The sequence below is a fragment of the Coregonus lavaretus genome (assembly GCF_964263955.1).
Source record: "Coregonus lavaretus genome assembly, chromosome: 18".
NCBI classification, from domain to species: domain Eukaryota; kingdom Metazoa; phylum Chordata; class Actinopteri; order Salmoniformes; family Salmonidae; genus Coregonus; species Coregonus lavaretus.
The window spans coordinates 7,879,632-8,023,810 of record NC_140005.1 but is presented as its reverse complement, the minus strand read 5'-3'; the positions used below and the strand labels follow the sequence as shown (position 1 = coordinate 8,023,810).

Genomic DNA, 144,179 nt, shown 5'->3' with positions numbered 1-144,179 from the left:
AGGTGATTGGTAGGGCATTGTTGTATCGGCCTACTTCCTTTCTTGAGCTAATTGTATAACGTACTCCTGAAACAGAAAATGTTTCAATTTTAATGTCATATTGATCTCCAAACGTCCAGAGAACATCCCTACAATGTCCAGAGAACATCCCTACAATGTCCAGAGAACATCCCTACAACGTCCATGACTCAGCTATACAGCATGTGATCATAAAGTTATTAATGGCTGTCACCTCAGTAAATATGTAATTAGTAATCGCCCTGATTCGACCATGACTTAATGTTGAGTCACCAACAGATACGGAGTTGTGTGATACTTGCTGAAGAGGAAGCAGACAGAGGAAGAGTGGTGAAATTGGAATTGGAAGCGTTAGTTGAGGTCCATTATTCTCTATTTTGACTGTCTGAAAACAAAAGACTAATTGACTATTGCCTGAGATACTGTTTCAAACAGTTGAGAATCAAATTGTTGTAATTTTGTTTAAAATCTCCTGCACACTCTTGGTCGCAACCTTGAACAAACAATGTGTACATGGAGGGAACCCCCTTTGGAGCACTTCTTAGTCTTAGTACAAAACACATCCTCATCCTCTTTGACTATACCAACTAACCCTATTCCACTATATTAGATAATTCCAGCTGTGCATTCGAAACACAGAGAAAGGTAAAATCTCCGTGTCCAGCGTCAGTTGGGTTTCATAGAAAAGCCATGCGTGGGGGTCGTAAACCGCATCTCACCTAGCTTCCTGATTGACCAGCTTAAAAGGGGATCTTATCCAATAGGAAGTGGCCCTGGAAGTGGAATCAAGCTGTCTGACCTGTGGGTGAACCTAGCAGTGGGTGCTGCCAGACAAAAAGTACCCGGAAGCACTGGTCTGTAGCCAGCTTTTTAAATATTGTTGTGATGGTTTTAGTTAGTGTTGTGGTTGGTAAGGCAGGTCCAGGATCAGATCAGTAACCTATAGGTAGCTTGGTTATTAGGATATGGCATGGGCTGTCACAGGGGTAGTGAGGATAGTTGTGGGCGTTGGACTCTGTTAACCTGAAGGGTCCTAAATAAATCTCAGATACTGCTGAGACAGCAATACTGACTTGATTCCATTATAACCATGGGCAACACAGGAAATGGCTGATTAAAAAGACAGTTCACCCAAATTACAAAATGACTTAGTCTTTGGACAAGGAGAGACACAATCCACGCTTTGGTATTGTTTAACTGGCTGCTGTCAACAAATGGTTGACCACAGAGAATGGTTGACCACAGAGAATGGTTGACCACAGAGAATGGTTGACCACAGAGAATGGTTGACCACAGAGAATGGTTGACCACAGAGAATGGTTGACCAAGGAGGTTCCCCACTGATCCTCAGACTAACTTTTCTAGTATGTTATTGAGGTTTTGTTCGAGCAAGGGTGTCTTACCAAGAATTAAAGGTCTTGAGACGGAGTAGGATCTGGCGTCATAGAATCATCGTTCTTCCTTTCTTACCAACTGTAAATATCTATGTAATTAGGGCTAACATGATGTCGCGATAATATTAATTTCTGATCCTTTTACAATCAAAGTCTCCATAGTGACTGACTTTATGAAGACTTCAGATCTGTGTGTTAAATCCAACATGATCTCCCGAGCTAGAGAACAGGCTGCATGGAGGCTCAGGTCTGAAAAATGGGGGCAATACTTGACTGGCCTGTGATTCAGGATATGTGCTGTGTACTTTTCCCTCAGGGTTAGTGCCTATCTATAATACTGTTAGACCATGCACATTTTATGAAATGTCTAACAGATGCCACCCTTTACCTTTCTCAACAATAACATCTGAAAAGTTGTACTGAAAAATTGCACAATTAAAGCAAACATTACGTATGTCTTCAGGCTTCCATTAAAGAGATACACAACTTCCTTTCGGATTATGGATGAACTATGCCCCTTTAAGCCTCCCCAAGAGGCTAGAAGCTCTTGATTAAGTCACCACTCTTATTAAAAAGGGATCCAAAAGGATTCTCCTATGGGGATAGCTGAAGAACCCTTTTAGGTTCTAGATAGCACCTTTTTTTCTAAGAGTGTAGGTGTTGAACTAAGGTTGCTATTGTAATTTAACAAGAAGATCTACTTTTTTTATTACCATTTTTAATTAGCTTTTTATTTTTTATTTTTTTAATCCTCACAAGCTGTTAAACATTTAATAACATTTGTATGGCCTTAGGTAGTGATTGACTTTTTCAACCAATGGATGGCTTATTATAACTGGCCAATTGATTGGTTGATGAATTTATATACTGTACTTGATTGGCTGTTACTATTTTGGGGGTGGTTGTTATGCTGATAGCTGTGGAGCAGAGACACAGTGTCTGCATGCACATTGACTTCCAACATGTTGAGCACTCTGGACAGTAGTTTGGAATTATGGAAAACAGATGTGGGGCCTCCCGGGTTCTGCCCTGCACAGTTCTAACAGGCCTTGCATCAGGAGAGGAGGCAGCTATCTACGCGCCCCCAGCGTGGAAAATATTCTTGCTGTTATGAAATTGTGTTTTGCATGTTTTGTGGTGGTGAAGCCATTTGAATGTAATCAGCTAGGAATGGGGATGACTTATTTTTGTTTCTCTGAGTGTGTGTGTGTGTGTGTGTGTGTGTGTGTGTGTGTGTGTGTGTGTCTGTGTGTGTGCGTGTGTCTAATCAAATCAAATGTTATTGGTCACATACAGTGGGGGTAAAAAGTATTTAGTCAGCCACCAATTGTGCAAGTTCTCCCACTTAAAAAGATGAGAGAGGCCTGTAATTTTCATCATAGGTACACGTCAACTATGACAGACAAAATGAGAAAATAAAATCCAGAAAATCACATTGTAGGATTTTTAATGAATTTATTTGCGAATTATGGTGGAAAATAAGTATTTGGTCAATAACAAAAGTTTCTCAGTACTTTGTTATATACCCTTTGTTGGCAATGACACAGGTCAAACGTTTTCTGTAAGTCTTCACAAGGTTTTCACACACTGTTGCTGGTATTTTGGCCCATTCCTCCATGCAGATCTCCTCTAGAGCAGTGATGTTTTGGGGCTGTCGCTGGGCAACACGGACTTTCAACTCCCTCCAAAGATTTTCTATGGGGTTGAGATCTGGAGACTGGCTAGGCCACTCCAGGACCTTGAAATGCTTCTTACGAAGCCACTCATTCGTTGCCCGGGCGGTGTGTTTGGGATCAATGTCATGCTGAAAGACCCAGCCACGTTTCATCTTCAATGCCCTTGCTGATGGAAGGAGGTTTTCACTCAAAATCTCACGATACATGGCCCCATTCATTCTTTCCTTTACACGGATCAGTCGTCCTGGTCCCTTTGCAGAAAAACAGCCCCAAAGCATGATGTTTCCACCCCCATGCTTCACAGTAGGTATGGTGTTCTTTGGATGCAACTCAGCATTCTTTGTCCTCCAAACACGACGAGTTGAGTTTTTACCAAAAAGTTCTATTTTGGTTTCATCTGACCATATGACATTCTCCCAATCCTCTTCTGGATCATCCAAATGCACTCTAGCAAACTTCAGACGGGCCTGGACATGTACTGGCTTAAGCAGGGGGACACGTCTGGCACTGCAGGATTTGAGTCCCTGGCGGCGTAGTGTGTTACTGATGGTAGGCTTTGTTACTTTGGTCTCAGCTCTCTGCAGGTCATTCACTAGGTCCCCCGTGTGGTTCTGGGATTTTTGCTCACCGTTCTTGTGATCATTTTGACCCCACGGGGTGAGATCTTGCGTGGAGCCCCAGATCGAGGGAGATTATCAGTGGTTTTGTATGTCTTCCATTTCCTAATAATTGCTCCCACAGTTGATTTCTTCAAACCAAGCTGCTTATCTATTGCAGATTCAGTCTTCCCAGGCTGGTGCAGGTCTACAATTTTGTTTCTGGTGTCCTTTGACAGCTCTTTGGTCTTGGCCATAGTGGAGTTTGGAGTGTGACTGTTTGAGGTTGTGGACAGGTGTCTTTTATACTGATAACAAGTTCAAACAGGTGCCATTAATACAGGTAACGAGTGGAGGACAGAGGAGCCTACAGGTCTGTGATAGCCAGAAATCTTGCTTGTTTGTAGGTGACCAAAGACTTATTTTCCACCATAATTTGCAAATAAATTCATAAAAAATCCTACAATGTGATTTTCTGGAAAAAAAAATCTCAATTTGTCTGTCATAGTTGACGTGTACCTATGATGAAAATTACAGGCCTCTCTCATCTTTTAAAGTGGGAGAACTTGCACAATTGGTGGCTGACTAAATACATTTTTTCCCCACTGTACACATATTTAGATGTTATTTCGGGTGTAGCGCAATGCTTGTGTTCCTAGCTCCACAACAATACACACAATACAATACACAGTGCATTCGAAAAGTATTCAGACCCCTTGACTTTTTCCACATTTTGTTATGTCACAGCCTTATTCTAAAATGGATAAAAAGAATGATCCTCATCAATCTACAAACAATACCTCGTAATGACAAAGCAAAAACAGGTTTTTATACATTTTTGCAAATTTATAAAAAATACAAAACTACATTAAATTACATTTACATAAGTATTCAGTGCCTTTACTCAGTACTTTGTTGAAGCACCTTTGGCAGCGATTACAGCCTTGAGTCTTCTTGGGTATGACGCTACAAGCTTGGCACACCTGTATTTGGGGAGTTTCTCCCATTCTTCTTCTCTGCAGATTCTCTCAAGCTCTGTCAGGTTGGATGGGGAGCGTCGCTGCACAGCTATTTTCAGGTCTCTCCAGAAATGTTAGATCGGGTTCAAGTCCGGGCTCTGGCTGGGCCACTCAAGGACATTCAGAGACTTGTCCTGAAGCCTCTCCTGCATTGTCTTGGCTGTGTGCTTAGGGTCGTTGTCCTGTTGGAAGGTGAACCCTCTCCACAGTCTAAGGTCCTGAGTGCTCTGGAGCAGGTTTTCATCAAGGATCTCTCTGTACTTTGCTCCGTTCAGATTTCCATCGATCCTGACTTGTCTCCCAGTCCCTGCCGCTGAAAAACATCCCCACAGCATGATGCTGCCACCACCATGCTTCACCGTAGGGATGGTGCCAGGTTTGCTCCAGGCGTGACGCTTGGCTTTCAGGCCAAAGACTTCAATCTTGGTTTCATTAGACCAGAGAATCTTGTTTCTCATAGTCTGAGAGTCCTTTAGGTGCCTTTTGGCAAACTCCAAGCGGGCTGTCATGTGCCTTTTACTGAGGAGTGGCTTCCATGTGGCCACTCTACCATAAAAGCCTGATTGGTGGAGTGCTGCAGAGATGGTTGTCCTTCTGGAAGGTTCTCCCATCTCCACAGAGGAACTCTGGAGCTCTGTCAGAGTGACCATCAGGTTATTGGTCACCTCCCTGACCAAGGCCCTTCTCCCCCAAATGCTCAGTTTGGCCGGGCAGCCAGCTCTAGGAAGAGTCTTAGTGATTCCAAACTTCCATTGAAGAATAATGGAGGCCACTGTGTTCTTGGGGACCTTCAATGCTGCAGAAATGTTTTGCTACCCTTCCCCAGATCTGTGCCTCGACACAATCCTGTCTCAGAGCTCTACCGATAATACCTTTGACTTCATGGCTTGGTTTTTGCTCTGACATGCAGTGTCAACTGTGGGACCTTATATAGACAGGTGTGTGCCTTTCTAAATCATGTCCAATCAATTGAATTTACCACAGATAGACTCCAATGAAGTTGTAGAAACATCTCAAGGATGATCAATGGAAACAGGATGCACCTAAGCTCAATTTCGAGTCTCACATCAAAGGGTCTGAATACTTATGTAAATAAGGTATTTCTGTTATTTATTTATTTAAAATTAAAAACCTGTTTTCGCTTTGTCATTATGGAGTATTGTGTGTAGATTAATGAGGAAAACAAGCAATTTAATCCATTTTAGAAAAAGGGAAGGAGTCTGAATAATTGCATGTGGTATATCTGAAGAATAGTATATGTACAGCAATAGTTAAATAGAATAGGCCTTGACTAGAATACAGTATATACATATGAAATGGGTAAAACAGTATGTAAACAATATTAAAGTGACCAGTGTTCCATGACTATGTACACTGAACAAAAATATAAATGCAACATGCCACAATTACAAGTCATATAAGGAAATCAGTCAATTTAAATAAATAAATTAGGTCCTAATCTATGGATTTCACATGACTGGGAATACACATATGGATCTGTTGGTCACAGATACTTTTTTTTTAAATGTAGGGGCCTGGATCAGAAAATGAATCAGTATCTGGTGTGACCACCATTTGCCTCATGCAGCGCGACGCATCTCCTTTGCATAGAGTTGATCAGGCTTTTGATTGTGGCCTGTGGAATGTTGTCCCACTCCTCTTCAATGGCTGTGTGAGGTTGCTGGATATTGGCGGGATCTGGAACACGCTGTCGTACACGTCGATCCAGAGCATCCCAAACATGCTCAATGGGTGACATGTCTGGTGAGTATGGCGCAGTGGTCTAAGGCACTGCATCGCAGTGCTAGCTGTGCCACTAGAGATCCTGGTTCGAATCCAGGCTCTGCCGTAGCCGGCCGCGACCGGGAGACCCATGGGGCGGCGCACAATTGGCCCAGCGTCGTCCAGGGTAGGGGAGGGAATGGCCGGCAGGGATGTAGCTCAGTTGGTAGAGCATGGCGTTTGCAACGCCAGGGTTGTGGGTTCGATTCCCACGGGGGGCCAGTATGAAAAGTAAAAATAAGAAAATAATGTATGCACTGACTAAAATGTAAATGTGAATGTATGCAGACCATGGAAGAACTGGGACATTTTCAGATTCCAGGAATTGTGTACAGATCCTTGCCACATGGGGCCATGCATTATCATGCTGAAACATGAGGTGATGGCGGCGGATGAATGGCACGACAATGGGCCTCAGGATCTCTGTGCATTCAAATTGCCATAGCTAAAATGCAATTGTGTTCGTTGTCTATAGCTTATGTCTGCCCATACCATAACCCCACCGCCAACATGGGGCACTCTGTTCACAACGTTGACATCAGCAAACCGCTCGCCCACACGACGCTATATACTGCCATCTGTCCGATACAGTTCAAACCGGGATTCATTCGTGAAGAGCACACATCTCCAGCATGCCAGTGGCCATCGAAGGTGAGCATTTGCCCACTGAAGTCGGTTACGACGCTGAACTGCAGTCAAGTCAAGACCCTGGTGAGGACGACAAGCACGCAGATTAGCTTCCCTGAGACGGTTTCTGATAGTTTGTGCAGAAATTCGGTTGTGCAAACCCACAGTTTCATCAGTTGTCTGGGTGGCTGGTCTCAGACGACCCCGCAGGTGAAGAAGCCGGATGTGGAGGTCCTGGGCTGGCGTGGTTACACGTGGTCTGCGGTTGTTATGCCGGTTGGACGTACTGCCAAATTCTCTAAAACAACGTTGGAGGCGGTTTATGGTCGAGAATTGAACATTAAATTCTCTGGCAACAGCTCTGGTGGACATTCCTGCAGTCAGCATGCCAATTGCACGCTCCCTCAAAACTTGAGACATCTGTGGCATTGTGTTGTGTGACAAAACTGCACATTTTAGAGTTTAGTTATTGTCCCCTGCACAAGGTACACCTGTGTAATGATCATGCTGTTTAATCAGCTTCTTAATATGCCACACCTGTCAGGTGGATGGATTATCTTGGCAAAGGAGAAATGCTCACTAACAGGGATGGAAACAAATTTGTGCACAACATTTGAGAAAAATAAGCTTTTTGTGCGTATGGAACATCTTTTACTTCAGCTCATGAAACATGGGACCAACGCTTTACATGTTGTGTTTATCTTTTTGTTCAGTATACATAGGGCAGCTGCCTCTAAGGTGCAGTAGAGTAACCGGGTGTGACAGTGACTAAGTTCGGGGTGAACAGGCCGTGGCTCGGGTGGCTGAGGTCCTTGCTGAGCTTCTTGGCCTTCCTGTGACACAGGTACTGTAGATGTCCTGGAGGGCAGGCAGTGTGCCCCCGGTGATGCGTTGAGCAGACCGCACCACCCTCTGGAGAGCCCTGCGGTTGCGGATGGTGCAGTTGCCGTACCAGACGGTGATACAGCCCGACAGGATGTTCTCAATGGTGCATCTATCAAAGTTTGTGAGGGTCTTAGGGGCCAAGCCAAATGTCTTCAACCTCTATTGCGCCTTCTTCACCACACTGTCTGTGTGGGTGGACCATTTCAGATTGTTAGTGATGTGCACACTGAGGAACTTGAAGCTTTTCACCTTCTCCACTGCAGCCCTGTTGATGTGGATGGGGGCATGCTCCGTCTGTTGTCTCCTGAAGTCCACGATCAGCTCCTTCGTTTTGTTGACGTTGAGGTTATTTTCTTGGCACCACTCCACCAGGTTCCTCACCACCTCCCTGTAGGCTGTCTCGTCGTCATAATCAGGAGACAACCTACAGGGAGGGGGTGAGGGCCTTGGCGGAGTGGTGCCAGGAAAATAACCTCTCCCGCAACGTGTGTGCAAGCTTCCGTGCGTGTGTGATAGAGTGTGTGGGGGTGTAGGACTAGCTGCATGTAATGGTACAGAGGCTGCTCTTCCGTGTTCCAGGGTTTTCAGCTTTTTATAGCCGATGCAAATGTTGTTATCTTTTGAAGCACCTGTTCAGATTGCGTTCCATTGTATTGAACTCTCAGTAGCCGCCACACAGTAACCCAGAAGCCACTCTGGCATCCATTTCATACACAACTGTTACACAAAACACACTTACTGTTTGATTAAAGGGATAGTTCACTTTTAAGAAGTTTTAGATTAATTTTGGGTGTTGTCATTTCATCCAAGCCATTTTTTTATATTTTTTTATTAAGCTGGCAAGCATTTTTGAAGCATGTTGAAAATATATATATAAAAAACTTCCCAAAATAAAGTAAGCTGTCCCTTTGAGCACTAGGAGTAAGTCAGTGATCTACTACCAGAAATATTCTAAGAAGATGCTAAACTTATTAGCATTAGCCGTAACGCCAGTGAGAATGTTAACCGCGTGGTGCATTCTGGGTCAAGGAGAGCACTCCTTTAAGGAGTCATTTGGGCACTAGTTCAACCAGCCAACATTAGCATGAGATGTTTACTGTTAACTTGTTCTCTGTAATATTGTATATTGTACAGTTTCAACCAAAAAGACCAGGGAGGTTTTCCAATGCCTCACAAAGAAGGGCACCTATTGGTAGATGGGTAAATAAAATCAAAAAAAGCAGACATTAAATATCCCTTTAAGCATGGTGGTTATTAATTACACTTTGGATGGTTTATCAATACACCAAGTCAATACAAAGATACAGGCATCCTTCCTAACTGTTGGGAAAGGGCTCATAAGGAAGCATTTCACGGTAAAGTCTACACCTGTTGTATTCGGTGCATGTGACAAATACAATTTAGGGTGCGTTCGTAAGAATAACTAATGAATTTACGAACACTCAACACCCGTTGAATATGGCCAGTGTCAAATGGTCAGAGTGAGGTGTCCTCTCATTTGTGTCTGGAAGTAGTGAGCAAGCTAGCCAACGTTAGCCTGCTAGCTTGGGCGCTTTACTGCCATTGTGAGGTCAGAACGCTCGGATCAACCCTACTCCTCGGCCAGAGCGTCCAGTGAGCGTTTGAATTTATGAATGGACAATCTGACAACGCTCTGAATTTACGAACGCCCAGAGTGCACTCTGGCACTCCAGATTGAATGTACAAACACACCCTTCATTTGATTGATTTGATTATGAATCGTGACATTATGTACTTTAGAAGAAAATTAGAAGTTACTCGACTCATACCCTGACTTTCTAGAAGGGAGTGCGTGGCGAATGGCTTAGCAACCTCATGACGCATTATGACAACATAAACGTGATTGGTCAAGATTCCCCATTATCTAAGCGTTATGCATTTCTCCATTCATTCTCCCCGCTGTTTAGCATCTCCCTCCTTCTTATAAATATCTCTGATACTACTTTTCTACTATACAGACCAGGTCAAAGGTCAAACCAGCAATGAGGCAAGGGGCTAGACAAGATAAACTACAAAACAGTCAGGGCTGGATTCAATTTACAGTTGAAGTCGGAAGTTTACATACACCTTAGCCAAATACATTTGAACTCAGTTTTTCAACATTCCTGACATTTAATCCTAGTAAAAATTCCCTGTTTTAGGTCAGTTAGGATCATCACTCTATTTTAAGTATGTGAAATGTCAGAATAAATGGAGAGAGAATGATTTATTTCAGCTTTTATTTCTTTCATCACCTCAAACTACGCAACAGTTTCTAATTTGGAGAGAGCACCTCAAACTACGCAACAGTTTCTAATTTGGAGAGAGCACCTCAAACTACATAACAGTTTCTAATTTGGAGAGAGCACCTCAAACTACACAACAGTTTCTAATTTGGAGAGAGCACCTCAAACTACGCAACAGTTTCTAATTTGGAGCGAGCACCTCAAACTACACAACAGTTTATAATTTGGAGAGAGCACCTCAAACTACGCAACAGTTTCTAATTTGGAGAGAGCACCTCAAACTACGCAACAGTTTCTAATTTGGAGAGAGCACCTCAAACTACGCAACAGTTTCTAATTTGGAGAGAGCACCTCAAACTACACAACAGTTTCTAAACCAGCATTTAAGGAAATGTGCCCTTCATAAAGGGAAGGTTCCGTGCCAAAATAAATAGCGCTGACTGTCATCTGCATTGTTCTGTAAACTGTATTGTCAACAGTGTTGAACAAGGAGAGACAGACCGTATCACCACTTTATTGTACAATATCTTGGTCCTAGTAATAGTTAATGCTCAGGCATAGCCTAAAAGGCTGCCCAAAGTAGGCCAACTTCATTCCTGTGGCTTTTGGCACGTGTTCATTCATTTCGCCCCCTTGTGTTTTGTCTTCCTCTGTCCGCTCTCCCTCTCTTCCTTTCTCTCTCTCTCTCTCTCTCTCTCTCTCTCTCTCTCTCTCTCTCTCTCTCTCTCTCTCTCTCTCTCTCTCTCTCTCTCTCTCTCTCTCTCTCTCTCTCTCTCTCTTCCTTTCTCTCTCCCTCTCTCTCTCTCTCTCTCTCTCTCTCTCTCTCTCTCTCTCTCTCTCTCTCTCTCTCTCTCTCTCTCTCTCTCTCTCTCTCTCTCTCTCTCTCTCTCTCTCTCTCTCTCTCTCCTCTCTCTCTCTCTCTCTTCCTTTCTCTCTCTCTCTCTTCTTTCTCTCTCTCTCTCTCTCGTCCTCGCCCATTTTGTTGGAGAGGATATGGCAGGCATGACTCAGGTGGCTCTTGGACTCATAAGTGACTCATGACTCATACTCTGACTCAAGTCAATTTTCATATCATTCCTATGACTGAATAGCCTCCATGCTTAGATTTAAAATGCCTGTGCAGCAGGTACAACGTTAATATGACAGACTCTCTCGCAGGGTGACGCCAAGCACCAAGTTCATTAGCAATCATCTAACAATAACCTATGTAATAAAATGAACATATAGCCACTTTGTAGAACATGTTTTTACCTTTTTAATGGGCGCAAACTGTAGTTAGAAGGAATCAACATCATGCTCAATGTGAAGGTTTACTGCAGGTCGTGAATGTATCAAAAGACATGCTACGTGTTTTCTCTCTCTGCACAGGATATTGTTGAAGATGACTTCAACTGTCTCACATGAGACCAACTTCACTACAGTCTTCTCCAATACCACGACCACCACCAAGTCCAAAGAACAAATACTCACCCAGAGTAAGTAGGCGTTTGTGTCACAGGAGGTTGGTGGCACCTTAATTGGGGAGGACGGGCTCGTGGTAATGACTGGAGGGAAATTTGTGGAATGGTATCAAATACATCAAACACATGGTTTGAATCCATTCCATTCGCTCCGTTCCAGCCATTATTATGAGCCGTCCTCCCCTCAGAAGCCTCCATTGGTGTGTGTGTGTGTGTGCGTGTGCGTGTGTGTGACCTGGCTGGTGTGTGTGAGAACCATTTAAATTTTTTTTTACATCATTTTATTTGGAGTTCAAATTAAAAAAAGATTCAGTAGTTAATAAACTATTCCGAATATTTTCTAAATTTCACCAAGTGGTTATCATCAAACAAAACATCTCCCCTATGGAAGTTCAAATCAATAGGATAGTATGGCCCTAGTTAAGATAAGCATGTGCTGATTAGATGTCACACCATCTAATCAAGATGTACTGTAAGGGATTGGAAACAATTTAAACTTAACCCTTTCACTAAAGGATACACCTACAATCCCTCCTAACTATGCCATCTATCAACAATGAAAGGCTCAACACAGCATGCAAGATGGCTGACCAAGGAATGTTGATGACAGGGTACTAAATTACCATTCACTATCACAAATAAATAACGTGTTTCCTCTCTGCTCATTTTCCAGGTTCAGGGGCTATGATTGCTGTCATCGTCATTGGCATCATTATTCTCGTAACTATACTGCTTGTCATCCTGAAGACATACAACAGGTCAGGCTGCATTCCATATAAATAGGCCTCCATGACATTCTCAGAGTGTTTTCACACTTGGTCCCTTTCAGCCAATTTCTCTGAACTCAGTGCGGTTTGCTTCATTTTTTGTTCAGCGTGAACATTCCAAAGGAACTCAGACCCCTCAAAAAAGCCCCCGAAGTGAACCAAACTGAAACCGTCTCTGGAGGTGGTCTGAGTTCGGTTCTCTTGAATTCCGCGATCCAGTTCCCTTTTTTAGGGCAACGTGAACACAAAGCTCCCCAGGTTCGCTTGTCATTATTCCCGCACCACACACTAGACTACTGCCATAACCCCTCACACTAGACTACTGCAACACCTTTTCCCCTGCCATAACCCCTCACACTAGACTACTGCAACACCATTTCCCCTGCCATAATCCCTCACACTAGACTACTGCAACACCGTTTCCCCTGCCATAATCCCTCACACTAGACTACTGCAACACCGTTTCCCCTGCCATAACCCCTCACACTAGACTACTGCCATAACCCCTCACACTAGACTACTGCAACACTGTTTCCCCTGCCATAACCCCTCACACTAGACTACTGCAACACTGTTTCCCCTGCCATAACCCCTCACACTAGACTACTGCAACACCTTTTCCCCTGCCATAACCCCTCACACTAGACTACTGCAACACCTTTTCCCCTGCCATAACCCCTCACACTAGACTACTGCCATAACCCCTCACACTAGACTACTGCCATAATCCCTCACACTAGACTACTGACATAACCGCTCACATGTGTGCCACAAAAGAGAGAAGATTATGATGAGCAGGTTAGTGGAAGAACTTGTGCTGTTTTTGAATATTGATTAGCGATTGTCAAGGATGCACAGAAATGCCAAAATGTGTGTGGAGTTTTGTACTGACACGATGTTCAGATTATTTGTTTGCAATATGTGTTCTAGTATAGGCCAGTAAAGCTTCATACGCTGTTTATTTGATGGTTGGGTTTGAATAGTGTGAGAAGACAACAACATATTTGTTGAGAATCACAACATAGGGTACATCAAGGTCCCTGCTATCTGAAATCCTTGGGACGTCACAACTCTGACGTTACCCCATTGAAGTTGACATTTAAAATGGTTAAGGTAAGGGTTAAGGTTAGGAAATGGTTATGGTTAAGGTAAGGGGTTAAGATTAGGGTTAGGATTTAGGGTAGGGATGTCTCAAAGATCCAGCATAGCACTAACCACAAAATCAGCTATCTTTTTAACGGGCCAGTAGCCTACATTTGGTGTACAATTTTCAATTACAACAATAATGCATTAATCTGCATTATTCTTCTGCTATTTATTCTGTTACCAATAAAATTTACATGTTAATATTATCTTCAAATTATAATTATCACTATAGGTCTCATCTTTTAACTATGTAAATTCAATCTATTAGCTTCCACTATGTTAGTATATCTACGCTGAACAAAAATATAAATGCAATATGCAACAATTTCAAAGATTTTACAAAGAGTTATAGTTCATATGTGACCGACCGACTCGATTCGTTCTGATGTAGCAACATTTGAAATTGTGTTTTTTACATTCTATAAAAGTAGAGACCCAGAGCTAGAAAATGGTATATCAAACACTACAGTCGAGGAACAATGGGAAAGTAATTCTGCTTTTAAAGTTGATAAACTTGTAACCTCACTTTTGAGAAAATGGCCTTTGAATGTTTTGGTACAACCATTCAGCATCGTTCACACCCTCTAAAGCTTTAGCCCCACCCATCTTTTTAAGTTGTCGCAGTGACATCATGAACATTCTATTGAAATGGATACTAATAGTGGAGTCTTTTGTTAAGACATGTAGCTAGCTAGCTAAACAATTAACCATAATCTCAATTCATGACTTTACTACCCTGCATGAATCTGCAGTTAGCTAACCAACCAGGTTTAATGTTAGCCAGCTAACGTTAGCTAGCTAGCTAACAGTACACTTTAACTTGAAATGAAAACGACTTTCTGACAAAATTAGAAATGTGTAATATCTGAAAATGTAGCTAGCTAGACTATCTTACCCGTATACATGGATGGACGCTTCTCCCTCTCTGTCACGGATGCCATGGTTTCCCTTAGTTTGAAGATGTAATCCGGAGACAGGTGTTTTCTCCATCTCCTTAGCTATCATACTCTAATTCCACTGATTTCAAAAATCAGTCCTGCAGAAAGTGGAGAGCAAAACTTATGCAGTTCTACTACGCAATATATATATATTTTTAAAGCCGCGTTAGACAGGATTACCTACACATACTGACCAGCTCAAATAGTGGGCTAAATGGCAGACCAATCCGAACTCATCTTTCGGCATGTCCAGCCTACTCATTATCTCAGCCAATCATAGCTAGCGGGAAGGTTGCTGTCTTTTTCTGTGGCTAAACAACCTAGGCTTGTAATTTAACAATTGTATTCGTATTTACAGATGGCATACAAGTTTGATATTAAGGCACATGAAAGTTCACATGTTCCAGAAGGCATTTTTGCCAAAAAATGCATTTGGATTTTTAAAAAAAGTGTGAAGTAGTGACGCGTGACATACGCCTAGTTTCCTGAAACGAGTCACATATAAGAAAATCAGTCAATTGAAATAAATTAATTAGGTCCTAATCTATGGATTTCACATGACTGGGAATACAGATATGGATCTGTTGGTCACAGATACCTCAACAACAAAAAGTAGGGGCGTGGATCAGAAAACCAGTCAGTATCCGGTGTTACCACCATTTGCCTCATGCAGCGCAACACATCTCCTTCTCATAAAGTAGATCAGGCTGTAGATTGTGGCCTGTGGAATGTTGTCCCACTCCTCTTTAATGGCTGTGCGAAGTTGCTGGATATTGGCAGGAACTGGAACACGCTGTCATACACGTCGATCCAGAGCACCCTAAACATGCTCAATGGGTGACATGTCTGGTGAGTATGCAGGACTTGGAAGAACTGGGACATTTTCAGATTCTAGGAATTGTGTACAGATCCTTATGGCTTGGAGCTGTGCAATATCATGCTGAAACATGAGGTGATGGTGGCGGATGAATGGCACGACAATGGGCTTCAGGATCTTGTCACGGTATCTCTGTGCATTCAAATTCCCATCGATACTATTTAATTGTGTTCGTTGTCCGTAGCTTATGCCTGCCCATACCATAACCCCACCGCCACCATGGGGCACTCTGTTCACAACGTTGACATTAGCAAACCGCTCACCAACATGACGCCATGCTGTCATATGCCCAGTACTACAGTTGAAACTGGGATTCATCCGTGAAGAGCACACTTTTCCAGCGTGCCAGTGGCCATCGAAGGTGAGAATTTGCTCACTGAAGTCATTTACGACGCTGAACTGCAGTCAGGTCAAGACCCCTGTGAGGACGACAAGCACGCAGATTAGATTTTATGAGACAGTTTCTGACAGTTTGTGCGGGTGGCTCGTCTCAGGCTATCCCGCAGGTGAAGAAGCTGCATGCTGAGATCCTGGACTGGCGTTTTTACACGTGGTCTGCGGTTGTGAGGCCGGTTGGACGTACTGCCAAATTCTCTAAAACGACGTTGGAGGCAGCTTACGGTAGAGAAATTGACATTCAATTCTCTGTCAACAGCTGGTGGACATTCCATTCAGCATGCCAATCAGCAGCTCTCCCTCAAAACTTGAGACATCAGTGGCATTGTGTTGTATGAAAAATGGAATACACTGAATAGAAAGCAAAACTCCAGCACACTGGTGATGTTGATGCTTCTGAACATTAAATGGGTCGCATAAAATATCTGTGCTATAACAAATAACATTTTAGCACATTTACTATTGAATTGTATATATTGTCCTAATCCAGATGGAATTCACTGTATATGTTATCCTAATCCAGATGGTATTAACTGAATATGTTGTCCTAATCCAGATGATATTAACTGTATATGTTGTCCTAATCCAGATGGTATTAACTGTATATGTTGTCCTAATCCAGATGTTGCTGACTTTTCCTGATTATTCATTAGAAATGAACTAACATTTAAAAATGCAATTTATAACTATGGTATGTTTTGTTATAGTGTGGGCCCTTTAGAATAGAATAGAATAATTTAGGAAACGTATTTTTTAAAGCATTCAGATAAAAAATGTAACATATTCAAATGTCTTTCTCCTTCACAAGGCGGACACATGCATCCAGAGTGCTGGGTAGAGGCTCCAAAGGTCCACCTCGTCAGAAGATGTCTTCCTCTACAATGCAGACCAGCATACCCTTGGGAAATTTAGGAGCCAGCTCTGTGTCTGGTAGCTTTGCTCTGTCGAGTAGTATGTCAGAAAATGGATTCCGGCTACCCCGAGTGGAACTAAACAGCCTGGACCACAACAACTTGGAGCAGCAGAGTACGATCAGCGATTCCACAGTGGTCACCATACATGATACTCCATCACTAGGAAATACATAGCAGACCTCTAACTTATTGGACAGGGGACAAAGTCAGCATATCATGCTTGAAAACAAATGATGAACAAAGTGGTGCCATAGGGAAGCAATGGACACTCCTGTGGACATAAAACAATTATTTCTCGACTATAGTGTTCAGAACATGGAAAGAATGATCCTGCTGTCTGTGCATTTATAGCTGTGCTTCCAACAACCATGAGGATAAGCGTTGGAGGAGAGATGTGTACAAGATTCAAGACATGGCTAGTTATTCTATGTGTGTAAAGTTCTATGGGAGGGAGTTGTTGACAGGGTTTTGAATTGATTCACATTACTCTGATGTGAGTGTTTTTTTGTAATAATAATGTTGTTATGGTTTTCACCACACAGGCGAAAATCATCAGAATGTTTCTGTGAAAAGTCAATAATGGTTTGAACCCAGTGGAGCTCTACATAGCAGACAATTATGAAATAGTAAGTCCCAATTAGTTTGACACCAAAGTATTTAGCACTTTACACACACCCTGTCCTGTGATTATTTGTTGTTCTTTAATTGAAATTAATACTGAAAAGAAATGTTGATATTTCTAAAAGTGTGTGCATGTTTCTGCTAGAAGATGATTACATTTCATCATTTAGCGGACAGTTTTACAGAACAACTAGGTTAGTTGGTGACATTATTCACTTTATATTCATTTTTTATATCACTGCCTAAGTTTGCTTGAAAATGAACTAATTCACTTGGATGCAGTCAATCTATATCCGACAATAGTGAAATGGATGGAGGCTCTGTCAAGCCTGGGAACAACATCAGTTTTGATGACAAGATAATACTTTCATAATAAGATGCACACATAAAACAATAGAATCGTAGACGCTATTTATTGACTTTAAATGCACAACAGATGTCAACAGGGGTTTGAGAATATTTTTTTGAATGACTGGCAACTGAAAGATTTGGCGCCCTCATCTGATGGAAAGTAGATATTGAGGCAAATTTGAGGCTGCATTACAGATCTCAATGAGCTGCAGTTGCGATGCATTTGGACGTTGTTTACGATTTTACATTAAATTGATTAAGACCATCACACTTGAACAAAATAAATATTTTAGTTGTATGCTCTATGAAGCCACAGTTAGCTTCTGAAATGAAACCATCAGATATAATTACTAACTTTGATGGAGCCAACGTTGCAGAACTGTTTACCGTAGTTGACTTGAATGCTACTCAGTACTTTTGTGTTTACGATGGTGTCCGTGGGTAAGTATCTAGATAGCTAGCATATCGGGTAGACTACCGTATATCCTGATTGCTCTCTTATTTTATAAATCACACAATGAAACTGAGCAGTCTGGATTTATTATTTAACCTACCTAGAAAATGAAAGTCAAAAGTTAGTAACTTGTAGCTAGCTTTCAAGACATTTAATATATTTACATGATTGTTCAATTCGCACGTTTTGAACAGTTCAACAGACCTAAAATAAGCCAGGCTTGTGTTTTGATGTGGAATATGGGGACACGTGTAACACCTGTTTTTACATTTTACACCACCGGCATTGTTGTCTGTCCAATATGAGTACCCATTTCAACTGAAATGTATAATTAAGTTTGAATCAAATGTAGGCTAATTAAGGAAGATGGTAGACAGATCTTTACTTATTTGCTTATATTTTTTAATTTTATTTAAAAAACTGCATTGTTGGTTAAGGGCTTGTAAGTAAGCATTTCACTGTAATGTCTACACCTGCTGTATTCGGCGCATGTGGCAAATAAAATTTGATTTGATTTGACAGATGATTGACAGACATTTGCTTTCTAGTGGAGGTACTTTGCCTCCTGCTGGTAGCTGTGCTATGGGGCTGCACCAACCCACATCTGAAGAGAGGCACAGAGGGGATTGAACATGTTAAAAAGGAGAACAAGTTTCTTCAGTTCCTGGCTGAGGTCAAGTTCCTGTTTTTAAACATCAAGGTAAATTCAAACCTGTATTTGGAGAGAGACTACAACTTTTTAATTTATTATTCTACAGTGCATTCGGAAAGTATTCAGACCCCTTGACTTTTTCCATATTTTGTTACGTTACAGCCTTTTTCTAAAATGGATTACATTGTTTTTCCCCCATCAATCTACACACAATACCCCATAATGACAAAGCAAAAACACGTTTTTAGAAATGTTTGTAAATTTATTTATTTTAAATCAAAAAGTTTTCAGTCCCTTTACTCAGCACTTTCTTGAAGCACCTTTGGCAGCGATAGCCTTGAGTCTTCTTTGGTATGACGCTACAAGCTTGGCACACCTGTATTTGGGGAGTTTCTCCCATTCTTCTCTGCAGATCCTCTCAAGCTCTGTCAGGTTGGATGGGAGCTTCGCTGCACAGCTATTTTCAGGTCTCTCCAGAGATGTTCGATCGGGTTCAAGTCCAGGCTCTGGCTGGGCCTCTCAAAGATATTCAGAGACTTTATTCCGAAGCCACTTCTGCATTGTCTTGGCTGTGTGCTTAGGTTTGTTGTCCTGTTGGAAGGTGAACCTTTGCCCCAGTCTGAGGTCTTGAGCACTCTGGAGCAGGTTTTCATCAAGGATCTCTATGTAGTTTGCTCCGTTCATCTTTCCCTTGATCCTGACTAGTCTCCCAGTCCCTGCCGCTGAAAAACATCCCCACAACATGATGCTGCCACCACCATGCTTCACCGTAGGGATGGTGCCAGGTTTCCTCCAGGCGTGACGCTTGGCATTCAGGCCAAAGAGTTCAATCTTGGTTTCAGCAGACCAGAGAATCTTGTTTCTCATGGTCTGAGAGTCCTTTAGGTGCCTTTTGGCAAACTCCAAGCGGGCAGTCATGTGCCTTTTACTGAGGATTGGCTTCCGTCTGGCCACTCTACCATAAAGGCCTGATTGGTGGAGTGCTGCAGAGATGGTTGTCCTTCTGGAAGGTTCTCCCATCTCCACAGAGGAACTCTGGAACTCTGTCAGAGTGACCATTGGGTTCTTGGTCACCTCCCTGACCAAGGCCCTTCTCCCCCGATTGCTCAGTTTGGCCGGGCGGCCAGCTCTAGGAAGTCTTGGTGGTTCCAAACTTCTTCAATTTAAGAATGATGGAGGCCACTGTGTTCTTGGCGACCTTCAATGTTGCATAAATTGTTTGGTACCCTTCCCCAGATCTGTGCCTCGACACAATCCTGTCTCGGAGCTCTACGGACAATTCCTTCGACCTCATGGCTTGGTTTTTGCTCTGACATGCAGTGTCAACTGTGGGACCTTATATAGACAGGTGTGTGCCTTTCCAAATAATGTCCAATCAATTTAATTTACCACAGGTGGACTCCAATCAAGTTATAGAAACACCCACCTGAGCAACCCATACACCAAAGAGAAGTTCCCATCTCTTTTATGGACCTGCTGTGAGTATGCAGCCTAAACAGAGAAATAAATGCGGTCAGAGACCTACTTGAGCAGCACCGCCCCCTCAAGATTCTGAGCCTGCCTGGCAGGGTTGGTCCTACAAAGCCAGAGCCCCCTGATGGGAGAGCATACTATACAAGGAAATTCTCAAAGCTGCTAATGAGAACCTTGACGACCTTTTACCTAGCCGGTGGGGATTCCGGTGGGGTACGCCCACCCAGGTAGTGGCAGTGCTGGCAACACTGGCTGCAGTAACCCATGGGGAGGGGGTCACACTCGGACAATCAGAGAGGGGGTTTATCATTGTGGCCCAGGTGGCACAAAATAATCAAAGGTCTGACCGCACGGAGATGCTTGGGAAAATGGTTACAACAGGGGATTAGAGTGTTTGTGTCTCAGGTGAAGAGGGTGGATCTGATCTCCATCACCTAGGACTTGACATAGATTAAGTAGATTAATCAAATCTCACATTCTTATCAATTTCTGCTCAATCTGCATGAATTTATAACTGACTTTCTCAATCAGCTTTAACTGTATGTGCACTCGTAAATCAGGTTATTTCTCGAGTTGGGCTCTGGGATATAACAGCCGTTGAGTATCTGATTTTATGGTGGATTGTGGAGGAGGGGGGTTGAGTGTGTTGGAGTATGTGAGTATGTGCGTGTGTGCTTGTCTGGCATCTGTTGTGGGGGGGTGGGGATGTTGGGGGGGAGGGGGGGTATGGGATGGACCACGGGAATTATTTGCTAGGATAATAATTGCTTGTCAATGAATTAAATGTAATACAATGGTAATCCGGGTTATATGTTAAAATCCTACGCGTGAACTGCCGACATTATTACGCATATTAATTGATAATGATGGAAAATAGGATATGCATAATTTTTTTTAAATAGTTATATATATATATATATATATATATATATATAGAGGTGACAGCATTGGAAATGCTTTTGGCGGTTAATCTGCTTCTGTTTTGTGGGTGGCACTGTGTGCTGTTTTCGATGGATGGGTCCTGGCCTCTCGGGGCCTTAGGGATCCGGAGGGACGTGGGTGGGATGCTGATCACTGGGATGACGGCTCAACTTGGGATGGGGAGGGGCTTTAGCAGGAGAATTAGTGGAGAACAATTGAAGGGTTACTCCGTAGCAATGCAAATATCACGGTACAGCTATATGGACACTCAATCATTACGGTATTTTTTATTGGTAAATTTACAAACATATATAATGATAAATAGACTTGAAACTTGTATCTCATTATGGTGTATGGTGAAATAAGTATAGCCAGTTATAATTGTAATGGCTTAGCTGATAATAACAAAAGAAGAACAATATTTACATGGCTCAAAGAGAAGGAATATAATATCTATTGTATACAGGAAACTCATTCAACAATTTGAGATGAAGTTGCGTGGAAAAAAGAATGGGGGGGGGGGGAAATATACTTCTCCCATGGGCAAAGAAATTCAAAAGGGGTGATGATATTAATTAATAGTAATTTCGATCCGAATGTGCAAATTGTCCAAATAGATACGCAAGGTAGATGGATTATTTTAAATATGTTATTGGACCATAAACAGATATGGCTCATTAACCTTTACGGACCAAATAATGATGATCCTCAATTCTTTGACAATGTATATAATAAATTCTCAACCCTGCAAGCAATTCAAGACAATATTATTATGGTGGGTGATTATAATACTGTTTTAAATAGCTCAATGGACCGTAAAGGAAATCACACCACAAACAATCACCCACATGCTCTTAAGGAAATCGTGAACGTCATGGATACATTAGAACTAGTAGATATATGGAGGCTTAAATATCCTGATCTAGTGAGATATACATGGCGGAGACTCAATCAAGCTAGTCGTCTTGACTTCTTTCTTATGTCATTCTCGTTGGCACCAAAAGTAAAAAAAAGTGTTGATAGGGGACAGAATGCGGTCGGACCATCATAAATGGCATATACATTACTCTTACTGAATTTCCACGTGGGCGAGGATATTGGAAATTTAATCAAAGCCTATTGGATGATAATTTATTTATAATTAGAACAAAGGAATTTATAACTGACTTTTTCCAACATAACATAGGTACAGCGAATCCTCTTATTGAATGGGACACCTTTAAATGTGCCTTTAGAGGCCATGCAATTCAGTACTCATCTCGAAAACAAAACCAATTTAGGTCAAAAGAGTTTATACTAACAAAGGAAATAGAAAGTCTAACAGAACAGATAGATGGCAATAAAAACTGTAACATAGAGGCTCAGAATAAATTAGAGGAAAAACAAAAAGAAATGGAGAAACTTATTCAAGAAAGATCAAGTGTAATATATTATAAAAATAAAGAAAACTGGATGGAATATGGGGAAAAATGCACAAAATTATTTTTTAATCTTCAACATAGGAATGCTACCAAAAATAACTTAATGAAACTGGTTACAATTGACGGAGTCACCCATAATTCACCAAATTATATTTTGAAGGAAGAAACAAAGTACTTTAAGCATATGTTTTATTTTCAGTCGCCTCCATCTCCTCTAACTGAAGCTAATTGTAGAGAATTTTTTTCTATTGATAATGTCAAATTAACAGCCACACAGAAAGACTCATGTGAAGGCGAAATTACAGAGGAGGAACTTCTGGATGCAATTAAAGACTTTAAGTCTGGGAAAACTCCAGGGTTGGATGGCATACCAGTCGAGGTATACCAAACCTTTTTTGATATACTAAGAGGACCGTTATTAGCATGTTTTAACCACTCCTATGTAAATGGTAGATTATCTGACACTCAAGAAGAAGATCTCATTATTACTGAAACAGGATACAAGTGGAAAATATAAAGATCCAGTCCATTTACAAAATTGGAGGCCCCTTACACTTCAGTGTTGTGATGCAAAAATTCTAGCAAAATGTATAGCGCATAGAATTAAAAAGGTATTGTCGGATATTATTCATTCTAATCAGACAGGTTTTTTACATGGAAGATACATTGGAGATAATATAAGGCAAGTATTGGAAACAATAGAACACTATGGAAAATATGGGAAACCAGGCCTGCTATTCATAGCAGACTTCGAAAAGGCATTGTTCGACTGGGGGTTTATATATAAATGCCTGGAGCATTTCAATTTTGGAGAATCTCTTATAAAATGGGTCAAAATCATGTATAGTAACCCTAGGTGTAAAATAGTAAATAATGGCTATTTCTCAGAAAGTTTTAAACTGTCAAGAGGAGTGAAACAAGGTTGTCCACTATCGGCATATCTATTTATTGTGGCCATCGAGATGTTAGCTATTAAAATCAGATCCAATAATAATATCAGAGGATTAGAAATCCAGGGCTTAAAAACAAAGGTGTCATTGTACGCTGATGATTCATGTTTTCTTTTAAATCCACAACTAGAATCCCTCCACAGCCTCATAGAGGATCTAGATACATTTTCTAACCTCTCTGGATTACAACCAAATTATGACAAATGTACTATATTACGTATTGGATCACTAAAAAATACAGTTTTTACATTACCATGTAGTTTACCAATAAAATGGTCTGATGGTGATGTGGATATACTCGGAATACATATCCCAAAGGAAATAAATGATCTCACTTCAATAAATTTTAATAGAAAGTTAGAAAAAATAGATAAGATCTTACTACCATGGAAAGGAAAATACCTGTCAATTTGTGGAAAAATCACCCTGATTAACTCTTTAGTATTATCCCAGTTTACCTATTTGCTTATGGTCTTGCCTACACCTAGAGAACAGTTTTTTAAATTATATGAGAAAAAAATATAAAATTTTATTTGGACCAGACAAAATTAAAAGGGCATATTTATATAATGAATATGAATTCGGAGGACAGAAATTATTAAATATTAAAGCATTAGACCTATCACTAAAAGCTTCAGTCATACAAAAGTTATACTTAAATCCGAACTGGTTCTCAAGCAAATTAGTAAGATTGTCTCACCCAATGTTCAAGAAAGGCCTTTTTCCCTTTATTCAGATTACAACAACTCATTTGCAGTTATTTGAAAAGGAAATAATCTCCCAAATATCACTATTTCTAAAACAAGCCATAGAAAGTTGGTTGCAATTTCAATTTAATCCTCCAGAAACGACAGAACAAATAATGCAGCAAATATTGTGGTTAAATTCAAATATACTAATTGACAAAAAACCTTAATTTTTTGACAGAATGTTTAAAAAAGGTATAATCTTCGTAAATGATATCATCGGTAGGACTGGTGGAGTTATGTCGCACATGCAGCTAACAAAAATAGATGGAAATGTCTGCTCTACCCAAAATTACAACCAAATAATTGCAGCCTTACCGCAAAAGTGGAAGAGGAAAGTGGAAGGGGGAGAAAGTAAGGAACTTGTCTGTCGGCCTTGCATTAAAGAACATAATTGGTTAAGGAAAACTGTGATAAATAAAAAAGTATATCAGTTTCACTTAAGGACCAAAGGATTGACAGCCATCCCATATAGATTGCAAAATAGTTGGGAAGAGATTTTTGGCGTACCGATCCCATGGCATAGTGTTTATGAACTGACACGCAAAACGACACCGGATTCAAAAATTAGAATCTTTCAATTTAAATTATTATATAAAATTCTTGCTACCAATATAATGTTATTTATATGGGGGATACAATCTTCCCAGCTCTGCAGATTTTGCTGTGAAGAGACAGAATCATTAGATCATTTGTTTTGGTTCTGTCCATTTGTAGCTTGTTTTTGGACACAGGTCCAGGAATGGCTAAAGGATTGCAATATTTACCTGGAGCTAACCTTGCAGATAGCATTACTGGGTGATCTGAAAAGTCATAGTCAATCGATCAATAATATAATAATACTTTTAGCAATTTTTTTTATTTTTAATTCACGATCTGTAGAAGCAATGAGAATAGAAAGGTTTAGAAAAACATCACAGTACGGTTGAAATATATATGGCAAATAGAAATCCTATATGGATGGTGTTAAGAGATAGATGGGAGGTATTGAATGGAGTTGAAGGATGGGACTAATAACAAATAACAACAAATAATAACAAAGATAGCTAATAATGTAAGCATACTGTGTCCATAATAAGTATATAGGTTGTATGTTGGGAGCTTTTGGAAAAGAGCACAGTTAGAAAGATATGGCATATAGAAGCAAACCGGATGGACATCATGAAAATGATCGGAGAGGTTGAGAGTAGAAGAAGTTCAGGAGCAAAAAAAAAAAAAAAAAAAAAATATATATATATATATATATATATATATATATAATAGAATTATTGTAAAATTAACTGTGTCCATAAGGTGTAGATAGTAAGTATAGGCCGGAAGTAGAGGCCTGGGCATTGTTGTTCACTAATTTACTCCAAGTAGGGAAAGGATGGCGGGGTTGAAAAGTAATAAAGGGGAGTATATATATAAAAAACATGGGGGGATTGGAAGTGATGCAGACAATTACATTGATAGAAGATACAATCTATCTGCAATATTAAGCTGATCCATCCCCCAGAGAAAAAAAAAAAAAAAAAAAAAAGTTATAGAAACATCTCAAGGATGATCAATGGAAACAGGATGCACCTGAGCTCAATTTCGAGTCTCATAGCAAAGGGTTGAATACTTAAGGTAAATAAGGTATTTTTATTTTACTTTTTAAAATACATTTGCCATAATGTCTAAAAACCTGTTTTTGCTTTGTCATTATGGGGTATTGTGTGTCGATTGATGAGGAAAAAACCTGAAAATAGCTGTGCAGCGACGCTCCCCATCCAACCTGACAGAGCTTGAGAGAATCTGCAGAGAAGAATGGGAGAAACTCCCCAAATACAGGTGTGCCAAGCTTGTAGCATCATACCCAAGAAGACTCGAGGCTGTAATCGCTGCCAAAGGTGCTTCAACAAAGTACTGAGTAAAGGTTCTGAATACTTATGAAAACGTGATATAATACATTTTTTTATTTTTTATAAATTTGCAAAAATCTATAAAAAACAGTTTTTGCTATTTGATTACGGGGTATTGTTTGTAGATTGATTTGGATTAATCTTTTTTTGGTATCCATTTTAGAATAAGGCTGTAACGTAACAAAATGTGGAAAAAGGGATGGGGTATGAATACTTTCCAAATGCACTGTTTGTGAATTTCCATGCTTGTCCTGATCATTGTGGCAGATGCAGCCTATAACAACATGTCCCTTCACATTTGCAGTACCTGATTCCATTCCTACTGAATCAGAGTGGGTCCTTTGTGTACTACTTCACTTTTGCCACCACAGGTGAGCTACATCTAACTAATACGACTAATTGAACTACAGTTTGACTGTTTTACACATCCTCTAGGTTTCTTTTATCTCAAAATCTCATGATTGACGGCTATATTGATGCCAGTTACCCTGTGTTCTGGGGTGTAGGGTGAAGTTGCCCCTAGATGCCGATCTTGGGTCAGTATTGCATTTTCCCCACTAATGGTTAAGGTTAGGATTGGGGGAGGGAAGCTGATCCTAGATCTGTACCTAGGGGAAACTTCACCTAGGAGCGTGTTCTAGCTCTGCTGTGACAGTACAGTGTTCATCTCTCCTCTTCCTCCCCCTTTTCTTCCTCCTCCTCCTCTTCATCTTCCTCTTCCTCATCCCCTTCCCTTTCCTCTTCCTCTTCCTCTTCCTCTTCCTCCTCCTCCTCCTCCTCCTCCTCCTCCTCTTCCCCTTCCCCTTCCCCTTCCTCTTCCTCTTCCTCTTCCTCCTCCTCCTCCTCCTCCTCCTCCTCCTCCTCTTCCTCCTCCCCTCATACAGATCTGTCTCTGGTTGTGCTCGTGGCCAACTCCCTCACCTCCCTCTTCACCCTGCTCACTGGGAAGCTGCTCGGGGAGTTTAGGAGGGAAAAGTTGTTATAATGTCACCACTTTCCAAACATAATGGCACACATTGTGTACAACATTGCCATCGCTCTCTAGGCAGTTTGGTTAGCCTTAGCACACATTGCATTGAGAATTATTGGTCATTTGGTATGGGCATACAGTGCCGGCCTTTGGTTGTTTTGGTCATGCCGTGTGTGTGTGTGTGTGTGTGTGTGTTTGTTGATGCAGGAGCTGTTGGAGGAATAGTCCTCACCATAGTGGGCATCACTCTGCATTGTGAGCCTCATCACTGGACAGCAGAAGGGCACACAGGTCTCACCAGAGAACTAGAAACAGTATATGTACCAGCACAGTACTCTATTGTATCTATCTCTATGTGTCTTGCACACAAAAAAAGGACTGGACACATTTTAACAGGTTTCATCTCCTACCTTTCCATAGGCTTAGTTATGTCATCAATAGAAGTGGCTTCATACTACATAACATACTTCTTCAACTACAGTAGTGTTTAGGTTGTCCATAGGGTCCAAAGCGTTTCACAACATTTTGTAACGGAGAATGAAAACGAGCACTTCTTGTCAGACTGTTCAGGTAGTAGGCTACCTCCCCGTTTCAAAAGGTTTTATTCCTACTGTGGACACAACCCTGACCTCTGGCACAACCCTGACCTCTGGCACAACCCTGACCTCTGCCACAACCCTGACCTCTGCCACAACCCTGACCTCTGGCACAACCCTGACCTCTGCCACAACCCTGACCTCTGGCACAACCCTGACCTCTGCCACAACCCTGACCTCTGGCACAACCCTGACCTCTGGCACAACCTTGACCTCTGGCACAACTCTGACCTCTGGCACAACCCTGACCTCTGCCACAACCCTGACCTCTGGCACAACCCTGACCTCTGCCACAACCCTGACCTCTGGCACAACCCTGACCTCTGGCACAACCCTGACCTCTGGCACAACCCTTACCTCTGCCACAACCCTGACCTCTGGCACAACCCTGACCTCTGCCACAACCCTTACCTCTGCCACAACCCTGACCTCTGCCACAACCCTGACCTCTGCCACAACCCTGACCTCTGGCACAACCCTGACCTCTGCCACAACCCTGACCTCTGGCACAACCCTGACCTCTGCCACAACCCTGACCTCTGGCACAACCCTTACCTCTGCCACAACCCTGACCTCTGGCACAACCCTGACCTCTGCCACAACCCTGACCTCTGCCACAACCCTTACCTCTGCCACAACCCTGACCTCTGCCGCAACCCTGACCTCTGACGCAACCCTGACCTCTGCCACAACCCTGACCTCTGCCACAACCCTGAAATCTGCCACAACCCTGAAATCTGGCACAACCCTGACCTCTGGCGCAACCCTTACCTCTGCCGCAACCCTGACCTCTGCCGCAACCCTGACCTCTGACGCAACCCTGACCTCTGCCACAACCCTGACCTCTGCCACAACCCTGACCTCTGCCACAACCCTGAAATCTGCCACAACCCTGAAATCTGCCACAACCCTGACCTCTGCCACAACCCTGACCTCTGCCACAACCCTGACCTCTGCCACAACCCTGACCTCTGCCACAACCCTGAAATCTGCCACAACCCTGACCTCTGGCACAACCCTGACCTCTGCCACAACCCTGACCTCTGCCACAACCCTGACCTCTGCCACAACCCTGAAATCTGCCACAACCCTGAAATCTGCCACAACCCTGACCTCTGCCACAACCCTGACCTCTGCCACAACCCTGACCTCTGCCACAACCCTGACCTCTGCCACAACCCTGAAATCTGCCACAACCCTGACCTCTGGCACAACCCTGACCTCTGCCACAACCCTGACCTCTGCCACAACCCTGAAATCTGCCACAACCCTGACCTCTGCCACAACCCTGACCTCTGCCACAACCCTGAAATCTGCCACAACCCTGACCTCTGCCACAACCCTGACCTCTGCCACAACCCTGACCTCTGCCACAACCCTGACCTCTGCCACAACCCTGAAATCTGCCACAACCCTGACCTCTGGCACAACCCTGACCTCTGCCACAACCCTGACCTCTGCCACAACCCTGACCTCTGCCACAACCCTGAAATCTGCCACAACCCTGAAATCTGCCACAACCCTGACCTCTGCCACAACCCTGACCTCTGCCACAACCCTGACCTCTGCCACAACCCTGACCTCTGCCACAACCCTGAAATCTGCCACAACCCTGACCTCTGGCACAACCCTGACCTCTGCCACAACCCTGACCTCTGCCACAACCCTGAAATCTGCCACAACCCTGACCTCTGCCACAACCCTGACCTCTGGCACAACCCTGACCTCTGCCACAACCCTGACCTCTGCCACAACCCTGAAATCTGCCACAACCCTGACCTCTGCCACAACCCTGACCTCTGCCACAACCCTGACCTCTGCCACAACCCTGAAATCTGCCACAACCCTGACCTCTGCCACAACCCTGACCTCTGGCACAACCCTGACCTCTGCCACAACCCTGACCTCTGGCACAACCCTGACCTCTGGCACAACCCTGACCTCTGCCACAACCCTGATCTCTGGCACAACCCTGACCTCTGGCACAACCCCTGACCTCTGGCACAACCCTGACCTCTGGCAGCCAGGCAGTAGTGATTGGACATTGTGTAAATTAGTATGTAAATTAACTTAGCGGGAACTCAGCATGCACAGTGCTGTGGCTAATCCCACACCTTATAACTACTGTCACGGTTTCGGCCGGGGCGGCCCCTTCTCCTTGTTCGGGCAGGCTTCGGCGGTCGTCGTCTCCGGAGTACTAGCTGCCACCGTTCTATGTTTCTTGTTTGATTGGTTTTGTCTGTTTGTCACACCTGTTCGTTGTTTAGTTTCATTAGGCACCCTATTTAGTTCCCTTGTGTTAGGTCAGGGGTTGTGTGTAATTGTTCTGCTGTCGTGTGGTTTTGGTCCTCTGTATTTTGTTCTCTCTTATTTTCGGGTTGTAATAGAGAGTCCTGCACGTTGTGCATACTTACTTTGACTGTCTAGTGTGCGTTTGTTTTCGCCTGTGGCCTGTTGCCGGTTTTGGCGTGCACTACGGACTTCACTAAAGAGCTTTGGATTTATATCTCTGTGTCCTGCGTGTGATTCCACATCCCACTACACTCCAACCCTGACAACTATTGTGAGACTGAGTTCATGTAGGGTTCATTCCAGCCATGGTCCAGATTTATTGCCCATCTAGTTAAAGCCAAGCCAGCTATTATTGTCATTCTGATGCCATGCTGTGTGAATGCCCATAGAAACACTAGGCTATAGGCCTGCAGAAGATCACAGTCAATGTGTTGGTTTTGAAAATGGACCAACTAGAGTTCACTTGTTTTAATCAATGTAATGTTTTAATGTACAGTACCAGTCAAAAGTTTGGACACACCTACTCATTCCAGGGTTTTTCTTTATTTTGACTATTTTCTACATTGTAGAATAATAGTGAAGACATGAAAACTATGAAATAACACATATACAATGTATTACTATATAATACAGAACCCTATGTCCTACCTGTTCTATTATTGTCTCAAAAATACTTTTTCCTGTTTACAATATGTTTGCCGCTTTCCATCAAAGTAAAAGCATTGTGCATCATTAATATTATTTTTAATGAAACATTACATAGATTACCTGATTACTGTACCACAGTATTTCCTGCAAAATATGTCAATATTATAAAGAATACATTCACATTTTGGATTCTCAGTTTACTAATGAAAACAATAGATGGTAGATTATAGAAACAATGATCTTGTTACTCTCCTCCACTCTCCTCATCAGCCACAGGCCATTACGGTGTCTGGTGGGGGGACCGGACTGCTCCATTACGGTGTCTGGTGGGGGGACCGGACTGCTCCATTACGGTGTCTGGTGGGGGGACCGGACTGCTTCATTACGGTGTCTGGTGGGGGGACCGGACTGCTCCATTATGGTGTCTGGTGGGGGGACCGGACTGCTCCATTACGGTGTCTGGTGGGAGTACCGGACTGCTCCATTACGGTGTCTGGTGGGGGGACCGGACTGCTTCATTACGGTGTCTGGTGGGGGGACCGGACTGCTCCATTACGGTGTCTGGTGGGGAGACCGGACTGCTCCATTACGGTGTCTGGTGGGGGGACCGGACTGCTCCATTACGGTGTCTGGTGGGGGGACCGGACTGCTCCATTACGGTGTCGGTGGGGGGTATGAGGACTGCTCCATTACGGTGTCTGGTGGGGGGACCGGACTGCTCCATTATGGTGTCTGGTGGGGAGACCGGACTGCTCCATTACGGTGTCGGTGGGGGGACCGGACTGCTCCATTACGGTGTCGGTGGAGGGTATGAGGACTGCTCCATTACGGTGTCTGGTGGGGGGACCAGACTGCTCCATTACGGTGTCGGTGGGGGGACCGGACTGCTCCATTACGGTGTCGGTGGGGGGTATGAGGACTCCCTTGCTAGAATAAACCAATCAGACAGGGCCATAAGATATTTTATTTTAAGGATATTCTTCGTCTTCGGCTCCTTGAATAGGAGTGAGTGTACAGACAGAATTAATTTTGAGACATTGAGTGTGTTCGTCTCTGTATTTGTGTATTCATGCACTGTACTGAATAGCAATGTGTGTGTGTGTGTGTGTGTGTGTGTGTGTGTGTGTGTGTGTGTGTGTGTGTGTGTGTGTGTGTGTGTGTGTGTGTGTGTGTGTGTCCATTACGGTGTCTGGTGGGGGGACCGGACTGCTCCATTATGGTGTCTGGTGGGGGGACCGGACTGCTCCATTACGGTGTCTGGTGGGCGTACCGGACTGCTCCATTACGGTGTCTGGTGGGGGGACCGGACTGCTTCATTACGGTGTCTTGTGGGGGGACCGGACTGCTCCATTACGGTGTCTGGTGGGGAGACCGGACTGCTCCATTACGGTGTCTGGTGGGGGGACCGGACTGCTCCATTACGGTGTCTGGTGGGGGGACCGGACTGCTCCATTACGGTGTCGGTGGGGGGTATGAGGACTGCTCCATTACGGTGTCTGGTGGGGGGACCGGACTGCTCCATTATGGTGTCTGGTGGGGAGACCGGACTGCTCCATTACGGTGTTGGTGGGGGGACCGGACTGCTCCATTACGGTGTCGGTGGGGGGTATGAGGACTCCCTTGCTAGAATAAACCAATCAGACAGGGCCATAAGATATTTTATTTTAAGGATATTCTTCGTCTTCGGCTCCTTGAATAGGAGTGAGTGTACAGACAGAATTAATTTCGAGACATTGAGTGTGTTCGTCTCTGTATTTGTGTATTCATGCACTGTACTGAATAGCAATGTGTGTGTGTGTGTGTGTGTGTGTGTGTGTGTGTGTGTGTGTGTGTGTGTGTGTGTGTGTGTGTGTCCATTACGGTGTCTGGTGGGGGGACCGGACTGCTCCATTATGGTGTCTGGTGGGGGGACCGGACTGCTCCATTACGGTGTCTGGTGGGCGTACCGGACTGCTCCATTACGGTGTCTGGTGGGGGGACCGGACTGCTTCATTACGGTGTCTTGTGGGGGGACCGGACTGCTCCATTACGGTGTCTGGTGGGGAGACCGGACTGCTCCATTACGGTGTCTGGTGGGGGGACCGGACTGCTCCATTACGGTGTCTGGTGGGGGGACCGGACTGCTCCATTACGGTGTCGGTGGGGGGTATGAGGACTGCTCCATTACGGTGTCTGGTGGGGGGACCGGACTGCTCCATTATGGTGTCTGGTGGGGAGACCGGACTGCTCCATTACGGTGTTGGTGGGGGGACCGGACTGCTCCATTACGGTGTCGGTGGGGGGTATGAGGACTCCCTTGCTAGAATAAACCAATCAGACAGGGCCATAAGATATTTTATTTTAAGGATATTCTTCGTCTTCGGCTCCTTGAATAGGAGTGAGTGTACAGACAGAATTAATTTCGAGACATTGAGTGTGTTCGTCTCTGTATTTGTGTATTCATGCACTGTACTGAATAGCAATGTGTGTGTGTGTGTGTGTGTGTGTGTGTGTGTGTGTGTGTGTGTGTGTGTGTGTGTGTACCTCTGGTGTCTCAGTAGCAGACACACAACTCTCTAAGGCAGCGCCTTGTTTTTTGTGGACAGATGGATCTGCGGTAGAGTGCATCTCATGCTCCAGGGATGTGTTTACCTTTGTCAGAGGAAGAACATGTAAACCATGAAAAACATTTAACCTTATTAATGTAGCAAACATCTTCAGTGTGATAGTGAATTAATATATCATTGAATGAGTATATCGCACAAGAACACATTCACTGAGTGTACAAAACATTATGAACACCTACTCTTTCCATGACATTTGCATATCATTGGCAGTTTCTAATCCTATTTATTTGCATCTCCGATTCAAATCTGTTTATTTTCCTGCAGTCTGAACAGCCAAAAAGCCCATGGAATCTGATATTTCAAGCCAAATTTCAAAACCACCTTCGTAGGTGGTTTGACGTCAGATACAAATCTGATTCCTGGCCATGTGACTTTTGTCTGAATGCTCAAATCTGATTTATTTGCCCTCAAGTGGTTTTTAAACTGTTATTTGGCATATCTTGTTGCTTGCTGGCTACTCTGACAGTTTGACAAGAACATGTGGTAGCTAACTAGCTTGTTAATTGTTTACAAACAAATTAGTGAATGTGCTATAAAGCTAAACAGCTAGCTAGCTAGTTGACTGCTGTGGCTAGCCAGAAAGGATTTGTTTTGAAAGTTGGATCATGTTATCCTTTGAGGCATTAAAAGTGTTCTTACACTATGATTTTGAACATTCAAAGCAACTGGGAAACATCCATGGCAGGCATTGTTGTCACCTTAGCATGCTACATAACTTCTGAGTGATAGGAAGCACAAGCACCACCACCAATCAGCCTACACCACTGCACACACACGCCATTACTATGACAACTAGCATAGGCTTGTCAGCAAATGACTGCTGTCTGAACACGCAAATCCGATTTGGTTACTTGTAACTTGCTGTTTAGACAGTCAGTAGTTCAAAACGGATTTGAAAAACAAAACTTATTTGAGCATTAAGGCCTGCAGTGTGAACAAGGCTTTAGACTGACCAGGTGAATCCAGGTGAAAGCTATGATCCCTTATTGATCCACTTCAATAAGTGTAGATGAAGGGGAGGAGACAGAATGGGCAAGACAACATTTTTAAGTGCCTTTGAACGGGGTATGGTAGTAGGTGCCTGGCACAGGCCTGTTGCGGTGACCATATTTCCGCCACACCGGCTGTCACGAGTCATGAAGGCAGTCAAATTCCACGTGACCGTTTAGTCACGGTAATTAAGCTTCTCCAAGCTCTGATTCTGCTGATGGTCATTAGTAGCCTACCAAACTTACTAACTGCCTTGTACTCAGCACTCTATTGTCCCTCTAATCACTCTGACATCAATGCAAATCTGTCTGATGAGAGTCTGATGAGTCTGATGAGAGCAGAGCAGATAGCACCAACATGTCTTACAGCGCAAAGATAGGCCCGTCCATCCTCAGCAGTGACCTGGCCTGCCTGGGCACTGAATGTGTCCGAATGATGGAGTGCGGGGCTGACTTCTTGCACCTCGACGTTATGGACGGTCATTTTGTACCCAACATCACGTTCGGTCATCCCATGGTGGAGTGCCTGAGGAACTGTGTGGGGCCGGGCCCTTTCTTTGACATGCACATGATGGTATCAAGGCCAGAGCAGTGGGTGAAACCCATGGCAGCAGCAGGAGCCAATCAGTACACATTCCACCTAGAGGCCACCACCAATTCTGGAAACCTCATCAAGGAGATCAGAGAGAGCGGCATGAAGGTGGGCCTGGCCATAAAGCCTGGGACTACAGTAGAGGAGTTGGCCCCGTGGGCTGGACAGATCAACATGGCTTTGGTCATGACTGTGGAGCCTGGCTTCGGAGGCCAGAAGTTCATGGAGGACATGATGCCCAAGGTGAGCTGGCTGAGGAGTCAGTTTCCCTCTCTGGACATTGAGGTGGACGGAGGAGTGGGTCCTTCTACCATCCATAAGTGTGCTGAGGCAGGCGCTAACATGATTGTGTCGGGCAGTGCTGTGGTAAGCAGTGACGACCCTCGCTCTGTCATCGCAATGCTGCGCACCGCCGTCTCGGAGGCCATCCAGAAACGCTCGCTGGACCGCTGACACGCCAACCCCTGCCTGGAGATCACTACAGTAATGCCTCCCACCAGACCGCCATAGCAACATGCTACTACACCCTAAAGAAGGACAGTCAAAGGATGTTTCTCTGGTGGTCAGGGAGAGGTAGGATGGGTGAAGAAGGGGTGTGCCGATGTCACAGGTTGATCCAGTGAGGCTGCGCCCCTGCCCCTGAATACCCCAGAACATCAGAACCAACCCCAGTCACCTCAAAGCTCCACACTCAGCCAAGATTACTACTCAACCCCAAACAGTTTACCCACCTACCAGCTTAGGCCTGTGAGTGGAACAGTGGTTATGTTGACTTCAAACAATAATTCTAAACATTCCTGAATATATTTGGAATACTGTTATGTTGAAAACAATTTTAAGTAACCCCCCCCATGGGAATCGAACCCACAACCCTGGCGTTGCAAACGCCATGCTCTATCAACTGAGCTACATCCCTGCCGGCCATTCCCTCCCCTACCCTGGACGACGCTGGGCCAATTGTGCGCCGCCCATGAGTCTCCCGGTCGCGGCCGGCTGCGACAGAGCCTGGATTCGAACCAGGATCTCTAGTGGCACAGTTAGCACTGCGATGCAGTGCCTTAGACCACTGCGCCTTTTCCTCATGAAAATGAACCACGGGAAAAGCGTCCTCCATTCGCTATTTAAGTGCAGAGATGACATGTATTTTTTCCCCAGCCCGTTTCAAGACAGGTGCATGATAATGGTCCATTCTAAATCAAAATTAATTTCACAGTATATGTAAAGACAAGATTAAATCAAGAATAGTCTGATGGGTGACAACATTAGCCTATCACTTGTGAATTATATATTATCACTTGTGAATGATGCCCAGCATAAGGCAAGAAACAATGCCTTTTTCTAATCATAGTCGCACACCTCATGTAGCCTAGCCCATAGGCCTATATGTTTTGATAAGGTTTGTATCACAACTAAAGTGGCCAAATAACTTCTTAAAATTAAGCACATGAATCCGCTTTACAAGGGGTGTAGAGCCTAACTGGCATACATAAGCAGCGCATGAGTTTCAAGTTTTGGGAAAATAATTTTCACCATAAAAACGCACCTTTATAATAAAAGCATTACATGCAAAAATCGCATTTGCAATCACTTTTGATGATGGTGTTTTCCCGCTAATGGAACATTCACACTTATAGCCTACTGCCATGTGAGCATTGCTGCGCTTATAATGTGAAGAAATAGCCTAATTGTTTATCAACATTTTAAAGCTAAACGTTCTGATCTGTTGCGTCAGCCTCATTGCATAAATGTTTTTGGGGGATGCTAGTGGTTGGAGATGGAGAGCCATGTGAGTGACAGGTGCTTCGGATCATGCAGCACTCAGGGAGAAGGGCCGCAAAAGGCATGGATGTTTTTTAGGGTGCATTACGGCCACACAAAGGGGATGCCGCCGGGAAATTCGAGGCATTATCAAATGCTTCTCAAATGTAATTGAAAATCGAAACATATAGCCCAACGTTTGTAGAACAACTAAAGTTACATTAATAACTCTAAATGAAGCATATAGGAGTACCTATTTCTTTGTTAACCGCTCAACACGGAATGGCCGCATGTGCGCACTCAGTCAAATCGTTTGGAGAAAATATCCTTTCTATTTTATTCAGCTTTGTTCATTTGTATTCTTCATACTATAATATAAAATAATGCCACGGAATTCTAAGCAAATCTTGTCTGCTAAATGAACTAGTGTATCCCACAGCCATTTGGCATAGCCAGATCAGGACCTAACATAAGGACAACTCAGAGTATGAAATTCTGTTCTTCTGAAATAGACTACATTTTCTTCATATCATGTTTCTTTAGACCTGTCTAAAATAAATCATGGATTAATTGTGAAGGTGTAGGCTATATTACATAGATTTATTAGACTTTTTTAAATGTAGATGTTCCAAAGGTGTGCATCAGTGGCTTGTAGGCTATGTGTGGAAGCCAGGAGATGCTGAATGTGTTTATGTTAATTAACGGTCAATTACCGTGATACCGACAGTTATTTGCATGACAATCACCGGCTGATGAAATTTCGTGACCGCCACAGCCCTAGTTAGGTGCACCGGTTTGTGTCAAGAACTGCAACGCTGCCGGGCTTTTTCACGCTCAACAGTTTCCCGTTTGTATCAAGAATGGTCCACCACCCAAAGGACATCCAGCCAATTTTACACAACTGTGGGGAGCACTGGAGTCAACATGGGCCAGCATCCCTGTGGAACGCTTTCGACACCTTTGAGGCTGTTCTGAGGGCAAAAGGGGGGAGGGTACAACTCAATATTAGGACGATGTTCTTAATGCTTTGTACATTCAGTGTATACTGTATGTATACACACACACACACACACACACGATCACTGTCGCCTGTGTTATCTGGCTCATGAATATATCTCTCTCTCACACACACACACACACACACACACACACACACACACACACACACACACACACACACACACACATATGCCTTTTCCTCAGTCTCTACCTACAGACAGACAGGCAAGATGAGCCCTAAAGTTGTGAAAGGTATGTGCTATTTTCTTAATTGCACTGTACTTTAATGAATGAAAGCTTTCTGTACCTGCGGCGCTTCTGTATCAGGCATAGGGCTCCCATTGACGTCATCCTCTTTGCAGATTGTAGAGCTGGTATTTGCAGGTGAGTTCCTGTCTTTCTCAGTCGATGATTCCACCTTTGTGAATCACAATTGTTTGAGTGGTTCTATCATCTAACAGCAGACTCAAATGTAAAAATGTAAATGTCACAGCATATCTCGGTAGGGTAAACATTTTGAGAATGATTTGGCAAATCATGAGTGATGATCCTCGACCAGACAAACCTTGTCTGGGTGTTCTGGGTGAGGAAGGGGATATTTTTCACTGAACATTTTACCCTCTGTAGCCTTGGTCAAAGTCTAGAGAAGAAAAATACAAAGTGTCAAACCTTTCACACTAACAACAACCAATCATAAAACCGGCGTGAATAAACGTGTATAAAACTGTGACTTCTACAAAACCTCATGCTACTCAAGGAATGAGGCTATCCCAGACAGAAACCCACCTGATCTCGGCTGTTTGAATGAGGAGGATTTCTCCCAATGAGGTCCTCGTCCTCCACTGTCTCTGCCACGCTCTAAAAGATAAAGACACAATACTACAGTTTGCTTAACTATAAACCACACCTAAACACATTACATATAACCCTCATACACATTATTTCAAGGAGAGAAATGGTAAATGGTCCCATTGCACTGCTAAGGGAAGAACGAACAGTTTAAACTTGATTGTAACCCAGAAGGACATTTGGTTATAGGCAGGGTTAACACGATGAAAAAACTTAGAGCACATACAAAAGAGTTTAAAAACAACAACACCCCACAAAGTACACAGAAACATAATTATATGCAACTTCAGGCAATAGAGTGCATGTCCAAATCAGGACCATTTGATTCCCTTTCCCTGCCAGGGCCCTGTGTTTAACATGTTTATGGTGGTGGGTACAAAGGAGTGCTCGTATCGGTTGCTTTTTAGTCCGGGGAGTTGTATCTGGAACCTGAGGGTAGGAGCTGGATCTCAGAGTGGAGGGCGTGGTCACTGTCATGGAACGGAGAGCTTTGGGTAAGAGGACAATAAAAGGTATAGGCCTACCTGGTCAACGGGGAGATCTACTGCTGTGTTCTTGTCCTCCAGCACCTCCTCAGCCCCCTGCACCTCCTCTCTCCTCCTCCGTACAGCTTTGAACACACTGGCCTGGGCTGCAACTCAAACACACACACACCAACATGAACATGAATGATCAATCATTGTAAATGTGCATAGACACAATCATGAATGCAATATTTCACACTATGCCAGGGCAACACCAGACCATATGCCAGGGCAACACCAGACCATATGCCAGGGCAACACCAGACCATATGCCAGGGCAACACCAGACCATATGCCAGGGCAACACCAGACCATATGCCAGGGCAACACCAGACCATATGCCAGGGCAACACCAGACCATATGCCAGGGCAACACCAGACCATATGCCAGGGCAACACCAGACCATATGCCAGGGCAACACCAGACCATATGCCATGGCAACACCAGACCATATGCCAGGGCAACACCAGACCATATGCCATGGCAACACCAGACCATATGCCAGGGCAACACCAGACCATATGCCAGGGCAACACCAGACCATATGCCAGGGCAACACCAGACCATATGCCAGGGCAACACCAGACCATATGCCAGGGCAACACCAGACCATATGCCAGGGCAACACCAGACCATATGCCAGGGCAACACCAGACCATATGCCATGGCAACACCAGACCATATGCCATGGCAACACCAGACCATATGCCAGGGCAACACCAGACCATATGCCATGGCAACACCAGACCATATGCCAGGGCAACACCAGACCATATGCCAGGGCAACAACAGACCATATGCCAGGGCAACACCAGACCATATGCCAGGGCAACACCAGACCATATGCCAGGGCAACACCAGACCATATGCCAGGGCAACACCAGACCATATGCCAGGGCAACACCAGACCATATGCCAGGGCAACACCAGACCATATGCCAGGGCAACACCAGACCATATGCCATGGCAACACCAGACCATATGCCAGGGCAACACCAGACCATATGCCAGGGCAACACCAGACCATATGCCAGGGCAACACCAGACCCACAAGCTGCTTTCTTATGGCTCCCCTTCTGGTATCTAATTCCTATGCAAATCAGGTCCTTGGTGAGAACAGCAAGACTGACACTGGCCCCAACGTAATTGGAGTGTGTGTGTGCTCCTACCTGGTCCACTCTTTGGTGGAGGCCGGGGATGGGCTCTGTTCCTCGCTCGGACCTTCACTGATCTGGCGTAGAAGATAGAGCTCTCCTCCTTCACTGGTCTCCTCTGGATGGATGGGAGAGCCATCTCCCCCACCTTGTCCCCAGTGGACTTCACCCTTCGCCCATCTGACTGGGACAACAACACCAGGGTTGTGTTTATTATCCACCAAATGGAAGAAAACAGACTGAAACCGGGCTGGGCTACTTGGACTTGTCCAATAAGAAACATTATTTTCCGCTACATTTTCGCTACAGTTTTCTGACAGTACCTCTGGAAAGTCCAGGAGAGCAGAGTCACTGTAGCTGTCCTCAGGGCCACTGGCTGCCTTCCTCCCCTGAGCAAGACAAAGGGAGACAGGGTGTATTTTGTATTTATTATGGATCCCCATGGGGTCCAGCAAAATTTAGGCAGTTCATACAATTTTAAAAACATTACAATACATTCACAGATTTCACAACACACTGTGTGACCTCAGGCCCCTACTCCACCACTACCAAATACCTACAACACAAAATCCATGTGTATGTGTGTGTATTTACATTTACATTTTAGTCGTTTAGCAGACGCTCTTATCCAGAGCGACTTACAGTTAGTGAGTGCATACATTATTATTTTTTAAATTTATTTTTTCATACTGGCCCCCCGTGGGAATCGAACCCACAACCCTGCCGTTGCAAACGCCATGCTCTACCAACTGAGCTACATCCCTGCCGGCCATTCCCTCCCCTACCCTGGGCCAATTGTGCGCCGCCCCATGGGTCTCCTGGTCGCGGCTGGCTACGACAGAGCCTGGATTCGAACCAGGATCTCTAGTGGCACAGCTAGCACTGCGATGCAATGCCTTAGACTGCTGCGCCACTCGGGAGACATAGTGTATAGTGCGTATGTTATCATGTGTGTGTATGCATGTGTCTGGGCCTATGTTTGTGTTGCTTCACAGTCCCCGCTGTTCCATAAGGTATATTTTTATCTTTTCTTTTTTTTAAATCTAATTTTACTGCTTGCATCAGTTACTTTATGTGGAATAGAGTTCTGTGTAGTCATGGCTCTATGTAGTACTGTGCACCTCCCATAGTCTGTTCTGGACTTGGGGACTATGAAGAGACCTCTGGTGGCATGTCTTGTGGGGTATGCATGGGTGTCCGAGCTGTGTGCCAGTAGTTCAAACAGACAGCTCGGTGCATTCAACATGTCAATACCTCTCACAAATACAAGTAGTGATGAAGTCAATCTCTCCTCCCCTTTGAGCCATGATAGATCTCTCCTTTTTTGTGGCACTTGACCACACGACTGAACATTAGTCAAGGTGTGACAAAACTAGTGCCTGTAGGAGCTGCCTTGTTGATAATGCTGTTAAGAAGGTTGAGCAGTGCTTTATTTAGGACTAACTTATTCCTTGCCACCCACTCTGAAACTAACTGCAACTCTTTAAGTGTTGCAGTCATTTCAGTCGCTGTAGTAACTGACATGTACAGTGTTGAGTCATCCGCATACATAGACACTCTGGCTTTACTCAAAGCCAGTGGCATGTCATTAGTAAAGATTGAAAAAAGTAATGGGTCTAGACAGCTGCCCTGGGGAATTCCTGATTCTACCTGGATTATGTTGGAGAGGCTTCCATTAAAGAATACCCTCTGTGTTCTGTTAGACAGGTACCTCTTTATCCACATTATAGCAGTGGGTGTAAAGCCATAACACATACGTTTTTCCAGCAGCAGACTATGATCAATAATGTCAAAAGCTGCACTGAAGTCTAACAAAACAGCCCCCACAATCTTTTTATCATCAATTTCTCTAAGCCAATCATCAGTCATTTGTGTAAGTGCTGTGCTTGTGCTGAAAGTTTGTTGTCAATTTGTTTACTGTGAAATAGCATTGTATCTGGTCAAACACAATTTTTTCCAAAACTTTACTAAGGGTTGGTAACAGGCTGATTGGTCGGCTGTTTGAGCCAGTAAAGGGAGCTTTACTATTCTTAGGTAGCGGAATGACTTTTGCTTCCCTCCAGGCCTGAGGGCACACACTTTCTAGTAGGCTTAAATTGAAGTGGCAATATCGTCCACTATTATCCTCAGTAATATACCATCCCAGTTGTCAGACCCCGGTGGCTTGTCATTGTTGATAGACAACAATCGTTTGTTCACCTCTTCCACACTCACTTTACGGAATTCTAAATTACAACGCTTGTCTTTCATAATTTGGTCAGTTATAACTGGATGTGTAGTGTCATGCCTAAGTTTGCTAATCATGCCAATTTAAAAAATCATTAAAGTAGTTGGCAATATCAGTTGGTTTTGTGATGAATGAGCCATCTGATTCAATGAATGATGGAGCTGAGTTAGTTTTTTCCTCCAAAATGTCATTCAAGGTGCTCCAAAGCTTTTTACTATCATTCTTTATGTCATTTATCTTTGTTTCATAGTGTAATTTCTTCTTCTTTTTATTCAGTTTAGTCACATGATTTCTCAATTTGCAATACATTTGCCAATCGGTTGTGCAGCTGTCACGATCGTCGTATGGAGTAGACCAATGCGCAGCGTTAGTAGCGAACATACTTGTTTATTAAGTGAATAACGACAAAAACAACAAACACGATAACGTGACAGCCAACGGTCAAACACAAACCTAACTAGAACAAGATCCCACAATAACAAAGAGAAAACAGACAGTTTAAATATGGCTCCCAATCAGAGACAACCAGCCACAGCTGACACTCGTTGCCTCTGATTGGGAGTCACTCTAGCCAACATAGAAATAAACAAACCAGAACTCCCAACATAGAAATACACCACATAGAATGACCCCACCCTGGCTCAACATATAGAGTCCCAGAGCCCGGGTGTGACAGTACCCCCCCCTAAAGGCGCGGACTGCGACCGCGCCTCAACTTGAACAAAACAGGGGAGGGCTGGGTGGGCATTCCTCCTCGGCGGCGGTTCTGGCTCCGGGCTTGCCCACCACCCTCCAATGATCCCCCCCATAGCGCCCCTGGTCCGGTCTGGCCCCGCCGGCTGGAGCTGAACTGGACCTCATAGGAGCGGGTAGCTTCAGCTCCGTTGTGGAGCAGCTGACCGGTCCCTGATCAGGCACCGGTGACACAGGCACGGGTTGTGCCGGACTGACGACGCGCATCCCCGGCTTGGTGCGTGGAGCAGGAACGGACCGGACCGGGCTGACGATGCGCACCCCTGGCTTGGTGCGTGGAGCAGCAACGGGACGGACCGGGCTGACGATACGCACCCCTGGCTTGATGCGTGGAGCAGGAACGGACCGGACCGGGCTGACGATACGCACCCCTGGCTTGGTGCGTAGAGCAGGAACGGGCCTTACCAGGATGACGACTCGCACCCCTGGCTTGGTGCGTGGAGCAGCAACGGGCCGGACCGGACTGACGATGCGCACCCCTGGCTTGGTGCGTGGAGCAGCAACGGGCCGGACCGGGCTGACGATACGCACCCCTGGCTTGGTGCGTGGAGCAGCAACAGGCCGGACCGGGCTGACGATGCGCACCCCTGGCTTGGTGCGTGGAGCCGGAACGGGCTTTACCGGGCTGACGACTCGCACCCCTGGCTTGGTGCGTGGAGCCGGAACGGGCTTTACCAGGCTGACGACTCGCACCCCTGGCTTGGTGCGTGGAGCAGCAACAGGCTTTACCAGGCTGATGACTCGCACCCCTGGCTTGGTGCGAGTAGCAGGAACGGGCTGGACCAGGCTGACGACTCGCACCCCTGGCTGGGTGCGAGTAGCAGGAACGGTCTGGACCAGGCTGACGACTCGCACCCCTGGCTTGGTGCGAGTGGCAGGAACGGGCCGGACCGGGCTGACGATACGCACCCCTGGCTTGATGCGTGGAGCAGGAACGGACCGGACCGGGCTGACGATACGCACCCCTGGCTTGGTGCGTAGAGCAGGAACGGGCCTTACCAGGCTGACGACTCGCACCCCTGGCTTGGTGCGTGGAGCAGCAACGGGCCGGACCGGACTGACGACTCGCACCCCTGGCTTGGTGCGTGGAGCCGGAACGGGCCTCACCGGACTGACGACTCGCACCCCTGGCTTGGTGCGTGGAGCAGCAACGGGCCGGACCGGGCTGACGATGCGCACCCCTGGCTTGGTGCGTGGAGCCGGAACGGGCCTTACCGGGCTGACGACTTGCACCCCTGGCTTGGTGCGTGGAGCCGGAACGGGCTTTACCGGGCTGACGACTCGCACCCCTGGCTTGGTGGGTGGAGCCGGAACGGGCTTTACCGGGCTGACGACTCGCACCCCTGGCTTGGTGCGTGGAGCAGCAACGGGCTTTACCAGGCTGACGACTCGCACCCCTGGCTTGGTGCGAGTAGCAGGAACGGTCTGGACCAGGCTGACGACTCGCACCCCTGGCTTGGTGCGAGTGGCAGGAACAGGCCGGGCCGGGCTGGCGACGCGCACCGTAGCTTTGGTGCGAGTGGCAGGAACAGGCCGGGCCGGGCTGGCGACGCACATCGTAGGTTTGGTGCGAGGAGCAGGAACAGGCCGGGCCGGGCTGGCGACGCGCACCGTAGCTTTGGTGCGAGTGGCAGGAACAGGCCGGGCCGGGCTGGCGACGCGCACCGTAGACTTGGTGCGAGTGGCAGAAACAGGCCGAGCCGGGCTGGCGACACGCACCGTAGGCTTGGTGCGAGTGGCAGGAACAGGCCGGGCCGGGCTGGCGACGCGCACCGTAGACTTGGTGCGAGTGGCAGGAACAGGCCGGGCCGGGCTGGCGACGCGCACCGTAGGCTTGGTGCGAGTGGCAGGAACAGGCCGGACCGGGCTGGCGACGCACACCGTAGGCTTGGTGCGAGGGGCAGGAACAGGCCGGACCGGGCTGGCGACGCACACCGTAGGCTTGGTGCGAGGGGCAGGAACAGGCCGGACCGGGCTGGCGACGCACACCGTAGGCTTGGTGCGAGGGGCAGGAACAGGCCGGACCGGGCTGGCGACGCACACCGTAGGCTTGGTGCGAGGGGCAGGAACAGGCCGGGCCGGGCTGGCGACGCGCACCGTACACTTGGTGCGAGGGGCCGTAACAGGCCGGACCATACTGGGGACACACACCACTGGCTCTACCCCGGGATCTGGAACGGGCCGGACCGGACTGGTAACACACCCCAGTACCTCTCGCCGTGCCTCTAAACCTTCTTTCCCTTCTTTGACCAGTGGCCCCCGTAACCTGGTGGCCTTCTGAATACGCCCCTTTTCTGCCTCCGTCAGCCCCGTCGTCCATGCCCTGTGCCCCCCCCTAAAAATGTTTTGGGGTTGCCTCTCGTCCGTCCGACGACGACACTGTTGACGCCGTTGCTCCTCTCTCCGTCGCGCCTCTACCGTCTCACTCCATGGCTGGCGATCCATCCCGGCCAGGATTTCCTCCCAGGTCCAGGACCCCTGCCCGTCCAAAATCTGCTCCCACGTCCAGGCTGCCTGCTCCTGGACACACTGCTTGGTCCTGGTATGGTGGGATCTTCTGTCACGATCGTCGTATGGAGTAGACCAATGCGCAGCGTTAGTAGCGAACATACTTGTTTATTAAGTGAATAACGACAAAAACAACAAACACGATAACGTGACAGCCAACGGTCAAACACAAACCTAACTAGAACAAGATCCCACAATAACAAAGAGAAAACAGACAGTATAAATATGGCTCCCAATCAGAGACAACCAGCCACAGCTGACACTCGTTGCCTCTGATTGGGAGTCACTCTAGCCAACATAGAAATAAACAAACCAGAACTCCCAACATAGAAATACACCACATAGAATGACCCCACCCTGGCTCAACATATAGAGTCCCAGAGCCCGGGTGTGACAGCAGCCAGACTTATTTGCCATTCCTATTGCTTCATCCCTCTCAACCATACAATTGTTCAATTCCTCATCAATTTAACCGTTTTTACTGTCATTTTCTTAGTGGGTGCATGCTTATTAGTAACTGAAATAAGCAATTTCATAAAATGTGTCAAGTGCAGTGTCTATTTGCTCCTCATTACACACCACGGACCAACATATATTATTTACATCAACAACATAGGAATCACTGCAAAACTTATTGTATGCCTCTTATACACTATATTAGGTCCAGCCTTTGGAACTTTGGTTTTCCTAGATATGACTACTATATTGTGATCACTACATCCGATGGATTTGGATACTGCTTTCAAACAAATCTCTGCAGCACTAGTAAAGATATGATCAATACATTTTGATGATTTCATTCCTGTACTGTTTGTAACTACCCTGGTAGGTTGATTGGTAACCTGAACCAGGTTGCAGGCACTAGTTACAGTTTGAAGCTTTCTCATGAGTGGGCAGCCTGATGAAAGCCAGTCAATATTTAAATCACCAAGAAAGTATACCTCTATTGACATCAGATACATTATCAAGCATTACACACATGTTATCCAGATACCGACTGTTAGCACTTGGTGGTCTATAGCAGCTTCCCACCAGAATGGGCTTTAGGTGAGGCAGATGAACCTGCAGCCATATTATAACGGTATTTAACATGAGATCCTCTCTAATCTTTACAGGAATGTGGTTCTGAATATACAGTGGGGAGAACAAGTATTTGATACACTGCCGATTTTGCAGGTTTTCCTACTTACAAAGCATGTAGAGGTCTGTAATTTTTGTCATAGGTACACTTCAACTGTGAGAGACGGAATCTAAAACAAAAATCCAGAAAATCACATTGTATGATTTTTAAGTAATTCATTTGCATTTTATTGCATGCCATAAGTATTTGATACATCAGAAAAGCAGAACTTAATATTTGGTACAGAAACCTTTGTTTGCAATTACAGAGATCATATGTTTCCTGTAGGTCTTGACCAGGTTTGCACACACTGCAGCAGGGATTTTGGCCCACTCCTCCATACAGACCTTCTCCAGATCCTTCAGGTTTCGGGGCTGTCGCTGGGCAATACGGACTTTCAGCTCCCTCCAAAGATTTTCTATTGGGTTCAGGTCTGGAGACTGGCTAGGCCACTCCAGGACCTTGAGATGCTTCTTACGGAGCCACTCCTTAGTTGCCCTGGCTGTGTGTTTCGGGTCGTTGTCATGCTGGAAGACCCAGCCACGACCCATCTTCAATGCTCTTACTGAGGGAAGGAGGTTGTTGGCCAAGATCTCGCGATACATGGCCCCATCCATCCTCCCCTCAATACGGTGCAGTCGTCCTGTCCCCGTTGCAGAAAAGCATCCCCAAAGAATGATGTTTCCACCTCCATACTTCACAGTTGGGATGGTGTTCTTGGGGTTGTACTCATCCTTCTTCTTCCTCCAAACACGGCAAGTGGAGTTTAGACCAAAAAGCTATATTTTTGTCTCATCAGACCACATGACCTTCTCCCATTCCTCCTCTGGATCATCCAGATGGTCATTGGCAAACTTCAGATGGGCCTGGACATGCGCTGGCTTGAGCAGGGGGACCTTGCGTGCGCTGCAGGATTTTAATCCATAACGGTGTAGTGTGTTACTAATGGTTTTCTTTGAGACTGTGGTCCCAGCTCTCTTCAGGTCATTGACCAGGTCCTGCCGTGTAGTTCTGGGCTGATCCCTCACCTTCCTCATGATCATTGATGCCCCACGAGGTGAGATCTTGCATGGAGCCCCAGACCGAGTGTGATTGACCGTCATCTTGAACTTCTTCCATTTTCTAATAATTGCGCCAACAGTTGTTGCCTTCTCACCAAGCTGCTTGCCTATTGTCCTGTAGCCCATCCCAGCCTTGTGCAGGTCTACAATTTTACACAGCTCTCTGGTCTTGGCCATTGTGGAGAGGTTGGAGTCTGTTTGATTGAGTGTGTGAACAGGTGTCTTTTATACAGGTAACGAGTTCAAACAGGTGCAGTTAATACAGGTAATGAGTGGAGAACAGGAGGGCTTCTTAAAGAAAAACCAACAGGTCTGTGAGAGCTGGAATTCTTACTAGTTGGAAGGTGATCAAATACTTATGTCATGCAATAAAATGCAAATTAATTACTTAAAAATCATACAATATGATTTTCTGGATTTTTGTTTTAGATTCCGTCTCTCACGGTTGAAGTGTACCTATGATAAAAAATTACAGACCTCTACATGCTTTGTAAGTAGGAAAACCTGCAAAATCGGCAGTGTATCAAATACTTGTTCTCCCCACTGTATATATTTTTGCATTTACATTTTAGTCATTTAGCAGACGCTCTTATCCAGAGCGACTTACAGTTAGTGAGTACATACATTTTCATACTGGCCCCCAGTGGGAATCGAACCCACAACCCTGGCATTGCAAACGCCATGCTCTACCAACTCAGCTACACGGGACCAAATAATTAGTGCCTAGTTAACATTTCTTTTACATTTTAGTCATTTAGCAGACGCTCTTATCCAGAGCGACTTAAAGTTAGTGAGTGCATACATTTTCATACTGGCCCCCCGTGGGAAACGAACCCACAACACTGGCGTTGCAAGCGCCATGCTCTACAAACTGAGCTAAAGGGGACGGTGACAACACCTACTCTGAGGCTATGATGTCTGTGAACTCATGTTAAGTCTAAATCAAACTACTTTTGTACTGTCACTTTAACTCTTTGCTGACTGGCTAATTCAGGACTATATCAAAATGACAAGTCAATAAATTAACTATTTTAGCTTTCTCTTTGTTTGCTTCAAGTGTGAAATAAAACGCCATTCCATACCAGACCCACTAGGCACAGATGTCTATTCCACATTGGTTCAATGTAATTTTATTGAAATGACGTGGAAACAACATTGATTAAAACAGTGTGCCCAGTGGGGACTTGCACTCTTTGCTTGCCCTATTATGTGGGTGCCAAATTGTGACTATTAGTAGGTGATTAGGTGAGAAGTTAACTGCACAGCCCAAGGCCAGCCTTATGTATACATCAACACCTCCACCATTGGCATTTCTATCTTTTCTGTAAATGTTAGAACCTTGTATTGCTACCACTGTATCATCAAATGTATTATCTAAGTGAGTTTCAGAGATAGTCAGAATATGAATGTTATCTGTTACTAGCAACTTATTGATTTCATTAACCTTGTTTCTTAAGCCACATATGTTAACGTGGGCTATTTTGAGCACTTTTCTTCTGGGATGCTTACTTGTTTTTATTGCTTTACTGGGTGTACCTTTATAACCAAGCTCAACTGTCCTACAGACCAGAATAAATATACAATATATTAGACTATGAAGTATTAGACATACAGTAGGTAATAGACAGACAGTAGCTTACCTTATATCTCCTTGACAGCCTTCTATTTCCAGGGTAATTTCTGGAAAATAATGTGAAACTCATATGATATAGAATTCCATATTATATTATATCATATTTAGTAATTATATCATATTATATCATATCATATTATATTATAATACATTATATCATATTATATTATATTAATTATATTATAATATATCATACATCATATTATATTATACTATATCATATTATAACATTATATTTATTATATTATATCATATTATATTTATTATATTATATTATATTATATTTATTATATTATATCAGATTATTTTATATCATATTATCATATATTTATTTTACCCTTATTTGAACAGGGAGTCCCATTGAGACCAATATCTCTTTAGAATAGAATACACCCACTTCAGTAATCCAGAGGTAAAATGTGTTGATGTACAGTGGGGAAAAAAAGTATTTAGTCAGCCACCAATTGTGCAAGTTCTCCCACTTAAAAAGATGAGAGAGGCCTGTAATATTCATCATAGGTACACGTCAACTATGACAGACAAATTGAGAATTTTTTTTTCAGAAAATCACATTGTAGGATTTTTTATGAATTTATTTGCAAATTATGGTGGAAAATAAGTATTTGGTCACCTACGAACAAGCAAGATTTGTGGCTCTCACAGACCTGTAACTTCTTCTTTAAGAGGCTCTTCTGTCCTCCACTCGTTACCTGTATTAATGGCACCTGTTTGAACTTGTTATCAGTATAAAATACACCTGTCCACAACCTCAAACAGTCACACTCCAAACCACTATGGCCAAGACCAAAGAGCTGTCAAAGGACACCAGAAACAAAATTGTAGACCTGCACCAGGCTGGGAAGACTGAATCTGCAATAGGTAAGCAGCTTGGTTTGAAGAAATCAACTGTGGGAGCAATTATTAGGAAATGGAAGACATACAAGACCACTGATAATCTCCCTCGATCTGGGGCTCCACGCAAGATCTCACCCCGTGGGGTCAAAATGATCACAAGAACGGTGAGCAAAAATCCCAGAACCACACAGGGGGACCTAGTGAATGACCTGCAGAGAGCTGGGACCAAAGTAACAAAGCCTACCATCAGTAACACACTACGCCGCCAGGGACTCAAATCCTGCAGTGCCAGACGTGTCCCCCTGCTTAAGCCAGTACATGTCCAGGCCCATCTGAAGTTTGCTAGAGTGCATTTGGATGATCCAGAAGAGGATTGGGAGAATGTCATATGGTCAGATGAAACCAAAATATAACTTTTTGGTAAAAACTCAACTCGTCGTGTTTGGAGGACAAAGAATGCTGAGTTGCATCCAAAGAACACCATACCTACTGTGAAGCATGGGGGTGGAAACATCATGCTTTGGGGCTGTTTTTCTGCAAAGGGACCAGGACGACTGATCCGTGTAAAGGAAAGAATGAATGGGGCCATGTATCGTGAGATTTTGAGTGAAAACCTCCTTCCATCAGCAAGGGCATTGAAGATGAAACGTGGCTGGGTCTTTCAGCATGACAATGATCCCAAACACACCGCCCGGGCAACAAAGGAGTGGCTTCGTAAGAAGCATTTCAAGGTCCTGGAGTGGCCTAGCCAGTCTCCAGATCTCAACCCCATAGAAAATCTTTGGAGGGAGTTGAAAGTCTGTGTTGCCCAGCGACAGCCCCAAAACATCACTGCTCTAGAGGAGATCTGCATGGAGGAATGGGCCAAAATACCAGCAACAGTGTGTGAAAACCTTGTGAAGACTTACAGAAAACGTTTGACCTGTGTCATTGCCAATAAAGGGTATATAACAAAGTACTGAGAAACTTTTGTTATTGACCAAATACTTATTTTCCACCATAATTTGCAAATAAATTCATTAAAAATCCTACAATGTGATTTTCTGGATTTTTTTTTCTCATTTTGTCTGTCATAGTTGACGTGTACCTATGATGAAAATTACAGGCCTCTCTTATCTTTTTAAGTGGGAGAACTTGCACAATTGGTGGCTGACTAAATACTTTTTTCCCCCACTGTATGTGACCAATAACATTTGATTTGATTAGACACATGCACACACACACACAGACACACACACACACACACACACACACACACACACACACACACACACACACACTCAGAGAAACAAAAATAAGTCATCCCCATTCCTAGCTGATTACATTCAAATGGCTTCACCACCACAAAACATGCAAAACACAATTTCATAACAGCAAGAATATTTTCCACGCTGGGGGCGCGTAGATAGCTGCCTCCTCTCCTGATGCAAGGCCTGTTAGAACTGTGCAGGGCAGAACCCGGGAGGCCCCACATCTGTTTTCCATCATTCCAAACTACTGTCCAGAGTGCTCAACATGTTGGAAGTCAATGTGCATGCAGACACTGTGTCTCTGCTCCACAGCTATCAGCATAACAACCACCCCCAAAATAGTAACAGCCAATCAAGTACAGTATATAAATTCATCAACCAATCAATTGGCCAGTTATAATAAGCCATCCATTGGTTGAAAAAGTCAATCACTACCTAAGGCCATACAAATGTTATTAAATGTTTAACAGCTTGTGAGGATTAAAAAAATAAAAAATAAAAAGCTAATTAAAAATGGTAATAAAAAAGTAGATCTTCTTGTTAAATTACAATAGCAACCTTAGTTCAACACCTACACTCTTAGAAAAAAAGGTGCTATCTAGAACCTAAAAGGGTTATTCAGCTATCCCCATAGGAGAATCCTTTTGGATCCCTTTTTAATAAGAGTGGTGACTTAATCAAGAGCTTCTAGCCTCTTGGGGAGGCTTAAAGGGGCATAGTTCATCCATAATCCGAGAGGAGGGAGAAGTCAAGTGCGATTGTTAGTTCACAAAAGCCTTTTTGTCTTGTCTGCCTATAAGCTGTTTGTTCTATTTTCAGATTATCTAACAATCTCTGTACTATGATAGTTCCATCCATACCTCTCAGAGGCTTTAGGAACCAACAGCTGCACGTAGGGAAGCTTCTTGAACCTCTCCGCTCCCACAGCCACGTAGTACTGGCCACTCACCAGTTCGTCTGCACTGGACACAGTTACACCATCTAGAGTGCACAACCTGAGAGGTCACAGGGTCAGGGGTCACTAATGGGGTCAGAGAGACTGTCATCTGTGTACCTGAGGGCACTGAGGGGGCGTTAGGCTGCCATTATATAGGTCAAACATGCTGTGTGAGGGTGTGTGTGTATGTCTATATGCATGTGTGAGTCTGTGTATGTGTATGTGTATGTATCTGACCTGCGCACGGCTCCAGTGCGTAAACTGGCCTTCTCTGTGACTAGACCGAGGATCTGATCCAGGTCGTGCTGCCAGGTCCTGGGAATTATGAAATGGAATGGCGAGCAGCGAAGATCTTCGTTGCGGAAAACACTGTAAAGGAACACACAAATAAGTTGTGTGTTTCTATATGTGTGTAGTATTTGAGATGATGAATGGGAGAGTGTGTTAATTGGGACATTTACTGTATGATACAGGGTAGAAGAATATACTTTCTCCATTTTGCTGACACATTTGGTCTGTGAAGTAATCTTGCCTAGGAAAGAAAGACACAACATTACAAAAGAATACAGCACTGTAGTTTTAGATAGATTTGCCGGTCAGAATCAAATACAAGAAAGAAATATCACTTCCTCTGATCAGTGAATGCCAAATTAAACCATGTGATGAAACATTGATATCAACTACGCCATTTGATATAATTTACCAAAACAAAGTAAATACCAATTGTATTAATTTCAGAACAGAACATCCACAGACATTTCACAATAAGCGGTTATGACCTATTATTATTATTGCTTGTCAGTCAGAGGGCTGTGTCCATGGCAACACACATCATCATGCTGGCCAATAACGTATCTACATAACTCATCTACATAGACCGATTGAGTGCTCCACTTCATTGAATACCTAAACTGTATATAGCCACTCTGTCCCCTAAACTGTCCCTGACCTTTCTATTGTGTCCAGAGTCTATGAAGTCCAGCCCTATGAAGTCAAGCCCTATGAAGTCAAGCCCTATTAACATTTACATTTACGTCATTTAGCAGACGCTCTTATCCAGAGCGACTTACAGTTAGTGAGTGCATTATTATTATTATTTTTCATACTGGAATCGAACCCTCAACCCTGGCGTTGCAAACGCCGTGCTCTACCAACTGAGCTACATCCCTGCCGGCCATTCCCTCCCCCCTCCCTGGACAACGCTGGGCCAATTGTGCGCCGCCCCATGGGTCATTAAAGTCAAGCCCTAGGAAGTCAAGCCCTAGGAAGTCAAGCCCTATGAAGTCAAGCCCTATTTAAAGAAAAACTCAAGCCCTATTAAGTCAAGCCCTATGAAGTCAAGCTCTATTAAGTCAAGACCTCTGAAGTCAAGCCCTATGAAGTCAGGCCCTATGAACTCAAGCCCCATGAAGTCAAGCCCTATGAAGTCAAGCCCTATTAATATCACTCATTGTGTCTGACCACATAATATAACTATAAATCAATACTTCAAACAAAACCCATCCACAGCTAGATAATAAATGTTTCTACAATGTTTCACAATGTTTCCACTTTGAAGTGTTACTATGCAACATTGTTGTTGTATTTAAACAGAGTAGTAGGCATGGGGCTGCCAGCGAGGGGCTGGGTATGCTGGGAATTAGGCCTGCCCAGGCATGTTCAGAGCCCTGATAACACAGGATGGGGCCACTGTATGGCTTAATTCTTTAAACAGAGTTACCCAGCTAACAATTCTAGGGAGAGAGAATGTTTTTGTTTTGTTACCCGTAATGTTCCCCAGATGTTTGAGTGTCCAGTTTTCGGTTAGTTAAGGGAACATGTTATGTATGTTATCAAAAACCTCCTGAGAACCTATTTAGCATTATTTGAAGTTAGGTAAATCTCAGCTCTGTTAAAAGTACACTCAAGAAAAACTATTTTATTGATCATATTGATTCAGGAGTAACATTAAAACAGGATTATATGCCCCACCAACATTAGACAACTATACAAAAAGCCCTAAAATTGCTGAAATAAGTCAGTCAAATCAATGATGAGAGAATAGTCCGATTAATAACTGATAACTGACACAGACGTGGTGCAGCAGGAAGATCGAAATGCTGTGAATCAAGAGGTTGTGATTTCAAATCCCAGCGGAGGACATGTTGAATAATAATGACTGTATAAATGAACATGCACAATGTAATCACGTATGTCAAAGTGTGTCAAATATGTAAGTTGAAAACACTATGTTAAAAGCATTGTTTGTGTGAGTGTCCTTGCCAACAAAGAGCTGTGAATGGATCAGTAGTTCACCAATCAGAGCCTTGATGGGCTCAGCCACAGTACAAGGGTTGATGTGTATTGACGAAACCATTTTTGGAGAACGTTTCTTTGGGACCATCAGGCAACGTCCTGACGACTGATACACAGGAACGTTCTTGCAACGTTCCCATGAAACGTGTCTAGAACATTAATATCTCATATTCTGAGAAGATGGCAACCAAGTTCTGTGTATGTTTGGTGGGTCGTTGATGGAATATTCTTCAAACCCTTAGAAACCTGGACACAGGAATGTTCTTGCAACCAAGGTGTGAATTACGGGGGAGCAACATAAGTCAAACTATGGGGGGTCTCTAAATAATGCTAATTTAACCATTCTCCTATTTTAAAATGTGGTGGTAAATATGCTTTACAGCGGTAAATATGAAAATAAAAGCTTCCAAATGAAATGAACACCCCCACCTTATTCATCCTAAGATAGCTAGCTGGGACAACCACATATCACAGGCATAGTAAGTACACAATTCCTCAATAAAGGACTGTAGCTATCAGCAAAGTCAGAACTAGAAGGGGGGGGGGGGTGAACATGTACAGGTAGCCTACTTTTTGAAATGATTTGTTTGACAATTGGATGAAAATATCATGACAGGTTATGTTCATGCCACATTAAAAGGTAATTCATTTTTCCCGTTTAAATGACGTCTTTATTATTAGGCCTATAAATAGTTTTTGTGCACTCGATAGAGACCCCCCCCTCCCCCACCGAATGTCATGGTGTAATTCGCACTCTACTTGCAATGTTCCGATGAAACGTATCAATACATAGCATTAGCAATTCAGGGTTTGTATATGTCATTGGTGCCGACTCAGTAGCGTCGAACCTACCGATTCTACTTGTAGAATTGCAATGCTCGTCAGTGGCCAACAACTTGGATTTTGAGCCAATCAGAGAGCACGAATCCCCACATGGGGAGACAAAAAAATTAATTTAAAAAATCTCCGTACATCCACGGATGAGCCAGTCACACTTCATTTGGCAATGTAGGCTATGGGATGGTAGCTAGCTAAGTGCAGAGATGCAATGCACACAACACTAAATACTTCCGAGCTAAAGGCTAGCTAAAGGCTAGAGCTGCCACTTTCAAGGAGTGGGACACAAATCCTGCTATGCCCTCAGACAAACCATCAAACAGGCAAAGCGTCAATTCAGGACTAAGATTGAATCCTACTACACCGGCTCTGACGCTTGTCGGATGTGGCAGGGATTGCAAACTATTATGGACTACAAAGGGAAACCCAGCCGCAAGCTTCCCAGTGACGAGAGCCTACCAGACGAGCTAAATGCCTTTTATACTCACTTTGAGGCAAAAAACACTGAAGTATGCATGAGAGCACCAGCTGTTACGGGCGACTGTGTGATCACGCTCTCCGTAGCCCATATGAGCAAGACCATTAAACAGGTCAACATTCATAAGGCCGCGGGCCAGACAGATTACCAGGACGTGTACTCAGAGCATGTGCGGACCAACTGACAAGTGTCTTCACTGACATTTTCAACCTCTCCCTGACCGAGTCTGAAATACCTACATGTTTCAAGCAGACCACCATAGTCCCTGTGCCCAAGAAAGCGAAGGTAACCTGCCTAAATGACTACCGGCCCATAGCACTCACGTCGGTAGCCATGAAGTGCTTTGAAAGGCTGGTCATGGCTCACATCAACACCATCATCCCGGAAACCCTAGACCCACTCCAATTCGCATACCGCCCAAACAGATCCACACATGACGCAATCTCAATCGCACTCCACACGGCCCTTTCCCACCTGGACAAAAGGAACACCTACAGTACCAGTCAAAAGTTTGTACACACCTACTCATTCAAGGGTTTTTCTTTATTTTTACTATTTTCTACATTGTAGAATAATAGTGAAGACATCAAAACTATGAAATAACATATTTGGAATCATGTACTAATCAAAAAAGTGTTAAACAAATCAACAAATATTTGAGATTTGAGATTCTTCAAAGTAGCCGTCCTTTGCCTTGATGACAGCTTTGCACACTCTTGGCATTCTCTCAACCAGCTTCATGAGGTAGTCACCTGGAATTCATTTCAATTAACAGGTGTGCCTTGTTAAAAATGTATTTGTGGAATTTATTTCCTTCTTTCCTGTTGTGACAAGGTAGGGGTGGTATACAGAAGATAGGCCTATTTGGTAAAAGACCAAGTCCATTTTATGGCAAGAACAGCTAGCTCAAATAAGCAAAGAGAAATGACAGTTTTTCATTACTTTAAGACATGAAGGTCAGTCAATCCGGAAAATTTCAAGAACTTCGAAAGTTTCTTCAAGTGCAGTCGCAAAAACCATCAAGTGCTATGATGAAGCTGGCTCTCATGAGGACCGCCACAGGAAAGGAAGACCCAGAGTTACCTCTGCTGCAGAGGATAAGTTCATTAGAGTTACCAGCCTCAGAAATTGCAGCCCAAATAAATGCTTCACAGAGTTCAAGTAACAGACACATCTCAACATTAACTGTTCAGAGGAGACTGAGTGAATCAGGCCTTCATGGTCGAATTGCAGGAAAGAAACCACCAATAAAGGACACCAATAAGAAGAGGAGACTTGCTTGGGCCAAGAAACCCGAGTAATGGACATTAGACCGGTGGAAATCTGTCCTTTGGTCTGATGAGTCCAAATGTGAGATTTTTGGTGCCAACTGCCGTGTCTTTGTGAAACGCAGAGTAGGTGAACGGATGATCTCCGCATGTGTGGTTCCCAACGTGAAGCATGGAGGAGGAGGTGTGATGGTGTGGGGGTGCTTTGCTGGTGACCCTGTCTGTGATTTATTTAGAATTCAAGGCTCACTTAACCAGCATGGCTACCACAGCATTCTGCAGCGATACGCCATTCCATCTGGTTTGCGCTTAGTGGGACTATCATTTGTTTTTCAACAGGATAATGACTCAACACACCTCCATGCTGTGTAAGGGCTATTTGACCAAGAAGGAGAGTGATGGAGTGCTGCATCAGATGACCTGGCCCCCACAATCACCTGACCTCAACCCAATTGAGATGGTTTGTGATGAGTTGGACCGCAGAGTGAAGGAAAAGCAGCCAACAAGTGCTCAGCATATGTGGGAACTCCTTCAAGACTGTTGGAAAAGCATTCCAGGTGAATCTGGTTGAGAGAATGGCAAGAGTGTGCAAAGCTGTCATCAAGGCAAAGGGTGGCTACTTTGAAGAACCTAAAATCCACAATATATTTTGATTTGTTTAACACTTTTTTGGTTACTACATGATTCCATATGTGTTATTTCATAGTTTTGATGTCTTCACTATTATTCTACAATGTAGAATGAGTAGGTGTGTCCAAACATGTGACTGGTACTGTAAAGTGAGGGAAAAAAGTATTTGATCCCCTGCTGATTTTGTACGTTTGCCCACTGACAAAGAAATGATCAGTCTATAATTTTAATGTTAGGTTTATTTGAACAGTGAGAGACAGAATAACAAAAAAAAAATCCAGAAAAACGTAGTGTCAAAAATGTTATAAATTGATTTGCATTTTAATGAGGGAAATAAGTATTTGACCCCCTCTCAATCAGAAAGATTTCTGGCTCCCAGGTGTCTTCTATACAGGTAACGAGCTGAGATTAGGAGCACACTCTTAAAGGGAGTGCTCCTAATCTCAACTTGTTACCTGTATAAAAGACACCTGTCCACAGAAGCAATCAATCAATCAGATTCCAAACTCTCCACCATGGCCAAGACCAAAGAGCTCTCCAAGGATGTCAGGGACAAGATTGTAGACCTACACAAGGCTGGAATGCGCTACAAGAACATCGCCAAGCAGCTTGGTGAGAAGGTGACAACAGTTGGTGCGATTATTCGCAAATGGAGAGAAACACAAAATAACTGTCAATTTCCCTCGGCCTGGGGCTCCATGCAAGATCTCACCTCGTGGAGTTGCAATGATCATGAGAACGGTGAGGAATCAGCCCAGAACTACACGGGAGGATCTTGTCAATGATCTCAAGGCAGCTGGGACCATAGTCACCAAGAAAACAATTGGTAACACACTACGCCGTGAAGGACTGAAATCCTGCAGCGCCCGCAAGGTCCCCCTGCTCAAGAAAGCACATATACAGGCCGTCTGAAGTTTGCCAATGAACATCTGAATGATTCAGAGGAGAACTGGGTGAAAGTGTTGTTGTCAGATGAGACCAAAATTGAGCTCTTTGGCATCAACTCAACTCGCCGTGTTTGGAGGAGGAGGAATGCTGCCTATGACCCCAAAAACACCATCCCCACCGTCAAACATGGAGGTGGAAACATTATGCTTTGGGGGTGTTTTTCTGCTAAGGGGACAGGACAACTTCACCGCATCAAAGGGACGATGGACGGGGCCATGTACCGTCAAATCTTGGTTGAGAACCTCCTTCCCTCAGCCAGGGCATTGAAAATGGGTCGTGGATGGGTATTCCAGCATGACAATGACCCAAAACACACAGCCAAGGCAACAAAGGAGTGGCTCAAGAAGAAGCACATTAAGGTCCTGGAGTGGCCTAGCCAGTCTCCAGACCTTAATCCCATAGAAAATCTGTGGAGGGAGCTGAAGGTTCGAGTTGCCAAACGTCAGCCTCGAAACCTTAATGACTTGAAGAAGATCTGCAAAGAGGAGTGGGACAAAATCCCTCCTGAGATGTGTGCAAACCTGGTGTCCAACTACAAGAAACGTCTGACCTCTGTGATTGCCAACAAGGGTTTTGCCACCAAGTACTAAGTCATGTTTTGCAGAGGGGTCAAATACTTATCAAAACTTACAAATCAATTTATAAAATTTTTGACATGCGTTTTTCTGGATTTCTTTGTTGTTATTCTGTTTCTCACTGTTCAAATAAACCTACCATTAAAATTATAGACTGATCATTTCTTTGTCAGTGGGCAAACGTACAAAATCAGCAGGGGATCAAATACTTTTTTCCCTCACTGTATGTGAGAATGCTGTTCATTGACTACAGCTCAGCGTTCAACACCAAAGTGCCCACAAAGCTCATCACTAAGCTAAGGACCCTGGGACTAAACACCGCCCTCTGCAACTGGATCCTGGACTTCCTGACGGGCCACCCTCAGGTGGTAAGGGTAGGTAACAACACATCTGCCACGCTGATCCTCAACACTGGGGCCCCTCAGGGGTGCGTGCTTAGTCCCCTCCTGTACTCCCTGTTCACCCACGTCTGCGTGGCCAAGCATGACTCCAACACCATCATTAAGTTTGCTGATGACACAACAGTGGTAGGCCTGATCACTGACAACGATGAGACAGCCTATAGCAGGGGTGTCAAACGTACGGCCCGCGGGCCGGATCAGGCCCGCAAACGGGTTTAATCCGGCCCGCGAGATGATAAAAAAAAAAAAAAAAAAAGTAAAGTATAAAAATGAGCTGCAATTTTTCTATAAAATAAACTGCTGTTCCAATTGCGTCCACTGGATGGCGCAATAGCAATTGTGTTAAGCAAGCAAACTGTTTATACCGGGGCAGTGCAAGTAGGTCAAGCACGTGCAGCCAATGAGCTACTTTGTTTTGCCCGCGATATTTATTACGGCTTCTACTTTTAACATTATGTGCTTTGGCACCCTCATTGCCCCAATATGTCTCTGTCAAAAAAGAGAAAAGTGGACGCAGAGTGCAGAGTGTTCCAAGAAAAATGGTCATCCTATTTAATCACGGAATTGAATGGGAAAGCTGTATGTTTGGTGTGTTCAGAGCATGTTGCAGTGCTGAAAGAATATAACCTTCGTCGCCACTATGTGAGTCTTCATGCCGACAAATATGACAACTTTCAAGGACAGCGGAGATGAGAGAAGGTGAATGAACTGTTGGCGGGTCTGAAGAAACAGCAGTCTGTGTTTACTCACAGCCGAGACATCAGTGACGCTGCAGTGAAAGCTAGCTACCTCATTGCTAATGAAATCGCAGTGGCTTCAAAACCATTTAGTGAGGGTGAATTTGTAAAAACATGCATGATGAAGGCAGCGGAGATTGTGTGCCCTGAAAAGCGGCAGGCTTTTGCAAATATCAGCCTGACAAGAAACACAGTTGCAGACAGGATTTCCGATCTTTCAGTGGATTTGGACAGCCAGTTGAAGCAAAAAGTAAAGTCATTTATTGCGTTTTCGGTTGCAATTGATGAAAGCACGGACATTACAGATGTTGCACAACTGGCCATTTTTTCATCCGTGGAGTTGATGACACATTGACCGTCACCGAGGAGTTCGTGGAGTTGGTGCCGATGACAGATACAACGACAGCAGCTGATATTTTTACCGCACTCGTCGGCGCGCTGGACAGGGTCGGAGTGGACTGGTCCCGCGCTGTCAGCCTGGCTACAGATGGTGCGCCCTCAATGATCGGGAAAAAGCAGGCGTTGTGACAAAGTTCAGAGAGAAAGTGCAATCTGCAAATGGAGGACTTGATTTTTTGACTTTTCACTGTATTTTGCACCAGGAGGCTTTGTGTTGCAAGTCATTAAAGATGGATAACGTCATGAAGGTGGTCATCCAAACTGTTAATTTCATCCGATCCAGAAGCCTGAATCACCGTCAGTTTGACAGCCTTCTCAGAGAGAAAGACCACATCTATGGCCTGCCATACCACACTGAGGTAAGATGGTTAAGCCGAGGTGCTGTGCTGAGGCGTTTCTTTGATTTACGAGAAGAAATTGAACAGTTCATGGAAGAAAAGGGCAAACCAGTGTTAGAATTTCATTCCGCAGAATGGATGCCGGACCTTGCATTTATGGTGGATGTTACAGAGCACCTGAATAACTTGAACAAACAGCTGCAAGGGCGCAACAAAGTTGTCACGCAGTATTATGACAGCATACGTTCTTTCAAGTTGAAGCTGTCATTGTGGGAGACGCAACTTGCCGGTGGTGATGCAGCTCACTTCCCCTGTCTGAAAAATGTGTGCGCGACCCAACATGTGGCAGACATGAAGCGGTTCAAAGATAAAATAACGGGACTGTTACGGGAGTTTGAGCAACGCTTTCAGATTTATGTTTATATGTTTTTATGTTGATGTGCTATTGTTTTTAATTGATTTTATTTTATTTGTATATTTAACCTATTCTTGACTCTGTGGTTCTTGCACTTGTTTGGGGAACAGGATTTCATTATTTTTATCTACATTTCTGCCTGAGAAATGACACCCTGATATAGTTCTGTGATCTGTGAAACAGTTCTGTTAATCACTGAGGCATTGTGTGTTTGTGTGTTCTTTTTCTTTAGAATTTTCAAATAAACTTGACGTGTTTTATGATTAATAGTGATGTTGTGCTTGTACTATTTTGGACACACTGTCCTCAGGCTCCAGCTTTATGTTGTATGTTGATCGTATTAAAACAAAGAAAACAATCTGAAGTTGTTTTTTTTAAGTTATATATACCATGATTTTTCCGGTCCGGCCCACATGGGAATAGATTTTCCTCCATGTGGCCCCTGAGCTAAAATGAGTTTGACACCCCTGGCCTATAGGGAGGAAGTCAGAGACCTGGCAGTGTGGTGCCAGGACAACAACCTCTCCCTCAATGTGAGCAAGACAAAGGAGCTGATCGTGGACTACAGGAAAAGGAGGGCTGAACAGGCCCCCATTAACATCGACAGGGCTGTAGTGGAGCGGGTCGAGAGTTTCAAGTTCCTTGGTGTCCACATCACCAACAAACTATCATGGTCCAAACACACCAAGACAGTCGTGATGAGGGCACGACAACACCTTTTCCCCCTCAGGAGACTGAAAAGATTTGGCATGGGTCCCCAGATCCTCAAAAAGTTCTACAGCTGCACCATCGAGAGCATCCTGACCGGTTGCATCACCGCCTGGTATGGCAACTGCTCGGCATCCGACCATAAGGAGCTACAGAGGGTAGTGCGTACGGCCCAGTACATCACTGGGGCCAAGCTTCCTGCCATCCAGGACCTATATACTAGGCGGTGTCAGAGGAAGGCCCAGAAAATTGTCAAAGACGCCAGTCACCCAAGTCATAGACTTCTCTCTGCTACCACACAGCAAGCGGTACCGGAACGCCAAGTCTAGGTCCAAAAGGCTCTTTACCAGCTTCTACCCCCAAGCCATAAGACTGCTGAACAATTAATCTATTTGAGCCCCACTTTGTTTTTACACTGCTGCTACTCGCTGTTTATTATCTATGCATAGTTAGCATTTCAAAATCGAAATGATATTGCTCTGAATCAGTACACGCTCCACAGCTGAAAATGAAATACATTAATCTCTATCCATCCAGCCAGCCATTTGGGCTGAATACAAAGCAAGCACTTTCCATTGTGCGAACAGCTATTGAGACGGTGCGCTTGAAATGGGTTTAAATGTGTATGACCTCATCAATAAAATATCTATCCTTCTTATATGAATCTATCCGATGATGAAGAGAGATCTATTGAAATGGGCCAAGAATGACCTAAGCCAGTGTAAGACAGCTCGAATACGGTACAGAACATTGATCTGTTATTGATTTGTGGTCTACATGCTCTGTGAGTTTGTGTTGGTGCTGAGGACCATTATTTACAGATTACATGTATCCAAAAATCAATGCTATGCTACTGCTTTGGTCTATCATGCTTTGGTCTACCACAGTGTCCAGTATTATGACATGCAAAGCACATCCAAAACCACAAGTCCCCTGTAGCTCAGTTGGTAAAGCATGGCGCTTGCAACGCCAGGGTTGTGGGTTCGTTTCCCACGGGGGGGCCAGTATGAAAATGTATGCACACACTAACTGTAAGTCGCTCTGGATAAGAGCGTCTGCTAAATGACATAAATGTAAAATTTTATCACAATGAATCTGAAGTGTGGTCAAATAAATACTCAAATATTACCATCGCTCAGTGAAAGAAAACCTGTTCTCTGTTACAAATGGCACCAGTTCAGATCTACCTGATTTTCAGTGGGTGTGTGTCAGTATAACAGACAGGTTAGATTAATGAGTAACGGACTGTACCATTGACAGAGACAGAAAACCACATTGAAGCTTACCCGAGCTCCTTCCCCCCTGGGTACAGGCAGCTTCTTCAGCCCTGTGTTCAGATAACTGCATGGAAAAAAACAATAGACACGATAAAGGTTCACACGTCATCCTCAGTGAGAGACAGCTTATCCCATTACTGTATGTATTTACATAATGGTTACCATCTACATTTATTAGGGCACACAACAATAAATATCAAAGAAAACATTTTGACAACATCATATCTAGACATTTACACAAACATACATGGTAGACCTGGGAGCAATGCCACTGAACAGCTTACGTTTACTGGGAAATCCTGCCACTTTTCAATCTCATATTCATTAACTCCATCACTACACCAGTGTCTATGTGAAAATGGTGCGTTTCTATGATATATGGTTAAAAATATAAGAATTCTCTGTGATATGATAGGGTAGGATTCAAAGTAAGAAAAACAGTGATTTAAAAAAAACCTGCAACGAGTTTGTAGCCGGGGGGGGTGGGGGGGGTATTTTCTTGCTCCCCCACGTCACTGCGAACCTTATACTGTTTGAAAATCACTGTTTTCAAAATGGTTTACATTTTGATGATGTCATCGCGTTTTCACATGTGTAGACACTGGTATTGTGCTGGTAAAATTATGTGGAAAGAAAGTGGTGGAATTGCCCTTTTAAGACAATGTCTAATCTAGACAATTCTGCCTGGTAGGCTACTCACTCCAGCTTCTTGAACCTCTCGAAGCCTGCCGCCACGTACTGGGCCCCGTTCTGGAGGTCATGCAGCTCCCTGACCCGGTGACCCTGCCGGGGGGTGTACAGGGTCCTCACGGCCAGCGGAGCCTGGATGCAGTGGGTCACGTCATTGAGAAACACCTCCATGGTGGCAACCTGTCGATGGTTGACCACAAACCTCCTGCCGGAGTAGAAGGGGTCCCCGTTCCTGTAGACCACCACACACTTGACCGGAGGCAGGAGGAGGGTTACTGACCCACTGGAAGCCATTTTTCCAAATACCCTGTCTGCCGTCTCTGGTCCCTGTCTGCAGTCTCTGGTCCCTGTCTGCCGTCTCTGGTCCCTGTCTGCAGTCTCTGGTCCCTGTCTGCCGTCTCTGGTCCCTGTCTGCCGTCTCTGGTCCCTGTCTGCAGTCTCTGGTCCCTGTCTGCCGTCTCTGGTCCCTGTCTGCAGTCTCTGGTCCCTGTCTGCAGTCTCTGGTCCCTGTCTGCAGTCTCTGGTCCCTGTCTGCAGTCTCTGGTCCCTGTCTGCTGTCTCTGGTCCCTGTCTGCTGTCTCTGGTCCCTGTCTGCTCTGGGTACCACCACCACCACTACCACTCAAACCTTAACCACCTGAGAAGGCTAGAAGAGTGTCGAAATGTTCTAATTAGAAGGTGAGCCCCTTCTGTTGTTGTGTTCTGTGTGGTGGTCTCTCACAGCTCTGGACTCTCCCACTCATGCTCTCTCTCACACACACACTACTCTCTGGCAGCCGAGAATGTTTCCTGGTTGCCATGGCAGCAGAGCCAGCAGTGACTGCCTTTGTGGGCCAAACCATTAGCAGCAACGAACAACAACAAAAGAGGGAGAGCGAGAGACAGAGAGAGGATGCAAGTGTTGTACGCTGAATAAATAAAATAAACCATGAACCTCCTATGCATCGTTTTTATATATATATATATTTTTAACTACACCAAAGCCTGTTGAATTCACAACATGTGTAGCCTAATGGCTGCTAGTTCTGTAGTATTTACAGTAAAATCTCAGGGACAACCCTTCTACGATAGAGGCTCATGCTCTGGGAGGGGACAAGAGGGACTGGGAATACCATTTCCATACATCCATTTCAAACAGTCTCCCTTGACCTTGTATGGGTTGTCAGGAAAGCACATGCAGCTTTTGTGTTGTTTTGATAGCCACATTGACAGGAACAGTATGTTGTATAATATAACTGCAATTTTTTAATGATTGTGTTGAGTATGTGTTCTCAATGGTAAAAATGTGCGTGAATCACCTGAGATAAAATGGTTATGGCAGGGAGTTCCCTTGAATCTCTCCCATAACTTATTTGAAAACAATGGAGATCACCATAGTTAAATGCAGTTATGCAGACAACAATTGTAGTTGTGAAGCAACATCATATTTACTGTAGCACCAGTAGCAACAACAGTATTAGTAGTAAAAAAACATAAGCAAATTTAGTCAATGGATACATACAAAAATAAACGTTATTAAATTAATATTTAATTTGACAATGTGTATTTGACAACGTACCAACCGTTTGAGCTAAACAAAAGTTACCAATTGGATAGCTCCATCGCCGACATTTCAAACTAGCTGTGGAGTGAGCTTACGGTACGTTCTTTAATCAATGGAGGCCAGAGAAGGAAAGTGTTCAAAAATCTGGAAAATTGCATCCGTCAGCTAGGCTGGATTCTGTGTCTCAAGTTTTGAGGGAGCGTGCAATTGGCATGATGACTGCAGGAATCTCCATCAGAGCTGTTGCCAGAGAATTTAATGTTAATTTCTCTACCGTAAACCGCCTCCAACGTCGTTTTAGAGAATTTGGCAGTACGTCCAACCGGCCTCAGAACCGCAGACCATGTGTATGGAGTCGTGTGGACAAGCGGTTTGCTGATGACAACGTTGTGAACAGAGTGCCCCATGGTGGCAGTGGGGTTATGGTATGGGCAGGCATGAGCTACAGACAACGAACACAACTGCATTTTATCGATGGCAATTTAAATGCACAGAGATACCGTGATGAGATCCCGAGACCCATTGTCGTGCCATTCATCCGCCGCCAACACCTCATGTTTCAGCATGATAATGCACGACCCCATGTCGCAAGGATCTGTACACAATCCTGAACATTTCCCAGTTCCTGCATACTAACCAGACATATCACCCATTGAGCATGTTTGGGATGCTCTGGATCGATGTGTATGACAGCGTGTTCCAGTTCCCGCCAATATCCAGCAAATTCACGCAGCCATTGAACAGGAGTGGGACCACATTCCACAGGCCACAAATAACAGCCTAATCAACTCTATGCGAAGGAGATGTGTCGCGCTGCATGAGGTAAATGGTCGTCACACCAGACACTGACTGTTTTTTAAGGTATCTGTGACCAACAGATGCATATCTGCATTCCCAGTCATGTGAAATCCATAGATTAGGGCCTAATGAATTTATATCAATTGATTGATTTCCTTATATGAACTGTAACTCAGTAAATTGTTGCATGTTGCGTTTATATTTTTGTTCCTAATTCAGCTCATGTCATGCTAATTTTCCTTTTTGCGTCCCGCGGAAACAATTTTGAAGAAAATGACCACAAAATGTAAAATCCTCAAAAGTTGTTACGAGAAACCTACAGAGCTCGGTGCTTAAAAAGAGTCTATTGACGCATTGTGCGTCAATCTAAGTAACATAATTTTAAAAATCCCCATCAAACTCCGTCAGTTTAAGCTAGAGATATCCGCCTGTCGGCCATCCCCCTGTGTTTATGTCGGTCTTCCGCATCTGCGTGGAAAGTGGCAGAGCTACAGCGGCAGAGCTACAGCGGCAGAGCTACAGTGGCAGAGCTACAGCGGCAGAGTTAAAGTGGCAGAGCTACAGCGGCAGAGCTACAGCGGCAGAGTTACAGTGGCAGAGCTACAGCGGCAGAGCTACAGTGGCAGAGCTACAGCGGCAGAGCTACAGTGGCAGAGCTACAGCGGCAGAGTTAAAGTGGCAGAGCTACAGCGGCAGAGCTACAGCGGCAGAGTTACAGTGGCAGAGCTACAGCGGCAGAGTTAAAGTGGCAGAGCTACAGCGGCAGAGCTACAGCGGCAGAGTTACAGTGGCAGAGCTACAGTGGCAGAGCTACAGCGGCAGAGCTACAGTGGCAGAGCTACAGCGGCAGAGCTACAGCGGCAGAGCTACAGCGGCAGAGCTACAGCGGCAGAGCTACAGCGGCAGAGCTACAGCGGCAGAGTTACAGCGGCAGAGTTACAGTGGCAGAGTTACAGCGGCAGAGCTACAGTGGCAGAGCTACAGCGGCAGAGCTACAGCGGCAGAGTTACAGCGGCAGAGTTACAGCGGCAGAGCTACAGCGGCAGAGCTACAGCGGCAGAGTTACAGCGGCAGAGCTACAGCGGCAGAGCTACAGCGCTGTTTGTCAGAGGAGGAGACATCCCGAAAATCGGTCTTCTCACGAAAACATCAGTTTTGCTCTACTAGCAGCAGCTAATGGGGTTCCATAATAAATACAAATACAAATACCCCCAGAAGCCCCACAGGACTCATTTGAAGTCGGTACCGCCGATGTGCCAACTTCTGTCTGTAGTGCCCGAACCGTTTGGGCTACAAACTTATATGACCCCCCCATGATGGTGTTCTCAGTTTTGCTCTAACACCCTCACAAGCAGGGGAGCAACTTTGGTTTTAGAAGTGGGGGGGGACATCCCTTTTTTTGGGGGGGGGGGGGTAAACACTCCAAACAACCCGACCGCTCGGAGGGGTCCGCATGGTCCTAAAGCACACCGTCGCCTCGTTTTGTATCACATTCCAATGATAAAACTGGGGGGGGGGGGGGGGACAAAAATGCAATTTCAGAATTGGGGGGGGCAAGTCGTCGTCCACCCCCCCCACCCCACCCCGTTCCCAGTGAAAGTTGCACCCCTGCTCACAAGTGTCATGGGATTTGTCTGAATGTAACCCAGTACCGGTTAATAGTATGGAGGTAGTTTTGTGACAACAAAAAAAAGGGGTTAAATATATGTCCAAAAAATTAAAATATTTCCTGAGACTTCAAAACCTTACTCCTTTTTTTGGGACTGCCTGTGTTTTTGTGGGTTTGTTTTTCAATGTGTTTCTATGAGCTATAGTATTACAGGCCAAATTCAATATTTTATCTCCCCCCAGAAATGTGATACCTACAGGGGTCCTCAAATTCTAAATCAAATAGCTAATTGATCCATCTTAAAGCAATTCCATATGATTTGTTAGAAAAAGGCGCCTCTGAACGATCCAGAACTTAAATAATCATATTTGTCTTGGTAAAATTTATTTTGTAACATAAGGAAGTTAAATTTCATCACCAAAGCGCGTTTTCACCCACTGAGCAGAGTGGGTGGACACCACTGAGGTGGTGGACACCCTACTAGCTTGTCCGGTCCACCCCCCCACAGTCCCTGCTGACAACGCTAACTAACAACAGTAGCTTTGAAGAGGCTTTCCAGCAATATGCACAGCACAGCAAGACAACACATAATATACTACAATAAGCAGAGGAACAATGTTTTTGAAAATGTTGTGATTTATCTAGCTAGCTAACTAGCTGGTTAAAAATCTAGCTTAGCTAGCTGCTTTTACCTGAAAACGTGTGAACGTCAACATTGGCCATTTACTTCCCTCCATTGCTATGGTAACATAGCAAAATTTGAACAAAGGTTTTCTTCATTTTCCAGTGTCCCAGCCACATGAACTGAAAACTAAAAATGGAAACGCATCTGTATTAGCAAAACATGAAAACCTAAATGTTTTTCAGTAACTATTTAAAGCCATTATTAGGCCTACCCGCAACCCCGGAATTCCTTATTGCGACCCCGGAAGTACAATTTTCGGAATGCCACCGCTGTCTCCACATGCTTCTTGCTAGAAATCAACACCACAAGTGAAAATGAGTGGTACAAATCAAATGACTTTGTTCCAGACTTGGGGTACGTCAGTTCCGCAAAAGGTTAGTGAAATGAATAATGTACGTTTGTCGGGGCGGCGAAAAACAAACTCCAACTGCAGCACGGCATTCACAGGCAAGAGTCAGAGGATAATGACATAACTTTGCCACCCCTGCCGCCCCGTAACTCATTGTGGGGTTAATTTGGTCGGGGGTCCACAACTAACAGTGAGGTGAGAGGCTGCTGATGATGAAGATCATTATGTTTTAATGGTAGTTACTGTTTATGAGGCTGAGAAGTCTTTGCAAATTGATGTAACTTTTGGACAACAACATACACCAACTATTGAGAACACTAATAGCCTCACACAGACAACCTCAAGTGGAACAACATATTACAATGACTTCCCAGGCCTTTGCAGCTCCTCAGCAAAGGTAACATTTCATACTAATTTGAGTGTCCCGAATTTACCTTTACTATGTTACGTCTAGTCTATGAGACCAGGCTGAGTTGAAAAATGTTTGAACAGGGGCCAAGGTTAGGACATAAGACATGTTTGAACAGTGCCATGGTAAGGCTATAAAACATGTCTTCTCTGACATTTCCATTCCTTGTCCGCCACGCAGCGCGCAGCCACTGCAGAGGCGGGCTCTATGGAGGTCCAGGCACATCTTCTTCTTCACTCCTCAGGTGTTGAATGACCTGTCTCGAGACACCTTCCCCGCACTGCAGGTCAAATGTGTGGTGCTTGACGAGGCTCACACTAGGGAATCATGCCTACTGCCAGGTATCTATCCCAGCACTTACCTGAGAATGATTCTGCTTTAACTTTACATTCATGCCATGCACTGTGTCCATTACAAAGCAATTTCACCACTGTTCAATATGGTGGCACAAGTTACCACCAGAGGAATAATAGCAGGTTGTGATTACTTCTCTTCTCAGGTGTTGAGACAGTTGGGAAACCAGACTCAACAGTTTCACATACTGGCACTAAGTGCCACCCCAGGTGGAGACACTAACGTGAGCAGCATCTGTCATAACACTATTGTTGTGACCTCGTGAAGCATAGTGGACGGAGAACAATCGGGGTCTCACGATCTTTCTTTACATTTATTATTCAATTCAATATTACCAGCAGCCAAAATGACCTCATGAAGCTTATAAATGGGTCTCATATGGACTGACATTATGTACCACTTCAATTGTTGTGACATTAAGTAGGCTAGTGATTGCCTACTGTCTAAAAACATATCCACTCCTGACTGTAAACCCTTGTGTGTTGCCCTACCGTCAGTGCAGCAAGTCATATCAATCTGCTGATCTCCCACATTGAGCTGCCGTCTGAAGAGAGCCCTGACATCCAGACCAACTCCCACCAGCGCAGCCTGGAGAAGGTGGTGGTTCCCCTGGGGGAGTCGCTGGCTGGGCACCAGGACCTCTACCTACAGCAGGGGTGTCAAACACATTCCACGGAGGGCAGAGTGTCTGCGGTTTTAGTTTTTGCCTTTCAATTAAGACCTAGACAACCAGGTGAGGGGAGATCCTTACTAATTAGTGACCTTAATTCATCAGTCAAGTACAAGGGAGAAAACCCGCAGACACTCAGCCCTCCGTGGAATGAGTTTGAGACATGTGACCTACAGGTAGGTACCGGCACACATCTAGTCATATCAGACTTGGTACCACATATTGTTTTACTGAAGATGTGATGTAGCCTATGTGAACTAAAAAGGTAGACCGTTTTCCTATCTGTATGACAGCCTTGGAGCCTTCCAAAACACAATAATGTCCATGTTTCCCTCCTATCACATTAAAGCAGGTTTTCCCAACCCTCTCCTCGGCCCCCCCAGACGTTTAACTGTTTATTTTTTTACCCTGGCACACCTGATTCAATTAGGTCAACTAATCATCAAGCCTTGGGAAACCCTGCATTAAAGGAGTGGCCTCCCTTTTGACCCTGGGTCATGTGACATTTGTTTTGGCATGCCGCCATCTTGTGGCTGAGATTTATCATTGCAGGATGTTTTTTAAAATTCTCCCCTACTTGGAAGTAAGTTTTCCATCTCTGTGTGGTACGACTTAATTCATCATAATTAATAAATTCTAAAGATATAACAAAAAGCTGCATCCCAGGGTGCACTGTGGTCCGTCATTGTTTGTCAGTGCAAATGAGTCTGGTCATGGTGCACTGAGTGCTCACTCATTAGAGAGAAATCCAAGGAGCGGAGGACTCTGTACTGTAGAATCCATCTCACTACTCTGTCTCAACTGGCTGGAGTGGTGGAATGTTGCAGCTGTAGAGCAAAGGCCCAATCCAGCAACTACAAGGGCCCTACAAAATCTGTGGAGAACGCGGACGGAATCACGGAATCCAAACATTAAAATGGAATTTAATAATATTCAAAAATGTATTGAAATCAACTAAATGTATTGAATTTATTCTAAAATGTATTAATTTGTCCAAGATTATCATAAGACATTAACAAAATGCATCAGTGATTCATATTTTCCTTCAGCTTTCTGAAGAGGCAACGCAGGAATGCCCTTCTCTGTGTTTGCACGTTTTGTCTACCACTTTATGCTAATTATGCTAATAATGATAACCGTCTTCTGGTAGATGGAAAGGCTTTCCCAAAAACCTTCTTGGTTAAATGTTAACTACAGAGTAGTCTACCTGGCAGAATGATATCATGATTATTTGCATCAATTCAGTGGCTATCTGTTTAGCAAGCTCTGCAATCACATGTGCTACACGCTAACCAAACACGTGTCTTACTGGTGCACAGTTTTAATTAAAGGGTATCTACAACCAAAAAGTTAAATGTTAGATTTTTCCCAGACCTCAAAAGTGGTCTCCTGATGTAGTTTAAGCATTGTTGTGGACTTAGAACATCCAATTTGGTTGTTTTTCTGTTAAACAAGTGTTATTTCGAGTAAAAACCAGAGAAAAATTAAACTGGAGAAAATGGATTTAGGCAACAACAAAACTACTCCTCAGCCACTGTCAACAGCCATCAGGCCACTGGAGCTGAAGTGGCTGGCTGCTAGGGGAATCAGACCAATGAATGCTCAGATACCCAGTAGGAGACCGGACCCTTGTGGTGCTGGTGAACAACATGGCCTTGTTAGTGCACCACCTCTAGTCTGATGTGCTGAATTTCCGAACACCCTGACCACACCGGCCATCATACGCATGTTGATTTTGTCCATCTACACCAGATGTGATCATGACATGCAGGTTGACATACCAAAACAGACTATGAATCAATTATATTAATTTGGGGGCAGGTCGAAACACACATGAAACATTAATGGACATTTAGCTAGCTAGCTGTTGCTAGCTAAGTTTATCCTGGGAGATGAACATTGGATTGTTATTTTACCTGACATGCCTATGGTACAGTGGAGGCTGGTGGGAGGAGCTATAGGACGGGCTCATTATAATGGCTGAAATGGAATTCATGGAACGGAGTCAAACATGTGGTTTCCATATGTTGATATGTTTGATACCGTTCCATTTATAACATTTCAGCCATTACAATGAGCCTGTCCTCGTATAGCTCCTCCCACCAGCCTCCACTGCTATTGTCTTATATATTTTTCCTGGTTCTTTGCAGAATGTTGACACGGAGTCATACAAAATTGTGTGTTTCTCTACTCCAATGATTAATCCACAGATAAAAGGGGAAACCTAGTTCGTTTTTAGTTAGCTTTGATTAATCTCTCCTGGGTTTGTATGCTTGTGAAAACCAATGATATGGGATAGGCGGGACTTGCAGCGCGTTGCGCTTCTCAAATAGAAGCAAGTTCTATTTTAGTGTGGCCGGTTTGGTTTCCCTGTAAGGACGTCTCATGGGTTATGGTCTAGACAAGATGCCATGACCACAACATAGGTTTGCCTCAGCAAGCATCTCCTTCATGGTCTTACTCAATGTTGAGGGCAACTAGTCTAATTTACAGTCCATAGGTTTGCCTCTCCCTGGGCATTGCATAATTTCCATTGCCTGATATGGTATGGTGATAAATTGTGCCTGGTTCCCTTTTGTTAGGCTTTATGTAACTGATTGTGTAACTGAGCCCCCAATTGTTCCCTTGTCATAGAGAATAATATTTGTTCTCAAGAAAAAAGGGTGTGCCCCTTGCCCTCTTTCGTAGACTATGCATTTTGAAAGAAACGTGCACACTTGATCTGTGTGTGAATCAGGTCATTTATCTGTACATGTCAGATGTTTCCCTCTGGAGATATCCTGCTCCCTCAGGCACAGCACTGAGCTGGGTCCTAGTAACCTTATGCCTCCATCTCACATTCAGGTTTCAATAGCCTCATTTCCAGTATGGTGCCATTTCTGTGCTCACTGGCACCAGATGGGTTTGAAGCCATATTTTACAGATGTTGATCCACTTTCGTATGTTTGGACGTGACTAATGAAGCTTTTTTTGTATAAATGGTAGTCTAGGTTATTATTATTAGGATTGTATATTTTATAGGGACATCTCTATCCCCACCATCCTTGCTAGAATCACACGAAGGCCCAAAGAGATTTAATACCATTTTTATTTCTTAAAGGAAACAAAACATTTTAACAAAACAATCAAGAAATCCATAGTAGCTTTCGTCGTTGCACCTCAAATGTTTTTCTGTACAGCAGACTTTTACGAAAAACACTGAAAAAAAGAAAAAAGCACAAATCCCCCAAACTGCCTTCGCTCCACCTGGATGTTCCCAAAGGACCAGTCTGTTAGTTAGACGTGTTGGAGTCATGGGCAGACACCCAGTTCAAATCAGTCGGCATGCTCCAATTCCGTGCACATTTTTAACTTTAACGTTACGTGGTGTCTACATCAGCTCCGATTAGGTTAGTTGTTTTCCTGCCCGTAAAAGTGTAAAAAGCTGCAGAGGCCAAACAGACTAATAACCACCACTGAAACAACTTGGTTAAAGGTTCGTGTTATAATATCACTACACTGGTCATGAAGTTATGGAGACAACGGTTTCTCTTACCCACCTTCAGACTGGACTTGGCGATTGAAGTGATTGAGATGCTGTTTGTTTTACACGCTGCTGAATGCGGTACATGGGTAAAATAATGGTTATGAATGGTCATTAACCCACACTGGGCAATGAGAAAGAGGATCTCCTGAACAAGTCTTTACATAGTGATGATTTGGCAAAGTACAGTTTCCTGACACACCGTGACTGGTGTCACAGCTACTTTAATATACAGCTCGGTGTTGAGCAGTATTGGCCTATTCTCCTTTAAAACAAGAATGATAGATCTAGATCTTTCCTATGCATTGTTGAGGTCAACAAAATAGATATTATGATACACATCACTTTTCTTATGTTAAATTCATCCTCTTAGTAATTGGTTTCATTACAAAATATTTGGAATATAGAAAATACCTCCTAAAATGTTATTTGGAGCTTTAATGGATTGTCGTTAAAATGGGGTATATAACCCTAATACTGTGGACTATAAACAAATCACTTTTCTTACTCAGAGAACATAAAAATATATAACAGTGTCTGTGATGGGCAGCTCAATTTAAATGCTCTATGCTTTTACTCTTTTTCCAATGTTACTCGTTTCTCGTCAGCAGTGCCAGGTAATTTGCGAATAGTGCACACACACACTCACTGACACAAAGCGATGTCTGGATTGGAACATTAGGTAAACTGAAAGAGACAGAAATAGGTAGTTTGTGAACATCATGGCTTTAAGAATGAGGAATGCATTGACTCTCGGAAAGAGCACAGAAAAATGTAGTATGCAGCAGATAGCATGCTCGATTGTCATACAGCAAAGGTCAGTGATTTTGGTTTGTAGTAATACATATTTTCTCTGTCTCGCCGTGCTTATACATTCAGACTGTTGGCTGTTTAATTTATCCGGTGTTTGTCTATGTGTCATGTTCAGTGTTTCCTTGACAGAAAGAGAATGACTTGATTTACTTATTAATAAATCCACCCTCCTATCGCATTAAATTGTCTAAAAAGGTGGTATTTATCATGGTGAAGACTGCACTTATCCCCCTAAAGCCGACTGGAATAGCAGTCATCGTTCAGGATTGTTAATTGCCTGGTAAGGATTCCAGTTCTTCCGAGGTTTACAGTGTGACTGGCGCAATAATTATGATCCACCAGAACCATGTATTTTAGAGAGTTGGGCCATTGAGGTTTCTGCATTTTGATGACACTACAATATTCTATGGCAGCCATGTTAGCACCCCATTCATATTACATGGGGAATATTTAAAACAATGCTATGTAACTAAATGTCTAGAATTAGAACAATATTAAAATGTCAAAAAAGGTGGCCCAACTCCCTAAAGGCATGGCTCTGATATCCATCCACTTTTCACAAAACATCAAGTAAACGTCACTTGGCTCCTCACCCTTTCGAAGGTCGTCAAGGCTATCGGGGCTCTACATTAGCACTTGTCCGGGACAAGTAAAAAAAAAAAAAAAAACTTTAAAAAAAGGTTCGGCAAGCAGAATATCTATTTAAGTTGTCCGAATGGACAAGTAAAAAAAATGATCACACAGAAATCACTATCAAAACAAGTGTCCTCCGGATGCGATGTTTTGCGCACTGTTCGCATCGGAGCAGAATTGTATTGCATTGACAGGCACGAGCGTGTGCACATGTTTTTTTTTACCCAGTTATAGCTAATTTTTTGGTCAGCAAACAGAGCATGGTCATTAAAATCCTGGAAAAGGTCATGGTGTATGAACCACCTGTGTGTGTGCCAGTGTGAGTGGGCCCGAGGAGAGACAGACATTGTAGCAGCAGGTAACCTGTAATAATGAGACAACAGACTAACTACATAGCCAATTCAAAACATCTTGTTTAGCCTGGCTAGTTCTCTGTAGCTAACTATTCAGCTTTTAGCATGCATTAAATGTCATTGTCATGTCCGATGTCCTAAAAACAAAACAAAAAAACACCGGCACTCCAGTGCGCAATTGATGAACGGGTGCATTATTAAAACAATGCTACATACTCCTGTTGTAAAACCTCCTCTCAAGCGCTCAAAATTGGGAGTTGAGAAATACATCTGACAGTTGGAGAGCTGGGATTCCCCTCTATTCAACACTGGCCATGTAATTCTGACAACGTTAAAAATATTCTCACAGGATGTCAATAGATATCCCCTGAAATCTGAATATTTTAGCCTTACAAGGTTATAGATAAATGTGTATTTGTTAGTTACCTTGCTTTGAAGTAGCCTACCTTATTCAATTAAATCAGGGATCAAATGGCTACGGGAATTATTTAATGAAGACAAAGTATTTGGTTGTAGTTGTAACGCTGCAATATTTTATAGGCCAAGGGTGGCCAACCATCCTCCAGGAGAACCTTAAATGGGCAGTGTTGTATTTTGAGACAGGCAAAGAAGCCTATAGGCAGATGGTATCCTACACGTTTATCTGATTCTCTATTTTATTTTGTAAAGTGGTTCCTTGCATCATACAATGATGTAAAAATGTTGTTGCAGACCATTTTTTGGGGGGGGACAAGTGACTTGAGCTTTCGGACAAGTAAGAAAATCTGACTTAAAGTTAATGTCAAGCCCTGACAATGTGAGGAAAACAGCAGAGTAAAATCTTTAGACTAGTTGCTCTATCGCAAAGGTGTTCATGGACCCAAAGGATGCAGCCTGGCACAGGACTGGTAATAAGGACCCTTTTCAGCAAAGTCCCTACGTCTCTTCTCTCTAGAACAGGAAGGGTGTCCATTAGGGGTGAATCAGTAGGATCGGATAAGGTCGGGGCTGTCGGGTGGGTCATGTTTAGGAAGACGGGCCAAGGTTAGGCTGACCCTCAAGGCCGCTCCAGGAACCAAATCTCGTTCTGTCGGTTCGCCGCCGCAGGGTTGGTGTAGCCGGCCACGATGAATGAGTCATTCACGTGCGTGGCGGGGGAGTCAAGCATTTCCGCCATGACGCTGATCTCATTGATGATGGTGACCTCGTTTGTGGCCCCAGTGAAGGACCTGGAGGGAGAAAGGGGCACACAGGAATCGAATGAGCTTTGATTCAATTAAGGGAGGTGTGCGTTTCAATTAAGGGAGGTGTGCGTTTGCAGGTGCAGGTCTAACTGGAGGTATTCTAACTTCCTTACTCTCCTTCTGCTGTGGAAATTCCTGAGGCTTTTGAACAGACTCTGCTTTGAGATTGTCCAATACAATATGCTATGAAAGTGAATGTCACAATAGGCTAAATGAAAACAAAACTGCAGCCACTGTAATTTTTGGAAGCATGATGCAACGATATCGTTGCTAGCATAAATGTATTGGGACTGGTGGCCGACTGAAATAATGTAATTAACTTTAGCTAGATAGCCTCGTGACTGACTTAATGTTTGTGTCCAATCGAGTAGCTTGCTAGTTACATACAGTTGAAGTCGGAAGTTTACATACACCTTAGCCAAATACATTTAAACTCAGTTTTTCACAATTCCTGACATTTAATCCTAGTAAAAATTCCCTGTCTTAGGTCAGTTAGGATCACCACTTTATTTTAAGAACGTGAAATGCCAGAATAATAGTAGAGAGTGATTTATTTCAGCTTTTATTTCTTTCATCACATTCCCAGTGGGTCAGAAGTTTACATACACTCAATTAGTAGCATTGCCTTTAAATTGTTTAATTTGGGTCAAAAGTTTCAAGGTAGCCTTCCACAAGCTTCCCACAATAAGTTGGGTGAATTTTGGCCCATTCCTCCTGACAGAGCTGGTGTAACTGAGTCAGGTTTGTAGACCTCCTTGCTCGCACACACTTTTTCAGTTCTGCCCACAAATGTTCTATAGGATTGAGGTCAGGGCTTTGTGATGGCCACTCCAATACCTTGACTGTTGTCCTTAAGCCATTTTGCCACAACTTTGGAAGTATGCTTGGGGTCACTGTCCATTTGGAAGACCCATTTGCGACCAAGCTTTAACTTCCTGACTGATGTCTTGAGATGTTGCTTCAATATATCCACATAATTTTCATTCCTCATGATCCCATCTATTTTGTGAAGTGCACCAGTCCCTCCTGCAGCAAAGCACCCCCACAGCATGATGCTACCACCCTTGTGCTTCACGGTTGGGATGGTGTTCTTCGGCTTGCAAGCTACCCCCTTTTTCCTCCAAACATAACGATGGTCATTATGGCCAAACAGTTCTATTTTTGTTTCATCACACCAGAGGACATTTCTCCAAAAAGTACAATATTTGTCCCCATGTGCAGTTGCAAACCGTAGTCTGGCTTTTTTATGGCGGTTTTGGAGCAGTGGCTTCTTCCTTGCTGAGCGGCCTTTCAGGTTATGTCGATATAGGACTCGTTTTACTGTGGATATAGATACTTTTATACCGGTTTCCTTCAGCATCTTCACAAGGTCCTTTGCTGTTGTTCTGGGATTTATTTGCACTTTTTGCACCAAAGTACGTTAATCTCTAGGAGACAGAATGCGTCTCCTTCCTGAGCGGTATGACTGCTGTGGGGTCCCATGGTGTTTATACTTGCGTACTATTGGTTGTACAGATGAACGTGGTACCTTCAGGCATTTGGAAATTGCTCCCAAGGATGAACCAGACTTGTGGAGGTCTACAATTTGTTTTCTGAGGTCTTGGCTGATTTCTTTAGATTTTCCCATGATGTCAAGCAAAGAGGCACTGAGTTTGAAGGTAGCCCTTGAAATACATCCACAGGTACACCACCAATTGACTCAAATGATGTCAATTAGCCATTATCAGAAGCTTCTAAAGCCATGACATCATTTTCTGGAATTTTCCAAGCTGTTTAAAGGCACAGTCAACTTAGTGTATGTAAACTTCTGACCCACTGGAATTGTGATACAGTGAATTAAGTTAAATAATCTGTCTGTAAATTGTTGGAAAAATTACTTGTGTCATGCACAAAGTAGATGTCCTAACCGACATGCCAAAACTATAGTTTGTTAACAAGAAATTTGTGGAGTGGTTGAAAAACAAGTTTTAAATGACTCCAACCTAAGTGTATGTAAACTTCCGACTTCAACTGTACGTGAGATTTGGTTCCGGGTTCCGAGAACCAGCAAGCTAACTTCTTGACTAACTGCAGGCAGAAAATATTTGAAATTCACTCACGCTTTGCTAGAAGCTGGGAACTTGTTTATGCCTCAAACTGACAGTGGCTCCAGTAAGGATTACAATTTGAAGTTTATAATGCATCTACTTTCATATTGTATTGCCATAAAATTGAGCAAGCAGCACAAGACAATTCCAAACTCCTACCTTGTGTAGACAATGGTGGCAGGCCATTCCTCAATGCTTATTTCAGTGTCAGAAGGCAGGGGTGGCTGGGCTTGATATTCTGTGGGCAGGTAGTAGGCCACAGTGACGTCCCTGGACAAGACGGAGTGGTTCTCGTCCGTGCGGATCACAGTCAGGATAGGGATAGTCATACCCAGATAGCTACCTAAGGACAGGACATGGACAACCGACAGTCAGGAGTCTGCAGTAGATCTGGCTAAACATGGATGACGTTAGAAGAATATAGTCTCAATGACTCCTGTGAAGGCTGCTTTGGTCTCACCTGAGGAGTTCTGCTTTGGTCTCACCTGAGGAGTTCTGCTGGCAGATGTATCTCATGAGCTTCATGAAGCCGTAACAGATGCTCTGCTCGTAGGTGTCCTCGCGAACCGTGAAGCACGCCCAGTGGGCCTTCTCATAGTGTCTCTTCTCATAGAGCACGTCCCCACACTGTGTACACACACACAAACTGGGTCACTACCTATGCGTTTCATAAAGTCCAATGCAGTGTAACAGCAACACGTTGTTTCAGCGTCCTATTGGATTCAGTCAGTAGCTAGGGTTTCCATCCAATTTGCGACAGATTTTCATGCGAATATTCTCAAATCTGCATAAAATAATATGCGCATTTTCCCACCAGAGATGCGATTCCATCAAACTGACTTATTGGTGATGACGTAGAGCACATAAAAATTACTTTTACTGTTAAATTCCCCGAAAGGAAAAATACTAGTTAAATGGGTTTCCATCCCATTTTAAACTCTACTGATGGTTTTGTCACAAAAACTATTGCGTTATATAGCAAAATGTGCCCACTCTTATTTTTGTCAAACAGCAGCCAAGCATCGAGCATCATGTCACCAGAATAAGACTCTCAATACTTATTGGAAAGGAGCATCAAGCTTATCACGTGCACTTCCACCATCATGTGAAGTACATAACTTACTTCATCTGTAGCCTAATAAACTGCATGCTTTCCTGAGTCGTAGTGGGAGGACCACACACACACCATATCATCTCAGTATTTGCGCATAAAAGGGGTTTCCACCGCCATTTCTCGCATAATTCATTTTAAAATCGACAAAAACATCCCACCATGTCGAATGAACAAATGTCGGCATTTATGCAATTGTACCGAAACTTCCTGTTTCCATCACAGCTGTCGTGAATTGTTTTATTTTTACGGTATGACTTAACTCGCATGAAAACTGTGGATAGAAACATGGCCACTGACAACATTTGGTAACTGTGTATACCAACAGATGTACCGTGAGGAGCCAGCATGGTGATCATGCTCCTAGTATCGGAAGTGTTGATTGACACAGATAAAGATTACACAGTGTTGATTGACACAGACATGAAAGATTACAGTGTTGACAGATATTAAAAGAACCTCTCCTTTGTTTAACCATACTCTCCGGCCAAGCCCATCAGACCCTTTTATTTATACTTTCCCCATGTGACTAAGAGGCTTATTGAAATTGGCTGAGGGGAATGCCGCTTCCCCCGTCCAAAATAAAATGGCAATCCTCGTCTCTTATCAGCTTTCATCAGATTGTAAACACACCTGGTCAGCATTTGCGTCACGTCAACAGAAACATGGCGGTTATTGACAGTGATAGTAGAAATGCGTTGGTGCTGCGACCAGGATTTTAAACGTGATTAACCACAAAAGTGGTGTTCAGTCCTTGGGGAACATACGGAGCGTAATCAGTTCTCAGATGACAGAATTAATGTTGCCATTATTTTATTCATCCCTTCGTGTATAGACGGAGCGGGAAGGCTTAATTTTGGTTCAATATGAAAAGTACCCTCGCAGTATTGTGATCTGCCTCTGGACTCAGTGTTGACTTATCAGCCTCAAAGTGCCAGAGCCCACCCACACTGATGACTACCCCACCGTTCCACTACCTTCACAGCACAGTAGCTTTACAACTGTTTTGAATCAAGATCAGATGGACTTACATGGTATGGAGACAAGTCAGACGCAGAAGGAAACTAGGAGAGCAAATTAACAATATCTGGCATATTGTGCGCTCTCAGCGCATTAATCTCATTTCAAAAGGGTGTGCTCGAGGGTAAGACATGGACAGCCTTGTTGCAAATCTAGAGTACTTTCTCCTTAAAACAGAATCACGATTATCACTATCAAATGGGTATCACAGGAACCAAATGGTGTGACTTCTTTGTGGTATGCAACGATGACTATCACCTGGAGAGAATAAACTTTGATGCAGACAAGTGGGAAAAGATGAAGTGCAAACTGGGCGATTTCTTTTCCCAGCATTTCATGCTAGCCCTATGCAAGTAAAAAGGACAGCTACGCAGGATGAATTATCATAGTTTATTGTTAGAGTACAAACATTTATGAATTGTTTATAAGTGTTACAATTAATAGGATAGACAACTCAACAAAATACATTTTCATCTTTCTACATTATTTTACGTACACATTTTTAAAATGTACCTCTTCTAGATAATCCCTAGCCCAAGATGTACTCTCAAGGAGCCTGCCGTTACTCCTGAAGGTCCAAAGGATCTTCAGAGGTAGACTGGCTCTGGAAGCAACAAAAAGACAAATACTCCATCTAAAAATGAATCGATTCCAAATTGTGATACAGTTCTAGAAACAAAGCCCTTCACTTTCAAATAATTTCATAAATGCTAAATATACACATACTTTTTTTAACCGGTTATCCCAGTTTCAGCCGACAGTATTTTTCAGCAACAATACGTTTCTGCCGGCCTTCTTCCATTACACACAGGTGTTCGGCGCATGCTAGATAGCTAATTAGCACAGGTGGTCCCTCCCTCTTTCATAAACACACGTTGTAACATGGCGATATGGCTATGTGGGAACACTATAAAAGGTGTGTAACAATGTAACATATTTTTTTTTAAATGATCTGTCGCTGATAAGATAGATAAGGTCCTTATGCTTCCAAAACCGTACCGCAAGCTATGCGTGATCTTTACACATGTGCATCTTGCGCTGTGGACAATAAAAGGCCACTAACATGTGCAGTTTTGTCAAACAACACAATGCCACATATGTCAAGTTGAGGGCGCGTGCAATTGGCATGCTGACTGCAGGAATGTCCATCAGAGCTTTTGCCAGAGAATTGAATGCTAATTTCTCTACCATAAGCCACCTCCAATGTCGTTTTAAAGAATATGCCAGTACGTCCAACCGGCCTCACAAACGCAAACCACGTGTATGGCGTTGTGTGGGCCAGCGGTTTGCTGATGTCAACATTGTGAACAGAGTGCCCCATGGTGGCGGTGGGGTTATGGTATAGGCAGACATAAGCTACGGACAATGAACACAATTGCATTTTATCGATGGCAATTTGAATGCACAAAAATGACGAGATCCTGAGGCCCATTGTGAGGCCCATTTCTTTAAGGTATCTGTGACCAACAGATGCATATCTGTATTCCCAGTCATGTGAAATCCATAGTCGGGCCTACTGAATTTATTTCAATTGACCGAATTCCTTATATGAACTGTAACTCAGTAAAATCAATTAAATTGTTGTATTTATATTTTTGTTCAATATAGTTAGTGTTTCTGAGTTAAGCACTTCTGAGCTAGGCCTTTGCACATGCATTTCAGTATTACTCTGGTACATGGGAAAGTGTTCCTGAAACAGAGGGGCATCAGCTCATTAACAGTTCCCCTTGAAGGCCAAACTGAAAGGGATCCTAGCATGACATAAAAAAGGTAGTTCATGCAGGTGACACATATCCTACTGACCGTGGACTGTGATTCATTGAAACAAACAGCTAACGCCAGTTTAAGGAAGTCCGTCTAACACAGCACAGAAAGAGGAAGCACTGACCCATTAGGGGTTTATATGTGCTAAGGCCACGTCTAAGTGTGTTAATCTGTTTTGTTTAAGAGCTGTACCTGACGCCATCTAACCATGGTTTCTGCTGTCGGCTGTAAAGGCAGAAAAACAGCTTTTAGAGTACTGTAGTCCCTACATCCAGTGTAAAAATATGATTTTCTTGTTGTCACACTAGAAGCGTTGAAGGAGGAACTGGTTTGCCTGAGGTGTTTCAATTTCCTCAGCCTGACGAGCGACCTCTTTGCGTGCCTCTTCAAGCTGCTCCGCCACAGGCAGAGGATTCTGATCGTAATGGATGGTTAGGGTGTGGAACGTTGGCCTCCACCTCATCGGCAGAACTGTAAGGTGAAAAGGCAAAAATGCTTTTGACAAGCCCAGCTACATGCTTTTAAAATGAATACTATCAGCTCTACATCTTCTATTCCAAATACAGGCCATGCAAATTGATACTTGGAGTTCCTTTTCTGTCAGTGAAACGCTGACAGAAAAACTGCATTAACTTGCATGGCCTATATTTAGAGAAGACGGGGCAGAAACTAAGTATTCATTGTGAAATATTGTAATTGGGAGCTAGTGACAGGTTAAACCAAATAACGCAAACCCACAAAAAACACTAAAGTGACTGAAGTTCTGATAGCAAGTCTATACCTGAGCAAGATTTGGCAAGCCATGTTCTCAGCTTGAGGGTCCTCATCCAGTGGGTCACCGCAGATATAAGGTTAGGTTACATAAAATCGGCTATGAACTATTGAAAATGACAGAACAGATACATGTAATAATAGACTACCTTAGCTCATCTGGCTCCTCAGCAGGTGCTCCCTCTCCATGACAGGCAGTCTCACTGTAACACAGAAAAATACGTCACAGTTGATTAAGGAGTCTACCTAGTTTGGGGGTAAGCTACACTAGATAGGAGGACCATCATCAGAAAAGCTTGAGGGTAGGCCTACCAGGCTTTGGAGTGGACGTCCAGGTGAACAGTCTGCACAACCCGCTCCCTTAGCATCATTTTCCCACATATGGTCTTTAACAAAAGGAGTCCACAAAGTGCTTTGAACACACTTTAGTGTTATCAGTTATCTGTGTAGGGAAATTTTCATCCAGTTTAGTTGTCAAGCTTCAGAACTAGCTATATTGGTAAGATGCAAAGCTAGCTACTAAGTTGGCCAACATTAGCCGTTCTCAGCTAACTGGTGGCTGTGTTAGCCTAGCTGGCTAGCTAACTAGCTAGCTAAGCTAACCAGCAACATTAACTTACATTTACATTACATTACATTTTAGTTATTTAGCAGACGCTCTTATCCAGAGCGACTTACAGTTAGTGAGTGCGTACATACAATCTTACCTTCAAATGTGGCCCGACATGAATTTTATTTTTCACCACCCATTGGCGTCGTAGTGTGGGTCTTTGGGGAAACGGTGAAAAGTTCATTCTCGGCATGACTCCCTCCTTTGTAGGAGTTACATCCAGGAACGCTGCAGTACAACATGTTTGACTGCGTTGCCTAGGTTTCTGGTCTCGGTTTCCCACCCTAGCCTAATTTTCGTGCAGCCGGAAGTGACGTGTCGTGTTGTGTGAATTAAGAGAATAGGACCACATATTTTACAATGAGTCTTAGTAAGGGTTGGGCGGTATCCAGATTTTTTTATACGGTATAACCGGCAGTTAAGGGGCGCCATTTCGTTCCAAAAAAAATAAAAACGTCCAATTACGCTAACAAAGTACTAGGGAATTCCCATAGCGGACGCTAGATAAATGCTAACAAGCAAAAGCAAACAAACTAATTGCAAGGACAGACAACCCAGCTCATAAAAGTTCTATAACTGTCTCAAAAGGCTACTCACAGTTTGTTGCACGCACAAAACAAATATTAGACAGTAGGGATCTTGATACAGGAGAGGATGGATCCATCTCTGATGTAACCAAGAAGCTTTATCTTGCAAGCTAGCCACTTACCTAGCAAGTTAGTAAACCAAATGCATAGCTGGAGCATTTACTTGGCAAATCCTAGATATTAAAAATCATTATGTTTCAAAATACCCCGGTACACGGTCTTCCGCCCAAACATAGTCTTGTTGCTTGGCCGGCAGAGTAGACATTGGTTTGTTGGTGAATGAGTCAATCATAGACTTGCCTTCTCCTTACGCGTGATGAGGGTGAAGGGCACGCGCTCCCGGTCGTGTTGGCCGTTGTTGTTGCTGGTGATCTGCTGGATGGGCTCGGCCATGTCTGTTTTGGTGAGAAAAACAAAGACTTGGTAAATCTTTATTGAGTTAAATCAAAAGGTTCAAGTAGGGTCGCCATAGTCCAGAAACTTCACAAGTTTTGGGAATTTTGCAAACCTACCTTCAAGTACAACAAATGTCAGGGGTTGTATGCTTGTTGACAATGCTATAGTCCTACTAACTATAATATAATATATAATATGCCATTTAGCAGACGCTTTTATCCAAAGCGACTTACAGTCATGCGTGCATACATTTTTTTTTTTTTGTGTATGGGTGGTCCCGGGGATCGAACCCACTACCTTGGCGTTACAAGCGCCGTGCTCTACCAGCTGAGCTACAGAGGACCACATAACTAAACATGTTCTCTTACATTTCCTGACTTGGGCTCTATAAATTCAGAAAAACTGGTATTATCTGCCAACCTGTCTAATAGAGGTCACATGTAGACCACTGTAGCTGCTACTAGTACCAGTCTAGGTTTCCTCTTGCAGTCTATAGACGATAGTGTTCAGTCTAAAGACTATACCTACTGTTACAGCTCTTCCAATAACTCACGACTAGCCAGCTTTGCCTGGCGATGGCGTGAGAAAGGCTTTGTCATGTCAGCCAGGGCACAGTGCCAGTTTACCACAGAGTGACATGTATGAGCACTGACAGAGGGGAGGATGCCAAGCTGCCCAAGGCAGACATACACAGCCAACAGTATGCCATGAAATTACTCTACTGCACTTATTATTTTTTATTATTTTTTTATTTAACCAGGTAAGCCAGTTGAGAACAAGTTCTCATTTACAACTGCGACCTGGCCAAGATAAAGCAAAGCAGTGCAATAAAAACAACAGAGTTACATATGGGGTAAACAAAACATAAAGTCAAAAATACAACAGAAAATATATATACAGTGTGTGCGAATGTAGTAAGTGATGGAGGTATGGCAATAAATAAATAGGCCATAGTGCAAAAATAGTTACAATTTCGTAATTAACACTGGAATGATAGATGTGCAAAAGATGATGTGCAAATAGAGATACTGGGGTGCAAATGAGCAAAATAAATACCAATATGGGGGTAGTTGGGTGGGCTAATTTCAGAATGGCTGTGTACAGGTGCAGTGATCGGTAAGCTGCTCTGACAACTGATGCTTAAAGTTAGTGAGGGAGATAAGAGTCTCCAGCTTCAGAGATTTTTGCAGTTCGTTCCAGTCATTTGCAGCAGAGAACTGGAAGGAATGGCGGCCAAAGGAGGTGTTGGCTTTGGGGATGACCAGTGAGATATACCTGCTGGAGCGCAGACTTCGGGTGGGTGTTGCTATGGTGACCAGTGAGCTAAGATAAGACAGGGATTTGCCTAGCAGTGATTTATAGATGACCTGGAGCCAGTGGGTTTGGCGACGAATATGTAGTGAGGGCCAGCCAACAAGAGCATACAGGTCACAGTGGTGGGTAGTATATGGGGCTTTGGTGACAAAACGGATGGCACTGTGATAGACTACATCCAATTTGCTGAGTAGAGTGTTGGAGGCTATTTTGTAAATGACATCGCCGAAGTCAAGGATCGGTAGGATAGTCAGTTTTACGAGGGCATGTTTGGCAGCATGAGTGAAGGAGGCTTTGTTGCGAAATAGGAAGCCGATTCTAGATCTAACTTTGGATTGGAGATTCCTAATGCGAGTCTGGAAGGAGAGTTTACAGTCTAACCAGACACCTAGGTATTTGTAGTTGTCCACATACTCTAGGCAGCGTTCGGTTGAAGAGCATGCATTTAGTTTTACTAGTGTTTAAGAGCAGTTGGAGGCTACGGAAGGAGTGTTGTATGGCGTTGAAGCTCGTTGGAGGTTTGTTAACACAGTGTCCAATGAAGGGCCAGATGTATACAAAATGGTGTCGTCCGCATAGAGGTGGATCCGAGCCTCACCAGCAGCAAGAGCGACATCATTGATATACACAGAGAATAGAGTCTGCCCGAGAATTGAACCCTGTGGCAACCCCATAGAGACAGCTAGAGGTCCAGACAACAGGCCCTCCGATTTGACACATTGAACTCTATCTGAGAAGTAGTTGGTGAACCAGGCGAGGCAGTCATTAGAGAAACCAAGGCTATTTAGTCTGCCAATAAGAATGCGGTGGTTGACAGAGTCGAAAGCCTTGGCCAGGTCGATGAAGACGGCTGCGGAGTACTGTCTTTTATCGATTGCGGTTATAATATCATTTAGGACCTTGAGCGTGGCTGAGGTGCACCCATGACCAGCTCGGAAACCAGATTGCATAGCGGAGAAGGTACGGTGGGATTCAAAATGGTCGGTGATCTGTTTGTTGAATTGGCTTTCAAATACTTTCGAAAGGCAGGGCAGGATGGATATAGGTCTGTAACAGTTTGGATCTAGAGTGTCACCCCCTTTGAAGAGGGGGATGATCGCGACAGCTTTCCAATCACTGGGGATCTCAGACGTTACGAAAGAGAGGTTCTCTGTAAAACACAGCAAGCACCAACTTCACCTCTTCGATGTTAATAATGACAAATTCCATCGACTTTCCTCCCCGTTATAGCTGTCGTCAAGGGGCTGTGTTTTCTCTAGCCGCCCCACCTCTCCCATTCAGCAGGACTACTCCTAATGAATGTAGGCTATCCTTCCTTGGCATTGGATACCAACTGTGACTGGACAAGTATCGGTTCCGTCTCTGGCCCTGCTATTTAGTCGGTCACACCATGTCTGTTTCTGGCTGCAGCAGGCATTACCCACACTGATACCAGATAGAGCCATCTTGAATGTATGAATAATAGCTATTAAAATACCCTGGAATCCAAGGATAGGAAACCATAGTACTCAGAATTTCCAACCTGTGAGGTGTGAATAATTAAATTAGATTATTTCAATAGCATAGATTTTCAATCATATGAATGTCAGTATATTTTTCCATCAGTTTGGTTTACCCGAGCAGCCACAAGCATTGGAGTTGTAAAAGAAGCCGCTTTGTGGAGTTGGAGAGCAAGACACAAGTGAAGTGAGCTAAGCAGCCCTTTCTGTGGGCTAAGCAGCCCTTTCTGTGGGCTAAGCACAGCAAACTCTAAATCACTGATCAGGGGAGTGACTTGGAAATGGACTGACAGTGTATGTGTACACTGGTCACCCAGTAACTTTAGGAAACTTCTGACCAGCGTTGGACAGTTTAGCTAACATATACATACATACATATATTTTTTATAAATGAATTTTACGATTTATTTTTTGTATTTGTGTTTTTCTTTGTGTATTTTTTGTTTTTACACGTCGTCGAGCTTCAACCCCTGGTATCATATAAACACACATAAGACATGTAAAAATTTGTAGAATTGCGGGAAATTAGCTTTAAAACTGCAAAATGTTCTCTCCGCCAACAAGAGGGGTGTGAACAGTTTGGGGGGGGGGGGTTGTTACTACGCCGACAAATTACATTATCCATCTGGACCTTTGCCACCTAGGAAATGTGTGACCGGACCTTCTCAAATAGTACTGAGTACCCCTGCACTATACGATCTTCAGTCTCAGACTCAGTCACACTAGCCTGGGTCTAGGGCAGGCGTGTCAAACCTCTGGCACACGATGGGGTAAGAGACTAACTCAATATACTTTAAAAACGACTAAAACCAGAGATCTATTATTTACACGTCTTAGGGCAGTCGGAACATTCTTGCAAAATGGAAGAATAGCCTACCAGATTTATCTGGGGATTAGAGTCATTGCTAAATGTCCAGACAAATGATTCAAGTGCTGTTTTGTGTACTTGTTGATGTTTGTTTGTCCAGTTGCTGAGTCGTACTAAGCTCTTGGGATCAGATCGGAATGTCAACATAGGAACTGGAACAATGGCTCCAGAGAAATCCACGTCTAGATGGCCCATTTTTATTATGGCTGACGTTTGTCTGTTTATGGAGCCTGAAGTTGAGGCATGCTACATGCACCCTTGTACACACGGGGCTGACGGTGCAATCAACACCTGAATATGCTACTCTCAGGGAGATTTTTAAATGCTTCTTATTTACTGTAAGAATTCTAACCAGCCTAACTGACTACAGCACAATACTGCGAATGATCCCTCTAAATCCCTATCAGATTAGGGCAATTCCAGTGTTGTACTAGGGTGGTAGTGACAATGGACAGTGTTTTACTAGGGTGGTAGTGACAATGGACACTTAAGGCGATGGTACTAAATTAACTAAACCTTGAACGTGCTTCACAGCCCACGAGAGAGAGGGAGGGAGGGTGAGCAAAGAGGTTTACCCACACAGTATTTTAAGACAGGATTTAATAGCCCAAGTTTTCCCTCAACCAGAGCAGGCTAAACTATAGCTAATCCGTTGAGTCAGAATGCCCCAACGGTTAGTCTGAGAAGAGAGAGGGAACAGGCGGGAGCCCAAGACCCAGTCTAACCAGAACTCATTAAGCAGCATACCATAGAACTTAATTTAGCAGTCCTCGTCACTCAATGTTCAGCTGCCTACACCTCCAACCAAAATAGCATGAATTTCTACCCTGTGGCTCTGCCACTAGCCTACTTCAACTCAACTACGGATTTGTCCAATAATAACCATATGTTTTACTAGGTTGTCCTACTGAACATACTAGACTGTAGTGATAACCTACGATCTAGATTGAACACCAGTGGTACTATTCAGGCTCCGAGGTTGACTTGACTCTGGGTGTACCCTGCTGAACATACTGCCCTACTGGTCTGTGATGAAAACCTAGACTCTGCAGTGAACAAAAATATAAAAAACGCAACCATTTCAAATATTTTACTGAGTTACAGTTAAGCCCCAATAAATTAAGCCCTAATCTATGAATTACACGACTGGGAATACAGATCTGAATCGGTTGGTCACATACTTAAAATTAAAATAAAACAATAATTTTAAAAAAGGTAGGGGGCGTGGATCAGAAAATCTGTCAGTATCTGGTGTGACCATTTGCCTCTTACACATCTCCGTCGCATAGAGTTGATCAGACTGTTGATTGTGGCCTGTGAATTCTTGTCCCACTCCTCTTCAATGGCTGTACAAAGTTGCTGAATATTGGCAGGAACTGGAACACGCTGTCATACACAGGCGGCTTTTGGTAGAGAAATTAACATTCAATTCTCTGGCAACAGCTCTGGTGGACATTCCTGCAGTCTGCATGCCAATTCCACGCTCCCTCAAAACTTCAGACATCTGTGGCATTGTGTTGTGACAAAACTGCACATTTCAGAGTGTCCTATTGTCCCCAGCACATCTGTGTAATGATCATGCTGTTTAATCAGCTTCTTGATATACCACACCTGTCAGGTGGATGGATTATCTTGGCAAATGAGAAATTCTCAGTAACAGGGATGTAAACAAATGTGTGCACAAAATTTGAGAGAAATAAGCTTTTTTATGCATTTGGAAAATGTCTGGGATCTTTTATTTCAGCTCATGAAACATGGGACCAACACTTTACATGTTGTGTTTCTATTTTTTTGGTTCAGTTTAGCTTTAACACCATTAGTACTAGTCAGGCTCAGAGGTTGAGACTTGACTCTGGGGACAGCTGCATAGACAACCCAGTCTGCGTGTACCGTTTCAGTCCTCTGTTGTTGCTGCTGCTGGCCGCCCGATGCACACCCAGTCTGCATTCCAGAGGCCCTAGAAGTAGTTCAGGTGCAACTTGCCTCCATTGTGCTCTGCACAGGGCAGAAGCATTCTGGGTGCAAATCTGGTTGCAGTTCAACCAGCCGGCCGACCTGACTGTGTGCAACAGGAGCTCTATCCCTTTGACTGTACGTACATTCAGTCCGCTGCAATCTGCATTCTAGCGTTAGGGGTAATTGGCTCACTCAGTGTTGCCTCATGTTAACATCGGGCAGGGGCTTTAAATTCAGGCCAAAATATTCACCTTCTCCATCATTTTTCAGCCATTACTGTATTCTGGAATTTATAGGCTATAATTTTCCCCCAGGGGTAGGGTAGGAAGAAGTTATGCAATTTACAGAGTCTGAAACATTGCTTTCAATATTTTGTTCTTTACTGAGGGAGTAAGTTCAACATTTCAATTGTTTTACTTTTAGTTAGTTAGTGTTCTAAGTACAGCTGTGGCGATACCAGTATCGCAATATTTTTTTCCATGGCAGAAATTAAAACACGAAGCAGAATCACCCTTTGGTCCTTTAAAAACCTGCTGCATGTAAAATATTGTGTGCTATAGCTTGGAAAATAAATACATGTGACTCTGGATGACAACATAATGTTTTGTTTCCAACATTAGGGGTTGTTTTCCTAAAGAAGTGAAATCCGCTTCGTGTTTTGTTTTCTTGCCACGATACTAACGGAGTATCGCGATACTGGTATCATTCCGGCCCTAGTTCTAAGTACCATAATCCATTCATTCATTTATAGTAACCAAGGCTCCCCATGTAATGGGTCCAAATCTACCCTTGCATTCTAGTTTAATTGGTTTTCCTCTAATCTCTCGTGGACGATGCACGTAATATAACTGGCATCGGTCAACAGACTGGGATGCGAACGACAACTTGTTTGGATGTGCAGATTTTTCCTCACTAATCATTTTTGACAAGTCACGATTTCTCAGGTGTCAGCATCCAGTCCTTCTACTACATTTTTTTGTGTGGAAGGTTAGTTAGACTGGTACCCAGGCTACCTCTTCTAGCCACAGGGTGAAAATTATCAGAGGTATAAACGGGGCTTTAAAAAGGTGCAATATGCAGAAATTGCTCTGCCTTTTCCCCTGTTACAAAAATTGTAACATTCACCTAATTTCATGTGACAAAACAAGCAATGTATAGTGTGTTGATAATCATTGTACCATCTAAACCGCTGTGAATTATATTTTCAATAACCAAAAATATTGTATTTTCAGCTTGTGTACAAAACCGAATGTAAAAAGATACAAAAACTAAACGGGAAGCATAGAATAGTGCACACAGAACAGATCTACCGCTTCTTAGACTGGCTTTCAATGAAAATGACAGATCTATAACTCACCCAAAAAGGTACATATTGCAGCTAAGTGACATCACAGTCATGTTACTGCTACAAGCAGCACTTGTATCTTAGTAGGCTACAAATACATGCAGACCCTAATTTTCTCACGTCAGTCACTAAGACCATTCACAGTCTAGGATTTCCATTAGATGAAGTACATTATGTTAAATCAATTTGAGTATACATTGTGACTAACCAAGTTACAATAGTACTGTATCTGAGTGACTGTATACATGTATGTTTGCGCTCTTGATGTGAAAGTGTGTAATGTTTGCGCTCTTTATGTGAAAGTGTCTAATATTTGCGTTCTGTGTGTTACAACGTCTCCAGTTTCTTGGCTGGGGTACAGCAAATCACCCACAACGCACTGTAACAGTTTGTTTTGACAGCCGTCAACATTGACCGCCAGTGTAAAAAGTGTCGACAACGGTTTAAGGGTTTCAATAGTCACTGGATGTCTATTTTTGAATTAGGTATACTTTATTTGTGTGAGCGAATGACAATGTCAGGCACGTTGATGACCACGACTACCTGAATAGTTATAGTTTGAACTGGTTGGCTGATCTGATCTCCCTCGCAGAAAACTAGGGCAATCAATGAAACAGGAAATAAAAACAAAGTAGCCAACATTGCACTTTGTTGTCACAATCAGTGTGAACCGTTTTGTTTATACTGTCTATACAACGTCACAAGCGAATTGCCCATTCAAAACCCGTATTACTTTCTCAATTCGAACTGTAGAGTGTGTGCGCTTAATCCCAAATGCTTTACCTCTAGGCACTTCCACTTGGTGTCCGCGTGCGGCGTCCTGCCAGTAGCGCAGCAATCTGTCTTGCTGCTCTTCGTCTTCCATCGTCTCACCCTCCTCTTCCAGACTCCCAGTGCCGGAATCTGACAGCTGGTCTTCCGAAAAAGATTCCAGGTCCTCTAGCGTGATCATCCCATATGAGGAATCACCGCCTCCACCACCAACGATACCGTCGAGTCCACCACCGCCATTCATACGACAATTACCTGGCTCCATTCTCCACTCTTGGAACAGCTATCTAGATATAAAAGTATTCCAAAGCAAATGTGTACAGTAGGACTACTGTTGTGTCTAAAGAAAGACCGCTTTTGGTGGTAGATCCGAGCGCGTTACAGTCGCAGTTGATGCGGTAAATTCGGACCCAAGGAAAAATCCGAATTTAGGAAAACTTCAGGGCCATTTTTGCTCTAATCTTGGCGTTTATTCCGACGCATTAAGCCATGTTGTTTTCTTTACAGAGCTGTGCAACCTATATTCTATTTACAGATACCACTTCAAACCTGTTCTATTGCTTTTGACTCGTCGAAGACGGCAAAACAAATACCTTGCATGTCCTTACGCGACGCATTCTGTGGACTGGTGAACTTGATGTATATAAGAGATGACGGACACCACGTGACACCTGGCCACTCCTCCCACTGCAAGACCGGATGCGAACTTTCCTTTCATAGGATAGCGGAGGAAAAGTCATTATTATCCGTCGGATGATTGGTTGAGCCTTATTGGGGGCGTGACATCACTCCGAGGCTTTACCAAAACAAAACAAAACAATGGCGGACAATTTCGCTTCCTCGGACAGGGTTGCCATGTTCGTGTATTTCTTACAATTAGCCGATTTTGAAAAATATATCGCTGGAGAAAATGTATTTATTGGTCGCGGGTTGCGGGTTTTTGGGCTACTTCTAAATTGTACGGCGGCCGCCATGGCATTTCTCTTAAAAAAAAAAAAAAACTGTGACCTGCTGCTGCTGACTATCAGTAAGTGAGGCAGGCTGTTGCTGAGTGAGTAGTGGGGAGGGTTGTGTGTGTGTTCAGGGAGCACTGCAGCATGCAGTTTAGTCCACGATTGGCTGAGTCACGTGAATGAGAGGAGACAGAGCAGCACACGCGCACGTCATGAATACTTTTTACCAGTTGTAGGTTGGCTATTGTAGGTTGGCTATTTAACTTCTCATTATGCACGAGTGTAAATTTGAAATGGAAGTTGTGGAACTCCCTCACGTGCTTCTGGTATGGGGTTAAAGTCCTCAATGAAACAGACATTAAATGTGGAGAATGATGTATTTTCATCTGTTGGCCATCAAGTAGCCTATTAATTTATATGCCATTGTAGGCTACTGTAGGTTACCATTTTATACAATAAATATGTTGAAATGACTATATCACTGGAGTCATTGCAAATGAATTTGTGCCACTTGTGTAGCCTACCCGAAGCTGGCAAACAGATTTAATAAATAGCCTATAACTTAATTGTATTGTTGTTGTAGCCTTGTGTTATTATGCTATTATTAATGGCCATGTTTAGTTAATTAAATTGGAAGTTATCAAAGCTCTATCGCAATTGCCGATCAGTTGTTAGAAGGCATTAGATTGACGTAACAGTCAGTCAGATTAGGTTACAGGTTTAAAAAAATACACAAATAAACACTGGCTGTTGTCGACAAGCATAGTTCATATACATATTATTAATATATAATTCAGTGATTGAAATTACAACCCTATCCTCTGTAGCCTATTCCAGCGGGCTATTGGGAAACATAAACACGTTTTACCTCGAAATCACCAAGCTATTCATGTTGAATAAATTAGTCTGTTAATTTGAACTAAGCAAGCTGCTAAATTGTTCAGTTTACATCTTGCCTACATTTTGCCTAGGCTACTGTAGACTGCTAGGCCTATTCGGAAATAAGATATAGGCCTATCAGGGGCTATAGGCTACCTGCATCTATCTAAGCCAGTCCTTCTCAAATAGTGGGGCGCGGAGCGATGCCAGGGGGGGCGCGTGTGACCCCGGGGAACATGCTTTTTTTTTGCCGCAGGGAGTAGTTTTTTTTTGCACTGAACAAGAGCACACAGCACAGAGCAGGATATATGAAGTGCAGAGAACAAACCTTTAAGAGACACCATGGAAAAAATATTTAACAGGGATGAAAAGAAAGGCGGAGAGAGACGGAGATAATGAGACAAAGTCTCCCGAAAGCTAAGACGAGGAAATATGAAGAAGCGTATGTAGCGCTTGGCTTCACTGTGACTACGGTGGGAGACGAGGAATCAGCACAAATTGTTTTATTCATTTTTGTTTTATAGGTCAAAGTTTTTCATATATTGTGCTCCTGAGTTAATGTTGCTGATCAATTTGAATTTATTATTATTTATTGATTATATTTAATTTTATTTTTCAGTATTAAATGGTCAAAAAAAATTTACAGTTTAAATAAGGGTTGCATTTTTTTTAAAATTTCAGGCAAATTGATGCACTTTAAGTATTTTCTGTTACAATGTTGATAAAGTTATTCTTTGTTGTAAGTTGATCTATATTTCTTTCTTTTTTTATTTTCTTTAATGTTAATAAGGATACAATGTTATGCAGAGGTGTACATATAACAATTTTATAGACAAATGATACTATTGTGGTCCTCTGTAGCTCAGCTGGTAGAGCACGGCGCTTGTAACGCTAAGGTAGTGGGTTCGATCCCCGGGACCACCCATACACAAAAAAAAAAATGTATGCACGCATGACTGTAAGTCGCTTTGGATAAAAGCGTCTGCTAAATGGCATATTATTATATTATTATTTACAGTCGCGGCGGAGAGTTGGGGGGCACGAAATGTTTACTTCTTCCTAGGGGGGGCGTAACAGAAAATAATTGAGAAGCACTGATCTAAGCAAACAATGGCAAAGTTGAATTACAATCATAAACCCATATTTTAGTCTCTAGCCTATTGAAATTACAAGTCAATCTCGCAAATGGGTCATTTATAACAGTTTGTAGTCTAAACATCTGACACATAATAACGGCACAATTGCCAGAAAATATCCTAACATTAGTTTTTTTTAAGTTCGTCCAAGTGTTTCTTGCTCAGAGATTTCGAGATCCTCTGTCCAACTTTAATCACTCAAACTCTCCTATTGGATTTATCTATAGGTATGCACATGCGCAAATGGGATTTATAATTATAAACTGGCTTCGAGCCCTGAATGCTGATTGGCTGAAAGCCGTGGTATATCAGACTGCATACCATGGGTATGATAAAAAAATATACTTTTTACTTTTATAATTACGTTGGTAACCAGTTTATAATAGAAATAAATTAACAATATTGTATAAATGTGTTAACTGCTCTTTTGTTGTGAAAAACAACATTTGGGATACTTTTCAGGCCTTTTGAACGGGTTTTGAGTGGTCAATGGTCTTGAAATTTTTTGCTGAACCTGGCAACCCTGCCCTCGGATCTAAAACTTGACTGTGGTTGTGGTAACCTTAAAATCAGTATAACCACCAACTTCAATGACAGTTATCTTTAAATGAATATGCATAGCTATCTAATATTCCCGCACCCTAATAACATTCTCGCCGATGAGGGCTTGTTAGCTAACTATACAGGGTTTTGTCACCTCAACCGTTTTCTTATAAAACTAACGTTTGCTAGACCGCGTCTACTCGGGAGCTCATGGGCACATACTAGACATGTCACATAGGCTTCAGGAGCCAGCTGGTTAGATATGATTCCACCATGGGCAACTAGTTCGTTTTCACCTAAATATGTTCAACTCATAAGCTAGTTTATCCAGTGATCACCACATTTAGAAGGATAGCTACTGACTGAAATGTAGCGTGTTGGCTTACACTGTCACTGGCCAGGCAGTAGCCAACGAGCTAGCTAACAGTTAGCTAATCGTGGTCGCCGAACTACGCCGCTTGCTAGACTAGGGAGCTCATGAGCTACAATAGCCAACTGGTTAGACATGATAACCCCATGGGCAACAATAATTACTGCCAACTAGTTCGTTTTCAGACATAAATGTTTAACTCATAGTTAATTTATCCACTGACAACTGCATTTAGGAGGCTAGCTAAATTACTGAAATGTATCTAGTTAGCTAATCGTGGATTTCCAATTTTTTATTTGATACATTTAGGTCAATTTGCTCATTTCAAGCAACAGAAAGTTTGTGTAAAGGTAAAAGCGCATCGGTGTGACATCACACAACCAAGAAGGCTCAACCAATCACCGACAACTCCTGAATATGAATAACTTTGCCTCGGGCTATCCTACGAAAGGAAATTTCGCAGACGGGATAAATGCTCAAGTTCATTCACCTGCCTGAATTCAAATGTTGTGCTTTCCCTTTGTTATTATCAATTTCAATTGTTTTAAATCAGGTATACAGCAAATGAAGTACAAATGTTTTGCACATAAATCAGAGTCGGATGGTGTTCGTTTTCAGCAACTGGGAGAAGTGCGGCCCCTAGTGTATATCTGATTTTCCAACCCAGTAGGGCCTGACTCGTAAAAGAGTAGGCCTACTTGTATTGTTGCAGGTGATTGTTAATGTTAATAGTGGATAATATCATGAAATTCTCCATGTTCTCATGGTAATATTAGGATAACTTCTGTTTCAAAATGAACTCACAAATTATATGCTTTCAACATAGATAAAAGGCAGAACTTCACTCCAAATTATCTTGCACATCTTCGGCCAGAAATGCTTATCATGAAGGTATTCTATTAAATCCATTGAGTATGGGAGATCGGAAGGGACAGGGTTATTATAGAGTGATGGAGAATATGCTGACATGACTTTGAGCATTACTGTAATGGAGGACAGTGTTTGGGTGTTGTGTGCTATCGCTCATTCGTGCCACTGTCATGAGCGAGAAAGCACAGGAAAAATTCAGGATTTGCACCCGTCGCAGCTTTGCCTGCCACCATGCTGCAGGCCCCATTAAGCACGTAGGGAACGTAGGGAGGAGGACATTATATAATAATCTGCTCTGTAGTGTGACACATAGGGCACACTCAATAGGGCCCATGTCTGCCACCTTGCTGGAGTCCACCCTTCAGCGCGGTGCACAGAGCATGAGAGAGAACTGGGTCAATGTTTCAACATAGAGGGGGATAACATTATGGTTGAAAACAGACCTGCAGTCAACAAGACGTGACGGGTGTCTCATTGGTTTAGCACTAGCAATTTGCCTGTTGTGATTCATGGTAGTTTCAAAATCAGTCTACTAGACCGGCAGGCCAGTGCCCAAAATCCTCAAATTCCATCTTTGTTTATGAGGCCACATATTGTTTAGCCTAGATATAAAGACACATTGGCATTGAATTGTCTTTTGTTTGGAATTCTCCGTAATGACAATTATGTCAACCAGCTGGTCAGTCACGGTGGTCATCTGGGATCACTTGGCCCCAAGTAGGGCTGCAATCCCGAAACAGTTGATTTATTATTGTCAAGTGAAGCCCATTGACCTCGTTCCTGCTTTTCGCAGAATCTGCAATGATGTCACTGTCGAGGATCATCTCCTCTACCCCGGGCCATGGCCCAGATCCTGTGCATCAGCATCCATTGTAGACATGCAGCAGAGTGTGTAGGCACTCTGGCTCCCCTGTATATAAATAGCTATGGAGAAGAAGCCACGGGCCACTCGATTGGCTCCCACGTCACCTAACTCCATGCTTGTTCAGCCAATGAGGAGAGAGCTCCTTCACTGAGCCTGCTCTGTAAGCCTCAGTGTTGTGGGTTGCAGTGCTCACCGTCCTCCCTTTCCTGCACCTCATGAGTTCCGTCTGCTAACCGGTGGACGTCTGAAATGGAACTCATGGGAAAGCTGCTTGTTAGGCTACAAGGATAAGACTATAATTAGGATAATTTATATACATTTGCAATGTGTTTCAGTAAAAGCGAAGGTGATCATTGCAGGGAATAAGGAGACCTAGTTGTGATTTATTTCTCTGTGCATCCCCCTTATGAGGTGTCTTTATCCAAGACCCACATGATACTAGCTGACAGACAAATATAAATTACTTCATTTCTTCACCTTTCTTTATGGCTGTTTTTTTTTATCACTTCCCTAGATCAATGAATGATTTACTAATCTCCATTGCTTGTCTTTGCTTTCACACCTGCAGTTTGCACTTATACACTCATATTCCTTTGACAGGGTGAGCCATTCACCTTCTTACGTTTTAAGGTATAAATCTTATTTTAGATTTCCAATCATTAACCGCTCATGAATATGTTCCTTGTGTTCTTCGTGGTGTGTAGAATGTCACTGATCACTGAGTGTATGAGATATATAGGCTAGCACATCCAAAAGTCCAGTATCAGTACTCGACCAATGAGAAAGCTGGGGCACAATTGTTGTCTTTCGGCACATGAAAGCATTTCCTGTCTTTATTCCTGTCTTTCTTTGTGACTTACGTTTGTATTTATTTGTCACCCCTTCCCACTCGCCTAAGGTTTTTTTATCGTATTACAGCTGTTTAGTTAAACACTGGACACTGACAGACATAACATGCTCTGTCAGCTCTAATAGAGGCTCTGTCCAGCAAGCCGCCCCCAACCCATCCAATCATTTTCCCTGTAATCCCAGTGGTAATCTGATTTGACCGCTGATGCCCTGTGCACTTATACCCTGTTGCTTAGCCCTTTATTCACTTGTCATTAGACTGGCACATTTGGCTCGGTGGCTCTCCATCTGTCCAGCACTACGCCTCATTAAGGGGATGCTGTCGAGTCCTGTGCTATTGCGACTAGTGTTAGATTTAGGCTATTTTCTCCCAACAGTCATTTTTATTAGCTACGAAAGAGAAACTGCCATCATATGGTTTTTATTTTTCAATTTTCAGTCTAAAAATGATCAGTTCATAAATGTATTTCAACATTAGATTCTGCTTGCCTTCAGTGGGGCTTTTGCTAAATACGTTGCCATAGCGAACAACGAGCTACTTCCTTTCAAAGCATGTCCTACTTAATCAAGGCGCATTCGATTATGTACCTGTCTTTCGGCCGTTAGAAGCTTCAGACACGTAATGTAGTCTGACCGAGCAGCAGGCCACAGTGACCTGACCTTACTGCTTTCTTCAGGTCACTAGCACACTACTTAGGTTGCAGTAGGATGAGCGTATGAACTTTGGAATGTAAACACGCAATGTCTGTCTGTGTCTGTTGAGTCCGTTACTCTGCTCCAACCATCTGGGTCCTGACATCTGCTGTGTGAAAACTATTATTCATTTTTATTTTTTTTATTTAGGGGGTAGATCAGCTTTAATATTGCAGATAGATTGTAACTTCCATCAATGTAATTGTCTGGATCACTTCCAATCCCCCATATGTTTTTTTTTCTCGCAAATATACAGTGAGGGAAAAAAGTATTTGATCCCCTGCTGATTTTATACGTTTGCCCACTGACAAAGACATGATCAGTCTATAATTTTAATGGTTGGTTTATTTGAACAGTGAGAGACAGAATAACAACAAAAAATATATATAAATTGATTTGCATTTTAATGAGGGAAATAAGTATTTGACCCCTCTGCAAAACATGACTTAGTACTTGGTGGCAAAACCCTTGTTGGCAATCACAGAGGTCAGACATTTCTTGTAGTTAGCCACCAGGTTTGCACACATCTCAGGAGGGATTTTGTTCCACTCCTCTTTGCAGATCTTCTCCAAGTCATTAAGGTTTCGAGGCTGACGTTTGGCAACTCGAACCTTCAGCTCCCTCCACAGATTTTCTATGGGATTAAGGTTTGGAGACTGGTTAGGCCACTCCAGGACCTTAATGTGCTTCTTCTTGAGCCACTCCTTTGTTGCCTTGGCCGTGTGTTTTGGGTCATTGTCATGCTGAAATACCCATCCACGACCCATTTTCAATTTCCTGGCTGAGGGAAGGAGGTTCTCAACCAAGATTTGACGGTACATGGCCCCGTCCATCGTCCCTTTGATGCGGTGAAGTTGTCCTGTCCCCTTAGCAGAAAAACACCCCCAAAGCATAATGTTTCCACCTCCATGTTTGACGGTGGGGATGGTGTTCTTGGGGTCATAGGCAGCATTCCTCCTCCTCCAAACACGGCGATTGGTAGCAAGAATTTTATATAATAATTTAAATTGAAAAATTCTAAGTTTTGAATCCGGCGTCGTTTTGCGTATCAGTTCATAAACACTATGTCATGGGACCGGTACGTTAAAAATCTCTTCCCAACTATTTTGCAATCTATATTGGACAGCTGTCAATCCTTTGGTCCTTCAATGAAACTGGTATACTTTTTTATTTATCACAGTTTTCTTTAACCAATTATGTTCTTTAAAGCAAGGCCGACAGACAAGTTCCTTAATTTTTTCCCCTTCCACTTTCCTCTTCCATTTTTGCGGTAATGCTGCAATTATTTGGTTGTAATTTTGGGTAGAGCAGATATTTCTGCTGTGTGAAAACTTTGGTGGAGACGCAGATGAGATGAAGCTGGCGTCAAATTAACACAGACTGTTTGGAAGAAAACACAAATGTAAACAAAAACACAGACTGTTTGGTTCTGATATCATCGCGGGAGGAGTAAACACTCAGGTTAAATACACACAAGGGGCACAGACACAACTGGTCAAAGCAGGTTTAGATTCAGAGGATCTTTGTTGTTCCATTGCTGGACACCGTGACTGTAGCCCTTTAAAACACCTTTGCCAGCAGAATCACACAAAGAGATATGTGTCTCTGACCTTCACCCACTGTTTATAATTATAACACTACACTGAGTGTACAAAACATTAAGAACACCTGCTCTTTCTATGACATAGACTGACCAGGTGAATCCAGGTGAAAGCTATGATCCCTTATTGATGTCACCTGTTAAATCCACTTCAATCATGAAGGGAAGGAGACAGGTTAAAGAAGGATTTTTTAAGCCTTGAGACAATTGAGACATGGATTGTGTATGTGTGCCATTCAGTGGGTGAATGGGCAAGACAAAATATATAAGTACCTTTGAACAGGGTATGGTAGTAGTTGCCAGGCGCACCAGTTTGAGTGTGTCAAGAACTGCAACGCTGCTGGGTTTTTCACTCTCACGGTTTCCCGTGTGTGTCAAGAATGGTCCACCACCCAAAGGACATCCAGCCAACTTGACTCAACTGTGGGAAGCATTGGAGTCAACATAGGCCAGCATCCCTGTGGAACGCTTTCGATACTTTGTAGAGTCCATGCCCTAAACACAACACATTTCCTCTAGCCTGTACAGCCTTTATACCTCATCTTGGCTGAACACCTCCCTGTATTGGGGATCTTTTCCATAGAACCCCACAGCCTCTCGTTGATTATGTTACATGCTCATTGTTATACTATTGGCAGTAGCCTTTGTGATTGTAACTGTTCCACTTCTGCTCACTGCAGAATTAAAAATATGACCCATCAAATGGAGGGAAGAATAGCAGCATGCGGATGTTACTTTTGACTTGGTTGCTTGGAGGAGCCTTGACACAAGGTTATGTGTAGAATCTCAAGGAGGAGCACAGGCAAAAGGCTCTTGCACTTCATCTAGCTATTGGCAGAGCTGGATGTCATAGAACTAATGAAATGTTTTTACATGGATAAATATAGGCCCTATCTTGTATTGTGAAGAGCATTTTGCTTCAAATCACTTCAAGTTAGTATTCTGGTATTGTAACGTGACTAGGCTCTCTATCTTTGTCAATAAAGGACCTTCTTAACACTCAACCCATAATTTGGTTCACCTTCCCCAGGTCAGCTTTTCACCATTGTTAACATTACATTTACATTTACGTCATTTAGCAGACGCTCTTATCCAGAGCGACTTACAAATAGGTGCATTCACCTTATAGCCAGTGGGATCACCACTTCACAATGTTTTTTTGTTATTTTTTAATGTTATTTTTTGTTATTTTTTTAAAAAAAAAATTAATTTGGGTTGGGGTAAGGGGGGGGTAGAAGGATTACTTTATCCTATCCCAGGTATTCCTTAAAGAGGTGGGGTTTCAAATGTCTCCGGAAGGTGGTGAGTGACTCCGCTGTCCTGGCGTCGTGAGGGAGCTTGTTCCACCATTGGGGTGCCAGAGCAGCGAACAGTTTTGACTGGGCTGAGCGGGAACTATGCTTCAGCAGAGGTAGGGGAGCCAGCAGGCCAGAGGTGGATGAACGCAATGCCCTCGTTTGGGTGTAGGGTATGATCAGAGCCTGAAGGTACGGAGGTGCCGTTCCCCTCACAGCTCCGTAGGCAAGCACCATGGTCTTGTAGCAGATGCAACATGTTGATGTTAGCGTGGTACCAGTAAGGCAGATGGTATGGATCAAAATTAAATGTTGTCACATGCTTTGTAAACAACAGGTGTAGACTAACAGTGAAATGCTTAATTATGGGCCCTTCCCAACCATGCAGATACAACAGGCTACAAACAGAATAAAACCGGCTTCAAACAGGATGAAACAGGCTAGCCTTCAGTATTAGTCACCGATTAGTCAGACATCAACCGGGTAGCGTAGTGTGCTAACAGCTAGCATGTGAGTCTGCGATGAGAGCCATGGGGGGTTAGTCCTAGTAGCCAGTTTCACCCCACCACCTAAATCTGACCCTGGCCCTGTTGGAAAGGTTGAGGGGGGAGTTTGTTACAGGAGGGTTGATTTGACCCCCTAATCCTTTTATGTAATGATTTGTGGAAAAATCCCAGCTGGCACACTGTAAGGGTTGGTGTGAGGTGTGACCCAGGTGCGGTGCAGGATAGACAGTAGGCAGAGATGGTAAAACAAGGATCTTTACTGGTGGTCCCGAAGCCAGGATACAAAACAACGGACTTAACACGATAAAAGAAAGGTGGAGCAAATAAGTCTCCAAAAACAGGCTGACAGCCAAAATACGAAATAGTAACTATGACTCAAATAATAAAGAAACAGGGAGAACACTTGTCGAGTACCTGTACATACTTCTCTGATCAGACACTGATTAGTACTGCTGAGCATAGAGAAACTAGCAGAGAAAACTGAGCAAGGGAAGTGAGGGCATTAATACACAGGTGAACAGGTAGACACAGGTGACACCAATAGGATGATTATTAGTCCAGACTGTGAGTGAGGAGGTGCCTAAGGTTGTCGGAGGATGACACCTAGTGGGTCACTCCGGAACTGCGACCCCCTCCTGTAACAGCAAACGTCTCCACAGTGCTCAGTGTTAGATTAGACACCCTCAGAAATAAGACCTCATCCGTACATTAGTGTGCCATTAGTTCCTCTCAGGGTTGGGGTCTATTCAAATTCAAGTCAGTCAATTCAGGAAGTAAATTGTCATTCCAATTCAGCAATTGAAAAAAGGGCATCTATTTTCAATGACTTTTCAATAAACTGAAAAGTAACAGATATTTATTGCAAAAGTTGTTCCAATTTTTTCCATTTTAAATTGAAATCACTTCCTGAATTGAATGCCTTCAATTCGAATTGACCCCAACCACCCCTGCTATATCTCATTAAATAGTAATTATAGTCGAATTGTTGAGCCTTTTGAATGTGAATTCTGACACCTGTGATATTAGCCTGTGTGGTTTCTTACATAAATAATTAATAAGCATCCAAATGATTGTTTGATTTAAGGTTACATTACAGAGAATTCAGCTTGGCTAAATCCAACCAGTCCACTTTAGAATAGTTTTTTGCTTTTCGGATTTGGGAAGAGCAAGTGGGTCTAGTCTCTTTCGGGTCGTTCTATGTGAATTCAATCACTTTCTGATTGCACCCCTTTTGATTTCAACAAAACCTTCCATCCATGTTTGCCCATGGTAGAAGTGGTCAGAAAATGACTTTTTGGACCTGAATGCCAAAACATTCAGGAGATAAGTCTAGATGTGTTCAAAGTTGACCCATTTTGCATACCCCTACCATGAGACATCCATGTCTTCATCACTGATAGGACATCTATATGATTCCAGCTAATATGTTTATGCTGTAAAAGTTCACTGAGATGAGTTCTCTCATTGAACCCTCTCCTATTGTCTCCAGATGTTCAGATGATGCTGTGCTCCTATTTCAGATAGCTCTATAGAATATTTATTAGAATATTTCAGACAGCTCTATAGAACTATAGAACTATAGAACCCATGGGTTTCTTCAGGTTTCTGACACTTAAGAAGCCTCTCAAAACAAAATCAAAATCCAGTGATTTTCACCCAGTCTGCACTTTAACCTCAGTCATTGTATCATTTCAAATCCAAAGTGCTGGAGTACAGAGCCAAAACAAACAAACAAATTGTCGCTGTCCCATTTGGAGCTTACTGTATATGAATATTGTGGCCACTCGAATTTACTCTTCCGCCTCGCTCTGAAATGGGGAACAGAAAATAGAAGAGTGCTCCACTTACCCTGTCTGGGTCGACCTATTGTTTGTCGGTGTCACACCCTGGCTCGGGGACTCTATATGTTGAGCCAGGGTGTGTGCATTCTATGTGTTCGTTTTCTATGTTGGGTATTCTAGTTGTTCTGTTTCTATGTTTGCCTGTATGACTCCCAATCAGAGGCAACGAGTGTCAGCTGTCGGCTGGTTGTCTCTGATTGGGAGCCATATTTAATCTGTATGTTTTCCTTTGGGTGTTGTGGGTTTTTGTTCCGTGTCGGTATGTTAACCGTTGGACTTCACGAGTCGTGTTTTGTTTGTATTTTGAAACTTTAATTAAATAAAGTCATGTTTCTTTCACACGCTGCGCCTTGGTCTACTTCGCTACTAGACGACCGTGACAGAAAAACCCACCATACAAAGACCAAGCAGCGTGTCCAGGAACACACGCAGGAGGTGACGCTGGTGGATGTCCTCCTCGGTTGGGGGCAGATTACCGAGGAGGAGGCCGTCCGGTACCGGAAGGCGATGAAGGGGGAGACCCAGGCAGGAGTGGAGAAGCGGCGTCAACCGGGCCGTGGTCGGAAAGGCGAGAGGCACCCCCAAGAATTTTTTAGGGGGGGGCACACGGCATGGGCGACTGGGCAGCAGGAGGCTGCCACAGGGCGAATCGGGAGATTAAGAGAGGAGGCCACCGGCTTTTGGGGGCCAGAAGGCAGGTTGGCGGAGCCTGGATGGAGAGCAGAGCCAACTCCCCGTACTCAGGCATGGCAGCATGAGACTGGGCAGGTTCCGCGGTATGCAGAGATGCGCACTGTGCCGCGAGTGGTCCGGCATAGTCCGGTACGTCCTGTGCGAGCACCCCGCACGTGTTGTGCGAAGGTGGGCATGCAGCCAGGACGGAGTGTGCCGGCTCAGTGCTCGCGGCCTCCAGTGCCTCTCCTCGGTCCCGGATATCCTGCGCCAGTGTCACGTGCTGTTATGCCAGTACGGGTACACAGCCCTGTACGTCCTGTGCTGATGCCTCACACAGAGTGTGTGAAGGTAGGCATTCAGCCAGGACGGGTTGTGGCAGCTCTTCACTCCTGGTCTCCTATCCGTCTCCATAGCCCAGTCCGGCCTGTTCCTGCTCCACGCACCAAGCCTACGGGGTGCGTCGTCAGCCCAGCCCGGCCTGTCCCTGCTCCACGCACCAAACCTACGGTGTGCGTCGCCAGCCCTGCCCGGCCTGTTCCTGCTCCACGCACCAAACCTACGGTGTGCGTCGCCAGCCCAGCCCGGCCTGTTCCTGCTCCACGCACCCAACCTACGGTGTGCGTCGCCAGCCCTGCCCGGCCTGTTCCTGCTCCACGCACCAAACCTACGGTGTGCGTCGCCAGCCCAGCCCGGCCTGTTCCTGCTCCACGCACCCAACCTACGGTGTGCGTCGCCAGCCCTGCCCGGCCTGTTCCTGCTCCACGCACCAAACCTACGGGGTGCGTCGCCAGCCCAGCCCGGCCTGTGCCTGCTCCACGCACCAAACCTACGGTGTGCGTCGTCAGCCCGGCCCGGCCTGTTCCTGCCACTCGCACCAAACCTACGGTGCGCGTCGCCAGCCCGGCCCGGCCTGTTCCTGTCACTCGCACCAAGCCAGGGGTGCGAGTCGCCAGCCCGGCCCGGTCTGTTCCTGCCACTCGCACCAAGCCAGGGGTGCGAGTCGCCAGCCTGGTCCAGCCTGTTCCTGCCACTCGCACCAAGCCAGGGGTGCGAGTCGTCAGCCTGGTTCAGCCCGTTCCTGCTACTCGCACCAAGCCCGGGGTGCGAGTCGTCAGCCTGGTAAGACCGGTCAGCTGCTCCACAACGGAGCGTAAGCAATCCGCTCCGTCAATGTCCAGTCCAGATCCAGCCAGCGGGGTCAGACCGGACCAGGGGCGCTACGGGGGTAGTATGGAGGGGTGGTGGTCAAAGCCGGAGCCGGAGCCGCCTCCGAGGAGGAATGCCCACCCAGCCCTCCCCTGTTTGGGGTGTTTAGACGCGGTCGCAGTCCGCGCCTTTAGGGGGGGGTACTGTCACACCCTGGCTCGGGGACTCTATATGTTGAGCCAGGGTGTGTGCATTCTATGTGTTCGTTTTCTATGTTGGGTATTCTAGTTGTTCTGTTTCTATGTTTGCCTGTATGACTCCCAATCAGAGGCAACGAGTGTCAGCTGTCGGCTGGTTGTCTCTGATTGGGAGCCATATTTAATCTGTATGTTTTCCTTTGGGTGTTGTGGGTTTTTGTTCCGTGTCGGTATGTTAACCGTTGGACTTCACGAGTCGTGTTTTGTTTGTATTTTGAAACTTTAATTAAATAAATAAAGTCATGTTTCTTTCACACGCTGCGCCTTGGTCTACTTCGCTACTAGACGACCGTGACAGTCGGCCATTATTGTTCCAGGTGCTGGAGTGGTTCACGGGCCATCTGACCCAGAACAGGGCCATGTCTCAACGCGACCTGCACTCCCTCACCAAGTACCAGGTCATCCTTTCCCGGGAACAGTTCCTCAACAACCCTCCGGCCCAAGTCACAGTGCGGTATACATTTATATTTTACATTTTAGTCATTTAGCAGACGCTCTTATCCAGAGCGACTTACAGTTAGTGAGTGCATACATTTTTCATACTGCCCCCCCGTGGGAATTGAACCCACAACCCTGGCGTTGCAAACGCCATGCTCTACCAACTGAGCTACACGGGGCCTCTGGGTACACGGGGTATACTGCCACCACGCCTGCACGTACACACACACACACACTGCCACCACGCCTGCACGTACACACACACACACACTGCCACCACGCCTGCACGTACACACACACACACACACTGCCACCACGCCTGCACGTACACACACACACACACACACTGCCACCACGCCTGCACGTACACACACACACACACTGCCACCACGCCTGCACGTACACACACACACACACACTGCCACCACACCTGCACGTACACACACACACACACACTGCCACCACGCCTGCACGTACACACACACACACACACACACACTGCCACCACGCCTGCACGTACACACACACACACACTGCCACCACGCCTGCACGTACACACACACACACACACTGCCACCACGCCTGCACGTACACACACACACACACACTGCCACCACGCCTGCACGTACACACACACACACACTGCCACCACGCCTGCACGTACACACACACACACACACTGCCACCACGCCTGCACGTACACACACACACACACTGCCACCACGCCTGCACGTACACACACACTGCCACCATGACTGCACGTACACACACACACACACTGCCACCACGCCTGCACGTACACACACACACACACACACACACACTGCCAACACGCCTGCACGTACACACACACACACACTGCCACCACGCCTGCACGTACACACACACACACACTGCCACCACGCCTGCACGTACACACACACACACACACACACACACTGCCACCACGCCTGCACGTACACACACACACACACACTGCCACCACGCCTGCACGTACACACACACACACACACTGCCACCACATACAGACGGAAAGGCATGCCTTATTACACTATATATTGAGTATCTTTATGCCCATTTTGTACCACATAGTCAATTAATGCTCTTCTTCGGAGCAGAAATGTCCTCAGAATAACCCCTATTAATTTCTTTCTATGATCAATCAACACATTACCACGTTGCATGGAAATAAAATGTGAAATTGCAAGTTATGTCATGTCATGTCATGCTATTGTCATGTTATGTCAAACTATTTTAAGGAGCCCGTCTTGGTGATCCTTGGTGTTGACAGGGGGCTCAGCACGGGGCTCTGGAGGGGGACTTTGCCCTGTGTGCCAGCCTGTAACCACGGCTACAAGCTGCTGCTTCAGATGGGCCTGCACTTCCTCTTCCTCCAGGGCACCAAAGGCAGGAAGCACCTTCCTACACACGCACGCACACACACACACACACAGTCACAACTACTCTATATAAGTGCTAGCTGGCATGCTGCTCAGGTAATTGTCTCCATTCTCTATTAACTCAGATGTCTGGAACAAGCTGGAGATGGAGGCCATGTTTATAAAGCCCACAGGTAGGATACAGTTCCAATACAACAGCCCCATGTCTTTGAAGCCACATGAAAACACTTTATTTTACAGCCCAGTTAAAGCTGGTACCTTCCTGGTATTTACATGTTATTAAGTAAGGCTGCTTTCAAATATCTCCTTATGATCCGGATCCTGGAGCGTTTGGTACCCTGATCTGCTCTATAAAGCATGTGTGAAACACAAACAAACCCTGGCTGAAACGAATCCTGGACCTACAGTGGGGGAAAAAAGTATTTAGTCAGCCACCAATTGTGCAAGTTCTCCCACTTAAAAAGATGAGAGAGGCCTGTAATTTTCATCATAGGTACACGTCAACTATGACAGACAAAATGAGATAAGAAATTCCAGAAAATCACATTGTAGGATTTTTTATGAATTTATTAGCAAATTATGGTGGAAAATAAGTATTTGGTCAATAACAAAAGTTTCTCAATACTTTGTTATATACCCTTTGTTGACAATTACACAGGTCAAACGTTTTCTGTAAGTCTTCACAAGGTTTTCACACACTGTTGCTGGTATTTTGGCCCATTCCTCCATGCAGATCTCCTCTAGAGCAGTGATGTTTTGGGACTGTCGCTGGGCAACACGGACTTTCAACTCCCTCCAAAGATTTTCTATGGGGTTGAGATCTGGAGACTGGCTAGGTCACTCCAGGACCTTGAAATGCTTCTTACGAAGCCACTCCTTCGTTGCCCGGGCGGTGTGTTTGGGATCATTGTCATGCTGAAAGACCCAGCCACGTTTAATCTTCAATGCCCTTGCTGATGGAAGGAGGTTTTCACTCAAAATCTCACGATACATGGCCCCATTCATTCTTTCCTTTACACGGATCAGTCGTCCTGGTCCCTTTGCAGAAAAACAGCCCCAAAGCATGATGTTTCCACCCCCATGCTTCACAGTAGGTATGGTGTTCTTTGGATGCAACTCAGCATTCTTTGTCCTCCAAACACGACGAGTTGAGTTTTTACCAAAAAGTGATATTTTGGTTTCATCTGACCATATGACATTCTCCCAATCCTCTTCTGGATCATCCAAATGCACTCTAGCAAACTTCAGACGGGCCTGGACATGTACTGGCTTAAGTAGGGGGACACGTCTGCCACTGCAGGATTTGAGTCCCTGGCGGCGTAGTGTGTTACTGTGGTAGGCTTTGTTACTTTGGTCCCAGCTCTCTGCAGGTTATTCACTAGGTCCCCCCGTGTGGTTCTGGGATTTTTGCTCACCGTTCTTGTGATCATTTTGACCCCACGGGGTGAGATCTTGCGTGGAGCTCCAGATCGAGGGAGTTTATCAGTGGTCTTGTATGTCTTCCATTTCCTAATAATTGCTCCCACAGTTGATTTCTTCAAACCAAGCTGCTTACCTATTGCAGATTCAGTCTTTCCAGCCTGGTGCAGGTCTACAATTTTGTTTCTGTTGTCCTTTGACAGCTCTTTGGTCTTGGCCATAGTGAAGTTTGGAGTGTGACTGTTTGAGGTTGTGGACAGGTGTCTTTTATACTGATAACAAGTTCAAACAGGTGCCATTAATACAGGTAATGAGTGGAGGACAGAGGAGCTGTCACTAAACCGATGTGGATGTGGTGGAGGAGTCAAGCGCAGGAAACAGAGGTTAGTCCAACAAGACTTTAATAGTCTAAATAACACGAGTGGAAAACCCCGACCTCGAAAATACACGAAGTGGCGAGGGAAAATTACGCACACGCGTAAAACACTAAACATGAAACAAAACGGAATACAAGCACGTAGCATCGACAAAGTGGCAACAAAATAACAACACACAAATACCCTAGAGCAAAACAAGGAACTTATAAGACACGTAATCAACACCCAAACAGACACAGGTGTGACAGACAGACAAAAGCAATCAAATACAGAAACATAGAGCGGTGGCAGCTAGTACTCCGGGGACGGCGAACGCCGAAGCCTGCCCGAACCAGGAGGAGGAGCAGCCTCGGCCGAAACCGTGACAGTACCCCCCCCTTGACGCGCGCCGACCCCGGCCTCGGGGACGGCCAGGAGGACGCGGACCCGGGCGCGTGGGATGCCCACGGTGAAACTCAGTCAGGAGGGATGGATCGAGTATGTCCCTCCTGGGTACCCAGCACCGTTCCTCCGGACCGTACCCCTCCCACTCCACGAGATACTGGAGACCACTCATCCGGCGCCTCGAGTCCAAGATGGTCCGGACCCGGTACGCCGGGGCCCCCTCGATGTCCAAAGGGGGCGGAGGGGTCTCTCCTATCTCATCTTCTTGGAGTGGGCCAGCTACCACCGGCCTGAGAAGAGACACATGGAACGAGGGGTTAATATTTTTATACTCTATAGGCAGTTGTAACCTGTAACACACCTCGTTCAATCTTCTCAGGACTTTGAAGGGCCCCACAAACCGCCGACCCAGCTTCCGGCAGGGCAGGCGGAGGGGCAGGTTTCGAGTCGAGAGCCAGACTCGATCTCCCGGTGCGTACATCGGTCCCTCACTGCGGTGGCGATCGGCGCTCGCCTTTTGTTGACGGATGGCACGCTGCAGATGGACATGGGCAGCGTCCCACGTCTCCTCCGAGCGCCGAATCCACTCGTCCACCGCAGGGGCCTCGATCTGGCTCTCGTGCCACGGTGCCAGGACCGGCTGATAACCTAAAACACACTGGAAAGGTGTTAAGTTGGTGGAGGAGTGGCGGAGAGAGTTCTGGGCCATCTCTGCCAAGGGGATGAACCTAGACCACTCCTCCGGCCGGTCCCGGCAATAGGACCTCAAAAACCTACCCACATCCTGGTTGACACGTTCCACCTGCCCATTACTCTCTGGGTGGTACCCCGAGGTAAGGCTTACCGAGACCCCCAACCGTTCCATGAACGCTCCCCAAACTCTGGAAGTGAACTGGGGACCTCGGTCAGACACAATATCCTCGGGGACCCCATAGTGCCGGAACACATGGGTAAATAGGGCCTCAGCGGTTTGTAGGGCAGTAGGGAGACCCGGCATGGGAAGGAGACGACAGGCCTTGGAAAACCGATCCACAACGACCAATATGGTGGTATTCCCCTGGGAGGGGGGTAGGTCTGTTACGAAATCCACCGATAGGTGGGACCATGGTCGTTGTGGAACGGGCAGGGGATGTAGCTTACCCCTGGGCAAATGTCTAGGCGCCTTACACTGGGCACACACCGAGCAGGAAGAGACATAAACCCTCACATCCCTAGCTAACGTTGGCCACCAGTATTTCATGGTAAGACAGTGCACGGTCCGGCCAATACCTGGATGTCCAGAGGAGGGTGATGTATGAGCCCAATAAATAAGACGATCACGGACCTCGAGCGGAACGTACGTCCGCCCCACAGGACACTCGGGGGGAGTAGGGTCGGTACGCAGTGCCCGCTCGATTTCCGCATCGACCTCCCATACCACCGGAGCCACCAAACAAGACTCCGGCAATATGGAAGTAGGCTCGTTGGACCTCTCCTCCGTGTCATACCGCCGGGACAGGGCGTCTGCCTTACCATTCTGGGACCCTGGGATGTATGTGATCTTAAAAACAAACCGGGTTAGGAACATATTCCACCTAGCCTGACGAGGGTTCAATCTCCTAGCTGCCCGGATGTACTCCAGGTTACGGTGATCAGTCAGAATGAGGAAAGGGTGTTGAGCCCCCTCAAGCCAATGCCTCCACACCTTTAGGGCTTGGACTACGGCTAACAGCTCCCTGTCCACAACATCATAGTTGCGCTCCGCCGAGCTGAGCTTCTTAGAGTAGAAAGCACAGGGGCGGAGTTTAGGTGGCGCGCCGGACCGTTGTGAACAGGACTGCCCCAATACCGGTCTCGGACGCGTCTACCTCAACCTGGAATGGTAAAGAGGGATCCGGATGCGCCAGCACCGGAGCCGAGGTGAACAGGTTCTTCAGTTTGACAAATGCCCTGTCCGCCTCAGCCGACCACTGCAAACGAACCGGACCCCCCTTTAGCAGGGACGTAATGGGAGCTGCAACCTGTCCAAAACCCCGAATAAACCTCCGGTAGTAATTAGCAAAACCCAAGAACTGCTGCACCTCTTTTACAGTGGTTGGAGTTTGCCAATTACGCACGGCCGATACCCGGTCTACCTCTATCTCCACGCCAGACGCGGACAACCGATAACCCAAAAAGGAGACGGACTCCTGGAAGAACAGGCATTTCTCTGCCTTGACATACAAGTCATGCTCCAACAGTCTTCTCAACACTCGGCGCACCTGGGCTACATGCTCGGCTCGAGTAGCAGAGTACACTAGGATGTCGTCGATGTAAACTACTACCCCCTGCCCATGCATGTCCCGGAAAATCTCGTCAACAAAGGATTGGAAGACTGAAGGAGCATTCATTAACCCGTATGGCATGACGAGATACTCGTAATGGCCCGAGGTGGTGCTAAATGCTGTCTTCCATTCATCCCCCTCCCTAATGCGCACCAGATTGTACGCGCTCCTGAGATCCAACTTTGTGAAGAACCGCGCTCCGCGTAATGATTCCGTCATCGTCGCAATCAGTGGAAGTGGGTAGCTGTATTTAACTGTGATCTGATTGAGACTACGATAATCAATACACGGGCGCAATCCCCCGTCCTTCTTCTTCACAAAGAAGAAACTCGAGGAGACTGGGGAAGTAGAGGACCGTATGTATCCCTGTGCCAAGGACTCGGCTATGTATGTCTCCATAGCCGCTGTTTCCTCTTGAGACAGGGGATACACACGACTCCGTGGAAGAGCCGCTCCTGTTTGGAGATTTATCGCACAGTCCCCCTGTCTATGAGGAGGTAGCCGTGTTGCCCTCGATTTGCTAAACACGAGTGCTAAATCCTCATACTCGGGGGGAATGCGCAGTGCGGGCACTTGGTTCGGACTCTCTACCGAGGTCGCCCCTACGGAAACACCTAGACATCTCCCTACACACTGGGCAGACCACTCCGTAAGAGCCCTCTGTTGCCACGCTATGGTAGGATCATGGGTGCCTAACCAGGGAAGGCCCAACACCACGGGGTACGCAGGAGAGTCAATCAGATAAAACTGAATGATCTCCTCATGACCCCCCTGCGTCGTCATCGTCAGTGGTGCTGTGACCTCCCTGATCAGGCCCGACCCCAACGGCCGGCTGTCTAAAGCGTGGACAGGAAATGGAGCTTCTACCGGCCGAAGGGGAATTCCTAACCTACTACAAAATGCCCGATCAATAAAGTTCCCAGCTGCGCCTGAATCTACTAGCGCCTTATGCTGGGAATGAGGTGCCACCTGTGGAAACCTCACAGGAATACTCATGTGACCAACAGAGAGCTCTGGGTAAGTGGGGCGCCTACTCACCTGAAATGACTCCCCAGTGCGTGGCCTGTTGTCACCTCTCCCAGGAGACCCTCCCCAGCACCTGGCCGCAGTGTGTCCTCCACGACCGCAGGTGGTGCAGGGGATGGCCCCCCTCGGGTTCCCTCTCCTCCTCTCTCTAGCGCCAGCACCCCCGAGCTCCATGGGAATCGGCTCGGGGGTGCTGGAGGGTGGACTGGACGACCCCCACTCGGGACGTCCGCGGGTAGCCAGCAGGGTGTCCAGACGGATGGAAATGTCCACCAACTGGTCAAACGACAGATTGGTGTCCCTGCAGGCCAGCTCCCGACGAACGTCCTCTCGTAGACTACACCGGTACTGGTCGATGAGGGCCCTCTCATTCCACCCCGCTTCCGCCGCTAGTGTCCGGAACTCCAGTGCGAACTCCTGTGCGCTCCTCTTCCCCTGTCGGAGGTGGAATAGACGCTCTCCCGCCGCTTTCCCTTCAGGTGGATGATCGAAGACAGCCCTGAAGCGGCGGGAGAACTCCGCGTAGGTGATGGTTGCGGCGTCTATTCCCCTCTATTCGGCGTTGGCCCACTCCAACGCCTTGCCGGAGAGACAGGAGATGAGGGCGGAGACGCTCTCGTATCCCGAGGGCGCCGGGTGTATGGTGGCAAGGTACAGTTCCACCTGCAGGAGGAATCCCTGACACCCGGCTGCAGAACCGTCATATGCCCTCGGGAGCGAGAGCCGAATGCCACTGGGTTCCGGTGCTGAGAGAGGAGGACTGGCCATTGGTGATGAGTGGTTGTAAGGGTCCTTGGCCACCTCTTGATTCACCAATCGGCACAGAGTGTTGGACACCTCGTCCATGGCGGTCCCGAGTTGCCGGATCATGGCGTCCTGGTAGTTGATCCGGTCCAGCAGGGATTCGGGTGCCGCCGCTGTTCCTGCTGACTCCATGATGGTGTGTTGTTCTGTCACTAAACCGATGTGGATGTGGTGGAGGAGTCAAGCGCAGGAAACAGAGGTTAGTCCAACAAGACTTTAATAGTCTAAATAACACGAGTGGAAAACCCCGACCTCGAAAATACACGAAGTGGCGAGGGAAAATTACGCACACGCGTAAAACACTAAACATGAAACAAAACGGAATACAAGCACGTAGCATCGACAAAGTGGCAACAAAATAACAACACACAAATACCCTAGAGCAAAACAAGGAACTTATAAGACACGTAATCAACACCCAAACAGACACAGGTGTGACAGACAGACAAAAGCAATCAAATACAGAAACATAGAGCGGTGGCAGCTAGTACTCCGGGGATGGCGAACGCCGAAGCCTGCCCGAACCAGGAGGAGGAGCAGCCTCGGCCGAAACCGTGACAGGAGCCTCTTAAAAGAAGAAGTTACAGGTCTGTGAGAGCCAGAAATCTTGCTTGTTTGTAGGTGACCAAATACTTATTTTCCACCATAATTTGCAAATAAATTCATTAAAAATCCTAAAATGTGATTTTCTGGAGAAAAAAAATCTCAATTTGTCTGTCATAGTTGACGTGTACCTATGATGAAAATTACAGGCCTCTCTAATCTTTTTAAGTGGGAGAACTTGCACAATTGGTGGCTGACTAAATACTTTTTTTCCCCACTGTATGTGAGTGCCGGGTCCAAGATCCAGCACCAGAGTACCAGGTATTGTGCTGCGGCAGCGCGAGTCGAGTGGAACTTTTTTGCCTGTTGTAAACAAGCTAGCTCGTGTGCGTCTTGCTAATCACACCCTGAAACTGTTATTTTCAGGTCTTGTGAAAGCTAAACGTATTCTGTAGAATTCTCACAGAATCTGAAGAGGGTACCGAATTTCATATTAAAAAACGCCCTAAAAAACGGTGTTAACAATGAATACTATCTGGTACTTACCTCAAAGAATTCACCACGATTGGTAACTACCTGGTACCAAATAGTGCATAGTGATGCTTGTGTAAATGAATCTCCAAAAGAAACCGAAGGCAATTACTGTTGTAACAAGTCATTTTCCAAACTACCTGTTCAACAGCGAGCTGTAAAATAAATCTTCCAACACGTCTCCTAATTGTGAATGCTGCTCTTTATGAAGGGTGTCCTGGGCCCTGATTGGCTTGATTGGCCTGTATTGACCTGATTGCCCTTTGCTTCCTGGCCCAGAGGGAGCCCATAATCTACAGCCACCCCAAACTACAGAAGCTGGAGGAGGAGGTGCTACAGAAGCTGGAGGAGGAGGTGCTACAGAAGCTGGAGGAGGAGGTGCTGCAGAAGCTGGAGGAGGAGGTGCTACAGAAGCTGGAGGAGGAGGTGCTAGGGCTGAGAGCTCTGGCAGTAACTCACTGTCTTACTGGTAGATGCTAACTGTACCCGGCTCTTAGCCATGAGTCATCCTTTTAAGATATTTAACTAGAGCCGAGGAAAACAGCAGGAACGAATGGCACGGTTGAAGCCAGCGTGTGCTCCATACCTTGTTTTTTACATATTTGTTTGAGTAGTGGTGGATGCATTTAATAAGCAGTTAATTGGTTGCAAGTACACACACACGCGCCAAGGAAGGTGCAAACCGAAACGTATGCAGTGTGTCTTTTAGTAGGACATGTTGCCTAAAATTAAAACAGACTTAATTTGCAACTACATGAGGTGAGTGCTTGTCGCCTTTTTTCATTGGTTGTAAGTAACTTCTCGATCTCTTCTTTGATTGGTCCAGGCTCTGGGTCCCTGGAAGTGAGCACGCGTGTGCTGATCTTTTCGTCATTCCACGAGAGCATGCAGGAGATCGCTGCCAATGTTGAACCGCCATCTGCCCCCGGTCAAGCTCATGACCTTTATGGGCCTCAGCAGGATACACCCAGAACGAGCAGCTGGGAGGTAAAAATACAAGGCAAAACTGTTGCGGTAAATTTGCGGCGACTTGTGAACTTCTGGCAAACAATTCTGGGAAACTTGTGGTGAACATTCTACTGTTTGCTGCAAACACAGTATGAATATGCAAATGAGATTATGTTTTTGGTTACTGTGTTAACATTGAAATGTTGTATCTACATAAACCAAATCACATATAACTTTAAATAACTTGCTTCTCACAGAGAACTAATCATACTACATTTACTAAATATACTAGACAACATGTATTCAATGTCTTAACAGATCAAAATAAATCCAATACAACTTGAAATCATCAGCATGCTAATGAAGAAAAGAGCAAAGACAGGATATTTCCCAAATAAATTGTTTATTTAATATTTTTATGTAGCTACAACATTTACATGAGAGAAATGTGAACACTATGGAGATGTTGACCTTAGGATGTTTAAAGGGGCAACTACAGAATTTACATGAGAACTGAGCAATAGCTTTCAACCAATGGAAGTTTAAAAGATAATTAACAACATTTTAATAATTAAAACAACAAAAAGTAAATCAAACCCAGGTCAGAACTATTTTTAAGTGAACTTTGGCGATGGCGGAGTTACAGTTCATATAAGGAAATCAGTCAATTGAAATAAATAAATGTGATCCTAATCTATGGATTTCACATGACTGGGAATACAAATATGCTTCTGTTGGTCACAGATACCTTAAAAAAAAAAAAAGTAGGAGCGTGGATCAGAAAACCAGTCTGTATCTGGTGTGACCACCATTTGCCTCATGCAGCGCGACACATCTCCTTCGCATAAAGTTGATCGGGCTGTTGATTGTAGCCTATGGAATGTTGTCCCACTCCTCTTCAATGGCTGTGCGAAGTTGCTGGATATTGGCGGGAACTGGAACACGCTGTCGTACACGTCGATCCAGAGCATCCCAAATATTCTCAATGGGTGACATGTTTTATTTTATTGTTATTTAACCTTTATTTAACTAGGCAAGTCAGTTAAGAACAAATTCTTATTTACAATGATGGCCTACCAAAAGGCAAAGGCCTCCTGCGGGGACGGGGGCTTGGATTAAAAATAAAAATATAGGACAAAACACACATCACTACAAGAGAGATAACACAACAAGAGAGACACCACAACACTACATAAAGAGAGACATAAGACAACAACACAGCATGGCAGCAACACATGGTCCTCTGTAGCTCAATTGGTAGTGCATGGCGCTTGTAGCGCCAGGGTAGTGGGTTCGATCCCCGGGACCACCCATACGTAAAAATGTATGCACACATGACTGTAAGTCGCTTTGGATAAAAGCGTCTGCTAAATGGCATATTATTATTATTATTACATGACAACACAGCTTGTTAGCAACACAACATGGCAGCAGCACAAAACATGGTACAAACATTATTGGACACAGACAACAGCACAAAGGGCAAGAAGGTAGAGACAACAATACATAATGGGAGAGTGTCCATGATTGAGTCTTTGAAAGAAGAGATGGAGATAAAACTGTCCAGTTTGAGTGTTTTCTGCAGCTCGTTCCAGTCGCTAGTTGCAGCGAACTGAAAAGAGGAGCGACCCAGGGATATGTGTGCTTTGGGGACCTTTAACAGAATGTGACTGGCAGAATGGGTGTTGTATGTGGAGGATGAGGGCTGCAGCAGGTATTTCAGATAGGGGGGAGTGAGGCCTAAGAGGGTTTTATAAATAAGCCTCAACCAGTGGGTCTTCTGACGGGTATACAGACATGACCAGTTTACAGAGGAGTATAGAGTGCAGGGATGTGTCCTATAAGGAGCATTGGTTGCAAATCTGATGGCCGAATGGTAAAGAACATCTAGCCACTCGAGAGCACCCTTACCTACCGATCTATAAATTACGTCTCTGTAATCTAGCATGGGTAGGATGGTCATATGAATCAGGGTTAGTTTGGCAGCTGGGGGTGAAAGAGGAGCGATTACGATAGAGGAAACCAAGTCTAGATTTTACCTTAGCCTGCAGCTTTGATATGTGCTGAGAGAAGGACAGTGTACCGTCTAGCCATACTCCCAAGTACTTGTATGAGGTGACTACCTCAAGCTCTAAACCCAGAGAGGTAGTAATCACACCGGTGGGGAGAGGGGCATTCTTCTTACCGAACAACATTACCTTTGTTTTGGAGGTGTTCAGAACAAGGTTAAGGGCAGAGAAAGCTTGTTGGACACTAAGAAGGCTTTGTTGTAGAGTGTTTAACACAAAATCTGGGGAGGGGCCAGCTGAGTATAAGACTGCCTCATCTGCATATAAATGGATGAGAGAGCTTCCTACTGCCTGAGCTATGTTGTTGATGTAAATTGAGAAAAGAGTGGGGCCTAGGATCGAGCCTTGGGGTACTCCCTTGGTGACAGGCAGTGGCTGAGACAGCAGATGTTCTGACTTTATACTCTGCACTCTTTGAGAGAGGTAGTTAGCAAACCAGGCCAAAGACCCCTCAGAGACACCAATACTCCTTAGCCGGCCCACAAGGATGGAATGGTCTACCGTATCAAAAGCTTTGGCCAAGTCAATAAAAATAGCAGCACAACATTGCTTAGAATCAAGGGCAATGGTGACATCATTTAGGACCTTTAAGGATGCAGTGACACATCCATAACCTGAGCAGAAACCAGATTGCATACCAGAGAGAATACTATATACATCAAGGAGGCCAGTCAGTTGATTATTGACAAGTTTTTCCAACACTTTTGATAAACAGGGCAAAATAGAAATTGGCCTATTACAGTTAGGATCATCTTGATCTCCCCCTTTAAATAAAGGACGCACCGTGGCTGCCTTCCAAGCAATGTGAACCTCCCCAGAGAGGAGAGACAGGTTAAAAGGTCAGAGATAGGCTCAGCGATGATAGGGGCTGCAACCTTAAAGAAGAAAGGATCTAAACCATTGCCCATTCTTCAAGGCAAAACTGCTCCAGCTCCTTCATTGTCCATAGCTTATGCCTGCCCATACCATAACCCCACCGCCAACATGGGGCACTCTGTTCACAACGTTGACATCATCAAATCGCTCACCCCCATAACGCCATTCACGCTGTCTGCCATCTGCCCGATACAGTTGAAACCCGGGATTCATCCTTGAACCATCGAAGGTGAGCATTTGCCCACTGTAGTCGGTTATGATGCCAAACTGCAGTCAAGTCAAGACCCTGGTGAGGACGACGATCACGCAGATGAGCTTCCCTGAGACGGTTTCTGACAGTTTGTGCAGAAATCCTTAGGTTGTGCAAACCCGCAGTTTCATCAGCTGTCCGGGTGGCTGGTCTCAGACAATCCCGCAGGTGAAGAAGCCGGATGTGGAGGTCCTGGTCTGGCATGGTTACACGTGGTCTGCGGATGTGAGGCCGGTTGGACGTACTGCCAAATTCTCTAAAATGATGTTGGAGGCCGCTTATGGTAGAGAACTTAACATTACATTCTCTGGCAACAGCTCTGGTGGACATTACTGCAATCAGCATGCCAACTGCACGCTCCCTGAAAACTTGAGACATCTGTGGCATTGTGTTGTGTGACAAAACTGCACATTTTAGAGTGGCCTTTTATTGTCCCCAGCACAAGGTGCACCTGTGTAATGATTATGCTGTTTAATCAGCTTCTTGATATGCCACAACTGTCAGGTGGATGGATTATCTTGGCAAAGGAGAAATGCTCACTAACAGGGATGTAAACAATTTTGCGCATGAAATTTGAGAGAAATACGATTTTTTGTGCAAATGGAAAATTTCGGGGATATTTTATTTCAGCTCATGAAACATGGGACCAACACTTTACCTGTTGCATTTATATTTTTCGTCAGTGTACTCTGATGTCAAATCAGCTCATATTATTGCTACTACCTTAGCTGTTGTGCTAGCTAACATGCTACTGAACAGTGATATTAGCATATTGACATGTATATTGGTATTAAAAGACATACATTTATTCACCTAAAAATATAATTGTTTAGGCAAATCATTAATTAGCTAGCTATCACATTAATTGTGCAAAAATATGATAGCTAACATTAGCTAGCTAAGTGCTAGCCAGCTAGCTAAGCGCTAGCCAGTCAGTGGCGCTGACAGATTGAAACTGGTATTGACAAACTGTCACATAAAACATTACATTGTTAACTAGGTGTCACGTTGTATAATGATAGGAGACAGGCACAGGAATACATAATAGGGTTTTTATTTTACTCCACCCAACACAAGGTACGTCATGAAAAAACTACGGGGACGAAGCCCAAAACAAACACATATATATATATATATATATATATATATATATATATATATATATATATATATATATATATATATATATAACAAAGGGATGAAACCCAAACAAAAGAGCGAGGTGTAAACCTCTAAATAATACACGGGACGAGACCCGTAATAACAAGTGCACAATTCCACGGTATGTAACCCGTAATACCTATATATACACCTACTAATCAGGGGGAATGGGAACCAGGTGTGCGTAATGAGACAAGACAGTCCGGGGTTGGTGGTAATGATTATTATTATTTTTGTTTGTTTGTTTTTTTTCACCTTTATTTAACCAGGTAAGCCAGTTGAGAACAGGTTCTCATTTACAACTGCGACCTGGCCAAGATAAAGCAAAGTAGTGCAATAAAAACAACACAGAGTTACATATGGGGTAAAAAACATAAAGTCAGAAATACAACAGAAAATATATATACAGTGTGTGCAAATGTAGCAAGTTATGGAGGTAAGGCAATAAATAGGCTATAGTGCAGAATAATTACAATAGTATTAACACTGGAATGCTAGATGTGCAAGAGATGATGTGCAAATAGAGATACTGGGGTGCAAAAGAGCAAAATAAATAACAATATAGGGATGAGGTAGTTGGGTGGGCTAATTTCAGATGGGCTGTGTACAGGTGCAGTGATCGGTAAGGTGCTCTGACAACTGATGCTTAAAGTTATTGAGGGAGATAAGAGTCTCCAGCTTCAGAGATTTTTGCAATTCGTTCCAGTCATTGGCAGCAGAGAACTGGAAGGAATGGCGGCCAAAGGAGGTGTTGGCTTTGGGAATGACCAGTGAGATATACCTGCTGGAGCGCAGACTACGGGTGGGTGCTGCTATGGTGACCAATGAGCTAAGATAAGGCGGGGATTTGCCTAGCAGTGATTTATAGATGGCCTGGAGCCAGTGGGTTTGACGACGAACATGTAGTGAGGACCAGCCAACAAGAGCGTACAGGTCACAGTGGTGGGTAGTGTATGGGGCTTTGGAGACAAAACGGATGGCACTGTGATAGACTACATCCAATTTGCTGAGTAGAGTGTTGGAGGCTATTTTGTAAATTACATCGCCGAAGTCAAGGATCGGTAGGATAGTCAGTTTTACGAGGGCATGTTTGGCAGCATGAGTGAAGGAGGCTTTATTGCGAAATAGGAAGCCGATTCTAGATTTAACTTTGGATTGGAGATTCTTTATGTGAGTCTGGAAGTTGAGTTTACAGTCTAACCAGACACCTAGGTATTTGTAGTTGTCCACATACTCTAGGTCAGACCCGTCGAGAGTGGTGATTCTAGTCGGGTGGGCGGGTGCCAGCAGCGTTCGATTGAAAAGCATGCATTTAGTTTTACTAGTGTTTAAGAGCAGTTGGAGGCTACTGAAGGATTGTTGTATGGCATTGAAGCTCGTTTGGAGGTTTGTTAACACAGTGTCCAATGAAGGGCCAGATGTATACAAAATGGTGTCGTCTGCGTAGAGGTGGATCTGAGAGTCACCAGCAGCAAGAGCGACATCATTGATATACACGGAGAAAAGTGTCGGCCCAAGAATTGAACCCTGTGGCACCCCCATAGAGACTGCCATAGGTCCAGACAACAGGCCCTCCGATTTGACACACTGAACTCTATCTGAGAAGTAGTTGGTGAACCAGGCGAGGCAGTCATTTGAGAAACAAAGGCTATTTAGTCTGCCAATAAGAATGCGGTGGTTGACAGAGTCGAAAGCCTTGGCCAGGTCGATGAAGACGGCTGCACAGTACTGTCTATTATCAATCGCGGTTATAATATCATTTAGGACCTTGAGCGTGGCTGAAGTGCACCCGTGACCAGCTCGGAAACCGGATTGCATAGCGGAGAAGGTACGGTGGTATTCGAAATGGTCGATGATCTGTTTGTTAACTTGGCTTTCGAATACTTTCGAAAGGCAGGGCAGGATGGATATAGGTCTGTAGCAGTTTGGATCTAGAGTGTCACCCCCTTTGAAGAGGGGGATGACCGCGGCAGCTTTCCAATCTCTGGGGATCTCAGACGTTATGAAAGAGAGGTTGAACAGACTAGTAATAGGGGTAGCGACAATTTCGGCGGCTAGTTTTAGAAAGAAAGGGTCCAGATTGTCTAGCCCAGCTGATTTGTAGGGGTCCAGATTTTGCAGCGCTTTCAAAACATCAGCTGTCTGAATTTGTGTGAAGGAGAAGCGGGGGGGGGGGGGGGGGCATGGGCAAGTTGCAGCAGAGGGTGCAGAGTTGGTGGCCGGGTTAGTGGTAGCCAGATGGAAAGCATGGCCAGCTGTAGCAAAATGCTTGTTGAAATTCTCGATTATTGTAGATTTATCGGTGGTGATAGTGTTTCCTAGCCTCAGTGCAGTGGGCAGCTGGGAGGAAGTGCTCTTATTCTCCATGGACTTTACAGTGTCCCAAAACTTTTTGGAGTTAGTGCTACAGGATGCAAATTTCTGTTTGAAAAAGTTAGCCTTTGCTTTCCTGACTGCTTGTGTATATTGGTTCCTAACTTCCCTGAAAAGTTGCATATCGCGGGGGCTATTTGATGCTAATGCTGTACGCCACAGGATGTTTTTGTGCTGGTCAAGGGCAGTCAAGTCTGAGGAGACTAGTAATAGGTCTAGTTCAGTGGCACCTAGAAGGCCGGTGACGTAGACCTCCGGAGCTGGTGAACGGAATGAGCAGCAGTACCGGGGGGATCCATGACACTAGGCATTAATTAGCTAACAACATTTTAGTTTTATTAGGAAGTGTAAATATTAAGTTAGACACTTTGGTAGTTAGCTAACTAGTTGGCTTGGTTTCCATTTTCCAACAGATTTTTCTAATCGCCTTGATTGGTCGCAATGGTTACTGGTCTTGGAACTCATCTGTTCACCAAAAAGGCTTTTGGTAAGCTGTTTGGCACTAGTGGCAATACATATTATTGTTCCCAAAGGTTTGCCGCAGATTCACCACTAGTGGCAAACATTTGCACACTTCTGGCAACATTTTGTGGCACACTATTTAGTTTGAGCAAAGTTGATGCAAACTTGCGGGAGGTTTGACTTAACAAATTATTTTTTTAAGGGGGCCTATGCTTGTGACCAATAAAAAATTTAAAACATAATGCATGGGCCACTGTCACACCAGGAGACTAGACGGATAACACAAGCTCAAAGTAACGTCAGGATAACGTCATTAAAAAGGGTAGTATTTGATTGACACTGCTTTGATTGACACTCAAACAGAACATAATGGAAAGTGCCTCCCAAATACCTGTATTGAGCAAAGCTAAGCGGCACAAACATTCAATGTTATCCGAAGATTTAGCTGCTTAGCGGCTCTGACCGAAGCTGTCCTGGAGATGGCTACAACATTGATCATGTTAGGCCTAACAGACTGCTCTCCTATATGCCTGCACTGTCTTGTGTTGCTGTGTGTTGGTGAGCTACCCATAGTTACTGTAGGTTGTTGCTAAGGAAGATAGACAGGCTCAAGGTTGCCATGCTGGTGGAAATAGATCCTCACCAAACACACCCAGGTAGGCCTGTATGATATGGAGAATATTAGGTATTCCATAATGTAGGTAGGCCTGTATGATATGGATAATATTAGGTATTCCATACTGTAGGTAGTCCTGTGTTAAATGGAAAAGATAAGGTACTTATGATTAAGTAAGAAGGCAGTAATGAGCCAATTCAAGTATAAATTAAAGATTTTATGAGCCATGTTCTTCAAAAACCACCAGCGAATAAAATTAATGGCTAAATTGTTAGCCTAAGCCCTAGGATAAATGTAGCACCTACAGTGGCTTGCGAAAGTATTCACCCCCCTTGGCATGTTTCCTATTTTGTTGCCTTACAACCTGGAATTAAAATTGATTTTTGGAGGGGTTTGTATCATTTGATTTACACAACATGCCTAACACTTGGAAGATGCAAAATAATTTTATTGTGAAACAAACAAGAAATAAGACAAAAAAACAGAAAACTTGAGCGTCCATAACTATATACCCCCCCCCCCCCCCCCCCCCCCCCCCCCCCAAAGTCAATACTTTGTAGAGGCACCTTTTGCAGCAATTACAGCTGCAAGTATCTTGGGATATGTCTCTATAAGCATATCTAGCCACTGGGATTTTTGCCCATTCTTCAAGGCAAAACTGCTCCAGCTCCTTCAAGTTGGATGGGTTCCGCTGGTGTACAGCTTTAAGTAATACCACAGATTCTCAATCGGATTGAGGTCTGGGCTTTGACTAGGCCATTCCAATACATTTAAATGTTTCCCTTAAACCACTCGAGTGTTGCTTTAGCAGTATGCTTAGGGACATTGTCCTGCTGGAAGGTGAACCTCCGTCCCAGTCTCAAATCTCTGGAAGACTGAAACAGGTTTCCCTCAAGAATTTCCCTGTATTTAGCGCCATACATAATTCCTTCAATTCTGGCCAGTTTCCCAGTCCCTGCAGATGAAAAACATCCCCACAGCATGATGCTGCCACCACCATGCTTCACTGTGGGGATGGTGTTCTCGGGGTGATGAGAGGTTTTGGGTTTGCGCCAGACATAGCGTTTTCCTTGATGGCCAAAAAGCTCAATTTTAGTCTCATCTGACCAGAGTACCTTCTTCCATATGTTTGGGGAGTCTCCCACATGCCTTTTGGCGAACACCAAACGTGTTTGCTTATTGTTTTCTGTAAGCAATGGCTTTTTTCTGGCCACCCTTCCGTAAAGCCCAGCTCTGTGGAGTGTACGGCTTAAAGTGGTCCTATGGACAGATACTCCAATCTCCGCTGTGGAGCTTTGCAGCCCCAAAGGGTTCCCTTTGGTCTCTTTGTTGCCTCCCTGATTAATGGCGTCCTTGCCTGGTCCGTGTGTTTTGGTGGGCGGCCCTCTCTTGGCAGGTTTGTTGTGGTGCCATATTCTTTCCATTTTTTAATAATGGATTTAATGGAGCTCCGTGGGATGTTCAAAGTTTCAGATATTTCTTTATAACCCAACCCTGATCTGTACTTCTCCACAACTTAATTTTTAATTTTTTAGGGGGTAGATCAGCTTAATATTGCAGATAGATTGTAACTTCCATCAATGTAATTGTCTGCATCACTTCCAATCCCCCATGTATACAGTGGGGAAAAAAAGTATTTAGTCAGCCACCAATTGTGCAAGTTCTCCCACTTAAAAAGATGAGAGAGGCCTGTAATTTTCATCATAGGTACACGTCAACTATGACAGACAAAATGAGGAAAAAAAATCAAGAAAATCACATTGTAGGATTTTTAATGAATTTATTTGCAAATTATGGTGGAAAATAAGTATTTGGTCAATAACAAAAGTTTCTCAATACTTTTGTTATATACCCTTTGTTGGCAATGACACAGGTCAAACGTTTTCTGTAAGTCTTCACAAGGTTTTCACACACTGTTGCTGGTATTTTGGCCCATTCCTCCATGCAGATCTCCTCTAGAGCAGTGATGTTTTGGGGCTGTCGCTGGGCAACACGGACTTTCAACTCCCTCCAAAGATTTTCTATGGGATTGAGATCTGGAGACTGGCTAGGCCACTCCAGGACCTTGAAATGCTTCTTACGAAGCCACTCCTTCGTTGCCCGGGCGGTGTGTTTGGGATCATTGTCATGCTGAAAGACCCAGCCACGTTTCATCTTCAATGCCCTTGCTGATGGAAGGAGGTTTTCACTCAAAATCTCACGATACATGGCCCCATTCATTCTTTCCTTTACACGGATCAGTCGTCCTGGTCCCTTTGCAGAAAAACAGCCCCAAAGCATGATTTTTCCACCCCCATGCTTCACAGTAGGTATGGTGTTCTTTGGATGCAACTCAGCATTCTTTGTCCTCCAAACACGATGAGTTGGGTTTTTACCAAAAAGTTCTATTTTGGTTTCATCTGACCATATGACATTCTCCCAATCCTCTTCTGGATCATCCAAATGCACTCTAGCAAACTTCAGACGGGCCTGGACATGTACTGGCTTAAGCAGGGGGACACGTCTCGCACTGCAGGATTTGAGTCCCTGGCGGCGTAGTGTGTTACTGATGGTAGGCTTTGTTACTTTGGTCCCAGCTCTCTGCAGGTCATTCACTAGGTCCCCCCGTGTGGTTCTGGGATTTTTGCTCACCGTTCTTGTGATCATTTTGACCCCACGGGGTGAGATCTTGCGTGGAGCCCCAGATCGAGGGAGATTATCAGTGGTCTTGTATGTCTTCCATTTCCTAATAATTGCTCCCACAGTTGATTTCTTCAAACCAAGCTGCTTACCTATTGCAGATTCAGTCTTCCCAGCCTGGTGCAGGTCTACAATTTTGTTTCTGGTGTCCTTTGACAGCTCTTTGGTCTTGGCCATAGTGGAGTTTGGAGTGTGACTGTTTGAGGTTGTGGACATGTGTCTTTTATACTGATAACAAGTTCAAACAGGTGCCATTAATACAGGTAACGAGTGGAGGACAGAGGAGCCTCTTAAAGAAGAAGTTATAGGTCTGTGAGAGCCAGAAATCTTGCCTGTTTGTAGGTGACCAAATACTTATTTTCCACCATAATTTGCAAATAAATTCATTAAAAATCCTACAATGTGATTTTCTGGATTTTTTTTCCTCAATTTGTCTGTCATAGTTGACGTGTACCTATGATGAAAATTACAGGCTTCTCTCATCTCTTTAAGTGGGAGAACTTGCACAATTGGTGGCTGACTAAATACTTTTTTTCCCCACTGTATATATATACACACACACACACATATATACATATATACATACACATATATACACACATACACACACACACACACACACACACACACACACACACACACACGTATATCCTTAAAAAATATATATTCCCCTTTATTACTTTCCAATTCCACCACCCTTTCCCTAATTGGAGTAAACTAGTGAACAACAATGCTTAGGCCTCTACTTCCAGCTTATACTTACTATATACATTTTATGCACACAGTCAATTTTACAATAATTATATTTTGTTTGTTTTTTCTCCTGAACTTCTTCTACTCTCAACCTCTCCGATCATTTTCATGATGTTCATCCGGTTTGCTTCTATATGCTATATCTTTCTAACTGTGCTCTTCTCTACAACTTTGTCCCTGACCTGTTTGGAGAGCTCCTTGGTCTTCATGGTGCCGCTTGCTTGGTGGTGTTGCAGACTCTGGGGCCTTTCAGAACAGGTGTATATATACTGAGATCATGTGACAGATCATGTGACACTTAGATTGCACACAGGTTGACTTTATTTAACTAATTATGTGACTTCTGAAGGTAATTGGTTGCAGCAGATCTTATTTAGGGGCTTCATAGCAAAGGGGGTGAATACATATGCACACACCACTTTTCCGTTATTTATTTTTTAGAATAAGTATTTTTTTTTCATTTCACTTCACCGATTTGGACTATTTAGTGTATGTCCATTACATGAAATCCAAATAAAAATCAATTTAAATTACAGGTTGTAACGCAACAAAATAGGAAAAACGCCAAGGGGGATGAATACTTATTGCAGGGCACTGTACCTTTTAACTCAAAGGAACACATAACCTACAGTAGCCTTTGAAGAATCAGCAGGTTGGTTTTCCCATTGTAACTTGGCACCCTGTTTTTTTTGTTGGTTTGCTGCTCATGAGGATCATTCCTCTACAGACCGTCTATAAAATGCATTTGTCCTGAATAATTTAGGGGTTCTGCTTGTCCAGAGTCCTGCAGTTAATGCATAGGGCTGTTCTGGTCCTCTCCCACTCTTTCGAGGCACTGAGGACACGGGTTGCACCCCAAATGGCACCCTTTTCGCTGTAATAGCGCAATGCTTTTGACCAGAGCCATGTGGTAGCAGTGAATAGGGCGCCATTTGGGATGCAACGATGATGTCAGTGATGTCACAGAGTACAGTAGCACTGCAGCGTTGGCTCAAAGTTAATGAGAGCAGCTGCTGTAGAAGAGGAACATTTCCCTTTTGACAAATTCATCCTGAACTGCGCTGGATTCACTTACCGGTATAATGGTTTAGGCATTTATTGATGCAAACAAAGTTCGGTATATATTCATAGTGTGTGTATGACTGTGTGTAAGTTTCTTTTTTACAAATTTGTTCATTCAGCACCATTCAGATCTGGGCCTGATGCTGGAATTAAATTCACAACCCTGATGTTGCTAGCACCACGCTCTAACCCACTAAACCTATTATAACCACATGACATGCACAGCAAAGGACAGCCATGTTTGTGATTGACTTCCCATACAGACACAGTCAAGATTGCTGTCATCCTGATATAATGTATCGATATCTGTACTGAAGGTGGTGCGGCGGTTTGGGGAGGGGGGCTGGACATCGGAGAGGTGGACCTCATCGTGTGCTTCGACACCCAGAAGAGCCCCATCCGCCTCCCGAGTGGTGCAGCTGTCTAAGGCACTGCAGTGCTTGAGGCGTCACTGCAGATCCGGGTTCGATCCCAGGCTATGTCGCAGCCGGCCGCGACCAGGAGACCCATGAGGCGACGCACAATCGACCCAGCGTCGTCCGGTTTAGGGGAGGGTTTGGCCTGGCCGGGATGTCCTTCTCCCATCGCGCTCTAGCGACTCCTTCTGGCGGTCCGGGCGCATGCACGCTGACACGGTCGCCAGTTGTACAGTGTTTCCTCCGACACATTGGAGCGGCTGGCTTCCGGGTTAAGCGAGCAGTGTGTCAAGAAGCAGTGCGGCTTGGCGGGGTCGTGTTTCGGAGGACGCATGCCAGGGCCGAAAGAGTGGTCATTCTGGCCGAGCGACGAGAGGAGAGGGTGAGCAACAACTCCTGCCTGGAATGCTAGGAATAGTCCCATCTGTGCTGTATAGCCAACTACTATGGTCATTCCTATGACAATGAACATAGGAGTTAGCAAGACGGCACAAACAGATCTGGGACCATGCCAATGGAATCCCACTATCCTTCCGTATATTTATTTACACAGATGGGAGGAGATTGGGAGACTGATCAGGTACACTGCATTCCAGAGTTGGCAGTGTTGTTGCCACTTGACAGACTCCACAACCCTCCAGACCGGATCCAGTCTGGTTGTGTCTGATGGCTTTTGGCTCTGGATTTACTGTCTGGCTCTTTCCCACGCACTAATGCATCTCACTGTTTATATTAGTTTATTTTGTTATGCTAAGACAGGCCAAACATCGACAAGTGCACTTTGTGTTACCTAGCACTGCTTTAAGAAAGACTTCAAGCCAAGTCTCCAGTCCATGCTTACCCGGTTTTGTCTCACCTGATGAGCGCTGGACAGCTGAAACATTTTCTCTTGTTGCCTCTGGAATGAATCAGACCCTCTACTCAGCAACCACCAACTATTTTTGTTGGCCATCTTTGTTTGCTTCTCAGACCTATAATCGGAGCCAGAGCAACAAGTGCAGCGTGTACAAGTCCATCGTGGGGAACAGCCACAGCTTCCACATGTTCCCCCACAGCCACCGCATGCTGCCTGAGGGGGTGCACCCCGCCCTGCACAAGATGCACGTAACCTGTGGCCAGTTTAACCACCGGGAGAACGGCGGGTGGCGCTCCGGGGGCAGGAGGGGAAGCAGGCCCCACTCCTCGGAGGGCCACCGTGAGGCCCTTATCCATCCTCATGGCCTAGGTAAGAGAGATTGGGGCTCTGGGAGATGTACGACAACAAAGACTCATAGATAACCTTGGTGTTGTTATCACCACGCTACAAGTATTTGGGCGCCTTGTCCTGAGCAGAGCGATGTTTGGTTTGAACTAGATAGTTTTCTTTTGACGTGTATTGGCTCTCCATGTACCTGTGTTGTAAGCTTTTGTAGCAGTTGAAAGACAGACGACGGGCCTCTCTCGGGTTTAAAGTATAACAGTGGCTTCCTCCTTGTGTTCCAATGTTCCAGGGGGGCACCAGGACAGTGTGAAGGTGGATCGCTTCCCTCTCGTGTTCCAATGTTCCAGGGGGGCACCAGGAGAGTGTGAAGGCGGATCGCTTCCCTCTCGTGTTCCAAAGTTCCAGGGGGGCACCAGGAGAGTGTGAAGGCGGATCGCTTCCCTCTCGTGTTCCAATGTTCCAGAGGGGCGCCAGGAGAGTGTGAAGGCGGATCGCTTCCCTCTCGTGTTCCAATGTTCCAGGGGGGCACCAGGAGAGTGAGAAGGAAGATGGCTTCCTCAGCCCTTCTGAGCATGCTCAGTCCACCATGAAACTGGGGGAGGAAGAGGCTCCGCCCACTCTAAGATGGTCCCACTTCCTCTCACTACAGGAAGACTCACCCCCTCGGGTAAGTCATGTGTTAAATCCTCGCAATCATATACACACACTACAAATGTATGCACTCACTTTGCTGTATGTCTCTTTGGATAACAGCATCTGCTAAGTGTTATATTTTATGATTATATTGTGCCTGTTTGTGTGTGTGTGGCTGTAGGAGGAGCTGCTCTCCAGCAGGCCGACCAGGGAGCTGTCTCTGTGGGAGTGGAAATTGGCAGAACCAACCCTTTCCCACTCACTTCCTGGACCATTCCAACCGCTGCCACCACTCCACCAAGGTCATGGAGCTCATCGACGGCCTGCGCCAGGAAGAGGTGAGAGGGGGTCATCCATTCATCCATCTACCTATCCATTTACTGATCTATTCACTGATTGATTGATTGATTGATTCAATAATTCAAATCAAATCAAATCAAATTGTATTTGTCACATGTGCCGAATACAACAGTGAAATGCTTACCAAAAAAACATTAAATAAAAAAATAAGAAATAAAAGTAACAAATAATTAAAGAGCAGCAGTAAAATAACGGTACCGAGTCAATGTGTGGGGGCACCGGTTAGTCGAGGTAATTGACACCACCGGTCAAAAGTTTTAAAACACCTACTCATTCAAGGGTTTTTCTTTATTTTTTAGTATTTTCTATATTGTAGAATAATAGTGAAGACATCAAAACTATGAAATAACACATATGGAATCATGTACTAAACAAAAAAGTGTTAAACAAATCAAAATACATTTTATATTTGAGATTCTTCAAATAGCCACCCTTTGCCTTGATGACAGCTTTGCACACTCTTGGCATTCTCTCAACCAGCTTCATGAGGTAGTCACCTGGAATGCATTTAAATTAACAGGTGTGCCTTCTTAAAAGTTAATTTGTGGAATTTCTTTCCTTCTTAATGCGTTTGAGCCAATCAGTTGTGTTGTGACAAGGTAGGGGGGGGTATACAGAAGGTAGCCCTATTTGGTAAAAGACCAAGTCCATATTATGGCAAGAACAGCTCAAATAAGCAAAGAGAAACGACAGTCCATCTCCAATGAACTTATCCTCTGCAGCAGAGGTAACTCTGGGTCTTCCATGATGGACTGTCGTTTCTCGGCCATGGAAACCCATTTCATGAAGCCCCTGACAAACAGTTATTGTGCTGACGTTGCTTCCAGAGGCAGTTTGGAACTCGGTAGTGAGTGTTGCAACCGAGGACAGACGCACTACGCGCTTCAGGACTCTGCGGTCCTGTTCTGTGAGCTTGTGTGGCCTACCGCTTTGCGGCTGAACCGTTGTTGCTCCTAGACATTTCCACTTCACAATAATAATAATAAATAATAATATGCCATTTAGCAGACGCTTTTATCCAAAGCGACTTACAGTCATGCGTGCATACATTTTTGTGTATGGGTGGTCCCGGGGATCGAACCCACTACCCTGGCGTTACAAACGCCGTGCTCTACCAGCTGAGCTACAGAGAACCACAACAGCACTTACAGTTGACCGGGGCAGAAATTTGACGAACTGACCTGTTGGAAAGGTGGAATCATATGACCGTGCCACGTTGAAAGTCACTGAGCTCTTCAGTAAGGCCATTCTACTGCCAATGTTTGTCTATGGAGATTGCATGGCTGTGTGCTCGATTTTATACACCTGTCAGCAACAGGTGTGGCTGAAACACTAATTTGAAGGGGTGTCCACATACTTTTGTGTATATATTGTGTATCTTTCTGCTGCCGCAAAGGTCTGACCTAGTACAAATGGCTTTTGTGGGCTTAGTCAGCGGTGCAGTGATAAATAAATGTTATTTTCCGTCACCTTAAAAGGACTGGTTATCGGGTATCTCTTCTTCCAGGGGATTTGATCCTCATTGACAGAAGGTACAAAAGGTACAGAGGGTCAGCCTTGTGTGTCACACACCTGGGTAGTGGCCTAGTCATTAGGAGCAAAATGGAGCAAAACTGACTGAAACCGGGATTGACTATTGGAACTTGTCCAATAAGAAAAATTCATTTCGTTTTCCGTTGCAAAATGTTGTGCTGCGCTGTGCCCTATTGAATAAGACTGTGAATGGAGCAGGAGCAAAGAGCTGTGGCGATAGTTGGTGTCCTAGAAAGCCCCACTGTAGGACGCACTCACCCAACCCACTGTGTACAGGTACACTCGCTATAATCAAGTGCTAAACTCTCAATGGCACCATCCTGTTTTTATTTGTTGTGTCCCTTTGAGATGACTAAGGTCGCCATAAGATGCCTAGTTTGTTTACCAACACAAGATCCAATTCACAAAGAGCACAAAACATCTGATTCCGTACAGCAAGCACTGTACAGAAATGTATGTTATAATACTAAATCATTGAGGTTCATTTTAGTGAACATTTAGCTCCCAGATAGAGTTAGACGTTTTCAGTAAAAGGTAACTGGAACATATTCGTACCATTTGCTAAATTGCTCAACACCCCAGACATTGTCCAAATCCCAGGAATTGGGTCGAAGATTAGGGTGGAAAGAGGGAAAGTGCTTAGGCTACTGGGTCAGTTTTGGGTGGATTAGGGAGAAGTTCGGCTACAGTGCCATGATCTGAAGGCTGTACTGGGACAAGGAAAGCACTGGACCACCTGTTGAAACAAACCTGCTCTAAAGGACTGAATACCCAATTTGTATGTCGCTCTGGATAAGAGCATCTGCTAAATGATATAAATGTAAATGTAAAAATATCAGCTATTGTCTTTGAATGAAAGGTAAATGTCAGCATATGCTTATCTTCCTGACTATCATATTTTACAAATTGATCCAAATGATCCATAGCATGGTGGGGGAAATAGATGATGGTACATTGATGTGGTAAATGTTTTTTCCGTTGATGCTTGGCGAAACGTCACAACTATTTCAGTGTGTTTCCTCCACAGGTTAACAAGATGTTGTGCCAGCCGGTTCTCTTGTTTGATACTGAATCACCATGGAGATTTGGGCCAATAAATAAGCCCCTATGTTCTGTTCTCCCGTCACAATGTCAACATCACAAACAGATCAATCTAGACAAGGACGTTTTCGGTGCATTTGTGGTCATCCATCTCACCAAAGTGTTATTCGCAGACAACATCACAATAGGCCTTGCGTTTATCGCCCGCAGTGAGCTGCTGTTTCAACAGTCTGAAATGGAAATGATCTGAACAGAGGGTACCTTTTTTTCACCACCTTTTTATATTTCCATCATTAGACCAATCCGCTATCCTTTTTTTTTCCACCAAACAATTGTAATTGTTTTTCCAATGGGGGCTTTCATAGGATGAGGTCGACTGCCCTATTTATAGGATGAGGTCGACTGCCCTATTTATAGGATGAGGTCGACTGCCCTATTTATTGGTATTTTGTTTAGCTTATTCCAGTCCCGCCTCCCGCCTCCCGCCTCCCGCCTCCCCCCTCACTCTTTTCTCTCTCTCTCTCTCTCTCTCTCTCTCTCTCTCTCTCTCTCTCTCTCTGTCTCTCTCTCTCTCTCTGTCTCACTCTCACTTTGTCTCTCTCTCACACTCTTTTCTCTCTCTCTCTCTTTCCCTCTCTCCCTCTCTCTCTCTCTCTCTCTCGCTCTCTCTCACTCTTTTCTTTCTCTCTCTCTCTCTCCCTCTCTCTCTCTCTCTCTCTCTCTCTCTCTCTCCTCTCTGTCTCTCTCTCTCTCTCTCTCTCTCTCTCTCTCTCTCTCTCTCTCTCTCTCTCTCTCTCTCTCTCTCTCTCTCTCTCTCTCTCTCTCTCTCTCTCTCTCTCTCTCTCTCTCTCTCTCTCTCTCTCTCACTCTTTTCTTTCAGGCCGACTGACTCTCAGCTCATTCAGAGGTCCGATGACATTAGTCAGGGCTTAGTTACATGGCCTAAATCGTAAAGGCCTTTGCATTTGTTTGTTTGTTCGTTCGTTCGCCGGCCTTGCTCTGCTCTCCCCTCCTGCTCTCACCTTTAAAACCAATGACGATGGCAGGGCGAACCTCACCTTTAAAACCAATGACTTTGGCAAGGCGAACCTCTCCTTTAAAACTAACGACGATGGCAAGGCGAACCTCACCTTTAAAACCAATGACGATGGCAAGGCGAACCTCACCTTTAAAACCAATGATGAGGGCAAGGTGAACCTCACCTTTAAAACCAATGATGAGGGCAATGCGAACCTCACCTTTAAAACCAATGATGATGGCAAGGCGAACCTCTCCTTTAATACCAATGACAAGGCGAACCTCACCTTTAAAACCAATGACGAGGGCAAGGCGAACCTCACCTTTAAAACCAATGACGATGGCAAGGCGAACCTCACCTTTAAAACCAATGACGATGGCAAGGCGAACCTCACCTTTAAAACCAATGATGATGGCAAGGCGAACCTCTCCTTTAATACCAATGACAAGGCGAACCTCACCTTTAAAACCAATGACGATGGCAAGACGAGCCTCACCTTTAAACCAATGACGAGGGCAAAGCGAACCTCACCTTTAAAACCAATGACGAGGGCAAGGCGAACCTCACCTTTAAAACCAATGACGATGGCAAGGCGAACCTCACCTTTAAAACCAATGACGATGGCAAGGTGAACCTCACCTTTAAAACCAATGACGATGGCAAGGCGAACCTCACCTTTAAAACCAATGACGATGGCAAGGTGAACCTCACCTTTAAAACCAATGACGATGGCAAGGCGAACCTCACCTTTAAAACCAATGACGATGGCAAGGCGAACCTCACCTTTAAAACCAATGATGAGGGAAAGGAGAAAGAAACACACAATGTCAAAGGCAAAGCAACCCTTTTCATTTGACGCCCTCTCTCTCTGTGGCTTGGTGCACAAACACAGCCACACTGCGTTTTTCATTCCCCCCCATTATTATCATGATGGAGAAAGAGAGAGACACACACAGGGCAGGCAGGCAGTCTCTCCCCCGCTTATGTAATGTTTCTCAGAATGATTACATAAGCCTAGGAAGCGTTAAGTAGGCCAGGCCTGGGTGACCTAGATATGCACGAATAGGCTGAGCTAGGGAGAGGAGAGGAGAGGAGAGGAGAGGAGAGGAGAGGAGAGGAGAGGAGAGGAGAGGAGAGGAGAGGAGAGGAGAGGGGAGCCTGACACCCTGTTACCTCTGTGATGAGCATAGAGTGGCCTCTCTATTCCAAACAAGATCTGCTTGCTTTGTTTCCCCTTACCAATGACCACCAGAGAGCTTTGTTTCCCCTTACCAATGACCACCAGAGAGCTTTGTTTCCCCTTACCAATGACCACCAGAGAGCTTTGTTTCCCCTTACAAATGACCACCAGAGAGCTTTGTTTCCCCTTACAAATGACCACCAGAGAGCTTTGTTTCCCCTTACCAATGACCACCAGAGAGCTTTGTTTCCCCTTACCAATGACCACCAGAGAGCTTTGTTTCCCCTTACCAATGACCACCAGAGAGCTTTGTTTCCCCTTACCAATGACCACCAGAGAGCTTTGTTTCCCCTTACCAATGAACACCAGAGAGCTTTGGATGTCATTATGGAAAGAGATGAACTCCCGATGGGTGTCAATTCCACTTCACAAGGCTGGGCGGTGTCCTGGGAGCCTGGGACTCGCAGCTCAGCAACACTCATGTGAATTGTGAACCCAAACAATGTAAACCCAATGATCCAATGGTGATCCAGTGTTCTATATTACTGTTCCAGATTACACTGGCTTGTGGTTAATCTAATAATGACATTCACTTGATCTAATGGTTAATCGTCTGTGAGCAAAATATCAAAAACATTGTCTGGTACGTGGAAAAGGGAATTCGATCCAAGGACCCAAGCTTTTTGGAAAATTGCTCTCTCGCCAGTGTTGAAATGATAATTGTGTTTCAGACGTTGGCAATGTGTTTTATCACGTCATCTGCTTCTGTCTGTCATTTTAATTGGCCTATAGCTTTGAGTAGGTTAGGCAGATCTAAGGTAGGACTTGAATTTAACGGGAAATGAAGGATCAGATTGACTAAGCGTTTCAGCAAGTTAAACATGAGTTAAATAGGAATAAGACATTAAAGAGACATTAACCTCCAAAATACAATTTTGTCAGATGTTTTTTGATGTCAAGGTGAGTCCACGTCTCAGACCATCTGTTTTGTAGATCCAGCTAAATCAACAATGGAAAAGTTAGGCACCATGTACAGTAATTTCCAGATTTGCGGTGCTTATCTTTTCCATTCATTTGGGGTGTAGGCATATAGATTGACATTAGACCAATGGAGTGCAGTGGTGTAAAGTACTTAAGTAAAAATACTTTAAAGTACTACTTAAGTCTTTTTTGGGGGGGGGGGGATGGGGGTTGTATGTGTACTTTACTTTACAATTTATATTTTTTTACTGCTTTTACTTTTATTACACTACATTGTACTTTTTACTCCAATACATTTTCCCTGACACCCAAAAGTACTTAGCAGGACAGGAAAATGGTCAAATTCACGCACTTATCAAGAGAACATCCCTGGTCATCCCTACTGCCTCTGATCTGGCGGACTCACTAAACAAGTGCGAGTGTTGGAGCGTGCCCCTGGCTATCCGTAAATGATGTCTGAGTGTTGGAGCGTGCCCCTGGCTATCCGTAAAAAAAAAGAAAATGGTGCCGTCTGATAAGGAATTTGAAATGATTTATACTTTTTCTTTTGATACTTAAGTATATTTAAAACAAATACTTTTAGACTTTTATTCAAGTAGTATTTTACTGGGTGACTTTCACTTTTACTTGAGTCATTTTCTATTAAGGTATTTTTACTTTTACTCAAGTATGACTATTGGGTACTTTTTCCACCACTGATGGAGTGGGATATGGACTGATATTGAAATTAGACTACTGGAGTGGAATATGGTCTCATATTGACAGTAGACTACTTTGGAGATTTGAAAACATCTGAGAAATTTAAATTCTGGTGTATAATGTCCCTTTAAGGCAATTGTAAACAAACAGTTTAGTGGATTAGCTTAGCTTTGTTTTTCTCTGTTTTATCCCCTTCTGTAAATAAGCAGTGCAATTGCTTAGGATATTATTAAATCAGTCAAACACAATGTCTGATTGTGCTGCATGAATGCACAATTTGATTAATTTCCTCAGCAAAACAAAGATTTTAAGTGTGAAACAGTAACAAACTAAGCTGAATTTCATTATTATTTTACAGGAAGTAATGGTGTTTATGACTTATTCTAGCAAAGTATTTACAGTGGCTTGCGAAAGTAATCACCCCCCTTGGCATGTTTCCTATTTTGTCCCCCCCCCCCCCCCCCCAAAGTCAATACTTTGTAGAGCCACCTTTTGCAGCAATTACAGCTGCAATTCTCTTGGGGTATGTCTCTATAAGCTTGGCACATCTAGTCACTGGGATTTTTGCCCATTCTTCAAGGCAAAACTGCTCCAGCTCCTTCAAGTTGGATGGGTTCCGCTGGTGTAAAGCAATCTTTAAGTCATACCACATATTCTCAATTGGATTGAGGTCTGGCCTTTAACTAGGCCATTCCAAGACATTTAAATGTTTCTCCTTAAACCACTCAAGTGTTGCTTTAGAGTATGCTTAGGGTCATTGTCCTGCTGGAAGGTGAACCTCTGTCCCAGTCTCAAATCTCTGGAAGACTGAAACAGGTTTCCCTCAAGAATTTCCCTGTATTTAGCGCCATCCATTATTCCTTCAATTCTGACCAGTTTCCCAGTCCCTGCCAATGAAAAACATCCCCACAGCATGATGCTGCCACCACCATGCTTCACTGTAGTGATGGTGTTCTCAGGGGGATGAGAGGTGTTGGGTTTGCGCCAGACATAGTGTTTTCCAATTTTAGTCTCATCTGACCAGAGTACCTTCTTCCATATGTTTGGGGAGTCCCACATGCCTTTTGGCGAACACCAAACGTGTTTGCTTATTTTTTTCTTTAAGCAATGGCTTTTTTCTGGCCACTCTTCCGTAAAGCCCAGCTCTGTGGAGTGTACGGTTTAAAGTGGTCCTATGGACAGATACTCCAATCTCCGCTGTGGAGCTTTGCAGCTCCTTCAGGGTTTTCTTTGGTCTCTTTGTTGCCTCTCTGATTAATGCCCTCCTTGCCTGGTCTGTGAGTTTTGGTGGGCGGCCCTCTCTTGGCAGGTTTGTTGTGGTGCCATATTCTTTCCATTTTTTTATAATGGATTTAATGGTGCTCCGTGGAATGTTCAAAGTTTCGGATATTTTTTTATAACCCAACCCTGATCTGTTTTCATTTCACTTCACCAATTTGGACTATTTTGTGTATGTCCATTACATGAAATCCAAATAAAAATCAATTTAAATTACAGGTTGTATTGCAACAAAATAGGAAAAACGCCAAGGGGGATGAATACTTTTGCAAGGCACTGTACCTGTTATGATTGAATCAGCCCTTAAAGGGGCAATCTGGGATTGGTACATTCATTTTTGGTATTTTTAATTAATGATATACACTAAGTATACAAAACATTAGGAACACCTGCTCTTTCCATTATATAGACTGACCAGGTGAATCCAAGTGAAAGCTATGATCCCTTATTGATTTCACTTGTTAAATCCAACTCAATATTAGGAAGGTGTTTCTAATGTTTGGTACTGTATACTCAGTGAAGAATAATATGAGCTTAGTTATACTGTCCTACCATCAGAACCAAAAATATAAGCTTGTTTTACTCCATTGCTTGTAAACAATGTAATTGTAAACAACCCCCAAATAGCCTTAAAACATGGTTAGAACTATAATTTGAAACTCATTGATGGTCAGTCCTTGCATCCATAGCGCTGTCTATAAAATTGAGAATGGTTACATTTCTCAAGCCCCATCACTCAGCTGTTTACCAAAACAGTGGCGTGGTGCTGGCTTTATTATTTTACCTGTTGCCTCGTACTTCAGTTAAAACAGAATGGTGAGCGTATCGATCAAGCTGGTTTACAAGGCTAGTTTATTGGGGCCTGAAGTTGTCAAACACTAAAATGTCCTGTATATTGTGTTCTCTAACCCCAGCCGCGTTCTGTGTCTCCTTTAGCGTAGTTCACGACTGTCAATATAATTAAATGTGTTTGCCAAGAGGTGATCTACGATGACTCATAACTAAGCCACTTCCCCTATTGAGCTCACTCTATACCAGGGATCCCCAATTACATTCAGCAGTGGGCAGATCTTTCCTTGACCAGATGTTCGGGGGGCGGGAATATAGTTATAAATAATTTGTACACTGCAAATTGACCGCAAGAATCCCAAACAGATTTAGTATTTGACAAAAAACAGAATCATTTCAAACCTTGATAATACTGGGATACGATCACATACAGTATGCCTATATATTTATGCGTGGGAATACTTGAGCAGATTTCCTAAATTAAAATGACTTTGAGCTCATTTCCTGGTAATTTTACAGTCTTTTATTACCAAGAACAAAAAAACTTGGTGGGGCAAATAAAATCACCAGTGGGACGCCTATTGATGAACCCTGTTCTAGAACCTCTCTGTGTTTAACTCCTTGAGTGCTGTACTAATACGGCTTGTTTTAACTTGAGTGGAAGGGGGGCAACACTCCCACAACACTCCCAATTAACTCTGTTAATTATTTATGCATAGTCACTTTAACTCTGCCCACATGTACATATTACTTCAACTACCTCAACTAGCCGGTGCCCCCGCACATTGACTCTGCACCGGTACCCCCCTGTATATATAGCCTCCCTACTGTTATTTTATTTTACTTCTGCTCTTTTTTTCTCAACACTTTTTTTGTTGTTGTTTTATTTTTACTTTTTTGTTAAAAATAAATGCACTGTTGGTTAAGGGCTGTAAGTAAGCATTTCACTGTAATGTCGGCACTTGTTGTATTCGGCGCATGTGGCCAATAACATTTGATTTGATTTGATTTGCTCTGCTGTGCTCTGCCAAGCATCAGATGAATGCTCAGTGATCCATTAGTGAGGCACCACAGTTGGATACTGTTCTGTCTTTCTTATGCATCCTCCATCACCTGGATGTTGACAGGTTGATTAAAGGACCAGTGTTGGCTGGCTACTCAATTTTTCTCCTTCATCAAAGAATAGATTAGAATATAACTTTCTTGTCCATCCAAGAATGGCCATTTTTCTTCGGCATCACCATACAAGAATGATTAAAAACATCACATCACAGGGTCTGTTCTGGATAAAAAAAGGGGCGTAGGTGGTGGGCGTGGCAGTGGGCGTGGCAATAGGCACAGCGGCGCAAGCAGAATTTTAGAGAACATTTTATTGGCCCCCATCTTAAGCCAATTTCCTGCAATTCTACACATTTCTCCATGGAGCTGAGTAACCTAACGTAGCAGGCGTACGAGAAACGCCTGGGCGGAGCTCCCACGTCCGGTTTTCAGCTGAAAAGGAAGCTAGGTTGAAAATAGCTGTATTCCTGAAAACCGGAACATACGGTTGTTGGCAACTCTGCTAAGGCCAGGAGCTTAGAGACATTTTTTCAGTTTTAAAGCTAATTTCCTGCATTTCTACATATTTTGCCATGGAGCTGAGCATTGTTTTTTAAAAGTTTTTTTTTAAAGCTAATTTCCTACAATTGTATGCATTTTGCCATGACTTATGCAGTGTTATTTTGCTCAAACATAATAACAAAATAATTACTACTAAATTCATTGTTTTGGGAATTTTCAATTCTACCTGATTGTCTAGCTTTTATTTAGGTGATTGTTAGTTCTCAAAGATATGATAAAAAAAATAAACATAGGCCCATTATCTCTTCTACAAAAGTATAAACATAACATGTAAAGTGTTGGTCCCATGTTTCATGAGCTGAAATAAAAGATCCCCGAAATGTTCCATATGCACAAAAAAGCTTATTTCTCTCAATTGTTGTGCACAAATTTGTTTACATCCCTGTTAGTGAGCATTTCTCCTTTGTCCAGAAATGCCACACCTGTCAATTGGATGGATTATCAAGAAGCTGATTAAACAGCATGATCATTAAACAGGTGCACCTTGTGCTGGTGACAATAAAAGACCACTAAAATGTGCAGTTTTGTCACACAACACAATGCCACAGATGTTTCAAATTTTGAGGGAGCCTGCAATTGGCATGCTGACTGCAGGAATGTCCACCAGAGCTGTTGCCAGATAATGTTATGTTAATTTCTCTACTAAAAGCTGCCTCCAATGTCATTTTAGATCATTTCGCAGTACGTCCTACTGGCCTCACAACCGCAGACCACGTGTGGGAGAGCGGTTTGCTGATGTCAACGTTGTGAACAGAGTGCCTCATGGTTGCGGTGGGGTTGGAAGCAACGAACACAATTGCATTTTATCAATGGCAATTGGAATGCACAGAGATACCGTGATGAGATCCTGAAGCCCATTGTCGTGCCATTCATCCGCCACCAT

The 144,179-nt window shown here is 44.4% G+C and overlaps 3 protein-coding genes across 3 annotated transcripts; 1 reads left to right on the top strand and 2 right to left on the bottom strand.

Annotated features, from left to right (window-relative positions):
- Positions 1-28,549: 28,549 nt before the first annotated feature.
- Positions 28,550-64,828, bottom strand: LOC311145308 (uncharacterized protein; the record flags this gene model as incomplete). Its single annotated transcript, XM_084181542.1, has 15 exons — positions 28,550-28,645; positions 28,734-29,798; positions 33,246-33,353; positions 37,974-38,084; positions 38,232-38,306; positions 38,453-38,524; positions 39,040-39,146; positions 40,210-40,378; positions 40,518-40,583; positions 49,504-49,543; positions 52,462-52,596; positions 52,776-52,907; positions 53,000-53,070; positions 63,854-63,908; positions 64,545-64,828. The coding sequence occupies 15 exons, from the start codon at positions 64,826-64,828 to the stop codon at positions 28,550-28,552; spliced, it is 2,586 nt and encodes an 861-aa protein (XP_084037668.1).
- Positions 34,665-35,743, top strand: LOC311145691 (ribulose-phosphate 3-epimerase-like). The gene has a single exon (XM_084181951.1). It carries the CDS (start codon positions 34,676-34,678, stop codon positions 35,360-35,362), a length of 687 nt encoding a protein of 228 aa, XP_084038077.1. The 5' UTR covers positions 34,665-34,675; the 3' UTR covers positions 35,363-35,743.
- Positions 64,829-74,021: 9,193 nt separating the features above from the next.
- LOC311146013 (heme-binding protein 1-like) lies at positions 74,022-94,667 on the bottom strand. The gene is made up of 5 exons (XM_084182448.1): positions 93,608-94,667; positions 85,747-85,841; positions 80,069-80,210; positions 79,743-79,926; positions 74,022-77,481 (listed from the first exon to the last, which is right to left on the bottom strand). Exons 1-5 carry the CDS (start codon positions 93,858-93,860, stop codon positions 77,310-77,312), a joined length of 846 nt encoding a protein of 281 aa, XP_084038574.1. The 5' UTR covers positions 93,861-94,667; the 3' UTR covers positions 74,022-77,309.
- Positions 94,668-144,179: the final 49,512 nt, after the last annotated feature.

Coding starts and splice junctions, on each gene's coding strand:
- LOC311146013 (XM_084182448.1), bottom strand. CDS start 93,860: ATGGAGCCAGGTAATTGTCGTATGAATGGCGGTGGTGGACTCGACGGT. Junction 80,211..85,746: donor TCATCACGCGTAAGGAGAAG/GCAAGTCTATGA, acceptor GTGTGTACACAG/TGTGGGGACGTGCTCTATGA. Junction 77,482..79,742: donor GCCACCATTGTCTACACAAG/GTAGGAGTTTGG, acceptor TTCTCCCTCCAG/GTCCTTCACTGGGGCCACAA.
- LOC311145691 (XM_084181951.1), top strand. CDS start 34,676: ATGTCTTACAGCGCAAAGATAGGCCCGTCCATCCTCAGCAGTGACCTG.